This window comes from Camelus bactrianus, chromosome 5, assembly GCF_048773025.1.
Source record: "Camelus bactrianus isolate YW-2024 breed Bactrian camel chromosome 5, ASM4877302v1, whole genome shotgun sequence".
Taxonomy (NCBI): Eukaryota; Metazoa; Chordata; class Mammalia; order Artiodactyla; family Camelidae; genus Camelus; species Camelus bactrianus.
In genome coordinates, this window is record NC_133543.1 from 88528225 (window position 1) to 88649487 (window position 121263).

Sequence of the window (121263 nt, forward strand, 5' to 3'; positions counted from 1 at the left end):
ATTGCCCCTGACAGCAGAAAGAGCAGGACCAGCAGAAGCATAGTCTCTGCCTCAGGACCACCTTCCAAATCTCTCTCTGTACAGCTGAGGCACCAGTGGAGCCTAAGTCCAGCCTGGAACTCTAGCTTCAAGAGAGTCTGGGGATTGTAGTTTTTAGCTTTCCAGCCTCTTCAGTGCAGGAAGCCAACTATAAGGGAAGTGCGTTGACATGCAGATCCATGTACCACCACATAGGCCTGAAAAGTTGACAGATCCCAGCCTTAGGGAGGCCCAGCCCCAGTGGTAAATTTCTGCTGAGTCTTGGAAAACCAAAGTAGAATTTCTTTTGTCTGTGGGGATTTGAATTTGAGCCTATTAAAAAAATCCTGTTGTTGCAACAATTAAAATCCTTCAGTGGCCCCCCTCAGCCCTGAGGCAAGGTCCAAAGTCCTTACTGTGGCTTAGAGTTGTGTTCTGGCACCCTGCCCCCCTCAACCCCCCACCCAGTCCACCCTTTCCACAGCTGAGCCTGAATTCCTTGTATTTCCCTGAGCACATTATGCTCTTTCCAGCCTCAATACTTTGTACTCAGTGTCCTCTATCCTTGGAACACCTTCTTCACCAACTGGTGTGTCATCTCAGACAGCTTGCTCTTCCTCAGGACTCAGCTCAAATGTCACTGCCTCTGCAAAGCCTTCCCTGACCTCTCTGGGCAAGCGTGAGGACTTGTTCTTGTGTTCTTCCCTGTCCACCCCCGACGGAACCAACACTCAGCGTATTCTCCTTGGAGGCCCCACTGTCTCCCCAACCAGCTGGGAACCCCACGGAGGACACAGTCTCTGTGTCTAACTCTGTGTCTGGTACTGAGGAGGCAATTAAGAGATGTTTGTTGAATGAGAAGAGATTGGAATAGGAAAGGGAAGGGAAGGAGAGGGGAGGATACAGAGCTTTCTCTGTTGAGAAGCGAAACCTGGAGAGGATTGGGTAGGATTCCTAATTATAAGGCCATGGCTGTCAAACGCACCTGTGCAGGGGTTCACCTGTAAGAGATCTTTACAAATGCAGAGAGTGGGAGCTGTGCTTGGAGGGTACCAGGATCTCTGTCACAAAGTCAACCAGAGCAGACTTCTGCCTTTCCCAGTGTGCTGCTCCTTCAGACACCAAGGGTCAGCTGCCCAAGCCACGTGAACCCCTCAGTGCTGGCACTTGGGTGCAGGGGAAGTCTGTGTGATGAGGCTGGGGATTGGGGCTTGATCGCACCTTTCCAAGGTCAGCATTCATGGTCTGCAGCACAGTTAATGAATTTATAGGTTAATCTCAGATTAAACTCTGAAGATCTTGTATACCCATAAGATAGAACACTATTCAGTCATAAAAAAGGAATAAAGTACTGATCCATGCTACATCATGGACAAACCTTGAAAACATTATGCTAATGAAGGAAACCAGACACAAAAGGCCGTATCTTATATGATTCCATTTATGTGAAATGTCCAGAATAGGCAAATCCATAGAGACAGAAGGTAGATTTAGTGGTTGCCAGGAGAATGGAGAGTGACTGTTAATGGATATGGATTTTCTTTGGGGTGATGAGTATGTTCTGGAATTGGATCGTGCTGATGGCTGCACAACTTTGTGAATGTACTAAACACTAATGAATTGTACACACTGAAAGAGTAAATTTAATGATATGTTAGTTATATCTCAATTAAAACAAATCTATGAAGATCAGTTTGGTAAGATTGTTGTAGAAATAGCTGCCAATGGAAGCCATACCTCCAGAGGCACCACAGGAAATTGTGAAGCAGCAATGCCCTGCTGGGCGTCTTTCTGGCCTAAAATCCAGTCTCTAATCAGAAATCAGAAATGCAGAACCGAAACAAGAGCTCAGAGGATTGGTGAAGTAATGATGTCCTTGTGAGGATTAACCAAAGAGCAGGCTATATCCCCTTACATTGTAATGAGGTGCAGGCTCAGCCTCAGAGGCTCCTCCCCTAGAAATGTTTGCCATCGGTGACAAGTGACAAATTATGTTCTGAAAGATATTAAGAGCCCAAGGGCTATTGACGCAACTATGAAACCTTGCCCAGAGTTTGCTACTGGAAAGCCTACAGCACAGCTCTGGGAAGAGAAGACTCCTACTCGGAACAGAGGAAAACAAAATACAGCATGGTCAGAGAGGTCTTCTATTTATACCTGAGGTTCTTTAAAAAATTTTTTAAAGATCTTTATTGAAATATAATATACTTACAGAAAAATGAATATACCATAAGTGTACACGAAGTTCTTTTGCTAATCTTGGGAGTTGAAAATGGCCTCTGTCAGTTTATATGCCGTCACGTCTCCTGGACACAACTTACTGAATGTAACTGGAAAAAAATGTCTTTCTTTGCAGTGAGTCATTCAAAAACATATAATAGTCATAGGATATAATGTCGTGAATCAATTATACTTCAAGTTTTAAAAAGCCAAGGTGTAGAAAACACGCACACACGAATAGCTGTCGGGTGGGTGTGATGTAATAGTGTGGGCTCTTTCTCTTGCAGCTTTCTCTCTGGATGGTGGAAGTATCAGCCCAGTTTTGAGGGCTGGCACAAAGCCCATCAGTGGCCAGTGATGGGGCACACTTCCAGGGCCTAGGGTCGCAGGGACTCTGGGCTGCTCCTATAAGTCACAGTGCAGAGATGTCACAGTGAGGCTCCCTGATAACCCAGCCTGACCTGACTCCAGTAGGAAAGAACAATAGGATTTAGGGTAATAGCAGAAGAGTAGACATTAATTCAGCACAGCAGATACACCTTTGACTAAAAAGAATGTACACATCTTGTTACTTCTATTCCAGCTAATTTGAATTTGTCAGCCAAATTAGGGTCCATATTTTTTGGGTGAGACTTTGAAAAAACAGCATATCTTTTAAACAACCATGCAGCACTGAAGAAGAAAAATAGAGTACGCAATGTTTTCTGGCTGTCTGCATGCTCCATTCTATAGAAGTTTTAGCCTGAATAGACTCTGGCTTGGTAATGTTAGTTTGTTTTCAGGTCATTATTCACAATTCCAGTTTTAATATGCATGTCAAATAAAACCTGGACAATTGTCTTCATGCAATGGACATACATGACATTGTACTGAATTCTGCACTTAAGGATGTTTGGAAGAAGAGAAGTGAGAATACCAACAAATCGTGTATCTGTAATGTGCCGTTACTCTTAGCCAGTGCTTCTTGTAGCTCTTAGTCATAATAAATAATAGACCCAATAAGTGACAAATGATTTTACTAATCACAAGAACGAGGCATTCTTATTTCTCAGCACACTGCCATGCTCGTCACGTGTTATTAATCATGTCTCTAGTTTCTATAGAAAATAAATACAGTTGCCCAGGCCCCACCCCCAAGTCCGAAAACTAGTATCTTTGGGAATGGGGCCCTGGAATTACGCATTTTGTAACGCTTCCCAGGTGATCCTGTTGGATACCCAGGGTTGAGAACTGCTGAGGGCACGGGGAGAGGAGAGACAGATGGAGCTAATGAGGTTGTGGGAGTCTAGCCTGGAGACCACAGAACCTCTGAGGGGCCTCAGAGGCCTGGGGAGGAGTTGGAGGCATGACGCCTGGAGAACTTGGTCAGCCCAGGCTCACACGCACGAGCAGAGGGGACAGCGGGGCGGTTTCACACTTTGATTCTGAGCTCGGGTGAGAGTAGTCGCAGTTCCCACCCAGCAGCTCTTCACTTCTCTTCCAGCAGCCAGGATGCTGGAGGGCTGAGCTGTGGTCAGAGCAGGGGGCTAAGGCCTCGGGGTGGTGGGTCCCTCACAGAAGGGCCTGAGGGGGACAACTGCTGGGTCCTCAGCATGATGGGTTACCCTCAGGAGAGTGAAGACCTGTCTGCTTCCAAGGGGAGAAAGAGTTGGAGAAAGAGTGCTTTCCTCAGGCTGCCCTTCCCAGCCAGAGCCTGTGCTGTGACCACTGAAGTTCTGTTCATACAGAGCCACCTGGGGCACCACTTGAAAAGACTGACCCTGCTACACTTTGTTTGAGCCCATGGTGACAGCCAGTCGTAGGCTCCCTAAGGACACTGTCACTTGAGACAGGCCCTGAGGGCACCCCATCCCACCCTCCCACTTGAACCCAAATCCCAGACCTTCCCAGATTGGGCCAGAGCAGAACCAGCCCTGACAAACTGGTTATGGCAAAACCGTAAACAGAAGCTGAGTGTCTATGAGAAAAATACACTGACTGCCTGACACATCAAACACAGGTGTCCCCACTCTGTTGCTCTGTGAGGTAAATGGGGTAGGATCGTATTTTAGAAATATTAACCTACCCTCTCCCCGCAGTGTCCACCATTACTCCTCCAGAGGCAGTGGGGGGTGGGCAGGGACAGACAGAGCAGAAGCCCAGTCTTGGCTTGGGAATTTCAAAAACCCAACTCACAGGGTAGGTGGCAGGAACTCAAGACACATACAGTGGGTTTGGAAGAATATATGATGAGTTAAGAAAAAGGCCCACTCTTTCCCTACCGCATAGAGATTCCACAGGCTGGTGGGTGTTGGGGAAGCAAAGAGACTATAGATATTTTGGGGAATCCTGACAAGGGAGCTGTGTCTGAAGGGAGGGGAAAGTATGATAAATACCCTAAAAAGGTTTGGAGAAGATAAGGGTGGAAGAGCCCTGAGTCCCATATTTCCTGGGTAGAGGCTGAGAAAACAGCAAAACACAGAGTAGAACAGACTGTCCATCTCAGCAGATGGACTTAGGATAGCCCCGCAGAGCTTCCTGAAGCCCAGAGGGGTGCAGGACCAGAAGCTAAAATGTCCTTATGCCTGGGAAGCAGGCGGGCCCAAAGAGGCTCATAAGGAGTGAGGGAGCACCCAGCAGGGGCCATGCCCACCAGTGACCAACCAAGTGACAACCACATGGGAATGGGGATGTTTTAGCAGGTGCTAGCATGGATGGAGGACGATGGCTGAGGAACAAAGTCATGCAATGGACTTAAAATCTCCCCCAGCACCGCACTTAACCCCAAGAAAAGGTGGGAAGGGAAGCCTAAATTGACGGAGATCAATTTCTACCAAATGGTAAGACGGAGTTCATAAAAAAAATTACATTCAGTGTGAGAAAAATTGTTATGTTTCTTGCAGATTAGAGTTTATGGACTGAGTTGTACCTGGTATGTAACTAATATTTTCTTTATAGTTTTGTTATAAATAAAAGATGAAAAAAATTTTGGTGGAATAACACTCCACACAAAGAAGAAACATCACTTGCAGCGTTTGTCAATGACAGATTTTCCTTCAGGTCTTTGGATTCAGAGAACACAGGGATCTTGCCACAAGTTCAGATCAAATGATCATAGCATATTCTGAGTGAAACTTATATAAAACCTAAGTTCATGGATTGTTCTTTTTCTTTTTGTTTTCTCGATTGTTCACCCTCAGTGATCCAAATACAGGACTGAGAATAGTGCTCGCTGATAAGAGCTAAGGTTGAGAGTGGAGGGCGGGGGTCCCACTCCAACAGGCAGCTCTCCAAAACTGCTGCTCCATGGGGACCCCCAGGCAGCCCTGAAATGCAGTGCTGGGAGAGCAGGAGGGCAGTGGCAAAGTAGTGAAGAACCACAAGGGCAGGTTTCATGCGGGAAGCACAACTGAGACTCCCAGGAGCTGGGGCCACAAGTGTCAGGTGGTCCAGGAGCCGAAGAATCCAGAGCCCCTGCCTGAACCCATGGGCTGAGGGGTCCCCACCCACAGGGGCCAGGTCGGGGGAGAATGGTGAGGGTGGACACGGAGTTGTCAGCCCTGGGGTAATCCTAGTGCCTCTGGTTCAGAGATCTCCAGGCTTGACTCAGCTGTTCTCTTTCATTGCATCATCCCACAGTGTATCAGGCATTCCTGAGGGCTTCTGGGAGCACACGCAGGGCAAGGGCAATCGGGGAGGGCTGGAGAAGCCTGTGAGGGAAAGAGAAAGGAAGACAGTGACTAAACGGGGAGGGGAGGTTGCCTTTCCAATAGGGGAACCTAAATGTTGCCAGCCACTGCTAAGCAGGTGGAATCTGCGCCCCCCACCCTCTGCAGACCCCTAGCCGACATGCTACCAGAAAAGAGTCTGAGATCATGTCAACTTGGCTGAGATGAGTGCTTAGATAGAAACTCCCTCTTTTCAACCTTAGTTCTTACCAAGTGTGGAAATTCCATTCAACCACGGTTTATTAACTTGTTCCCTTCCAGTGGAATTCCAAGCAGGCAGGAATTGAATTGTGAGAGGACAGATCAATCTCCTGGGAGCCCCTGAAGTCACATCACTGCCCTTGATTTCACGCCAGCCCCTGTCCACCCTCAGCTGAGAATAGGATAAGAGTGGTTGGCCCCACAGTGAGTCCTGACATTTGTAATTTTCATGAGGCTGATCAGCTCTGAGTGGGGCCACTCCCATCCTCAGTGTCCCCAAGTCTGAGATCTGGGCACCTGGAGAGACTGAGGGGCTGATGCTGAGGCCCATGGCCCAGGGCAGAGCCTACCTGGACAAGAGCCGAACCAGCAAATGGGGGTTGGGGAGGTGAAGGCTGAGTCCCCCAGCTCCCTTCACTGGCTTCCAGGTGTGGAAAGGGGCCTGAGAGTGAGGACTCCGATGGTCTCAGGCCCCAAGGGCATCGATGCCAGCAGGGCTGAGCACCAGAGCCTGAAGGATGTCGGAGAGGGACACCACGCCCAGGAGGTGCTGGGTCTCATCCACCAGCACCAGCCGGTGCACCTGCGGATCCACAGGGGCTCAGTGAGGGGGCAGTGCCATGTGGCTATGGCAGCCACCAAGGTTGACACCAAGAGTCAGGGGCAACAATTTGACATAACTCTGGGAGCAAGAGAGTGTCTCCTATTAACCAGTTAGGGGTTGCTCTGACTACCCTGGGGTGGTCAGCTGGCTATGGTCCCTAGCCCAAGGGCCCCACTGAGAGGCCAATCATGGGCCAGTGAGGAACCAAGACCTTGGCCATGAAATGGGAAGACAGGGTAGGTGCCTGATGGACAGGGCTAGCTGGAGCTGCTCATGAGAAGGACTGGGCCCTAAGGGTTGGGAGCACATATGATGGGGCAGGCATGAAGGGGGTACCTGCTCCCGGGCAATCCGGTCGATGACTTCCCCCAAGCTCTCGTGGGGCTGGCAGGAAATGACTCCCTCCAGACACAGTGTCCTCTGCCTCAGTGCTTCACCCACACTCATGTCCAGGTGGTTGTATGTTTGTTGGGCTGCCAGGTGCTGAGCAGGGAGAGAACGGCTCTTAATCAGCCCTCGGCCAGGCTCCAGCCCCACAGATATCTCCCTTTATACACTGGTAAAGGGCTCCCTCCCGGTCCACAGATATTACTCGCCCCCGCATCGATCCTCACACTACAGCTTCCCTGTGGCAGCCCCAGCTCCCCTCTGTTCCCCACAGACACTTACAATCACATCAAAGCGGGAGTAGAGGCCCACGACCTGTCCTGTGGGGGTCGGGGTGCGGGGAGAAAGGTGAGAGGAAAAACAGGGGAGAGGTCCAGGTCAGAACTAGGATGCTGTGCAAGGGCCTGGGGCAGGCTTTTGGGATGAACTCCTCAACATCCTCCCCTCCCCCTGGGGCTACTGGCTATATAATGAGGCATCAGGCTGCCACCAACTGAACTCACAGATCAAACAGCATCACAGAGAGAAACACCTGACATCACGCCTCCTGAGAGGATGAGATGTGAGTCCATGGTGTCACCTCTGAAATATTCTAGCCTCAAATGTATAGCTTGACTCTGATCGAAACTTTAGATCTAATTTCTGGTTTACAGGAAACACAGGAATAGAGGAACAATGTTCGCTTTCTGGCCACCTCCAGAAAGCAAACAGACAAACCTCTCACAACGGGACATTCTACAGGACAACTGACCCAGGCTTCTCATCATCACCGTCGTGAAAATCAAGTGAGGAGGGGACTATCCTAGGCTGAAAGAGGCTTAAGGGACAAGGAAGCAAATGCAAAGCATGGACCTTAATTAGATGCTGGTTTGAACAAATCAACTGTAAAGAATGATACTAGTAGGGAAAATGGGGAAATGAGAATTAGGACTGAATATTAGATTACATTAATACATGATTTGTAATTTTGTTAGGTGATGTAGGAAATGTACTTAATATTAAGAGATGCAGATGCAATATTAAGGGGTAAAATGACATGATTCTGTAATATAATGCATTTTAAATTCAGCCAAAAAGAAAAGAAAAAAAAGAACCAGTTATGGCAATATGTTAACAGTAGTTATTCAGGTGCATATGTGGGGTTCATTATACAGCTTTTTCTACTATTTTTGTAAAACGCTTCTTGATCTCCAGCTTCATTACAGCGATTTTAACTTTGAAACAGTTTACAGCCGTGGTTTCTTTAACCCTTTTTCAGAGCAAGAACTTGAGGTCTGGTTCAGAAAGTCTAAGTAACTGGTCCAAGCCTCAAAGGAGACAGAGACTTCTAGCCCTGACTCCACCCTGGGCCCTGAGCTGATGTCACATAGACCCCTCCTCCCCACAGTCCCAACCCAGCCAAAGCCCCCATCCTGGGCGTAGGTACCAGTTTCATTGACCACAGGCAGTGCAGACACGCGCCGGTCCACAAAGATGTCCAGTGCATTCAGGATGGGCGCTGTTTCTAGAACCACGGCCAAGTCTCGGAATGTGCCGATGCCCAGATCTTGGATGGTGCGGGAGAGGAAGGAGGGCCGGGGCAGCAGGGTGCCCTGGTTGGGTTGGGGACAGGTAGGGATCAGGGTGAAGTAGCCCCCAGATGGATCCCAAGTGCTCCCTCCCCAATCCCTAGGGCTGAAGACTTTTCAGCCCTTCAGGTCGACTCCTGAGGCTGCGCCCAGGCTCACAAAGATGTGCAGGAACTTGAGCAGCCGCTTGTGTGTGAGGATGTGGAGCACAGCGCCTGAGACTGGGTCCAGGACGGGAAGGCGGTGGATCCGGTTCTTGATAAGGGTGTAGACAGCATCGAATAGGCTGCGGAAGTGAGAGAAGTGAGCCTAGGGCAGCCTGGGGAGAGATGCCCTTCATCCCAGCCCCCTGGAAAGGAGGACAGGGTGCCAAGCCTGCCTTATCTGCAGTCCACTGAGGATGAGCCCATGAGTTCAGAACTGAGATGCTGGGGAAGGGGTCTGTGCAGAGCAAGGAGGCTCAGGTGGATGACTGGGGACGCTTACCTGTCATTGGGAGAGATGGAGACTAGAGGCTTGAAGCAGCCTTGAAGGTAGATCTCTGTAGGAAAAGCCAGAGTCAGGGCAAAGGAGCTGGCCACCCTGCCTTGCCCAGCAGCCGCCAGACTATCTCCCTTCCCTCTGGCCCACTGGGCTCCCTGTCACCCTTCCCCTGCTCCCTCCAGGAAATTCCCAATGCCCTTTCTCTGCCTGAGGTCCTTGGCCCCACCCTCACCCACACACCCTCAGCCCCTTTGCAGGTCCCCTCACCCACTCACCTCTCCAGGTCTCAATCTTATGTTGTTCAATCTCATAGATCTGGACCTAGGGACATCAACAGAGCTCCCAAAGTCAGACATGGGCCCCCTGTCCTTCCTCCACCCCAGCCCAGATGGGTGTTCCCAGGACTCCCAGCCCACTCCTCACCAAGGGGGACCTGTAATAGCGGTGCAGCACCAAGATGAAGTCTGTGATGGTCAGCATCCCTGCAGGGTTGAGAGGAGGATGGACAGGGGCTCAGTCTGGGCATTGTGGCAGGAGGCAGGTTGAGGGGTCAGGCCCCCTCCCCCACCCTGCCAGTGTCCTTGGATTGAGGAAACAGTGGGGTTGCAGACAGCAGAGAGTAGGGCAGCTCCTCCCATGCTGAGAAATGGGGTTTACACTTTTATGCTTCTCCTGTAAACTCTCTCCTTCCCACCCACCCCTTTTTCATTCTCTGAATTCCTTTCTCTTCCTGTCCTCTTTTCCTACTCAGCACCTCTGACATGGGACCATAGGGTAGTACAGCTGGAGGGGTCTGCTGGTCACAACTATTCTACAGCGGGGGTCTACCAGTTGCCTACCGCAAGACTATGTTCCCTCAGTGCCAGGCCCCCTGCTCTGCTCAAGCCTGTGATATGTCAGAGATCAGCCCCCAAACCACCCCACAAGGTTCCCCCTTTCCCTTCCCCATCAGCTCTACCTCCCCAGTCCATCCTCACCCACAAAGCTCTGCTTCTTGCTGTCCCACAGAGGTGCCGCCCGGACGCCATTGGCCACCAGGGCAAAGAAGGCCTTCTTGATCTGAGTGCCGGGAAGAACAGTTGAGGTTTAGTCACTCTCTGCCCTTCAAAGATCCCCTGTCCCAATCAGGGTCCTTCCTGGGACCTTCTCCTGGGCCACCCTCTACATGAGCCTGCCCTGCCTTTCTCATGTCATGCAACACTGACGTGATCCTTGTCAGCACATTTGCTGCAGAGATAAGGCTGCTGGTGGCCAGAGGTGACCCTTCACCAGGAACAGCAGGGTGTGGGAAGCTAACTCAGTGTTTCCACTCCAAAGTCATAAATGTATAGGTACACACAGTGTACTCTTTGCTAATCTAAGTACTAGAGGTATAATTATTTACATAATATTTACAAAATGTTTTTCTCCAAACAAATTTTACATTGACTCATTTTGGCCTCATCCTAAATAATACTATCTATACATGCTGGTTGTATTTTTCTAATCCATATCAAAATAAATACAGAGCTACTAAATTCAGCATATTTGTTCATATGCAGCTAGAATCAAATAATGTCCTGTGGACCGTACTGTATACCACACTTCTACTGTATGCTATACCCTGCTCTCCTACACACCATGAGAAGAATGGAGCCAGGCATTTCGTAGCTTGGCCTGATGGAAGAGTGGGGACCAGAGCTCATTCTTCTTTTCTCTTACCAAGAGTTCCCTGCTTTTTGTCCTAAGCTCCCTTGCAATGTCTTCCATATAATTTGGGGTTTGCAAAGTGTTCTCATTTATCCTGGCTTGTCCCAGGAGTCCTCTGAAACTTGTAGGCTAAAGCAGGTACTCCTATCCCCATCTTAGAGATGAGAGAGGTAAAAAGACCAACCCAAGATCCTACAAAGTTGCCAAGCTGGGATGACAATTAGTGGGTGTGCACTGAGAGTAGAAGCCCTCCTCGCCCTGCCCCAAGTCTCCATGGTGCTAAGAAGGAGTTCCGGAAGGGGCTTGTAGGGGAGCATGGCTGGCAGGGGGTCCTGGGTGGGGGGGGGGTGAGGATGGAGGTGGGGCAGAGCTGTGGCCTCACCTCCAGCATGGTGTCGAAGATGACCAGCTTGGAGCTGGTTGCCATGGCATCGTAGCAGGTGTGCTCCTGCATGAAGTGCATGTAGACCTGGGCCCCTGGCTTCCGCAGCTCATCGTCCCAACCCAGCCTGGGTAACAGCAACTGCGGGGACGGGCATGGGGCCGGCCTCTCTTCCACCACGCCAAGCTCATCCCCCCAGGATGCTGTGGCTGAGAACTCTATGCCCAGATCCAGATCATCTGTGCTGGAGCCGGAGCCTGAGGCTGCACAGTCAAGGGGGAGGTTGTCCTGCTTTGTAGAGGGGCTGTCCACCCCGGCAAAAGGAGCAGCTTGGGCCAAGGGTGTGGCCTTGGGGAATGTGGCCTCCAGCCCAGTGGACTCAGCAGCTGGCCTGGACTGGGGACCTGTTCGGAGGAGAGGACAGTAACTCCATCTTCCAAAGCACTTTCTCATCTGCTGTCCTCACAGGAGCCTTGGGAAGCCCAGATGCTCTGGCCTCCATTTTGCAGGTGAGAGAGCTGAGTCTCAGTCACACGAGACAGTGGCTCTCTCCTGAGCTGGCCACGCTGGGCCCCTGGATCAGCAATGCGGTTGTCCTCTCCCAAGTGGGGAAACTGAGGCCACATGATGTTACGTGTCTGTGTTATGGAGGGATCCAAGGCAGAGTCCAGCCCCAAGCTCGGGGACTTCCCACTGCCCCCAGTCCCATCTCCCCAGAACTGGCCTTGGCCTCACCTTCCCCTGGGCCTTGTGGCTCCCCTTCCTCTGCATCCTCCTGCTTTGTCCATCTCAAAACCTTGGTCCCCTGTTTCCCATGACTTCTTTCTGAGCTGGTGGTCATGGCAGGTGACGGCCATGAAGAGCTGTCTCCTTGCTCTAGGAAGCTCATCTCTGGAAGGGGGAATGGGGCCTGTTTGGTTAATAGGGAGTAACACAATGAAATCAATTAAAATGTTATTAACAATGATATTTAATATTTGCAAGCTTCCAAAGGGCTTTTCCTCCAACTTGTTTCTCACTCAAACCTCATAGCAATCTTAGAAGGGAAGAATTATTAGCATCCCTATTTTACTAAAAGGGACCTGAGATCAGAGAGGTTATGCAATTTGCCACAAATCACACAGCTAGTAAATGATAAAGTAAGGAGGGTCCAAATCTTCAGACTCTAGGTCCCCCTTTTCTTCTTCTGAAAGAGGAGGAGGGGGGTGAGGGAAAATGAGGAAAAAGAAACAAAGAGGAACAGGAAAAGGAATGGAAGTCAAAAGCTGGGCTAGTGGAATGGAGGAGATTGGGGGCCTAGAGGCATGAGAGAAGATGAAGCTGGAGAAGAAGCTGGGTCCATGAGGAGGAGTAGCCCCACCTACCTTGATGCTCAGGTCCCTCAAGGCTGCTCCAGGAAGGGGTCTGTGTGGAGACGAATGACTGAAGGGGTGGGGAAAATGCCCTATGTTCCCAGCCACAGAGAGCTCCCCTTCCCACCACACGAGCATGCACACACACACAAACACACATAAACACCCATGACCTATACAAACACTTATGTGCATTCAGAAAGCCACCCATTCAATTATGCCAAGCCACACACAGAACCACATATACTCACACAAAGAACATACACATGCAGACACTGCATGCTCATACACACAGAGTAAATCCTGGCCAAACACACACACAGGCACGCACACGCGCGCACATCCCCGCGGCGGTGTGCTCCCGGCCCTCTGGCCTCAGCTACTCCAGCTCCCGGCCCCCAGGAACCCCTGTACCCTGCGCAGTGCGTGCTCCAGCTCGGCGGGCTCCATGAGCAAGTGCGCAACACTGTTATCTGGGCAGCACTATTCTGGGCCTGGCCCCTGGCACCCTGCCCTCCCGGATCGGGTTCTCTCTGATTGGGTGTCAGGCAACGGGGAGGAAGGAGTCCACCCACTCAGCCGCTCCAGCCCTGCAGCCTGGGAGCTGGGTGGGGTGCAGAGGGGCGTACCTGGAATTTTGATGTCCGATCCTGGGCTGCCTCCCGGGTCTCCAAGGAGAGAAGGACCCTGCTATGGGGGAGGTGGCTTGGAGCATTTCAGGGGCACTGGGGGTGGGAGGAGGCAGGATCTCAGAGTCCTGGGTTCCCACCCTGAGGGCCTCCCTCATCTTTGTCAGGTGCCAAAGGAGGGGAAGTGGAGGCAGGTTGAGCTTAACTTTTCTTCTGGTACAAACTTCGGTTATGGTGAATGAGGAAGGGCAAGTTGCAGCCAGCTGGGAGGCTGGGGATAAGGGGTTTGTGGGTGGTCCTGGGAGAGTGGCCAGTGTGTTTCCAGATGTCACATTTGAGTCCCAGGAGGCTGTCCCTGTCTCTGGTGGAGTAGTTGGAGTGGAATGGTTAGGGCAGGTAGGGAGTTGTGAAAGTCACCTTGAAGCTGTGTGGTGGGCTTGAAGGCTCAGGGCCTGCACTTGTCTGCAGTGTGAGAGACACCTGCTTCTACCTGCGGAGGTAGATCCAGGTGTGCAGGAGCCTGACTTTCTTCATCCCTCTGTGTGTGCTGTTCCTGCATCTCCTGCTTGCCTGCAGGATCCCAGGCAGCTCCGGTGGCTGCCCATCCCCTTCCTTGGCATTCCTGGGGCCTGAGTCAGTGTCCAAATTGGGAATGCTGACCCAGCTGCTCCAGCTCCCCTCTCTCTGCCCCTCCCTTCCTCTCCTCCTTCCAGCCTCTTCCATCCCTGCCTTGCCATGCAGTGAATAAACACTCAGTAATGGATTAGTGGATTTCTTGCTGAATTTACTGAACACATTTCCCATCATCCCTCAAAGCCCTTTCACTGCCTCTGGGGAACAGAACAAGGGAGGGGCTCACCTTCACATGTGTCTTGGATAGTCCTGGGGGCGAGTGCAGCTCTCCTCCCACAGGATCCCTGTGGCCTGTCTCGTCTCAGATGACAGAATGTTAAAGGCACAGCTAATGGGGAAAAGATCACTTGGACCATCCCTGGAGATATGTGGTGCCTCGGATCTGAAAAAATCCCACCTTCTTACACTCTGGGCCACCTGCACAGCCAAGCCAGAGACAGAACAAGCTCAGCTCACACCACTGCTATCTCCTGCAGTACCCCAGGCAGTTCCCCCTACAGCACCAGTAGCAGGAGCTCCTCTTTAAGAAAGTCTTCTCTGATGACATTACCCTCACTGCACTGATTTGCCCATTCCGTGTGCAAATCTCAGTGTATGCTGGGCTGGCACTCATATAACTATACATGTGACTAACTTTTATCTCTAGGCAAACAGTGGGCACCTTGAGGACCAAAATATGTGGGCTGGATGTGATGGAAAACCTGTTTGGGGGTCAGATGGACCATATTAAAATTCATTCTCAGCCATTTGACCTTGGAAAGCGTTGCTTGTTTTTTTCTGAGCCTGTTTCCACGAATGTAAAGTGAGGATAAAAACATTCTGTGGTTGAGACTGCCAGTTGCCATGCAATATCTATTTCTCTCTTCTTCCTGTAGTAACAGAAACACTTGCATTTCAACTGGAATGCCTGCCTACAATAAAGACCTAAATTCTCAACCGTTGCAGCTAAATATGGCCTAGTGATTAAATTTGGACAATTCGATGTGAGTGGTTGTGATGTGAGCAACCTCCAGGTCAGGCCTTAAAAAAAAGAGGCATTAGTTTCCCTCTTCTTTTTCCCCTTCTTTTTTATTGACGTATTTTCAGTTTACAATATTGTGTTAGTTTCTGGTGTACAGCATAGTGATTCAGTTATACATATAAATATTTCTTTTCATATTCTTTTCATAATAGGTTATTACAAGACACTGAATATAGTTCTCTGTGATATACAGTAGAACCTTGTTCTTTCTCTCTTTTCCTCTTCTGATGGCTGGAATGCTAATGTGATGGCAGGAGCTAGAGCAGCTATCTTGTAGCAAAGGTGGAAGATGCTTGTTAGAGGTTTCAGAGGCATCCTGCCAGGTTTAGATTGTCTGTAGACTATTATATGAGAGAAACAAACTTCCTTGTGTAAGTCATTTTTAAACTGAATCTTTGTTATAGCAACCAACCATGTATCCTAACTGAGGCAAAATTTGGTATCTGGAAGTGGCACTGCTTTAAAAGCCTAAAACAAACTGCATTGGTTTAGAGACTGGACTGCAGGTAGCAAAGAAAACAATTGTATGCCGGCAAGCTGGTGACCATTGTTATGTTACAGTAAAACATATGGCATATCTGTCATCCATGATGCCTTGAAACATAATCATATACGAAAAGAGCCTGTAACTCACAGAAACTGCTATGGATTGGCTGCTGCTTTCTGCTACTGTCAAATTCCTACAAGAGAAATGCCCTCAGGCTGCAAGTTGTTAAGAGGTATCTTGAACGAGGCAGCCTTAGCAAGGGCTTTACCTGTGGTCCTCAAGCACATCCAGTTCTGTACATAGTGGAAGCTGCCCCAGTGAGCAGAATAGGGAAGTTCTCTTCACCACCACGTGCATTTTTTCAGATGGCCTCAAGGAAGCCACCAGCAGTTTGAGAGAGAATGGGAATAACACCAAATCCAGAGTATATAAGCATAAAAATTATGAGAACAATGGCTGTGGTTATACAAATATGAAACCAGCCAGAAGCCTTGGACGATTTTGAGGGTGTTATATTAGCAAAGAAACTATAAACCCAGTCAGAAAAGACTGGTTTGACACCCCTCCTCCGTTGTTTCCAGCTTCTCAAATCTGCACCAGCAGGAAGAGAGCTGTGAAAGCTGTAAAGTCGGCAAGGACAGATGGGCTGTCCAAGGCAGCCACAGAGGATGTCAGGTAAGAAATAACTTCCCAGGAGGCAATGCCAGCAGCCACATAGGAGAGTGGAAGGGCTCCATCTCAGAGAGCAGAACCAGGCAGCCAGATAAGCTGCCTGAGAAATTACCCCACTGCAGGGAAGTGGCACTGTAATTCCTGCCCAGCTGGATTTAGTAACTGGCTAAAGATCAAGTGACTGCCAGGTATTTGTTATTCTTTTCTGTTCTGAAGCTTATCCTGTTCCTCCTCCACTGTTATTAATGGGGTGATAAATGTGTACTTTGTGAGGGGTAGCCAGGCGGTGGGTCTGGCAGGGCAATATCTATTCTCCCCTTCTTCCTCTACTAGTAAGTCTCAATTTTAACGAAGTACAAGATTTTAGTTCCCAGCTTCCTTTCAGATAGTGTGGTTATATGACTAAGCTTGGCCAATGGGATCTGAGCAGTAATGTTACATGCAACTTTTAAGGGTGCCCTTGGAAGGAAGGGGCAGATTTTCCTCCTCTTGACTGGAGTTACAATACAGTGGTAGGAGCTAGATCAGCCATTTGAACCCAACAGTGGAAGATGCAAGTAGAAAACAATAGAATCTCCTCCACTCTTTATCTTATAAAGAGAAATAAACTTCTGTCTTGTTTAAGCCACTGAAGCAGCCAAGAGTCTCTCTAACTAATGCATTTATATTACAGGATCGTGGTAGGGTTAGAAATTGCAAGTGCATATAATGATGCTTACATTTATGCAGTGCTGAATATCTACCAGACACTGCAGAACACGTTGTGTGCAGTATCCCATGTAATCCCTCACAAACCTGTACGGTAAATACTTTTATTATCATAATTCTACAGGTCAGTAAATCAAGGCCCAAAGAGATTAAGTAACTTGATCAAAATCTCAAAGCTAGCAAGATGGAGCCCAGGGTCAAACCTAGTGTTTCTAGACTCTAGTACCACACTCTCAGCCATTAAGCTTAATGTAAATGAAGCTCAGGCCTGGCATGTAATATATGCTCAGTAAGTGGTTACTATAATTATTACCTTGCCACCTGCTTCCAGTCCCCTTAAACCCTCCAACTACAAGGTTCTGAAAGCAGGCAGGCTGGGGGTGGGGTGGGGTGGGGGACTCTGACTCTCCAGTAGTCATCCGTGGTGGCATCGAAGTTGGAATGGAGGAGGGCTCAGCTGAGGCAGACACCAGCATTGCTTGACACTAAAATCAGAGTGATTTTCCAGTTGTAAAAAAAGGAGCTCCTACACCTGCTCTTGCGGCCAGTCCAGCCCTACCCATCCTCTTCAGCAGGGCGAATCACCAGAGGATACTGGCTTTGGTTGGGAAATAAATACTCTTTGGGTGTCAGAGTTTAGTCTCTGGTCATGGTATCATATTTCTTGAAACCTTGCTTCTTGGCTTGCTCTCAAAACTGGGTGTAATAAGGACACTGCCCCCTGAGTCTATGGTGAATCTGGCTGCCGTCTCTGGATAGGGGATTTGTCTAGGACATGGAGTTGGGATCCTGTCTGGGTGTTATTTATATTTCAGGGTGAGTAAAGCAGCTTGAGAAGGCCAACAGAGTAGCCTAGATGCAACCATTACTGATAAATCACAAACAGGGTCCCCTGTGCCAAAGTGGTTGGGAGGCTGTGAGAGCAGCCTTCATGCCAGTGGCCCAGACACTCCCACTCCAGTCCTGTCTGTGTGGCTGAAACCGAGCAGCATCTGTGCCAACAATCCAAGGGCTCGGACAAAACCAGCACCTTGCTACTGCAATTTAGTCTGCCCCACAGGCCCCATCACTGAGCCTTTTTCTGTCAGCTGTTGGAGATTGAAGTGCACAGATGGTGCTCTTGTCTACACATGATCCATTTTATCCCTCTCTTGGTAAACCGCCAAGTTTTCCTTCAGGGAACCACAAATTCTCCAAATTCAGAGAACATGGTTTTCAGAAGGACTTAACCATGGTTCCAGGGAGTATAACTCTGATTCAGACTTAGCCAATCTGGTCACAGTGAAGAGGGGCATTGACTGAATTAATCCAACAGGGTGAATCCTGGAACTTTTGCTATAACTAATGGAAACTCTTTCCCACTGGATTTGGAGCTATGAGAATGTAAGTATGGAGATTCTGCTATCATGCAAAGTGGAGCTGCCTGAGAACAAAGACAAAACAAAGGGCAAAAGAACCATGATAGGATGAGAAAGACCAGGTATTCCAGACATTCACTGAGCTCCTTGATCAAACTGTACCTGAAAACCCACCACTGGGTTTTTTTTCAATTACATTAACCAATAGAATCTTTTTTTGTTTAGTGCAGTTTGAATTGAGGCTTCTGTCACCTGTAGCTGAAAGAGCTCCGATACCAGAGTTAACAAAGAAACAAGGCCTAGACATTTGCAAAAGTTTCTGGGCATGATGTTCAGTCACCAAACCTTCCCAAGGAAAAGTGCACATTTGAAAAAGCAATTAGAGTAAATCAACAGGGTGTCAAGGAGGGTAAAAATGTACTTGGATAAACTACAGTGAAAGAAGAATTGGAATGGGAAAAGGTTAATGAAGGAAAACTTCCTAAAGAAGTTGAGTTTGGATATAGAAATAATAATCATGACACAGTAACTATTTACTGAACTCCAGCAAGGTAATGGGTACCGGGCTAAGCAGTCTACCTATGTGGTGGCATAATACTTTGAACATTGTAACCAAACTGAGGGGTACTTCTTTCTACCCTATAGTCCTTTTCTCACTCAAGCTTACAGTTTCTTGCCTCAAGGAAGAAATGATACAGTGCAAAGAAGAGCATCTTCTGGCTTTTGGGTTTCAAAAGTCAGGTCTTCTGGAAGGAAGGGGAATACTGTAATAGGGAAGAACAAATCTGACTCCATTTTAGATGTTTCTTTTACTTTAACCTGTGTATTCTATTGCTTTTGCTACAAGTTAACCACCAAAGGGATGTTGCCTATACGCTTAAATTATACAAAATGGCCCATCTCTGGGAACCCTGCCTCCCGGGAAGTGAGCGTTCAGCTAAAATACCTTTTATTAAGCTCACAGGAAACATCCTGACTAGGCCCACCTGGAATGACTGCAGGAAGGAAGAAATTAACATATCCCCTCCAGAGGCTGACCAAAACCAGGTTTGACTTTACTTCCTCCCCTTTTAGTACAAAAGAAGCCTGAATTCTAAGTCAGGCAACATGGTTCTTTCAGATACTAGTCTACCATCTTCTCAGTCTGCTGGCTTTATGAATAAAGTCACCATTCCTTGCCCCAACAACTCATCTCTTGATTTATTGGCCTGTCGTGTGGTGAGCAGTACAAGCTTGGACTCGGCTTAAAAATTGGGGATCTTTGGCAGGCTAGGCTATTCAGAAAACATATTCCACTAAAAATGATTTTAAATGGTGGATAAGACATAAAAAGCATCTTCTTAAAAGCACTAAAAGATAAGATAGTAAAGACTAGGCCCAACTGAAAGGAAAATGGGCACACAGCGAGGCTAGGGAGAAAAGAAGCAACTTTGCTCTAAGGCATCTACCAATTCTAGCAAGAGCCATTTGGGGTTTTGGAGGCCAAGGACCCATGTAAGTTGGGAGTATGATAGGAGATCCCATCTCTAAAAAGCTCAGAATGAGTATAATTCTGAAGCAAACTAGCTGTTACCTAAATTTAACAGTCAAGGTTTTCCTCATCTGAGTGATTCAGAGAGAACCAAAGTTCTAACTTGATTTAAGTGTAAGGTCAGTAATGACCCCAGGACTGGGCAGAAACAAACACAAGTGTTATCTGGAGACAGTTACCTCTTCCAAAGCCACAAATTATTCCACAACAACCAGCACATAGTTGAAAATACTCAGGTACACAGGGAAGCTAGGAATCATGAGAAAGAGCCATCAGAAAATACAGGTAGCAGGAAAAAAACCGTTAAGAACTTCAGAAACTGGAATTATCAGATACTTTATTTATAACAAATGCTTCTTACATGTAATACAATAGGAGACAAGTTTGAAAAGCATGGAGCAAATGGGAAATTATAAAAAAGAGCGTAACAGTTTTTTTTTTTTCAAAGCAAATAGAACTTCTAAAAAATGAATGAAAAATACAGAAGTGAAAGCAAAAACTTAATAAATGAATTGAAAGGAGATTAAAGACAGCTGAAGAGAAAATAGAATGTTAGGTTAGAGGAAGTTATCCAGAGTATAATATAGAATACAAAAATAAAAATATCTTCAGAAATACATATGAAGAAATAAGAAATATACAGGCTAAGCAGAAAAATCTAAAATATATTTAAAGAGAGTCTCAGGAGAATAGAGAGATAGTAGGGTAGAAGTCATTTGATGAGATTAGTTGATATTTTCAGGAACTGATAAACGTAAGAATCCCCAGATTCTAAAAGCCTACGAATCCCCAGGAGGATAAATGAAAGAAACCCACACACGGAAACATCATAGTGAAAACTACAGAGAATCAAGGCAAAGAGAAAACAATTGGAAAGTAACTGGGGAAAAATCACTTTCAAAGAAATGACAGTCTGATAGCTGACTTCTCAATAGAAAATGAAAACCCAGAAATTAGTGCAGGATCTTCAGTGTGCTGAAAGAAAGTTAATTTAACTTATAATTTTATACAAAGATAAAATTTACAAGGAAGATAAAAAAATGTATTTTATGGCAAACAAAAACAGAGTTTACCTCAGTGAAGGAAATTTCTAAAAAATATGCTTCAGAAAGAAAAAAAGTGGTCTTACATGTCAGATCTGAGAACCAACACGGTATAAACAGCAGGGAAAGTGGTAAAAATGTAGACAAATCCAAATGAATCATAACTGCAAAAAACTAAGAATTATGTCCTGTGAGGTTAGAATTGAAATACTGCCAACCATAAAATACAAATCAGGGGTGGTGAAAACAGAGTATTTAAAGTATTTGAAAATCCTTGTGTTATCTGGGAAGAGGAAAAAGTTTTGATTACCTTTAGATTTTGATATATTAATCATGCATGCTGTAATGTCTAGAAAAAGCCCTAAAGAATAAAAAACAGAGTTAGTAAATAAAAGAAGGAAGAAATTAAAGAACAAGAAACAAAACTGGTGGGACAAGTAGAAAGCACAGAAGATTTCAGAGAATAAAGATGAATTAGAATGATACTTCTTTAGCCCCAAGAGGAGATAAAGATCTCTTGGTCTGGTAGGAAGAGAAGAGTTAACATATGTGGGTCCCTGAGGAAGGAGAGCCACCTGTTCCCCGCCCTCCCCACCACTGTCTGGTTTGTGGGATCTAAAAGCAGAGGTAGTCTGTGCCTCACTTCCTGGATAAAATCCAAAGTAGAAAGTGTTACATGGTATATGTGGGGAGATAGGCCGTTAGATTGCTTTACAGGTTTCCCCAAACCCAGCATGGTAAGGGAGCAGCATTCCTTGGATCCCTTGGATGCTTTGGATCCTAGCATCCAAGAGCAATGCGGGAGATCAAGTCTTTGCAGGTCACATGACATTTCCCTCGACATAGCATAGTACCTAGGCAGTAAGAATGTTTATTGTGTGCCCAATAGTGGGACAGAAGTGGTGAGAGAGAGAGAGGATGAGAATGAGGAACAGCACAACAGCTACCTGTATGGCACATCAACTATGGACCAGATGGTTTGATGGATGCCTCAAGTGGATGCCAGGGTGGACAGAGGATGACTGAGAGCCAAATACCTACTCTTACACCCAAACTCCGCCTCAAATAAATTCTCAGGAACTTAGACACAACCTCAGAGGAGTTGAGGAGACCCTGAATTAATTGAGATTAAATTTCTCAGAGGGCAGGCTGCATCAGTAAATATCAGGCAGAAGTAATATAAAACTCAGTCCAAATTGGCTTTAACAAGATAGAGATGTATCGGTTCGCTTAACAGAGCGTCCAGGGGCAGGCTGGGCTTCCAGTTACTTTGATCCAGTGGCTCTGATATATTCTCCCTTGATTGTCTTAGCTTTGCTTTCCGCTGGTGCCAGCTTCAAGTACTGAGGTAGCAGCAGCAGTTCTGGGCTCCTTTTTGATGCCCGAAAACATCCAGAAGAAAAGAGACCAACTTTTCTTGTACTTTCTTTTAAGAGAAGGAAACACCTTCCAAAAGCCCTGGGCAAACTTCTCTTTGTATCTCATTAGCCCAAACTGAGCCACATGCTCATTCCAGAACCAATCCCCATCACTGGGAGGACACATTTGACTTATCGGGGCTCATCCTTGACTGGGGTTAATCCTCCCATAGACATGGCTGCTACAAAGTAAGAAGAAATAGAATGAATATTTCAGAATAAGCGCAACCACAGTCCTCCCATTTAGTCGCCCAATATTCACACACACTCTCTGTGCTATGTTATACACAACTTCAGAAGTGCCCACCCTAATGAAATGCACTCACAGCCTTCTAAAAAAAGGACCACCCAAACTTCATCCCATTATGTATCCAGGTACAAACCCAGCATCTCTAGGGGATGTGCAAGCCTGTCCAGCAAGTCAGTTATGTGCACCTGGATTAAAAAAAAATGGATGGGAGAATGAGGTGTCTTGTGAGTTTGGAAAACTCTGAGCCTCGGTGTCCTCAGGAATTAAATGAGAATAAAAATGTCTGCTGTACAGGCTGTGATACTGATTTAAAATAAACTAAATAATGACAAAAACAAACCAATATGAGCTGTGTGTATTCACATCTCACTGCTGATCGTAATAAATATACTGCATTTGTAGCTGATACGCCAAAATCCTGGAGCTCAAAGTGATACCCTTTGACTAACAAGAGACCTATTATTTTCCCCTGGGATTGACAACTCTCATCCCCCACAACCCCAGCCCGTGCTGCCTCTGCCAGTAACTCCTTCTCGGAGTTTGAGTCAACTGTTCCAACACACAGTCAGCTCTATCTTGCTGGCTGCAGTCCCACTGTCCTGGTGCTCTCTGCACTTACCACCTTCTCCATTGGCTGAGGCCCCTCCATGGCCCACACGGCCTGTGCCATTTCCTTACTCCTCTGCCCACAGAACTCTGTGGCTTGTGTCTCTCTCTTTGGCCAACAAAAACTTTCCATCTACTTTAGGTTAGCTATTTCAACTTCTGTACCCTAGAGATACCCTTCACTCCTTTGAATCACACCTCCTCCATCCCAGAGTCTCAGGGTGTGGAGTGGGGACTGGATCATGGTCAAGTTCAACTTCACTTCCCACCTGGATTCGCAGCATCCTCCAGCATTCCAGCCCTGCTGCCCAGTAGCACCTCCTCTACCAGATTTCTTTGACACCCAGTATCTTTGTCGCAGGAACCCATTAGCTCATTCGCTCTCCCCTCACCCCGCTTCTCAGTCTATCTTCTTCAGGAAATCCCAGTTCACTGGCTGCATATGTTTAAATGCCAATAACAGGCCAAATTCACATTCTCTCCTGTAGAGTCCCTGGGTAGCATACAAACTCGAGTAGACATCTGTCCTAAGCAGTCCTAGTTTACCTAGCAGCACAGAGAACCCTGGGGAAGAGTCTGGGCCTCAGCAGAGCTTCTGCTCTGCCCAGCCAAGAGGCAGTGCCACACTGCCTGCGCAATTTTCAGCAAATCACTTACTTTCTCTAAGCCTTGATTTCTACATCCCTAAAATGGCTAAAGCAGTGCTGAGAGCAAAATTTATAGCACTAAATATTTACATTAGAAAAGGGGAGAAGGGGAAAGATGGGAAAGGTTCGTTTTTAGTGATACAGAAAGATAGGACACATTGTTAAATGGAAAAAAAAGATGCAGAGTGGTGTACATAGTATGCTACCTTTTGTATGAGAAAAGGGAACTAGAAAACACATTTTTATTGCTTAATTCTGCACAAAGAAACTCTGGCAGGATACAGTAAAAGTGGGATTTGACGGAAGATAGTCTGGGGAACAGCGAGGTAAGAAAGTGGGGTAGATGGGAACAAGGTGGGAGTAAGATTTCCATGTATATTTTATTGCATTGCTCTGATTATTTTGAACCTTGTAATATGTTACCCATTCAAAAGAACAAATCATTTTTGTCTTAAAAAATGTAAAGCATAAAGATCAAAACAAACAAAATAGTCTATAATCTCCCCACCAGATAATCCCTGTTGACATTAAAAAAAATAATAATACATGTACAATTCCAAAGCAGTATACGCAGGTATAAAATTGAAAAGTAAATCCCCCTTTCGTATTGCCCCAAAGGTAGTGCCTGTTAACAGTTTCTTGTATTTCCTTCCAGAAATTTACCAATTTATAGGATTTATCTTGGTGTACTGTTTTTGTTTTCTTCATGAATAGTATCTTGACCCTGTCAGTATATTTAGAGACCTTATATTTTATGATAGTATTTTCTATAAGATATGTTATTATTTTCCCATTGATATTTAGGTTGTTGCTAGCTTTTTTTTTAAACCATTACCAGTAGTGTGCTAATAAGCTGTTTTATTGAAACATCTTAAATTTTAATTTAAAAATTTTGAACTTAGATGAGGTAAAAATGATGCATATGAGTCTTCTGTAGAACATAAGTTTCCCATGATGCTACATTTGTTTTCCTCAGGAATTTTAAGATATTTTTGTAAGGGGGTGCGGGGGAGGGGGGAGAGAGAGAGAGCAGTTTTTAACACCCACCCAGTGATGGAGGCTCCCAAGAAAAAGCAGTGCTGGAATGGAATGTTACTTTCGAATACCAACCAGTGCCCTGCCCAGAGCCAGTCTGGGACACCTCTCGCCCTGTCCCCACACAGAGCTCTTTTTCCCGAGCAGCGCAGCCCCTCCAGTCAGTCCCTTGGGTACCCCATCTCGGTTGGAAGCTGTCACTATTCCTGTCCGACTGTGGCTCTCTCCGCCCTCTACTGGATGGTCCTAAGGGTGCCTCGAATCTGCTCCTTAGGGTCTGGCGCCCTCTGCTGGCGTTGAGGACTCACCACACTCGTTAAAGGACAGCCGGACCTACACTGAATTTACCGCTCATTCATTCCCATTCCCAAAGTCATATGGGGAAACTGATGCAGCAAGTGGGGCGATGACTTGCTCAAGAACAGAAAGCTCCTCGGAACCAGAACTTCGGCCTTCTGACTCTTCACCATCGTTGGAAAGAATGAAGAAGACAGGAGATTCAGACAGGACTCCCAGGCTCGGGGAATCGGCCTTCCCACATAATCCCAGGAGCTCGCCAGAACTCAACATTAGGCAGGGGACCTCTGGACTGGAAGGAGCTGATATGCAGCTGGACTTGCCCGCTGCTGTGCTCTGGGGCTGTGGCCCTACTGCCCTCCTTGGGTTGCCCCTATTTCTCCCATCAGAGCGCGGATTGGTTTAATAGTGCCCTAGGCATAGGCTGTGTTTCCCTAAACACCACCATTTGCAGCCTCCTTCATGGATTTTGCCATATCCATGTGCCACCTAGACTATAATTTGCTTAATATTTTTCTTTAAATTGTCTCAATTTAAACTTAAAGTTCTAAGGAAATGCATCACCTTCCCCTGGGTGATGACCTGTAGATGCATCTGACTCCCTAAGAATATATCTTTGAGTCCAGTGCAAGAAGACTTGGTCCTAACTGAATTCGTCACTTAAAAAACCACCATTACTAGGGAATGAGAACCTGGTATCTTTCACGTACTGACCTTGGTCTGTGTATTCACTATGTTAGTCAATCCCCATTACAGCTCTATGGGGGTTGGTATTATCTATAATGGGAAATCAAGGCACAGACAGGCTAGTTACTTGCCCAAGATCCCACACGTGGCAAATGATTGAGCTGAATTTGGTCACACCCTACTTCCAAAGCCAACTGGTATGAACTTGCTTGTCTTTTGAAATTAAAGTAAAATGAAGCAGAGCTATAGTTAGGAGATAATGCCAGGGCAGCATCTGTGCTATAGAGGGTCTCACTGTGCAGGGGGAAGGTAGACAGCGGACATATGAACACAGTGTGGTAGGCCATATGTGATAGAGGCATGGACAAGTGGCAACATCCTGCCATGTAAGAATAAAGGACAATCAGAGAAGATGTGGGCCGTAAGTCCCCAGGGGTGGTGGCAGAGGGGAGGAGATGGAGGGGGTAAGAGAGGCATTCTGGGCCCTGCTTTTCTGATGCCATAGGGAACGTCACTGACCTTGTGGCCTCTTCTGATCACTTACAGGCCATCCGGTAACATTTTCTCCGTGAGACCCATTCTTGATGGGGTAGCTCTGCTTGGGGCTTTCTCCTGGGGTAGTGCTGGTCACTATTGGATAGGAGGGTGGGGGTAAGGGTGCAGGCAGAAGCACAAGTTGGACTCATAGATCTACAGCTCAATGACTATGACCTTGGCCTCAGTTTCCTGATCTGCCAAATGTCCCGTGGTAAACATGGAGATGAGATGAACCAAGTTTCCTTTTCATGGGAGGACTTGCTGCGTATCTATGGGGAGTGAGGTCAGCAGTCTCTAGCTGTCTGCTCCTTGAAGGGCAGCTGCAGAGAACCAGTTCTTCCCTTCTTGGGGCTGCCTGCATGTCTGGTGGCTGAGTAAAGTAGGCTCTAAAGGCCTGATCACTTTAATCCAGTGAAGGACGCTGTGGTGGGCAAGACTCTGTCTAGGGCTTAAGGCTCCTGAGTCAAAAGAGGCTTTGTCGAACCTGCATCAGCTCCATTCCTGCCCCTGCCCAATGCTGTTTCCATCCCCTCTCTTTCACAGGTGCTGATTCCAAATAAACCTCTTGCACCCCAAACTCCATCTCACTCCGAACTCCATCTGCTTCTGGAGAACCCAATCTCTAATGTATCCATTTTACACACCCAGGACAAAGAAGGCAGGCTGCCAATTCTGATGAAAGCAGGTTGAATATGAATCCAAATGGGAGTATTGTCCAGCTCATCCCGACCTACCTTCTGGCCAGTCCTAGATTCATTTTTGGGGGAAGCACTGAAGTCAGAAGGAAAGTCAGGCAGTGGGGTTCGGTGACAGCCTCACTTCATGATCTGGCCCTCATAGAACCAGGGAAAATCACTTAAAGACATAGGGCTGAGGGGCAATTGAGGGAGGCTTCTTGAGAGAAGAATGTTGTTGAGGAAGATGGCGGATATTTCAGGCTCTGCCTCATTTTATTTAGTGACCCAAAGACACTTATTGAGCACATATTATGTGTGAGACCTTGTGCTAGGAGGCAAAAAGTTTTGGGGAAAAGCCTCAGGGGATGTCTCTGACCCTGGCTTTCCCCAAGAGCGATTCCTCAGCCCCCAGCCCCATCAGATTTTGACATTTTCCTTATCAGTTTTCTCTTTATTTGATTTCTTCTCACTGAATAGCTGAAGCTTCTATAATAAAAGACAAGTTTCAGCCAAAGGGTAAATAAACAAAAAACTAAAATGCTTTTTAACCACTGTATAACATCAACTACTCATATGGTTTTAAAATCCTCTTCTGATCCTTGTTGCTGCACCCATTGTTTCTAATTCATAGTATTTGTTATGAAAATATCATTTTTGATGTTTTTTTTTGTCACTTGGTATTATTTTTTAGAGATAGTTCCTTGTTTCAATAAAATGAATGTATTTGTTATTTTATTGTCTGGTCAGATCATACTTGGTTTAACTATACCTTATTGCTAGCTAAGTATTGCATAAGCGTCTTCGCTAATATAGAAGAATGTGTTTATAATTACATTTGAATACACAAAGTAAGTTCTTTTTTCCTCTTCAGTAACTTGCACTGGATATCATCCCAGGGGTAAAATCATGCAAAGTTTTGTCAGTATGCCCTCCAGAAAGCGTGGTCAAATGTTTAGCGCCACCAGCAATGCGCAAGGGTTTCTCTACACTTCTGCCAGTTTTGAGTTTTATACTTTTCTAAAATTTTGTTGTTAATTTAACAGCTTGGTGTTCTTCCTGGTTCTAATTTTTAATTTGTGGTTCTCTGTTATGGAGGCCTTTCAAATAATTTCTCTTAAGGAGCAGTGTCTTATCTTTCCAGGAGATGGCGATGTGACTCTGTGCTTAGGTTCCCTGAGAAGGATGGTGCTGTTAGTGGTGGGCTGCGTGTACGCACCAGGAGGGGCGTGTTAAGAAATCCCTTGATCTCCCCTGGAGCCCCAGTTTCCCACCTGAGTTCAGAAGACCTGGTTTTGCTGAGGAGGTGACACCCTACCTGCTAAGTCTTCCTTGCTCTGGCCCGCAGCGCATCTATCACCCTCTTGAAGTTCAACAGAACCTAAGTTTATGAAGTGTCCACTGCAGGCCAAACATAGATCACACCCTCCAAAAACTCATAAGCAAGTGAAGCAAAGACATAAAGAAAAAAAAATCAACTCTAAATGCTGTGCTTCCCATAAAAAGGCTCAAAGTACTCTGAGCTATTGGGAATTGGAGAGCTTGTCTCCAACTACAGGCATGTGGGGTCCTGGAGGAAGTTGGGGCTGAGCTGGGCCAGCTGAAGAGGGAGGCAGGTGAGCAGAGTGTGGAGGGGAGGGAATGGGGGACAGGTTGGGGGCCTGATGGAGAGCCACTGAGAGCCTGGGGCTCTGGTACAGACCACCTAGATGAGGCTGGGAAGGCCCACAAAGAGCCAAACTGTGTCAGGGCCTGAGTGCCATGCCAAGAACCATGGACTTGGTTTCATAAGAAGTGTGCTGATGAAAGTGTCACAGCAATCAGATGGCGGGGTTGTCCTTGCTGTTTGGCAAAGTAGCCTGAGGTTCAACTGATTTGGCGTGTGTTCTGTGGATACATCCTCCTCCCCACCTGACTGGCTCTCAAGTGGTTGATGCGGTAGCCCACTGCCCTCTTCTGGACGTGTTCTCTTTCCTTGGCTTCTGTGAAACCACAACGCTCTTTTCCCTCTCCTGCCTCTGTGGCCCCTTCTCAGTCTCCTTTGCAACCTCTTCCCCTTCATCCAGCCATGAAACATCTTCATCGAGTCTGCTCTCACCATGCACTCTCCCCTGGGCAATCTTGGCCTGTTATTGGCTTAATTACACCCTACACCAGGGTGACTCAGCCCTGTCTCCCCTCTGAGCTCCAGACCCATATATCCAACTGCCTCCTCAACAGCTCCTTATGACTGTTTCAGAAGCATCTTTAATTCAAGTCCCAAACTCCCCCACCCAACCTCGCCTAACGCTGGTCTTTTTCCGGCGTTCCTTAGCTGAGTGGACACACCATCATTCACCCTGTTGGGTCACTTAAAAATCTCAGAGTCACCCTTGCCACCTCCCTCTTTCTTGCCCTGTTTCCAGCCTCTCCCTGAGCCCACTTGACCCTAATTCCTCCACAGCAATCAGCATTGTCTTCCTCTTTCCTCGCCTCTGCCATCCATGCAGATGGAAACTCCAATGGCTTTTCACCTGGGTCACTGCGGAGGCTCCTAACCGATCTTCCTACTTCCACTCTGGCTCCTCCCCAAACCACTCTTCACACTGTGGCCAGAGCCACCTTTTCGCAATGTACAACTGACCGTGTCACTCTAGTGTCCCAGAAATCTCTGCAATGGCTTCCCAATGCCTTAAAAAAAACTTTTTATTAAGGTAAATACAGAAAAGAGCATGGAACAAATGTACAATTGAACACTCTTGAAACCAACTGCCATGAGAGGAGGCAGAACCTTGTCAGCCATCCCACTCCTTGTGCCGCTTACAATAGAACTACCTCCTTCCCCCACCCTCCTAGCAACTACGAACTGACTGTTATGGTAGCATCCACTGATGTTTCTCTGTCATCCAAGCATGCATTCCTAAACATTTTGCCTGTTTTGTTTTTTGTTTACATGTCTATTAGTTTTCTTTTAATCTAGAAGTTCCTCTCTTTTTTCTTCCTTCTTGCAGTATATTTGTCTATATTTATAGAATTCGCATTGATTTTAAAATAAGAAAAAACTTCCCTCCCATGCCCTTAAGGCTTTACTTGGTCTGATCCCTGCCCCTCCCCCTCAGTCCCTCCAGCCTCATCTCCCACCAGGCTGCCTTCCACTCTCTCGTCAACCCCAAGCTAACCTTGATTGGGTGGCTCCTCTACCCACCATCCCTGTGACTTTTCCACATCCTTGCAGGGTTTTTACAAGGCTGTTCCCACTGCTACAAATGTTATTCACTCTCTTTTGTCTCCCGGTTAATACCAACTTATTTTTGTATCTCACTTGGAGCATTGTCTCCTCAGAGGTGCCCTCTCCACCTTCCCTGTCTTGGTCAATCCTCCTACCAGAGCCTCTTACAGGGCCCTCCATTCTCTTCTGAAGCACAGGTCAAGGCTGTGATTTTCCATTTGTTTGTGAGATGATGTGATTAATGACCATCAGCTCTATGAGTGTGAGGGTGATGTTTGCTGTAGCTCACCATTGTCCCTTCACTATCTAGTTGGGTGCCTGGCATATAGTATGTGTTTGATTAAAAGTTTACTGACTGCTGTCCAGGGAGAGAGAGCCAGCAGACACCAACACAATTAGGAGAAAGTCTGGGTCTGGAGACATGGATTGAGGAGGGTGGATTCCCTGAGAGGTAAGGGCTGAAGCAGTGGGGAATAGGTGGTGTCACCTGGAGAAGGACGGAGCACTGAGAAGAGGATGGGGCCATGCCAGGGTTCTTCTGCCCACCCCACACTCTCTAATGCAGGAGCCAGGCTGGATGGGGATGGCTAGAGAGGCTCCTGGGTCCAACCACTCCCATTAGGGGCCACTGGGGCTGAGCTAAGTGGAAACACATGTTCCTGGCTTCGCCCCAGCCCTGTCCTAGTGGGCGAGCAGCAGCGTCTCCTGCTCATCCTTGCTTCCCTCTTCCCCTCTGTCTCCAGCTCCTTTAGGGTTCTTTCTCCCTTTGACTGATGGGGTGATGGAAAGGCTGGGGGCATAGATAGGGCTGAGAGATGTGGAAGATGTGAGGCAGGTGGGCTCTGTAGGGAACCAGAGCCTGGGGTTGGGGGTTCCTTTGGATAAAGTCCCAGAGGGAGTCTCAGGGAAAACTTGACCTGCAAGGCAGGGAAAGACTGTCTAAAGCTAGGAGTCAGAGTTCCTGCCCTGGGCTGGAAAGGCACACTCTTATGAATTCACGTGGGCTGGGAAATGCTGGAGTATAGCGATCCAGGATTCAGAAGGGAGAGGAAAGTGATTTTCTCTTTTTTCTATCTTTTTCCTTTCCTCCATCTCTCTAGAGGGCTGGCCTTTCCTCTCTCTGTTCTCCTGGGGCCCAGAGACCCAAGGCCCTTAGGAATTCTCAACTCCAGTCACCACCCTAAAGGAATGAGAATGAGGTCCCATTGCTGGGGAAGGAGAGAGGGAGGGAGGGAGAACGGTGGGGAGGAAGAGAGAGAGGGAGGTGACTGGGAGGGGAAGGGTCACAGGCCCAAATTCCTGGGCTCCTGCAGCTTCAGTCATTCTGAGAAACAAAGAAAGAGAGAAAGTGATTTAGAGACACACACAAATAGAGACCGAATTATGGAGATGGGAGAAACTGGAAAAGACACACAGAAATACAGTGTGAGAGAGACAGACAGAGGGCTCTGCTTTCCCCTGCAGCGATTCTGATGTTATCTGTCTACAGCTGCCTCTCTCCCCCTCCACAGTCCCCACCTCTGCCCCTCCTTCCTCTCCAACCCCGCAGCCAGACACCCCTGTCTCTCCTTCCCCATCTCTCTTTTGCACCACGACCTAGACTTAAGGCAGAGAGATGGGGGAAGAGGTGGAGGGGGCTTAGGGGACAGAGAGAGAGGGATTGGGGTGGCACCACTCTGTTCATTCTGGGCTGCTATGTTCCCCTTCCCATCTCTTGTGAATGCTCCTCTGTATGAATGCCAGTGCAGAGGTGGTATATGTGTGTGTGTGTGTGTGTGTGTGTGTGTGTGTGTGTGTGTTTGTATGCATGCATGTGATCTCCAGGGAAGCAGACATGTGTCTCAGCCTGAGCCAGCCCATCTATGTGTCCATTCATACCTATGGGTGAAAGTTACCAAGCATTGTTTAGGAGAGGCGAGGAGTCCTGTGGTTCCTATGGGGTTATCTGGAAGCCTGTGTCCAGCTGTGGGTGTGTGTGGGTGTGCATGTGTGTGCATGCACCTTGATCTGTCTTTGTGTGCCCCTGTCTCCATCTCCTGGTTTCCCAGGCCTGCTGCATGGAGGATCTTCTAACATGACAGTGGTGGATGGAAGCCTCAGGAACACCTGAACTCATCTCTCTGAAAGTTTGAGGGCTTAAGGGCAGAAGTCATTGCTCTGGCTCCGCCCAGATGCCAGCCAACCTCTAGATGGGGGTGCAGAGAAGGCAAAAGGGATGAGGCCAGAAACAAGGTTGCCCTTGGAACAGAGGCCCTGGGAATTGGGGCTTCAGGAGACCTGCCCATCACAGACTGCAGCCCACCCTTCCCCTACCGCAGTGCTTCTGCAGGCACTACTGGGCCAGCTGATCATGGAATGGGACTCTGGGATGCACTGGGGTGGGGTGGGGGTGTTCAGAAAGAGGGCTTGGGGAGGCTAGGGATGGCCAAATATTCTGCAAGGTCTGGCCAGAGAGAGGACTGCAGAAGGGGTGGGGCGTTCTGTGTGTGTTTGTAGGAAAGGTGGGGGGTGGGGGCAGAAAGGCCGCCTGCGGGGGAGAAGGCTTCTTGGCAAACGCCCCAGTTTCCTGAGCTGATCCCTGCTCCCTGCCACTGCTCCCAATTCTGTTGTTTCAATAACATCATTTTTATCCACCCCACAGAGAGACCGAGTATTAGGAGGGGGAGGTGAGGAGCAGGGCTAGGGCATGAGGGGGTGGGAATGGAGAGAAGCTGGGGTCTGGAGGCAGCAGGGACTAGATTTGGGGCGCTCCCTCCTCAGGCAGAGGCAGGGCGGTCCCAGAGCCCTGGTCCCCTGATGACAAAGACAAATACATTAAAATTCTTGCCTCGGAGAAGAATGCAGGATAGGGAGAGCATTTCATAATCTGTAATAACAGTAGCAAGATGGGGGCTGGGGGGGGAGAGGATTTGGAACCCAGGCAGTGGTTCCCTGGGGGCTGGTCACTGGCCACCTGTAGCCTCCAGGGACCCCCCAGAGCCCTCCAGCAGCCTGTTCAGTGCACCATCTAGCCTAAGTGTGTGCCCAACCTGGGTATGTCTTTGAGTGTAGGATCTGGGGTTGGCATTGCCCTGCAGAAACAGTAACTGTATACAAAATTCATAGGTGCAGGGGCTGTGTGTGGCATCTGGATGCTGTTAAAGTCTCAAGTGGGAGGGGCAGCACTCCGGACATGCCCCCTGGCTATCTCCATCAGCCACTAGCCCCCTTCTTTAGAGTGCTCCAGCACCCTCACCAGAACTTTCTGTACCCAGTACAAGGGATTAGACTTAGACAACCTGGACACCAGGGCCTAGGGGTGAGGATCCCAGCAAACCCAGGGGCTTCCCTACGTGCCTAGGCCAAGGCTTCTCCATTTCTTTTCTCCTTTCTACTTACTCATCCTTCCTTTCCCAGATTGGCCTACTCCCCTGGGGTAGGCATCTAGGGTCTTTTACTGCATTCCCACTTATCTTGATCCACTTGTCCCCACTGTCTGGGGGACTCAGAATCTTGCCTTCTCTCTGCTCACCAGGGTGTTTCTCTCTCTTGGCAGTGGCCTCACTCCCCAAGTTCAGATCCCTCCCCAACTCCAGAAGAGCAGGAGCTTTCCTCTGAACGCCTGAAGTTTCTGCCACACGGACGTGAGATCCTCCATCTGTCCTCCCTATCCCAGAGCACCCTTACAGTTTGATGGCGGCTCTAGAGAGTGGTGGTAGGGAGACTGGCCCTTGTTGTGAAATGTCCTGCACCACCTGTCCCTCGACACCCCTGGGGCACGCGGGGGCGGAGGGAGGAGTAGGGACTACAGCTCTCTGCCAGCCCGCTTGGCGTGATGAATGGAGCTGTCCTTCCTCCCCACGGGCCTTTGATCTCCCTCCGTGGGGAGGGGGCCAAGGGCATCAAAGACATTTTTGTGGCATTAGAGAATCAGATAAACGCCATCTCACCTGCAGCTGGCCCTCCCACCTCTTCTGGCCCAGGCCAAGTTGGGGGAGCAATGTGAGACAGGGACCCACGGACCCACGAGTACCAGGTGCAGCGCATTCTGACCCCTCAAGCTCTTGGAAGTCTGCAACCTCCACTCTGCTCGCTAACACGTGCGAGTGCTTGATCGCAGATCATAAAGAGTTTCTTCTTGCTGTCTAATTTCCCCTCCGCACCCCCTCGCCCGAACGTGGGCTTGATGAGGCGAGGGCTGGGGAGCAGAGTGGAGGCCTAGCCCTTCCTCCTGTACTAAAGGAACGGTTGGGAGAGGGGCGTGCTGTGCGGAGGCCGGTCCCGTAAGAGGTGACTTCATAGTCTGTCGGGCCATCGAGTTCACATCCCTACCTGGAGCACCCAGCGTCCCAGGCCGACTTCCTCTCCTGGCCCCCGCTCCAGCATCTCCCTTCGCACCGCCCCCCAACCCAAACTCCCTCATTCCTGGGAAGTTTTCTCTCTTTACAGTCAACAAACCTGTCAGACGTCTCCCTTCCAGCCCGTCCCCCATTCCTCAGCTCCTCTTCCTTCCCCCGCTTACCCTTCTCCACCCTACTTCCCCGCCCCTCCTTGCCCCCGACTCCGGTGGCGGGGGGCTCCCAAGCCTCGAGAGGCTAGGTGAGGGGGCGAGGCAGGCGGGTCCCGCAGCCACGAGCGCGCTCGGGCCCCGCCCCGGGATCTCGCTCCCGCCCTCTACTGAGCTCCGCGCCCGCCGCCCCGGGGCGCACGGCTCCCTCCCGAGAGTCCCGCCGCCTGACTGTCGCAACTGCCACCCCCATGGCCCCCCTGCCCACCGCCCCCGCCCCGGCCCCGATCCCCTCCCACCCCCGCCCCCGGCTCTGATTTCTTCTCCCGAGCGAGCTCGGCAGGAGACACAGGCGCTGGCTGCCCCGTCCGCTCTCCGCCTCCACCGCGCCCTCCTCGCTCGGGATGGGCCCCCCCGCCGCCGCCGCCGCCGCTGCCGCCGCCGGAGTCCTGGCCTCCCGGCCGCCGCCGCCGTCGCCGCGTTCGTCCTGAGGCCCGGGTCCCCGCGCGCACCGGTTGACCCCGCAGTCTCGCCTCATGCCCGCATCGGCCCGCCCTAGAGCTGTCACGATGCTGCCGCCCGCGCCTTCCCGCTTGGGGCTGCTTCTGCTGCTTCTCCTGTGTCCGGCGCACGTCGGCGGACTGTGGTGGTGAGTGCTGCGTCTGGCTGTCTCAGAGCGTCTCCTGAAGCTCGAGGGTGGGAACCTCGGGACTGACTGCGGGGCTCGGAACCGCCCTCCGGCTGCCTCCGGAATCTACCTGCGCGCAGAGCCTAGCCCCCGGGCAGCTGAAGAGGTGAAGGGGAGGTGCGTGCCGCTGCTGCCGGCCTCCGCCAGGGGCACTGAACTGCCATTTGGACGTGCCTACTACTCCCCACCTCCCCGCGTATTCTATTGTATTCCTCCCGTGTCCCACCCCCTACCCCAGGTTATCGCTCAATCCAGGTCACCCAGGGATTGGCGAGAGGGTAGGAAAGCGCTATCGGGGAGACAGGCGGAAGATCTGTAGTCTGAGGTCCTTCGGAAACAATGTGTGAGGAGGGCTCTGGATTAGGGCGGGGGGGGGGGCTGGATTTGGGGAAAAGAGAGGAACTAGGTGGGAAACCACAGGCAGGAAGAGTCAAACAGCTGCCTGTTCCCTGCCTCATCTTTGCCCACAAACCCACCGGCTTCTTTGTGAGCTCCTTCAGGATGGAAGGTGGGGGCGGGAAGGGGAACATAAAGGGGAAACTGAGTCAGAACCTTGACTTTGTTTACTTTCTCCTCCACGAGCAGCGAGGAGGAAAGGCATGAAAAGGCCCAAGCGCCTGGCCCTCCCAGATGTGGGGGTCATGGATGAAAAATGTGCAGCTCGGGAGGTATTGGGAACCGTAGAGGGCCCTGGTGGAAGGGAGGGAGGCCTGGCGAGCCGAAGGATGGGAGCATCTTCCCAGACCTGGTCTCCCGATTTAGCCCTAGCTAGAGCAGACACCGGGGCAGCGAAGATTGAGGGAACTCTGAGTCTTTCGGAGTGGACAGAGGCTGGGAAGGTAGGTGCCGGGCCGCTACCGCTTAGAGATTCGGATCCCGTTAAACTTTTTTCCCTTCTCAGTCTCGAGAGCAGCAAAGACCCGTCCGGAATAGCTCAGTGTTTAGCGAGGAGGGACTTGGACAATATCGCTGGGCATCAGCCAATCCTAAGAAGGCAAGGTCTTGTCTATTTGCATACCGCCATATCATTGGCTGGATTCTCTACCCTCCTCTCCTCCTCCACCCCGGGATTTGGGAGAAGGGGTGGGGCAGGCAGATCCCTCTCTTTTCGGGGGATAGCTGGATGCCCACACAGGGAGCTGCTGGCCCCAATCCCTCCTGCATGATGCGAGAGAGACGTCCCTCAGAGTGTCAGTGAGGAGGTACATCGAGGACGGCCTAGGTCCGGGCTAGAGAACATGCATCTTTCCATCCTAACTTAACATTACGCAGTAGCAGCTTTGAAATAGACAGACCTGAGATCTAATCTGCCCATTTGTTAAACCTGTGACCTTGGGCAAGTCACTTCTCTCTGCTCCCCAATGTCTCAACTGCAAAATTGGGAAACAGTTCCCCTACATGGCAGGCTTACTAGGAGGATTAGGTGGGGTGACCTACAAGATAATCTGACATTGGGAGGTGCTCCTAAATATAAGTCCCCTCCTCCACACCCCAGGTTCTGGCCAGAGTCCCCATGGGTGAAAGGGGGGGTTAATTTAAATTTAAAATCTAGGATCCCCAGGAAAGTTTATAAAGGGATTTCTATCTCTTGTTCCCCATAAATTCATTCCCTAACTTTCCCCTTTCTCAAGATCTGGGGACAGGGGCTAGGTGTCTCCCTGATGTCGGTAGCTTTCCCTTTCCAACCTCCATTTGTCCCAATTTTCTCATCCTTCCAGTTAAAATACCACTTTCTCCTTGAAGCTGTCCCTCTGTCTTCCCTCCCTTGCCTTCTCTGTGCTCCCACTGCTCCCATGGCACCCTCTGTCTTTTATACATTTTACTGACAACCATCTCCTCTTGGGTCTCTTTTCCCTGCTCCTGGAAGGCCAAGCCTTAGTCTTTAGGGCCTTAGAGACTAAAAGTGCTGGGGACAGTTTTATGGAGTGTTGCTGAATTGGTTGATTCACCCTTCTGGGGTTTGTATCCATGTGGGGTGGGGGTGGGTCCTTTGTTTGGAACAGGCTGCTGAGTGGGAGCCATGTCAGAGGGAGGAGAGACCTGGTCCCTCCAAGACTGACCCTGAAGCTGGAAATCAGGGAGTGGGGGAGGAGGTGAGGAGGGCAGGTGTGGGAGAACACAGAGGCCTTCATGGCCACAGCTGCAGGGTGAGCCTGTGAAGAGTGAGGGGCTGATATGATAAGGTGTCCGATGACTGCCTCACTCAGATACTTCTGAGAGGCTCCTGTCACTCCTTGCTCCCACCTCTGAGGTGTCACCTTAAGTAAGAGCTTCTTTAGGCAAGGCGCTTGCAGGCTGTTCCCTGATGTCTAGGACTGGCTTGCTGGACCTCTTCTCCCTGCTTCTCAGAGAATGCTGGCCAGGCCAGAGCTCCAGCGATGTACAGAAAAGCAGCTGGACCCACAGCAGCCGGCTGCAGTCCATGCTGACATTATAGCAGCAGCCACGCTGGGAGCAGAAAGGACCCCAGGAACCCTGAGCGACTGGACTGTCCTGGTTAGGAAAGGAGGGGCCGGGAGGGGAGGGGAGGGGCCCAGGCCCTGGAAAAGGCTCAGGGACCTGGCTCCAGGTCCCTGGGAAGTTTCCCTTCCACCTTCCCCCCTCTCCCTTCTTCTCCGGTGCAATGCATGCTTTCTAAACTCTGCCTCTGGCCTCTGTCTGTCTCTCTTCCATCTGTAACCATATCTTTGTGAATCACAGAATCCCAGATTCCAGGACATTGGCCAGGCTCTCTTGAGGTCATCTTGTCCAGCTTACTGCCTCCAGGCCATTCAGCCCATGCTCTGGCCCTGACAGATCCTGTCCTGGTCACCAGCTCCCACTCCTTCCACCCTGCTCCCTTCATCCCTCCCATCCTCCCCCAGGAAGTTCTTCTCAACATCTGACCCATCTTTATTTACACCGTCAATCAGTGGACGTAGAAAATAGCTCTTTCTCACAGAACAGCAAAATCAATCTCCCTTCTTCCTTCCTCTTTCCTCTGTCTGTTTTATATTTTCTATGAAAGAAGCTAACCCCCTACTCCCATTGCCTGCTTGTTCCACTAGGAGAAGCACTGGTCAGTCTCCCTCCCTTCCCCCATCTCATCTTGCCTTTTGGACACCACCCCCCTTCCCTATGGAAACAGGAACCAGATGCCTAGGACAGACTCATCTCTGGCTCCACAGGGAGGTAGGGAAAGGACCCAGGCTTCTTCTTGACACCCAGGTTTTCCAACTGTGACCCCCACACCAGGATAGACCTGATCTCCCTTTCCCATCCTGTCTTTATCTGGGGCCCCCAATCCTTCATGGGCAGTCCTGTTTTTGGCCCCCAACAGGCTTAGGATGGGGTGGGGAAGGGGGTGGGGTGGCCATCCAGTCCCCCCTCCAGGCCTCCCGCCTTGGCAGCTTCCTCTGGAGGGAGACAATGGGGCTGTGAGCAGAAAAGGGCAGGGGCAAAAGGAGGCTGGCTCAATCCAGGCCAGAGCATGCCCTGAGCCCACCAGAGTCCTGGCACTGTGACATTTCCTGGGGGGTGCAAACCCCTCCTTCCCTGTTCTCATCGGAAGCTAGGAGTTGGTGGGGGGAGGTCAGTGGGAGGCTTGATCACCAGGGCCCAGCAAGGGGGATTCCAGAATGTGTACTTTGATGGAGAAATGCAGCTGTGGAGGGGATGAGGAGAGGGTGGGGTGGGCAGCCAGGCCACAGTCAGGCTGGCAGTAGGGCACCCAGCCAGACAGAGCAGAGGCCCTTGAACACAGAAGCCTGTCCCTAGGGACTGGGGAGAGTGCCCTCTAGCTTGGGCCCTCCTTCCTCCCAGAGACCGTGAGTGCTTCCCCCAGACTGCCTGAGGAAGAGCTCAGGGAGGGAAAGGTCACTGGGAGGGATCTTCACCCACTTTCCACCTGGCCTCTTTAGCTGGTTCCTCCAGCTCTGAGGCCTCCGTTTAATCCAGAAATTAGCTCTAGAAAGGACTTACAGATCATCTAGCAGAGTTCAGGGACAGGAGGTCACTTGCTCAAGGCCACCCAGAATGCAAGTAACTGAGGGTTGGGACAGGGAGTCCAGCTCCTGCTGAGTACCTTGTCCTTGTGTGCAGTGAGGGTGGGGGTCAGGAAAGGGGTACAGGGCCTTCCACAGGCCCCTTCTGCTCCCCATCACCTCCCTCAGATGGTGCTCCCAACCTGAGTACGGGACAGGACAGCGGAAGGCACATGACAGGTTCTCTGCAGGACATCCAGAGGGTGGTCACTGTGTCCATGCCTTTGCCTCCCACAACCCTGACCAATAGGAAGCCATCTTGTAGAGGAAATGTAGCCATCATTCAGGGAAGGGAAAGCCCCTACTTCTCCCAAGAGCAATGAGAAGGAGAGGAGAGTGAGGAGATGGGAAGGGCACCCAGGACCAGGCAGAGAGAACCAAATTGGGCCTAGGTAGCGGCAGGGGGGTGGGGGAGATGGGGGGCTGGGGAGTGGTGGAATGGAGTGGCTGGTGGGCGGTGGGGAGGTAGGGGTTAATGGAACTGGGGCATCACTGGCTTTGATGTGGTGGTTGGGGTGGGGGTAGGGACTGGGGGAGGGGGAGCAGTAATTACCGAGTTAGACAGAGCAGGACAGGACAGGCGGGCGGGCACAGGCCCGGGCCCAGCCGCCTCAGCAGCCAGCAGCCGTCAGGCAACATTTTTCTGCCCCTTCTCCACCACCCACCTCCCCCACCCCTGTGCAGCCCCCACCCACAGCCCCAGGGCTCAGAGCTCCCTCTGCTGGGTCTTGGGAGGTGGGGGTCAGACTAAGGAGTATGGAGAATGAGTGTGGGGAATCAGTAGGGGCTGGCTGTGAGACCGTTCAGAGGAGCAGATCAAAAGGGTCTGTGATCCTCTTGGCCTCAAAAATCCATCCAGGAGTGCTTGATAGGGAAAGGGAGGGGTCCTGGAGGTGCTCCTGGTCCCTGGACTGAGCGGACAGGGGAGAAGGAGACACTGGGATCCAGGTTAAGTAAGGGCAGAGTTGGAGGAAAGCATGTCCTCAGGAACCCACAAATGCTGCCTGTACTCCTGCTGATTGCCGAGCTCTGTGCAGGCCTGAGAGGTGATTAAGGGTGGGAATGGGAAGACACAAAACACCTGTGGAAGCCGACTCCCTGGACAGGTTCTTTCCATGTGTAACCTGGGAAGTACTATTATTTATTTCCATTTTACAGTTGGGGAGACTGAGGCTCAGAAGGTTACGTTTCATCATCCATTCAACAAATGCTAAGTGCCAACTTCAAAAGCTAGGGACTTGCTAACATCATAGAACAAGCAAATGGCAGTGCCCAGATGCGAACCCAAGTCCGATGGATCCTCAAAGCCCTGAGTGTGTTCTGCTAATCACATTATGCTTCTCCCTGAGATCTTTGTTGGACAGATAAGGCAAGAAAACATGATGAAATAATTATGCCACTGGCAGGATAAAAGTACCCCCCCAAATGAGTGACACCTGGAGTGACGCATGTGGGGGAGGTGAGTGAGGGCTGGGGCCCAGGGGAGGGTCCCAAGGGCAAGTGGGATCTGAATTGAGCTTGGGGAGGTGATGGGTAAGATTTTGATGACTAGCGGTGGGGATGGGGGTACCTCTGAATCCAGAAATTTAGTGGCATAATGAGGGATGGATGCAGAATTAGCCAACCCTGCTCAGAGTAAGGGCTGTGTGGAGGATGGTGTGTGAGGCCACCTGAGGTAACAGAAGACCTCAGGTGGTCATTTCCTCCAGGCCCTTTGGTTTTTTTAAATAGTCACCTAAATTTTTTGCAACAGAGATTCCTCCACTGAGTGGCCAGGGTCATTCAACTCCCTTCTCATCTTGCTTATCTGTATAATGGGGGCGAAGTAGGTGGAGTTGGACTAGATAATCTCTGGCATTCTGTTCAGCCCTCTGAATCCAGGGATGGAAAGTTTATTTAGGCCAGAAACCCAGGCCTCCAAGGTTTAGATCTATAGATGTTGCTAGCAGGAACTGGCTGGCCCCTGATGCAACCTCACTTGGCTATTTATTCTACCAACCAAAGTCCCTGGGAGAGAGATCTTGGCACAGGCCAGGCCAGCTAGAATGGCCAACCCTAGTCTTGTCCCTTCTTGTCTACACATTGATTTCTTTTAGGGCTAGCTTCACTTTTCCTATGTCCAGAGTGGCTATTTGATTAGGGTCTCAGATCCTACATATTATATAGTATATATTTCCTACCACCACTGGGCTCCAGTCCCCCAACCATGCAGATGCTCCCAAATGGGCACATCTTCTCTGGCTGATCTCAGATCGATGCTAACTCAGAGCCCCCAAAGCAGAGTTCATTCCCTAAGGAAGCAGAAGGGAAGGGAGGCGGGTAAAGGAAGAGGAAAGACAGGGGAAATATTTCTTGATGCAGTTAAAGATGGTGTGAAAATTAGAGGGGATATTTGAGCCTATCTTGCCAACTTCTCATCTTTGTGAAGCCCAGAGAGGGAACTGACTTACCTAGAGAGGCTCAGCTCATCCAGAGACCAGGGTACAAAAGTGAGGCCTGATGTTTTGCCCAATGCCCCCCCTGCCACTCCCCTTCTGGAGTCTCCTTTCCTATGACTTGAAGATGGGAGTGAGGACAGGAGGGCAGGGAGCAAGCTGGTCCCTTGGGATTCTAGCTGCTACTACTGCCCATCCCTCCTCCTGACCAGCTTGTAAACAAGTCTAGTTCCCAGGCAGCCAGCCAGCCTAGGAAGCCAGATCCGGACCAGAAACTGACTCTGGGGCAGCCCCTCAACCCTGTGAAGGGCCAGCCCCACCTCCTGGATGGCCCTGCCCATCATGCTCCTCCTGATTCCTCTTCCATCTCAAGCTCCTGGGAAAAAGACAAGGTCGAAAGGTTTTTGCCTTTCTCGCCTGGCCTGTGCAGGAGGAGGGAGAGGGGAGGGATGGGGCAGAGTAACCTTGGGAAGATAAGGTCAGTCAGCCTTGGGAAAGTAGGGAGTTAGCAGAGGGCAGGATTGGGGAGGGGAGAGTGAGGAACTTAGCAGCATGGGGATAGGCCGGGGAAGATGAGTTCGAAGGGCCCTAGACTCCCTGGTGGAGTCCTGGACATGTAGGTGGCAGAAGAGGAGCTAGTCAGCTGTGGGGAGGCCTACTTCCTTGCCTCTGAATCCAGCTGGGGAGAAAGAAAATGTTTCAGGAAGCTAATTAGGAGTCATGAAACCATATGTGGACAGGGGCCTGGCCTCAAGTGAGGACCTTCTCCTTAGATGGCTCATTCATTCATTCAAAAACATTTATTGAATGGTATTCATTGTAGTATTATAATAATCATCTATAGTAGGCAAATTTTCATAATAAAGATTGAGAGGAAATACAAACTAAGCAGCTAAATATCTGCCATGGGAGACAAAAGAAAATGACAGTCTTACACTCTCAAGGGGCTAGTCTTATCTACTGACTCCGTACAACCATACTGGAAGCTGCCCCCAACCCGTTTTGTAATGAAGTGGGATAAATGAATGGAAAGGGGATGGATAGATAGATAGGAACTGATCAACTTTTGAAAGTCACTGGGCCACTGGCAGCCAGCAGGGGTTGCCCTACCCTTGGCCCACTCCCCCTGCCCAATCTCTCACCTTTCTAGGGTTCGTAAAAGGTTGGGGCTGTACCTTACCAGGCTACAATTGGAACACAGTGATGAGCAGGTGCTAAGCACGGAGGACTCCTCCTCTATCTTCTACAAAGGAAAAGATTGCTCTTGTCGCCCACACCTCTGATGTACTCCAGGGTCTTTTGGGAGTTCTCTCCCCTCACCATTTCAGCTTTTTTGAAATTCTCACTCTTGCATGCATTTGCCTTCTCTCCCTGCCAATTTCATGTCAGCAATTACCAGCTTTTCTGAGTGGATTTTCTGAAGGTCTAGACTATATGTCTCTCCACTGAGGAGAGAACCCTTGTTCCTGGACTACTTGGCTAGGAATGTTGACAATGATGTAATAGGGTGGTGGTGGTGGTGTGTGTGTGTGTGTGTGTAGAACTTAAAGGACTCTCGCACACATCTCTTTGCAACCACATCTTCAAGCATCTCACTCCTCAGTGTTGAGAAGTTCTACCTTAAGACTGAAATTCCTCTTCCTGCTATTTAAGCCCATTACATCTCATTGTTGTGGGGCCAGAACATGTCTGGGCAGCCTGTACTTGTGGAGCTAATGGGGACAGTGGAGTGGACGCGCGCTCAAGCTAAGATGAAAAGTAGGCCAACTTGACCTTTGGCACCTATCTACCAACATTTTCCTCTACATTTTCTGTCTCCTGGTGCCACTTCTCTCCACCCAAAATCTTTTTCTGCCCTATGCTAAAGGGTTTTTGAGAGGTTTCAAATTACCCTTGGCCTCCAAGTGCTGTACCTACTCATTCCTATAAGACAGGGATCTCAGCTAAGCACTCAGATAAGAGCAATTAAAGTGGTTCCACCCAGGTGTGAATACCTAGCCAACTTAACCTTCACGGGTCTGGTACAACCATATGGCAGTTCTCTTCTCAGGTGGAAAGAAGGCTGGGAGTGGAGGGATTTCTGAAAGTGTGTGGAAATTTCCATGAGGTCTTTACCCACGCAGCCAAACAGCATCCCCTTCCCCAATCAGTTATGTTACCCCAGTGCCCAGGGCTTGGCTAGCTGCCATCCTGCTCTGGAAAGGTCACAGATCCTGGAGCCAGAGAAGGGTCAGTGTCACCTACTTTACAACAATGTTTCAGGGACTCAGCCCCCAGTTATTTCCTCCTGCTCTCCAGTTCAGAGAAACAGAGGATATCAAGGTGGGAGGGCCCACTTTAGAGATCAAAACCTAACCTTCCCATTTAACAGAAGGAGAAACTTGGGCTAGAGAGAAGGTATGACTTTCCTCAGAGGTTCCATTCCCTAGCCATTCTAACATCCTGTGGCCTTCTATATCCCTGGGATAGCCCCTACCTTTCTAGCATCAGGGCTGATCAGCTGACACATATGCAGTTTGTGGTCCACTGAGACCAGATCCTTCTCTGATATTACCTACTTTTCTTCTGTATCTCTTTATGATACACTTTCTTTTCTTTACAGCCTTCTTCATCTTCCTTCAGTTAATTCCCTCCTTGTCCCCCTTTTGGGCCAGGCCTGTTGAATTTTAATTTTGCTCTACCTGGTGCCAGATGCCTTCACCTTGAGTCAAAGTCCTGTAAAGATTTATTAATGAAGATGTGTACAGAATGATAATACTGAATCCCTGCTCTATGGCAATTTCAGTCTAGAATCTAGTTAAGAGACACGCACACAGAATGGTAAGAGGAGACAGGACAATCTCAATCTCAGTTAGTAGGTGCTGGTGGGGGAAGAGGCATGTCAGCTTTTTGCTGTGGGCTGGGCAGGGCTGGTCTCCCTCCACTTCACCCCAAGTACTTTGAATTACATTCCCGATCTGCTGTTCTTTGCTTCCCAGGGCAGTGGGCAGCCCCTTGGTCATGGACCCTACCAGCATCTGCAGGAAGGCACGGCGGCTGGCAGGGCGGCAGGCTGAGTTGTGCCAGGCAGAGCCGGAAGTGGTGGCCGAGCTAGCCCGGGGCGCCCGGCTAGGGGTTCGAGAATGCCAGTTCCAGTTCCGTTTCCGCCGATGGAACTGCTCCAGCCACAGCAAAGCCTTCGGGCGCATCCTGCAGCAGGGTCAGTGCGGGGAGGAAATCAGAAGGGGGCTGTTTTCTCCTCGCTGCGGGATCAGAGGAGAGACTAGGGGTTTGGGGAGGATGCCTGAGCCCCACTTCTCCCACGGGTCAAAGGGCACCCTGCTCTGATCCTGTCTTCCAGCCCCACGCCACACTGCCTCGCCCATTGCAGTCCCCCAGGACCCAGCTTTGGTCCTGCTGTCTGACTGCCCCTCCCCGCCCCCGCAGACATCCGGGAGACGGCCTTCGTGTTTGCTATAACGGCTGCAGGAGCCAGCCACGCGGTCACGCAGGCCTGTTCCATGGGCGAGCTGCTGCAGTGCGGCTGCCAGGCGCCCCGTGGCCGGGCCCCGCCCCGCCCCCCCGGCCTGCCAGGGACCCCTGGGCCTCCTGGTCCAGCGGGCTCCCCCGACGGCAGCGCCGCCTGGGAGTGGGGAGGCTGTGGCGACGACGTGGACTTCGGGGACGAGAAGTCAAGGCTCTTTATGGACGCGCAGCACAAGCGGGGTCGGGGAGACATCCGTGCCTTGGTGCAACTTCACAACAACGAGGCAGGCCGACTGGTGAGTCTGGGCAGGGATGTATAAGTGTGTGTGTGTGTGTGTGTGTGTGTGTGTGTGTGTATGTGTGTGTGTGTGTGTGTCTAAATGTGAGAGTGTGAGTGGGTTTGAAAAGGGTGTGGGGATGTGAGGGTGCAAGTGAGGGTTTGTATTGTGAGATAGTCACTGTGTGGCGGGGAGCTAGCATGGCTGTGAGGAGCCACTTGGGAAGGTTGGCTGGGAGTGTGAATGGGCATGTGGGAGGTGAGGTGGCCAGCCTAGGAGTCACCTGGGGGGTCTGGGAGAGCCTTGGGCTGATGGCCCAGGGGGCAGAGTAGAGAAGGGACACCCAAGGAGGAGGACTCAGGACTTTTAATGACCCCAGGTAGGGAGGACAGACCTCTGAGACAGGACAAATGGGGCAAATCTGGGGGTGGTAGAGAGCTGGCTGCTGGGGCAGGGGCAGAGGAGGAAGACAAAGGCGGGGAAGGAAAAAAAGATCGGGGTAAAGGTATTGGGTCTGGAGGTAGGGGAGCTGGGAAAAGCTAGGGAGGCCTGGAAACGGACTAGAACGGGCCCAAGGGGCAATGGGCTTGAAAAGGAGTGGACAAGGAATAGATTCTGATGGCCGAGGAAGTCAGGCAGAGGCCAGCACTGAATCTGCGCACTTGTCTACTGGCTGCCCAGCAACCCCACACCAGTCCTTGCTCAGAACCCTGGCAGCCTCTCCCTTCCCTCTATAATGAGGAGGGCTCCAGGAACTCCTGTTTAGGAACAAGAAACAGTCTGGATCAGATGTTTCCAGAAGTGGGTGGAGGGAAAGAGAAGGGGCCTGGGAGGGGGAGGGAGGCATACAAGTCTGTAGATCAGATTGGCCCCTGGACTCTGAGCTTCCAGAAACGATCTTCCTGGGGCATCTGACCCCATAAATCTCTAGTAGGGTTGTGAGTCTTAGACCCCAGCTCCAGAAACAAATAGGAAATAAAGGGCCGACTCCTGGGTTCCAGTTCTCAATAGTGCATTTCACAGTGGGCTCTCCTGCGCCCTATGCCTCAGTTCTACGGTGTGCTAGGGTCACCCTACACACATCCTATGTCCTCTAGTGTTGGGGCTTGAGGCACTGGGCAGGGGGGTAAGGGGAGCCCAGAGAGGAATGTCTGGACAGGCCCACATACCTGTCGGAGAGGACTGGGGAGGGGTGATGGAGACAGAGCCCAGGCAGCCTGCTCTGCCTGGGGCCCTGAGGATCAGGAATGAGGGGGCTGGCTTGGCAGGAGGAATAGGGTGCGACAGCTGCCACCTCCCTCCCCCTTCTGGGAAGAATCTCACCCCTGCTGTCCATTCTCCTTTCTCCTGGACTCCCTGGCTTTGGATCCTAGAATCTCTATGTGCTGCATAATGTCCCCTGCTCCCCACTTCTCCTACTCCCCCATCCTTATTATTCTTTCTCCTCTCTGGGCTGTCGGTTTCTTGATTTCTTCCTCCCGACCTTGCGCTCTGCTTTTTTTGTTTGTTTTTTGGTCTGCTCTTTTCTCTCTTCCATCCACCACCCTTCCCATCTTATTTTCTGTCGGTCGTCTGAGCTTGCCGTCCCGCCTCCCGGATCTGTCCCTATCCGGCCGCTCCTCTGCTCCCCCACAGGCGGTGCGGAGCCACACGCGGACCGAGTGCAAGTGCCACGGGCTGTCGGGCTCATGCGCGTTGCGCACCTGCTGGCAGAAGCTGCCCCCGTTCCGTGAGGTGGGCGCGCGGCTGCTCGAGCGCTTCCACGGAGCCTCTCGGGTCATGGGTACCAACGACGGCAAGGCTCTGCTGCCCGCCGTCCGCACGCTCAAACCGCCGGGTCGCGCTGACCTACTCTACGCCGCCGACTCGCCCGACTTCTGCGCCCCCAACAGGCGCACAGGTTCGCCCGGCACGCGCGGCCGCGCCTGCAACAGCAGCGCCCCGGACCTCAGCGGCTGCGACCTGCTCTGCTGCGGCCGCGGGCACCGCCAGGAGAGCGTGCAGCTCGAGGAGAACTGCCTGTGCCGCTTCCACTGGTGCTGCGTAGTGCAGTGCCACCGCTGCCGCGTGCGCAAGGAACTCAGCCTCTGCCTCTGACCCGCCGCACGGCTCCCCAAAACTGCGCTCAGAGCCTTCTTTCAGCACCTGCGGGACCTCTGGCCTCCAGCAGGGGGCGTCGCCTTGGCCCAGCTACCCCATGAGAAAGTCCATATCCCAGACCTCTGGAAACTGTGAGGCAGAGGGGTCTTGAGATATACGCCGGCTCACGAAGGTCCAGGGCACTGGAGGGGCCTCCCGAGAGGCGCTCTGGGGGGTTCTGGGGGAGACTATACAGACCTCTGTCCTCGGCCCCCTAGTGGAAACCAAAGAGCCAGTTTCTAGGCCTCTGGATGTGGGGCTCCTCAGAACTGCTGGCCATGGGGTGGGTGGGTGAATGTAGTATCAATAAAGATATTTAAACCAATAGAACTGGGCCCACAGTTTGGGAGGGGGCTGGCCTCCTGTAGGCTGCCATGGGGACAGGGTCTGGAAGGAGTGTGTAAAGGGAGATGGTTTTGATAGAACCAAGTTGGCATGCCTGGCCCGCATACCTTGTTGGGAGAGTCATCCTCCACTGCAGTATTTGGACTGTGGGAAAACGGGGGCTCTGAATCCCAGCCATTTGGCTGTATCCTCTCCTATTCTCTCTGGGGGAAGATGGCAGCCTGAGGCTCAGTTCTGGAGAACCCAGAACCCCAAGCCCTTTCTCTGTCTCTTGACCCTCACCATCAGCTTTCTGAGGGGTACCAGAGGGATCCTAGTTCTTCTCAGATTCAGGCCCTCGAAGTATACTAGAGTGAACAAGAATGCCAAGGGAGAGATTTGGTGCTTTTCACCACCGTTGCCAGGAGGGCCCAGTCTGGTAGGGGGGAAAATAGGGACTCAGGGTGAGGACCCCTGAGATGCTAGTTCTATCAGATTCAGGCACTCTAGGCTGGAAACTGGTGCTGCTGCTTAGAAGTTTACAATATAGACCATGTTAGCTTTGGTTTCTTTACCAAAGCAATGGAATATCATCCTGTTTTAGTTATCTATTGCTGCATAACAAACAAACCCAAAGTAATTACTGTCCATGATCCTTTAGGTCAGGAACTTGTCAGGACTCAGCTGGGTGGTTCTACCATAAAGACCAGAATCATCAGATGTGGTCATTCACTTGGCTGATTCTGCTGGTGGCTTGGCTGGGTTGGACAGTTCAAGAGGCTTCACCTGTATATATCTATTGCCCCAGAGCTTCTCCAGCATCCTCCATCTCTCCATGTGACTAGCATGGGCTTCCTTACCACGTGGTGGTCTCAGTGTAGTCAGACTTCTTACATAAGGCTGGTTTTCAAAACAGACTCTGCCAAACTTGAAGGCAGAAGCTGAAAGTCTCTTCTTAAGGCCCAGCCTCGGAAATTAGCCAGCATCACTGTCACTCCCTTTTGGTCAACACAAGTCACAGAACCAGCCAAAATTCAAGGGAAGGGGAAACAGACTTCACCTCTCAATGGGACAGTGGCAAAGAACTTACAGCTATCATAAATGTATCCCATATCCTCAAAGTACTGTGGGGAAGATTTTTTTGAGATATGCAAAGCACTTAGCACAGCATTGGACACAACAATTTATGTCAAATTTGTGTTTAATAAATGGCAGTTACTGTGAGAAAGGGAATAGAAAGCTGATGTTTTACAGGCATCAGGCAGGCCCTGACTGCAAATGAAGATACCCAACTCAAACTAGTGTAGGCCAAAGGGACTTAATTAATGGATCTTATACCTGGGAAGTCCAGGGGTAAGTCTGAATTCAGGCACAGCTGAATCCAGAGGCCCAAATGATTGATATTGATCTCTCTCTCCCTCTCTTTCTCCCCTCCCCCACATCTCCTTCTCTAAACTCCCTGCCCCCATGTCTATGTTTCTGCTTCTCTTGGTCTCTCTTTTCATACTGTCCTTATTCTTTCCTGCTGCAGAGAGACTTTCTCTATATGGCAACCCTATGCCTACATTCTTAGTTCTGGTGATCCAAAAATGAATGGCCTTCCCAGCAGAAGTCCTAATCCTAAGGAGGCTGGGATTGGGTCAGCTGGGGCTACTTGTCTATCCCCAAACCAATAACAGTGTCCAGGCAGATTTACCACCATGACTGGGATTGGCAGCCCCTCCAGGACTACAGGGAATGGGGGCACAGGGAGGAGAGCAGAGTTGTTCAAATGAAACAGAAGGGGAACTCATCCTGGATGTGACAGATTCTAACCATGGCTTCCATGCATCTGCCCTCCCCTGACAATGGCCCCACATCCACCTGTATGACGTAGCCTGCTTCTGCCCTCAAAGATCACATTGGGTCCCCGGACTGAAACCTGTATGAAGAGGAGGTATCAGGCTTCAGTGAGAAGGAAGGGGTCATTTTTCTTTCCCCTTCTTTCTTCCTTGTGGCTCCCTTAAGTCAATACCTGGGCTTCAGGGAAGTGTCATGGAGAATTTGGACGCAGAGTCTCTTGAACCAAGGCAGCCTGGATAGCTTACCAAGGGGGGAGAGTGGAACCAGCATTGTGGACCATATGTAGGAAAAATGAAGCATTGTAAGGATAGAGTTTTTATTCACAACTCTGCCTTCCCCAGGTCTTCCTAGCCCGGTACTTTTTAAAAAGTCTCCTGCACTTCTCTCAGAGGCCACGAGAGGGCACACAGAGCCCAGCTTCCCTATTAATAGAGCACATAGATAGGACCTGCAGGACATCTGGGGAACTCAGAAAGTTGTGGGCAGGACCAAAGGAAGCAAGGAGACCAACGGACAGCTTGGTCAAGCTGCTAGGGTTCCAGACTGTCTGAGACCTTTGGGCTGACCCAGATTTAGGGCTTGGATGCCTGCCTCTCAGTCTTTATTGGCAGGTTCAGGGAATGATGGCGGTGATATGGGGGGTGTGTTGATGCTGGGTCTATTCCTCCATAATGCTAGAGAGGGAAACTGAGGCAGGGGTAGAAAGTGACACCACCCCAAGCAGGTTAAGTAGCACGATACCATGAAAAAAGGTCTAGTTTGCTAGCTTGACCTTGGTCAATTCAGTTAACCTCTCTGAGCCTCAGTTTCCCCTTTATGAAATGAGGATGCCTGATAGCATGCTGTAAGAAGAGTGCTTGCCATTTTTAAACTGGCACTCGCGTGTTAGTGTCCATCTCCTGTGACCAAGTCCAGCAGGAGTCTGGGAACTGCCCTCTGTGAAGGATGAGAGTCATGGCCAGGGAGGAAACATATTGACCATTATCCTGGTCCTCTTCAAGCTCAAAGATGGCTCTGTGCCCTTGCACTGCTGCCTAGGAAGGGGGCTAGAAGCAGAGCTCAGAAGTGCCCCATCACCACTACCCCCGTTGCTCACCCAGCTACTCAGCCCCAGGCACAGCCTGAGCCATCAAGGTCCCCCACTGGCTGAGTGGTGGGGCACATGTGGAACTGGAGAGATGAGGGGAGAACACAGAGGCACTCCAGATGTGTGCGTGACCACATCAGGAACAGCCGGAACACAGGCAGATGGGTGGGAGGCTGGGAGGAAGGCCCAGGATCAGCCTGAGGCTAAGGGCTCAGGAAGCATTTCCCTTTCCCTTCAATGACCAAACATAGGAGTTTGGGAAACTGAAGCATCAGCTCTTTCCCCTTACCTTGCTGAGGGGCCGTGGTCTCTGAGGCCTGGACAATAGGACAAGGAGCTCTCTTATCAGTCTGGGGCTTCTTCCCTCTCTTCTTCATGAAGACAAGCTCCTCCGGTAGAACATCAGGACAGGACTGGGCTCAGCTGAGGCGATGAGTGTCCCACCTGTTCTCACCCTGGTGCCTCCCTAACCCTCCCTTCCCTGCAACCTCCTATGGAGGGATCTGCCACAGCTGGAACCATTCTCTGCTCTGCCTTTCATCCCTGGTGCTCCCCCACCCCCAGTGGCCCCTGTAATTGTGGTCTCAGGCAGCGACTGCGGGGGCTGGGGCTGGGCTGAGGGCCAGAGCCCAGGGCAGGGCCAGGGCGGGGCCTGGGGGCTGCTGATAGGGGCTTGCCCATGGCCTAGGTCCTATGGGGCTGGGCTTCATCTTCACACAAGCCAGGTCCATGTGCCCACATATGCCCTCACCTCCTTGTGCTGAGAAGAAGTACCCTGTTTAGGCACTCCTGGACCCTCGTGACATCAGGCCAGTACCATGCCTGAGTGCCAGTGAGGCTTCAGAATTATTTGCTTCCTGGAATTTTCAAAGAAAGGGTCTTCTCCCTTTCCCTTACACCTCTGTATTTCATGAACAGTGGAGGGTAGGGGAGCAAAGTCACCATCCCTCATCAGATAGAGGCCAAAGGGGAGAAAAAAAAAAAAAACAATAACAGACACTCAACCAGGTCAGTAGCATTTCCCAATTGTGGTCCTCAGGAAAATCAGTTGGAACATTGGTTAGAAATACAGACCTCTGGGCCTTGCCCCTGGAAAGGCTGATTCAGCTGCACAGGGCCCAGAATCAGCATTTCCCACAATGGCCTCCCCCAGGGGATACATATGATGCACCAAGTGTGGGAAATGCTAGTGTGAGCACTAGATAGGGAGTAAAGAGGTCTGCAACCTGGATTATGAACCCCTTTCCTTATCACAGGGGGCATATTCCTAATCCTTTCTGGGCCTTAGTTTCCCCAATGGCCAGTGGAAGCATGACTCCCAAGCCTGGCTTGTCCATGCTGATGCCCTCTCCTACACTGGGATCGTGCTCCTTCCTGTGTTGAGTCTGATCCTGCTCTGCCCCTCCCCATACCCTTTCCAAATTCTAATCCCAAACTATCCCTGTCTCTGCAGTGTGGTGGGGGAGAATGGGGAGGGCAGGGGGCGGTTAGGGTCAAACAAGGCTCTGGCTGACGCAGACTGCTTCCTGCCCCCGGCTGTTTTCCTGCTGTCCAGCCAGACTGCTCCCCCCACTGTCCCATCCCCACCCCCAGCAGCCTCAAGCCCTTAATTCCTGACAGCTGCGGTGGCTGCCGGCAGAGATGGGGGGAAGGAGGGGGGACCATGCCGTCAGCCTGCTGTTGCTCAGGCTGCCCCCACCACCTGACAGTCTGGGGACAGAGGATGCCCCACCCCTCTCCATCAATTCCCCAGGGATGGGCAATTCCAGGAATGGGCCCCTTTTGTCTCAGAGCCCAGAGGTTCTGGTAGTTTATCCTTAAGCCAGGAGGGGCTCTTTTCAGAGAGAGGGAGCAGGGAGGTTGGGAGGGAGATGTATGGGAGGCTTGTATCCATTTTACAGAGGAGGATGCCAAGGCCACAGTGAGAATAGGTTTCACTATCAGGGCCCAGGTTAGAACCAGAAACAGAAGTTGGAGCCTCTATCCCCAACTCTCTGGCTCCCAGGCCCTTACCTGGGTCCAGTACACTCATTCCATATTGAGGTGAGCCCAGTGTTCAGTTGGGGTGGGCCTGAGCCAGGAGGCTGGACTAGGGAGCTCTCAGACGATCAGATGCAGGTGGCAGGGCCAAGGTAAGACCTTGAGCATCTGCAGGCAGAGCCCAGGCAAGCAGTACTCAGTTCTGGGACTGTTCTTGGTTCCAGCTCTTCCACTAACTTGCTGTGTGACCTTGAGTAAGTCATAACCCTCTCTGAGCCTCAATATTTTCTTGTGAAATAAAAAGGGATGAAATAAGATGACCTCAAAGCACACTTTTAGGATTAAAATTCTCTCTAGTCCCTCCTCCTAGGATATGCCACCCCAGGGCACTCTACTACCAGACAAGCAATCACCAAAGTCCCAGTACTTTTACTTCATTGGCTCATTGACTAGATGAGGTGGGCCTCATTAACCTCATTTCACAGAGGCAGAGGGTGGCTCAGTGTCCAGGAGGCACCTGTTGAAGGTCACACAGCAAACAAGAGCAAGATCTAGAGGCTGCCAAACCCCTTTGCAGGACCCCACACCTGCCTCACAAGCCAAGCCTGGGAAGTCCCTCCTGAGGTTGGGGAGGAGATCAGAGGACCAGCCACTCCCCTCCAGCCCCTGCAGGTGTGTATACTGGTGGGGACGGTTCCCCAGCAGCTGCGGCTCAGACAGGCGCACACACTCCGCAGCAGCACACACCTTCGCGCACAAACCAGCGAGTCGGTTCGCTGGCACCGCCCTGTGCCCGATCCGATCGCACAGACCCCAACACCTCTCCTTTCCCCCGCCCTCCGCACAGCAGCTCCCACCCCAAGTCCTGAGCGGACGGAGTGGCCTCGGGACGAGTACACGCCTTTACCACCCCCCTGTGACGTCATGCGGGGTAGAGCCCTAAGACACTGTGGGGGGGGGGAGGGGAGGTGAGGAAAGGGGAGGCGGCGGAGCTCCCCGAGCCAGGACAGTCACTCACTCTCTGGGCGGTGGGGCCGAGCATAGACAGCGCCGCCCACCCCCCACATCCCCCGGCCCGCCTTGCAAGCCCTCCGAAGCTCAGGCTCACCGCTCTGCGCTGGGGGGTTCCCCGGCACCCCAGCCTCTCATCCCTAGCCCGCAGAACGTCCGGGCCCCCCTTACCCTCTAGAGGCACCGGGAGTTGTCGCAGGGGGGCCTCGGGAAATTCCCCGGACCCCTGTGCCAGGAGGTGCCCGGTGCGCCCGCCCGCCGCCCCCCCCCCCGAGGGCGGTGCCCGGGGGCGCTGCCCCATGGAGCGGGGAGGCGGGCGCCGTCTGCTCCCGGAGCCGTGACCCGAGTCGGAGCTGTGTGTCGCAGCTGCCCCGACCCCCCGCGGATCATGCGCCGTCGCCCCTGGCTCGCCGGTCCCACCGGGCTGTGAGCCCCCCACTCCTGGCCCATCACGGCCCGCGCGCGATGGGCAGCACCCACCCTTGCCCCTGGCTGCGGCTCCGACCTCGGCCCCAGCCGCGGCCCGCGCTCTGCGCGCTGCTCTTCTTCCTACTGCTGCTGGCTGCCGCTGTGCCCAGGTGAGCCCTCACCTTATGCCCCGCCTCCTGGAGAGCTGGGACCCCCAGCCACAGGGGCCTTTGGCGCTCCGGCTGGGACAGGGGACCCTAGAAGGAGGGAGGCACAGTGTTGCAGGGAAGTGCTGGTGACCAATCAAACAGTAATTTTATAGGACGGGGTTGAACTGGTGACAGAATAAGGGCAGTCCAGGAAGATAAGGCAGTGCTCAGGAGAGTGATGGCTACTAGAGCGGAGGTGTGTGTATTTGTAGGGGAGCAAGTACCAACTTGGAGTCCCTGCCACCCTGGGGGAATGCACCCCCAACCCAGGAGTAAGCTCAAACTGCCAGTGCTCCACCTTGGAGATCACCCCCAGGAAGAGGCAGGGGGTGGCGGCCAAAACTGGGTAGCCCAGGTGGGGTCAATGAAAGACTTGAAGCTAGAAGGGTGCTTTCTCAGTGTGTGTGTGTATTTGTGTGTATGTGTGTGTGTGATCGAATGAGTCCAGCAAGTTGTGTTGTAAACAGCAGTCTGCGTGCGCCCATGTGTGTGAATGTGAAGGCTCACGGATCAATGCATGTTAAGATAAACATGTGTGTGTACTTGTGAGTGTCTGTGTGTAACTATGTTTGATGAAGTGTGTATGTGTCTAAGTGTTCCTGGGTCTGTGTGTCCACTGCAATGTGTGCAGAAGTGTGTCTGCATGAATCTGACTGTCTGAAACATGCCGTTGGGAGTGGTCCCCTGGAGAATCCTGTGTATGAGAGCATCCACGCCTTGGGATGTACTTATGAAATACCATGTGTGCAGGCATACCGGACGTGTGTGTATTTGCGCGTGTTAATCTGTATGTGTGCAGCTGAGTGGGTTATGTTGAAGGGGATGATAATGAGATGGCCAAGGAAAGGAGAATGCTTTAGGGATCTACTGAGTGGCCCAAACTTCAAAAGCAGGGTTTGGAACAGAGGGACAGTAGCCTTTGGGACAGAGTGTGTATAGTTAGATGGGACCCTCCTAGACCCCCAAAACACTCACCCACCCCCACCCCACATGCCTGCAGGTCTGCATCCAACGATATTCTGGGCCTCCGCCTCCCCCAGGAGCCCGTGCTCAACGCCAACACGGTGTGCCTGACGTTGCCGGGACTGAGCAAGCGGCAGATGGAGGTGTGTGTGCGCCACCCTGATGTGGCTGCCTCGGCCATCCAGGGCATCCAGATTGCCATCCACGAGTGCCAGCACCAGTTCCGGGACCAACGCTGGAACTGCTCTAGTCTCGAGACCCGAAACAAGATCCCCTATGAAAGTCCCATCTTCAGCAGAGGTAGCTGCCCCTCACCCTTGCCCTTCTGCCCACCCTGTTCAGCACCTCCACTCTGGAACCTATCCACCAGCCATCCCCTAACCCACTCACTCAAGCTGGCAACCTCACCATGTGTCCATCCACCAGCCCTGCTGCTCTCCTGCCTCCTTCTGCTCATGTTCATTGGGGGGGAGGGTGGGGCAGACAAATGGAGCAGATGTGGCTCTAGGCTGGGCTGTGTGGGCTGAGGGTGGCAGGTTTCATGCCTGAGAATTGAGCTCCTGGGTTATCCTGTCCCATCAGTGACACTGCCCAGACGCAGGAAATATCTGTATCTGTCACCTGCCTCAATTTACCCTCTACCTAGTAAACAGCATTTAGGATGGAGGGAGCCTGTGATAAAGTACCCAGAATCAACATGAAGAGGGGTCAGGGACTTTTGCCAAATGGTGTGGGTGAGGGATGCCTAGGCAGGTAAAAATGTCTGTGCTTCCACCGAAGCTCTTCCCAGCGGAGTGCACCACCAGTCTCTGTGTCATCTTTGCCACCCCCGATAACCCTCTCTGAATCAGAGGCACTGGGTGTGTAGCAGGCCTGAGGGCCCTGCCAATCCTTCTTCCCCTCACAGCCCAGAGAAACTGCAGCCCACTATCTGTCCTCCTTCCCTGGACTTCTGGGTGACCCAGGGCCTACCCTGACAATCCCTAGAGTGACTCAGGCTGGAGATGGCAGGAGGTTTTGTTGCTAATTTCTGCTCGCACCCACCTCCTGCCCTGGTATCTTAGACCTTGTGTCAGGTCTTTTGGGAAGGATAGGGTTCCTGCCTTCTGAATGGGCCTAGCTAGGTATCTCTCTCCTCTCAGCAGTTCTGGTGGGACAGTGTGGGGACCTGGCTCCTTGGGACTTGTACAATTCTCAGTTGACAGTAGAGGGGGAGGGCCTCTACCCTGTGGCCTTGGGGCCCAGAGGCTTCTGGGAGAGTAAGACTCTAATGCACCCCAACTTCATAAAGAACTCAGAGTCGGGGGCCTTTCCCTTTTCACCAGAACCCCTTCTTGCATCCCTGGGGCCCCCAAGTCAGGGGCCACCCTAGCCTCCCCGAGCCCAGCCACCGGCCGCCCGCCCCGCCCCCGCGCGCTCTCCCTCCTCCCTCCCCCTCGCGCCCGGGGCGCTGTTTCTCCCCGGCCGAGCCCAGCCCGACGCGTGTGGCGGCATGCAGCCGCGAACTAATCCCCGCGGGCCGCGGCAGACGGCTCCAGGCCCCAGCCGCGCGCCTCTCAAAGAGGGTGCCCCCGACCCTGCCCCGTGCTCCCGCCCCTCCCGCCCCGCTGCACTCAAGCCCCTCCAGCCCGCTGCCCAAGGCGGTTGCCCGCGAACCCCGGCCGATCGGCCAGCCCAGCTCCGCGCCGGCGCCCCGCCCTGGCCGCCCCCGCCGCCAACGCACTCGTGGACGCGAAGTGACAGGCCCCTGCATCTCTCCTGCCCCTGCCGGGCCTGGCCGGCGCTCACTGCCGCCGCACGCCCGCTCCCACTCCGGGATTCTAGGTCACCCGCGCTCCCCGAAGCACAGTTCTCCCTGCAGCGATCCGGCCTCCGAGCTTGCTTCGGGTTCCGCTCACTGGGGGCTCTGGCAGGCGCTGAGGTTCTCACCCCTGCCGCTTCGAGTGAGGCGAGGCAAGCTCTTCATTCCTCTTTCCGGCCTCGGTGTCCTCTCTTCGCTTCTGGTCCTCCTCTCCCCTCTAGACTGAGAAACCCAGGAGTCCCGATTGCTTCCCGGGTGCGGCCTGTGCGGGTCGGTGGAGGACACGGGGGCTTTGGAACTTGGGGGCGAGTTTGGAGCCGCGGAACCCTGCGGGGTTGGCGCGGTGCCAGAGGCTCCTGGGTTCACCTGCAGTTTAATAAGCGGGAGGTGAGCTAGGGGGACTGGTGGGGGGAGAGGTGAGGTGTGGAGGGGGGAGACTTGCCGGGGCTAGCCGGGGCGGGGCGGCGCCCAGCGCGAGGAGGGGGGCGGGGCAGCGGCTCCTGAGCTCCCGCAGGGAGGCTGGGCTCCTTCCTTTGGCCTCGAACACCATCCTACCTCCGTGGCTACGGTTTCCTCCACCCCTCCCCCACTGTTACACCTCATTTCTACCTCTCCCTCCTCGGAGGGGACTCTGGGCTTCTGGGAAGAACTTGTCACTAACCCCCCCACCCCCGCAAAGGCCACCGTTGCCGTGCCTCCCTCACTCCACATCCAGGTTCACCCTCTGGCGGGGTCATTTCTTTGATCTATCTTGGCCCATCACCTCAAGGACTAGCTAAATTTGAATACCATGGGGCCGTCTTGGTGGTAACCAGCCCTTGGACTGGATTCTTCCCCTAGTCTCCCTTCTTTTCAAGCTATGGATTATCCATGATGGGGTCAGGTGACCTCAGTTTCCCTCAAGTGGAATATCAGGATGCTGACCCCTCTTCTGACCCAAGCTGCTAATGGGGTTCTCTTAAAGGTGCATTCTGCCATGTTTAAATTTCAGAGACTGCTGGGAGGAGGTGGTCCCTCAGGTCTTCCATACAAATGCTGTTACCTTCATCTAGTTGTCCCGACATGTCCCCTGAGATGGGTTGGGCTGAAGGGATGGAGTGCTAATGTAGGAGGGAGAGGAAAGGGTGCTTGGGCACCTGGAGTGGGTGCTCAGGAAGCAGGACATACAGTGAGGCTTTACCCAGCCAAGGAGAGGGATGAGAAGGTGCTGGAACCTGGGGGTTGGGGGACAGGCAGAAGGCCTCCAAGGGGCTAGAAAGAGTCCTTAAAAAGCTGTGAGAGGCCCCCAGTCCAGGCTGGCTGTTTTGTCCAGCCCAGGGACAGGTATGACCTAAGAGCCAAGGGCACTGGTGTCCCTGGCTTTCTGTTCTAAGGATCCAGATGGTTGGTGCCTGGGACGTTGGGGTGCTGGACAGAACATCAGCTCTTCATTGTGAAGAGTGAGAGGGGATGAGAAGCCAGGCAGAGGCTTGGTGGAGGGGAGTGAGTAGATCCTGGAGTGCTCATACAATTTAGGTACTGCCCTTCCTAAGGCCCAGATGCATTCAGATGATGGAAAGAGGGGGTGTGAGGCTCTGCAGTAAGTCAGGTTCCCAGCCCAGTGGAAGCCAGCAATTTGAGAGTCCAGCCTCTGTTGTCCAAGGCCATTCCCTTTTACATTCATCCTCAGAGAGTCTTGGTTTTATGCCTAGGCCTTGAGGCTTGGGGTACGTGGTGGCACTCAGATGGGGAGACAGAAGCACAGGCAATCATATCACAAGATCACTTAAGATCCTATTATTCTAATGGCACTCGAACATAGTAAGTACTTGTTGTGTGCCAAGAGCTGTTCTAAAGCACTTTATCTGTGCTTTAGGATCCTCAAACAATCCCCATGCAGTAGGGCCTATCATTTCATTTTACAAATGAAGGTAAGAGAGGTTGGGTAACTTGCCATTAGTCACACAGCTTATAAGTGAGCTATAGAACCAGAATTCAGATGCATGCCAGCTGTCTTTAAAGATTGCATTCAACCTCCTACCATACTGCCTCCCCAGCTATGAGGCCACCATGATTTCCTACCATGTGCCCAGAGGTGAGCTGGTGCAATGGAGTAGTCCAAGAAATGGAACTGACATGCACATATGCACACCTACACCCACACAACACACACACACACACCTACCCAAGTTTGTGCAAACATAGAGCTACATTCAGTGTCACCCCTAAGTGTTCCCACATGCACACAACCCTCTCTCTCTCAGCCCAGGCACATGAGCACGCACAGATTATTTGCATGGAGGGAATGGAGACCAGACCTCTCCCCTCTCGTCCCTCTTTGACTTGATTGGGCAGGGCACAAGCTTCTTTAACCCCTTCTGGTTCCCACTGGCTCCTGAATCCTCTCTCCTCCACATTTCCCTGCCCTCCAAACCTCCTCCCTCATCCCCTTCCTGGCCATTGGCTGCATCTTGTAGCAGCAGCTGACTCCACTTTAGATGCTGGCAGTCCCTGTCCCAGATCAAAGGAAGGGCGGCTAATTGTGAGTCTTAACGAGCCTCCCCCCCATGCTCCAGGCAGCCCAGCTGGCCATGGCCCCACCCTTCTCCCCCTCCAGCTGGCCAGATGGCACAGTGCCTGCGTCTGCCCTAGACAGTTGGGGCCAGGACCGAAACTGGGGCCCTGAATGGGAGCTGGGGGCAGACTCAATGGGCTGGACTTTTCTGAGGCCTCAGTGCTTGGAGCAGAGGGTGACCACACAAGCCCTGCCTGGTCATCCCTACACGTGGCTGTGACAGATACCAGAGGCCATGGGATGGTATCTTTAGCTGCCTGAGACAGGTAGCGGTGTTCTCTGTAGGCTGTGGGTTATGTTTCTCCAGTTTCCTCCAGGCCTGCCCTAGAATGTAACAGGCTGGTAGATAGCAGTTGGCCCAGCACATCTCCCTGCACCAGCATCTTGCTCTTTCCTGGTGCCACGTGTAGACAGGACTATAGGACCGGGAACTGGGCCACCTGGGGGCCTTACACAACAGCAGGTCTTCCCCAGAGCCAAATGTCCTTCAGCAGAAAGTTGCCCAGGCCTGGGAGCTGGGAGAGCTGGGGCTGGGTCTAGCTCCATAACCCCTGTGACATTGGGTATCTTCCTTTTGCACAGTGTGTGTGTATGTGTGTGTGTTGAGAGGGGCGCTTTCTGAGGCCTGGGCTGCCTCTGGAGGTGTGAATATGGCCATTTGTCCTAGGAGCAGGCTGATGATTCCCCCAGCAATAAGGTCTCAGTGTTTCACAGATAAAAGGCAAGGGATAAATACTGGGTATGTGCCTCAGCTTGAGTCTGCCTTCCTTTCCCTTGGGCCCCCCTCCCAGAGCAGTGTCCACTCTTCTGCAGCTCCCACCAATTCCCACCTCCCCCTTTGAAGGCTCCTGCCCAATCCCTGCCCCTCCCTGTCTGCTCACAGCTGAGCTGCTTAGGGAAAATATTCTCAGGTGTCATGAACTGGAATGAAAAGCTAGAAAGGGACAGTCTGTTTTATGGGCCTCTGGTGGCCCACATTCTAGAGTGGGCCATGAGCTGCTGGGCTCTGTGCCTGATCAGGGAAACAAGAACAAGGAGCAATGGCCTGAAATTGCAGCAGTAGCAGGTAAGCAGCAGGAAGAACTTCTCAATAACAGTGTTTATGTAGTACTTACTAAGAGTAAGGTATTATCATAGGCATTTAAAATTCATTAACTCATTTGATTCTTGGAACAGCAATGAGACAGATAATAATAACCCTGTTTTACAGATGAGAAAACTGAGGCACAGAGAGGTCAAGTCACTTGGCCAAGGTCACATAGCTATTAACAGCTAGTAAGTGGAAGAGCCAAGATTGAAATCTAGGCAATCTGGCTCCAGAGTTCATACTCTACTACCCATTTCATCTTTTTTGTTTGTTTTTGGTCTGGGGTTGTTTTTTTTTTTTTTTTTTTTTGGCGGGAGGTGGGGTGGGGGAGGTGCTGAGCAGAGAGAGGAGGACAGAGCCCTGTGATGCAGAGGGAGGGAGTGGGACTGGATTAGGGTCTCTGTCCAGTCTTCGTTGGCTCTCTGGGGTCTGTGAGGCTTCCAGGTCCTCCCAGTCTTTGATGCCATGGTAGAAGGACCCAGAGTTTTTCTTCAGAATCTCTGGCCTTTTCCAAGCCATCAGCCTCCAGCTAGGTTCTGGTCTTCTCCCACAGGTGTCTAGGGCACAAGTGAATTCTCCTCCTTGTGTGGGAGCTGTTATTACTCCTGGTTTCTCCCACTGCCCCCAACTCTCTCGGGTTCAGAGGCTGGTCAGAGACCAGAACCTGACCCTAGCTGGTCCTTTCTCAGATGTAGAATAAAGAAGAAGCAGTTTGTAGTTCTGGGAGCCAGCCCAAGGCTGTGAACACCAAGGAGGAAAGCAGTGTGGACAAGTCCTGGGCTCCTGAGAGTAGCTCATCAGGGAGTCTTTGTGCCCTTTGAGCATCTCAGGAAGGCATCTACCTTAGCGAACTTTCCTTCTCAGTGTTCAGCACCACTATATGCTTAACTCGGTGCAGGCAGTGGGCTCACCTCCAGCATCCCTCAAATAACCTCTTCAGCAGACCTAGACCGGCCACAGGCCAGGTGGCTGGGAGGGGCCTTTTCTGAGCAGACTTCCTGGGATGCCCTGTGGACAGGGAAATGGGAAATTCTCCTGGCTCCTATCTCTGTCTGTTGACTCTGGCCATCAGACAGTGTTCTGTGGTGGGCCTACGGGGTGGCAGCAGTAGGAAATCTTGGGGCCTGGAGATTAAGGGGGATACCGTCTCTTCTTGCCCTTCTGCCCACTAACATCTCCTGGGGCCCAGAATGCCATCATTGGTAACTTATTTTTTTAGGTTATAATTTGCCTTCTTTCTGCAGGCTCATTTAAAAATTGCAAATATCACATGCGAGGTAATAGAAAAAATATAATGTTTACTAGATATTTTCTGTCCAACAGGAGAGATGGAGACACAAATTCTGAACTTGCTAAGGGTGATGTTAATGAAACAGGGAAAGGAGTTGAAAAAGGAGGGCTGTGAGGGAGACCTCCCCCATCCCATGCTGTGTGCAGAACTTCGGGTGTGATTTCTGCCACATCCGAAGTTCTGAGTCTGTGCTCTTTACAGGACTTTCTCCCAGCTCTAGGCCTGTTTTCCCTCAGAATGGCTAGAAGGTTGGGCAGGGAGGGCAGAGGGCTGAGAGGTCGAGGCCCCTCAAAGGCTGTTTCCTGCATCTCTTCCGCAGGTTTCCGAGAGAGTGCCTTCGCCTACGCCATCTCCGCAGCGGGTGTGGTGCATGCGGTATCCAATGCCTGCGCCCTAGGCAAACTGAGGGCTTGCGGCTGCGACGCGTCCCGGCGCGGGGACGAGGAGGCCTTCCGTCGAAAGTTGCACCGCCTGCAGCTGGAGGCGCTGCAACGCGGAAAGGGCCTGAGCCACGGAGTTCCGGAGCACCCAGCCCTGCCCCCTGCCAGCCCGGGCCTGCAGGACTCCTGGGAGTGGGGAGGCTGCAGCCCCGACGTGGGTTTTGGAGAGCGCTTCTCTAAAGACTTTCTGGACTCCCGGGAGCCTCACAGAGACATCCATGCACGTATGAGGCTCCACAACAACCGAGTGGGGAGGCAGGTGAGACCCCCCAACCCCTTGGGCCAGCTCCAGATACCTCTGCCTAGGGCCTCTCCCCTCCCCTAGGCTTACATCTGCTCTGAGGACCACACCACTCCCCTAACTCAGCAATTTTCTCATTGCCCCTCCTAACTCAGTCATCAGAAATGCACTGGATACTTACTGTGTGCCAGGCACTGGACTAGACCTGGGGATATGGGAATGAAACAACCCCTGCCCTGGAATAGCTCCCCTTCTGCAGAACAGCCTGCTCCTCCCATTTCCTGCTGTGAGGGTGGGGTGAGCTCTGGGCTGTGGTCAGACCTCAGGGTCTAGGCCTTGCTCTGCCACTCTATGAAATGAGAAGTTTGAACTGCATCATTCATAATGCTTCCTGCCCCCAGCTTTAATATTCTCTGATTCTGTAATATCCTATGCAGTGACGCCATCCACACCCTGCTCCTCTCCCAGCCTTTCGGTGCACAATGAGGGATTCCTGCAAAGGGAGATGCCTAGGGGCCACTGTGGTACTGTGTTATGTTGTCTTCCTCCTTTATGCCTACCCTCGAATGTTCATACTACCTTAAAAGTCATTAATTAGAGAGAGAGAGAGAGAAAGGTAGGGAGGGAGACAGAAGAAGCTGGAGGAGGAGGAGAAGAGAAGGGAGGTAGGAAGGAAGGGAGAAGGAAAAAGAAAAGTAATAATAGCCTGCCTTTAATCTACTGAGTGCTTACTCTGTTAGGCATGTCTGGAGCACTTTACTACATATTAGCCTGTTTCATCCTTACACCTACCTGTGAGGGTTTTATTATTAGCCTCATATTCAGTTATGGAAAGCAAGGCACAGATAGAGTAAGAAGCTTGCCTAAGGTGAGACAACTAGTGAGAAAGTGGCAAGAGGCAGGGTTCATCCCCAGGCAGTTGAGCAATGAACTCATGCTCTTTTGTTCTACAGTGTCATCTACACTAAGATGCCTCCTTAGCCCCCATGGTAGTTCAGCACCCTCTTTTCCTGGCTATTTGGCCCCTGTCACTTCTCTTAGCCCTGCTGGGCCTGCTCAGGCCTTCCCTCACCCTGCCTGGCACTCTCCATCTCACTCCCCTTTCTCTTGGCCTCTCAGCCCAGGCCACTTTACCTTCTTTATCCACAAAGACTCTGAGCTGATTCAGGTCTTCCATCACGACTTAGAGGTGAGGTAAACTGAGGCATACCCACCCTCAGGTCATGTCCAGCTCCCACTCAACCCTTCCTTGTCCATTCAGCTCTTTTCCCAAGCTTCGATACTATCCCAGCCCATGCCAACAGTGCCTCCTCCTCCTCATTAAACTGGTTAATTAATGGCTGCTGCCTGTGGGAAGCAGATGTTCTGGAGCTATTGGCCAAGGGAAGTATCGGGCTGGTTCCCAGGTGGTGCTGACACTACAGAATGCACATACAAGCTACAGAGCCCTTTAAGACTTAGAGGAACAGGGTTCTTCTTATGGCCCTCCTGCCCAGGTTTGAGGGCCCCAGATCATTGCTTTGTGACTTTGGAGTGGAGAAGCGGGGAAGGAGGATATGACCAATTTCCTCTGGGGTCTCTGGTGAGGATAATGTGATGGAGCTCTTTGGGAGGAGACTCAGAAGAGTAGGCTGAGAGCTTGGCAGGCAGTGGGTAGGTTGTGTTCCTGTGACAAGCTCCCTTGGAGGCCTGGGAACCTCTCTCCACTTTCATTGCCCTGGGGGTCTGGCTCTCTGGGTTCCCTTTGGTTCTGTATTCAGGTAGCGCCTTTGGCCTCTGTTGGTACTCACTGTTTCCTAGGAGGAATGGTGGCATTCAGCTTTGGGCAGAATAAGCCCCCACCAGTTTCATGGGGTGGGGGATCGGAAGGGGAATCTCCCCAGCCCATGGGCCTCTCCTTAGGCTCCCTGCAAAGTGCTGCAGGGCCCAGAGGAGGAAAGGGGGCTTTCTCAGTCTCCCCACAGCCACCGCTCACAGCCTGGAGCAAGGCCAGAAGCTTTGGGGCTGGGATGTAGTGGGGCCAGCACACCACTGCTCTTAGTCCCCACATGAGGGTTGGAAGGAGAGGGAATTTCCCTGAGGATCTGGGATCCCCCCTCAGGAAGCAAAAGCCTCCAGCTCCAACCCCCCACCCCCACCCGCAGCTGCTGGGAAAGGCTTCAGGAGAGGAGAGGAGCAGGAATGAGGGAAATCCCCCAGGGTCTGGCCAGGTGGGAGGTGGATGGGAGAGCAGCAGAAGAGCAGGCAGAGCTCTTCTGACTGCCTGGCTCGGGTGCTGCGCCTCCACCTACCCACTTCGGGTCTCAGCTTTTGCCTCTGTTCAATGAAAGTTGGTTTCCAAAGCCTCTGAGATTCTTGCAGGCCAGTGTCTGCGTGGGGAGGAGGGCAGTGGGGCTGGCCGCGGGCGTCACCCCTCACTGTGCCTCCCTCTGCAGGCAGTGATGGAGAACATGCGGCGGAAGTGCAAGTGCCACGGGACGTCAGGCAGCTGCCAGCTCAAGACGTGCTGGCAGGTGACGCCGGAGTTCCGCGCGGTGGGGGCGCTGCTGCGCAGCCGCTTCCACCGCGCCACGCTCATCCGGCCGCACAACCGCAACGGCGGCCAGCTGGAGCCCGGCCCCGCGGGGGCACCTTCGCCAGCCCCGGGTGTCCCAGGGCCACGGCGCCGCGCCAGCCCCACCGACCTGGTCTACTTCGAGAAGTCGCCCGACTTCTGCGAGCGCGAGCCGCGCCTGGACTCGGCGGGCACCGTGGGCCGCCTGTGCAACAAGAGCAGCGCGGGTCCCGACGGCTGCGGCAGCATGTGCTGTGGCCGCGGCCACAACATCCTACGCCAGACGCGCAGCGAGCGCTGTCACTGCCGCTTCCACTGGTGCTGCTTCGTGGTCTGCGAGGAGTGCCGCATCACTGAGTGGGTCAGCGTCTGCAAGTGAGCTGACAGCTACCCTCCCTGAGCCTGGTCCTCTGCAGCTTGCGATCTTGGCTGGGCTGCGTCGTCTTGGCTCCTGGGAGTGGAGGTTGGACTACATGATCTTATAGGAACCTCCCAAGGTCGTCAAGACTGTAATCACAGGACAGTTTGGGCCTGCCTGGACACCATCCCCCCGTACCCCTCCCCCCTTCACTTCTGTGGGCTCCAGGACCGATTTGCCTCCTGCTCCCTGTCCAAAGTTCAGACAGCCCAGTTGGGCTGGAGGTTGCCCCACACTCTAGGGCAGTGTAAGCCAGACAGGGCCTGAGCCTGCTTCCTTTCATCCCTTCACTCCTTCCCCTGGAGTGGGAAGGAATGAATGGAAGCTGGTGGGTGGGGGAGGAGGATGAAAAAGAAGAAATGGACATAATTGAGCTGAAGTGATTCTATAGAGGACTCAGACTCCTTTCCCCACCAGACTCTGCCCCTCATCATTCATTTAACATATATTTATTTTGCACTCTTTGTGGCCTGGCACTCTGGGGGTTGGGTGGTGATGAGAAATGCTGGGGATACAGACGTGAATAGAGACACAGCACCTGCCCTCTTGGAGTTTACATTCTGCCTGAGGAAGATGGACAATAATCAAGTAAATACACAAACAAGGTCATTTCAGACAATGCTATGTGCTGTGAAGGAAATAAAGCAAGGTGCTGGATGTAGAGTGATTCTTCATGGGGAGTGGGGCCCCTTTAGGTAAAGCTACTGGTTGGGGAAGGCTTCTCGGAGTTGTGATATTCATGCTGAGACCTGCATGACGAGGAGGGCCATGCACAGACTGAGGGTTAGGGCTTTCCAGGCAGAGGCCATGTGAATACAAAAGTTCTGAGGTCAGAAAGATCTCCCCAGGAGGAACAGCAAAGAGGAGTGATTGGAGTGAAGAAATCAAGGGACAGATTAGCAAAGGAGCTGACTAGGGGGGATGAGGGCAAGTGTCACATGATATGTCCTTTCAGGCCAAGGTGAGAAGTTAAGATTTTATGTAAGAGGAATGGGAACCCTCAGAGGGTCTTAAGCAGGCAAGTAGCATGGTCTGATTCCCATGTGGATTGCCATCTGAGGAACTGAATGAAAGGGGACAAGGTGACAGCAGGGGGCCAGGGAGGAAACTACAGCCAACTTCCAAACCATAAATGAGGGGCCTGGCATAGATGGAGGCAGTGGGGATGTTGACAAGGGGCTAGATCAGGAATCCTGTATGCCAGAGCTCTAGCTGTCCACCTTATGCCTGAGCCTCTGCCACAAGCCAGGACCAGTGTCAGGCAGCAGCACCCGTCAGAGACAGGAGGCACTCTGAGAGGAGTAATCCTGGGCAAGACCCAGCTCAACCCAGCCAGCCCAGAGCCCCGGGGAGCAGGTGGGGCTAGGAGGTGCGGCTGGGAGGAGGGTGGCGGGGGAGAGTCAGGAGACTCACTGTCTGGATTCTGGTCTCTCTGAGTTCAGGCAGGGGAGGCCGAGTATGTAAGTAAGGTTGGGGGTGGGGGGACATCCTTCCTGGGCCTCTTGTGCCCCCAGGTTCTCAGCTCAGGGCTCCCCTTGACAGGTCAGCCAGCCTCCCCTTCATACCCCCATAAGAACACTGCTGAGCTGGCAGTTTGGGTCTGCTGGTGTACTCTCCTTGGCTCTCAGGTTTGATGTTTTTCTGGAACAGACCCTCAAGGAGGAGGGCAGCGGAGAGGGAGGTGGGGTCAGGATCTCAGGGAAAGAACATTTCACTGACTTCATCCAGGCCTCTTGCTGCTCACAGATGAGGATCCTGCTGCCTGCCTCAGTTTACCCCAGAATGGCACAACCTTCTCCATGAACTAGCCAAGGATGAAGTCTTGTTCCATCTCTCAGTTGCCAGCCTACACAAATCCCTACACATTCCTAGCCCTGACCCATGTCTCCCTACCCCTCGGTAGGGGTGAGAAGGAAAGGAGGCTCCCATGGTGATGCACCCCTGTAGGCCCACCACCGGGGAGATTTGCCCCCACTTGCTTGTCCTCAGCTCCCTCCCCTCCAGTTGTCTGCATCCCAGCAGCTCCCAGACATGCCTAAGGTAGCAAGGCCTTCCACATGCTCAGCTCTGCTGCCTCTGTGGAGGACGGGGTTTCTCTCCCCATCCCCCAAAAGACAGCCCCACAGGCAGGCGGGTGAGAGTCCCCCAGGAGGAGGGGTAGGCAGGAGCAGCCAGACACACCTGCCTCATTCCTTTCCTCTTGTTCACCCAGGAGAGAGCTGTGGGGGCTGGGTTCCCCGCCTCCTTCCTTGCTCCCATTCCAGGGAAGAGGAGGGAAAGGAGCAGCAATGAAGGCCTGGGGGGGGGGCACTCCCCGCCCCCAGCAGTGTCCACTACAGCTTTAGCAGTGGCTTCAGCCTCCTCTGCCTTCCAGGCTTTAGGAAGACAGAGCTGTAGGAGGAGAGACTGAATGAGGGTTAGGATAATGAGGTAGGAGCAGTAACACTACAGAGTGTGCAGCCTCTAGAGGGAGGGGTGGGCTGTGGGGTAGGGCAGGGGCTGGACACCAGGTTGTGGGGGCCATGTCCCAGTCAAGTCAAGTCATGCTGATCTGATATATGCTAGCTTTACCTGTAAAGGAAGAGAGGAAAAGTTGGGACAGGAACTCCCCATCCTCTCTCTGGGCCAGAAGCTGACTAGAGTCGGGACCAAAGCTGGACCCCACATTTGAAAAGGTGTGTGTGTGGGACTTGGTAAGAACCCTAAAGGGAGATGTGGAGGTGGTAAGGGGTGGGAAAATAGGACCCAAGAGGCACTGTGCTTATGCATACTGGCTGAAGAGTGAGGCAGAAATCAATGTGCTGATTGGAAATAGGGAAAATAAGCTCAAATAAAGTGGGACAGTGGAGGTAAATGAGAGAAAGACCTTGCCAACAGTTGGGAGAGGACTAAGGTTCAGATTTGGAAATGAGAACGGAAGGTGGACCAGAGATCATTCAGAGAGGGAAAAAGCTGTCCCTGCCCCCAATACCTTTCACCTTGATGGACACTGAATTTCCTCCTTGTAGGAGGGAAAAATATCATGGTCTAATGGAACCTGGATGGTCCCAAAGAGAAGGGAAGGAACTAACAGAGAATGAGGTGGTGAACAATCAGCAGGCTGTGGTGGGGTTAAGGGTCAGGGAGTGGCAGCCAGATTTGGGTGGGGATCCTGCTTTTCAGTCGTCCAAAGTCCCAGGGTCTGAAAAAAGAGGAGGGGAGACGCAAAGGTAGAGGTCTTGGCAGTTGTAGCAGGGCCCCAGGTGGATGAGAAGCAAGGTCCGGGCTTCTGGGCCCTCCCTCGCCTTCCTCTGAATTAATGCGCCCCCAGCTAGCCCCCGGCAGGGGGCCTTCCACGTTGGAGCTTGGCCAGGCCCTAGTCTCGGCCTCCCTCCTCCCCTTCCACCCCCCCTTCTCATGTGGTTGCCGGCAGCTGCCTGCGGTCGCCCCAACCCCTGCGCTCAAGGCACGGGGACTTTCCAACAGGGGAAAAAATGACTTAATGAGAGTGGGAGCCGGGGGCGGGAGGGACAGGTCCCTGTAATCACCGCTCCGCTGTGGGGCCTGCGCGCCTCCCGGCCCTTGCCTGGCTTCCTGCTGCCAGCGTCCCCATCGGGCTGTGCTGGGGGAGGGGGACGGGCTGGAGACAGGGGGATCCCTTTTCAAGTTCCAGGCTCCCTGCGGCGCTCCGGCTGCCTTTGCTCCCTAGGCTTGTCGTGCGTGGAAGCTGGGACGCCCCATGATCCTTCTCTGGACTTTGTCCTTGAAGTTGAGGGGTTGCAGTGTCTCCTAGGAGCCAGGGTCCTCTGCTGATGGATTAGAGGGGTGCGGGATCAGAGAGCCTTTTGCCACTCCGCGGCTGCGCGCTTCCAAACGCCCCCGGTTGCTGTGGCAACCAGGGCAGTCGAGGTGTGTCCGCGGGGCTGGGAGGCGCCCACCCGCACTTCTCTCGCCGCCCTCGGGGCCAGGCCGGGCCGCTGCGGTGCGCGGGGGTGGGGGTGTGCCGTTGCCATGGCAAGGGTGCGCTAGGAGGGCACATTCTTCCCCAGGGTGGGAGCGCCCTGGGGATACGAGAAGGGAGGTGACGGGGGCGGCAGAAAGGGAAAGGGGGAGGGTCAGAACAAGGGAGGAGTCTCGGACAAGACGAACCAGGGCTCCTGGGGTTGGGATGGGGAGTTTGGAATCTGCACCCCTCACCCCCAGGTCTCCAGAGACGTCATGCTCCTCCTTGCTCACACTCGCTGGGGTTCAAGCCCCTCAATTCAGTTTCCGGGAAAGGGATCTGGACTACTGACCCGAAGGTCTTTTGGCCGCTTCCGAGGCCGGGCTCGCATATCTAAGTGTTCATCCCCTTCCCCCTAAGCAGAGCTGCAGCCCAGACTGAGACCCGAAGCCCTGCAATTAAGCCCCTCGCCCGCCCCTGCGCAGCCCGCCAGTCCTCTGCCAGGCAGGGCCTGCACCGCCAATTACAGAAAGCGCGCAGCAGCTGATTACTCCAGAGTCCGGGAAGCAGCGTCGGGGGGGTGGGGGGTGGGTGGGGGGACGGACATCTGGCAGGTCAAGGGGGCGGGGTCCCTGGGGTTGTCCCAGGCCAGGGGTCCTTAATTGGAGCTTCAGGCTGCGGCCCTCTAGCCCAACTTCTCTGCTCCAGACAACATGGGGAGGAGGGTCTACTCGGTGCCCAGTCCTGCTGTGCCTCAGTTTCTTTCTCCTCGAATGCTCACTGCATCCAGGGCAAAAAGAGCGCTGGGAGGGTGTGTGTGTGTGCATGTCTGTGTGTCTGTGTGTCTGTGTGTGTGTTGGAGCGTCTGAGTACGCAAGAGCTCAAAGCCCTCGAGGCCAGCTCTCTTTCCCGCCGCAGACGGTCGCGTGGGTCTCTTCTGGCTCGATGCCCGTCCCGTAGACCCGGCTCTATCCTGCTGAGCCAGCCCCAGGGCAGCTGCCAGCCTGTACAGCACTTTTCTGAGAATGGCAAAACGGCGCCCCCTCTGGGAGGGAGGGTCCCTCGCTTTTACCCTACAATGCAAGGCAGTCCGGGAGCCTGCAGGGCAGAGACGTGGGATATTCTGCCACCACTTTTGCCCCCTGCTGTCCCTTCTTCCCTATCCTCCCGCCTGTGGGTCTGCAGGGGCTAGGGTAGAGCTCACGTCTCCCGTGGTCCAGCTTCCCACATCTGGTCCCCAGCTGGGACCCGCCCACTTCGAACTGCTGTGAATCCAGCGCCCTCTGTTGGTGCGGAGCGGCGGTGCACCAGCTTTCGCCCACTGCCGCCTCGGCCTGGGGTCCAGTTCCACGGGTTTCGGGTTCCACCCATTCGGCGCCCCTTGCCCTTGGATACAACCCACCCTCTGTCTCACGAACCTCCCTAATTCAACTCCTTAGGCCCTTTGCTCTCCGCTGGCCGCGGCCTCTCTCGCTGTCTTTCTTCGTCCCCTAGGTACTTAAAAGTTTGTTGGGCGACCTAGCTGTCCCCCAACCTCCTATCTTCGGAAGTTGTCCTGGCTTCGAGGGCAAGTGCTTCAGCGCGATCTCTCGGCGACCAACATTAAAGCCCTCAAATAGGAACATGATTACATAAATCGCTGCCCATCTGCTAAACAGAATTCCTCGCAGTGCCCTTAAAAATGAGGTGGTTTGAAGTATATTTAAGGACTGAGACTGAGTGCTTTATATCTAGGAGGGGAGTGTAAGATACAAAATAGCACAGGGAAGGATCCCTCCTTCATGGCAACAAAGAGTTAAAGATGTGATTTGCATTTTTAAAGTCTAAAACAGGCAGCAAAATGCTAACAGGAATTATTTTGGGATGATGGGATTAAAGGTGGCTTAAAATCTATCTCTACCTACATTTTTCATTTATCTATAATGAACATGTATTGCTTGGGCACAATAATAATTCCATATCCAGAATATTCCTGCCCAAAATGTGAGCATCAAATTATATCCTTAAAATACATTAAATTTAAGAAACACTTTAAAACTAGGAATTAGGGAGACCTGGCTTCCTGACAAGAGCTAATATGATTATGTCATTGGGATTTTCTTCTTAAAATCATTATGGTTTGTAGGGAAAGCAGGCTTTGAACTTCTGAATTTCAGGGCCCAGGGAACCTGAGAAGTTGTCAGAAGGCTCCTCAAATCCATATGTACATTCAGTACTGTTGTGAATGGAATAGCTGATTTATTTTCCATTGTACTGCATATATGTAAAGTTATGAGTAACAATATAGAAAATAATTTTACATTTAATATCTTTTTCTCAGTCGTGATCCTCTTCCATCTCTTTGCAACACTACACATCATTAACTGTCTTCTCCTTGGACATATTCAACCCTTTGTTCCACATGTTTGATGTTGCACTGCCTGGTCCTCCTCTCATTCTTCACTGCCTCAGGGATTCCATTCACTCTTTCCTTGTCTTTTTTCTTTTTATTTGATGTAACAGAAGAATTACAACAATAGTACAAAGACCTTTCCTCTTCCCTGAACCACTTGAGGATAAGTTGCCTACACAATGCCCCATCACTCTTAATACCAGTGTATGTACTAGTGTATATTCCCCTACATAAACTAATACAATGCTCACAATCAGAAAATTAACACTGATACAATAATACTACCTAACTCCCAGATCTTATTGAACTTTCATCTGAATCACTTTGCTGTACACCTGAAACTAACACAATATTGTAAGTTAACTATACTTCAATTTAAAAAATAAAGGGAAAAAGGGGGGAAAAACCGGAATTATTCACTGCATTTAGTTGTCATGTCTTCCCAGTCTCCTTCAGTCTGAGACAGTCCCTAAGCTTTCCTTTACTTTTGTAACCAGGATGATTTAGAAGACTACAGTCCTATTATATTGTAAAATGTCCCTCAATTTGGGTTTGTCTGTTGTTTCCTCATGGTTAGATTCAGGATATGCATCTTTGGCAGCAATATTACAGATGTGAATGTTTTACTCATTGCTTCATTATTTATTTTGATGCTTAGAATTCCCAGATTCGGCCAGTGGCCAAGCTGGCTTCTGTCATCACAATTCTTTGAGTACTTCCTTACTTTCTGGCACAACAAGATGTTCAAGGCTCATCTTGTACTTTCTCTGCTCAAGTCCTGTAATCAGTCATTTCTCCAAGGGACCTTTGTTTCTTTTAATGGAGAATGATATTTAGAAATCAAGATCTGGGTGCCAGGTGTGCTCATTGTTCTTGGGCTGTCACTGCTTTCAGTCCTCTTAGTGGACAGTGCTAGGAAATATATATATGATTAAACACACACAGAGCTATGTATCTATCATTTATCGATATCTCTATGTAGAAAACCATACACTCACAAGATACCTTCAATTCCCATCTAGCATCACAGGATTTATTCTATTTTTCTCCCTCTTTATTTATTTGTGTAACTTTCTTCTCTCTTCTTGTTGAGTCAGTCCCGAAGTAACCTATTCCCCACTGCTGCTACTGCCCCCTCTACTCCTCTTGTAGACATCATCTTGTGCCATCTTGGCCTTGATAACCTGTGCCAGTCCAATGTCCACTCTGCTTTCACATGGATGCTTTACTTTGCTTGGCCCCACATCATGGCTTTTCAGCCAAATTATTCAGAAAGGTGGGCAGGTAGGAAGGCTGAAAACAATTTTACTCTCTCTTGAAACTAGATATAATTCTCAATTCTTTCTCTTCAGTAAATGCCAATTGCTCTTCTTATTGAAAACTCTGGAGTCATTGGACTCCTTTATTTCTCTGATACCTCACATCCAATCCATCAGCAGATCTTGTTGGTTCTCCTTCAGTTTTTATCTAGCTTGATCACATGTCACCTCCTCCATCATTACTATCATGGTGCAAGACACCATGGTCTCTTGACTTGAATGATTGAAGTTGTCTCCTAGTTGTTCTCCCTGCTTCTGCCCTTACACACCCCGAGTCTATTCTATATATAGCAGCCAGAGTGATCCTTTTAAATTATTAATTATGCAGTGTGCCTCTTATGCTCAAAATTCTCCAAAGTTTTCCTATCTTACTCAGAACAAGAGACAAAATACTTATAATGACTTATGGGGCCCTACAAGATCTGGCTTCCTACCACCTACATCTCACCTCCTTCTACTCTCACTCATATCTATTTTTCCAAAGCCACACTGACTTCCTGGCAGTTCTATGAACAAAACAAATTGTGCAATCTGAGGACCGTTGCATTCATTATTCTCTCTGCCTGAAATAGATTTCCCCTAGACAACCACATGGATGTTGCCTCCCTTCATTCAGGATTTCACTCAAACATCTCCTTCCAAGAGGGTCCTTTACAGAGCAGCCTATCTAAAAGAGTAGAACTCCTCTTGCCTTAGCTTTATTTTTTTTCAGAGTGCACATCACACATTTTACATATTTGTGTATTTTTTAACTGTCTGCCTCTGCATTCTATAATGGAAACTCCATGAGAGCTGAGACTCTGTTTTTCTCTCTGTCTCTTTTTGCTGTATTTCCATGGCAAGAGTGGTATTGAGTACATAGTAGGTACTCAATAAATGTAAGTGAATGAATGAATGTCTTTGGAATGACTACCAATCCGTTTTTAGGCCCAGCCTTCCTTCCTAGGATCTTACTTGAAGTTCTGGCTGCCAGCTAGCCATACTTTCCTGTGTGTCTGTGGCACCATAAATTAAAGCTTTATTAATGCGGTTTCATTATCTCATGTCTTTTTTTGTTAATATAAGGACTGAGATTTTGTTTTGTCCACTGCTGGCTTCTCAATGCCTAGAACAGTGCCTGGCACGGAGCAGGCATTTGATTTGTTAAATGAGAAAATGAATGATTTCCTCCTCCAAACTAGTTCTGCTTGGCTTGCTTGTTTCTCTTTGTAACATCATTTTCCTAGTTACTATGGCTCAAAACTCCTGTCAATTTGGACTTTCCCTTCTCTTTTCTTTTCCATATTTCATCAGTGGCCAAAACTTGCCCATTCTCCCACTCCATCAGCACTGTCAATATCATAGTTCATCACAGGCCTCAAATGTCACAACAGCCTCCCAGCTGATCTCTCTCCGTCCTGTTTCTCCCTCTTCAATCCCTCTCTATCAGATTTTTCTATTTTTCTCTCCCATAAAGTGCTCTGATCATGTCATTTCCTTTGGCTGAAGCTTTCAGCGGGTCTTTGTACCAATTAGGATTCTTAATTGCAAACAGTAGAAATGGACTCTAATTCACTTAAGTAGAAGAGGAATTTACTGGCATGATATCGGGCAGTTCACAGAATCGTCAGGAAGCCTCAGGCACCAGACTCAGGAAATAGGCAGGAATCAAGAGAAGCTAGGCAGACAGAACCTCAGTCAGGTCTTGCCCAGGAGCAGCCTGATTAAGGGGCTGCTTCCCCTGGGCTCAGGGGCTGTCTCCCACATAGCCACCACCACCCTGGGAATGGGCTGGTGCTGCCCATAGGATGAATCATGAACAGTCGCCTGCTTCCTTGGGCCACTTGCCAAAGATTCATAGTCCTTAGTGGGATCATTGATTTGACATAATTTTGAGGTCATATTTATGTGACCAGCCTGCCAAGGGGCAAGGAAGCAAGTATGTGGCCTCTCACTAAGACATCTGCTAAGGAGGATACTCTGACACAGGAAACTGGCTCAGATGCTGGGCAGCCCAGTATCCCAATGTGTACCCTCATACAGGTTCCTGAGCATGTCACTGAAGCCCTCCACCATCTGCCACAAATCATCACCTCCAGCTTTTCTCCCTTGCCCACCATGTTCCACTGAAGCAGGACTATATGCAGTCCCCAAGCTGATCCTTTCTGCCTCAGCTCCTTGTAGCAGCTGATCTCCAAATATGGTCCCCACTGAACCACACTTCCTGATACTCACACCTATGTATTGTCTCCTCTCCTTGAATCTGGGCTGGCCCTGTGATTCATTTGCATGGATAGCATGCTGTGGAAGTGACACTACATGACTCCCAAGGCAGGTCATAAGAAGTCTTGCAGCTTCGCCTCAGCCTCTTGGAATGTTTAATCTGGGGGAAGCCAGCCACAATGTATGAGGTCCGTCTACTGTGAGACAACCATGTTATGAGGAAATCTAAGCAAGGCACATGGAAAGGCTGTGTGGTGAGAGAGAAATTCCTGGCTAGTCCTCATCTGTTCCAGCCCCTTTGTGATACATGTTTTGCTCTCTCTGGAATGTTCCCCTACTGTCCTATCCTACCCATGTACCCACTCACATCTGCACTTGTCAAAATCATTCTGCTTAGTGTGGCTCAGGGCAGAGGAAAGAACCAGGCTTTGAGGGTCAGTCTATGGGTGAAGAGGGGTTGAATCTCAGTTTAGTCTCACTATCCCTGTGACTTTGGGCAAAATTCTCTGGACCCAATTTCTGCATCTGCCATATGGAAATAAAAACACTTATCTCCTGGAGTTGCTCTGAGTACTAGATAGAAAATATGTAAAACATCTATGCATCTGGTCCATTTCAGTCTTATTGAATAGTGGCCTTCAGAGATACCCAGCTTTCTAGGCCTGCTTCAAAATGGCACTCCCAAAGTCTAATTCTCGTGACTTATGAACTTTTACGGTTTTGAACAAATCCTTTAAACTTCTTTGGGCCTTCCCCTCCTCACATGTAACATGGGTTTGATGATAATATCTGTGTAATGGGACTTCTTGACTGGGCTGTCTCATGGTGTTAGGCAACACTGCCCTCTTGAGACAGAGCATTCAGAACCCATAAGCCTTGTCACTTAACCTATATGACATCAGGAATCCTTTGGAAGAGAATGAAGCCATGCCCACAACTGGGGTTTGGGCATGAACAGACATGTCTAGTGGGCCAGGGACTGTGGTGGATGCCAGACCACATGGAAGAAGAGCAGAGGCCCTGAGAACTCATCACTCTGAGTGAGAAAGGGGTTTTGATGGGGAGGGAAGGGGTGCACTGAACAGAGCAGAAGGAAGAATGTTATCCGGAATGGTGTGAGGCTGGACGTGACCATCTTGTGGCTCAGCACATCCCCATCTCCAATCTTCCTGGTAGAGAAGGAAAGATCTGGGGTATAATGGCAAAGATCGGGGTTACCAGAGGCACACATATCTCTACCATGGGTACCCTTACAAAAGACCTGAGAAGAAGCAGCAGAAGATGCTTTTCTACTTCAGAGATGGAGAGGCATGGTAGGGAGCCATAGGTACAGGGGTCCAGGAGCCAGTGAGCAGGAGAGGCCAGCCCTGATGGTGCGATGTGTAGCATCAGGCAGTAGACCTGACCACGTGGAAGGCAATTCCAATGGGTTTCCTAGACTCCCACTGGAAAAGAGGAGACATGGAGATCTGAGAAGTTACAAAAGAGCACATACTATGTGATTCCCATTGCATCCTATGCAAAAATAGGAAAAACTAATTTATGCTGTTAGAAAGCAGAATAGTGGTTACCCCTGCAGGGGAAGAAGTGACTAGAAGGAAACACGAGAGCTAGTAATGTTTTGCTTCTTCATCAAGGGGCTAGTTACATTAGTTTGTTCATTTTATAAAAACTTGAGTGCACTTAAGATTTGTCCACTTTTCTGTATCTTACTTTAATAACAAGGTAAAACACACACACACACCTCTGTTGGCGAAATGGGAGATAAGCAGTCATTTCCACTTTAAGCCCTTTGAAGTGTAGCCACATCAGGTAAGCGGGTAAGAGACTCGTGTTGTGAACTGGAGGTAAAGACTGCCTAGTATCTGGCCAGACTTATTTCATTTCTCCTTCATTCACTTACGGTTTATTAAGTACCTCCTACACATTGAACACCATACAACATGTAAGGGGATAAAAAATTATTAATAGCAGTAGCTTCCATTTATCCATCGTTTATTTGGGAGTCAGCTCTGAACATCCAATAATCACATGAAGTATCATTATCCCCATCTATCAGTAAAGAGTCTCAGAAAGGTTAAGCAAGTTGCTCAAGGTCACCAGTAAGAAAGTGTCTGGATTTTTATATGAACCTGAGTCTGTGTAAATCCAAAGCTGGACACTTTTCACTGAGCTACGCTCTCGTCTAGTAATCTAGCGGGAAGAGGGATCTGTTCACAAATTGTTCTACCACGATAATGAGGCTTTAGACTTGGAGTCAGACTGTTCGGGTTTGAATCTTGATCGCATCCTTTTCTGTGACCCTCAGCAGGCTCCTTAACTTTTGAACCTCAGTTTCCCCATCTATACAGAGGATAAAACATCATGTTCTAGTGAGTGCCTGAAAGAGGTAGTCATTAATATTTTTGCGACACTCGACCAGGGCCACGGTGAGATATGGACACAGGGTTGAAGATGATTCCCTGTCGCTCGCCTACTGATATGAACCATTAGGGCCCGGTGGACTTAAGTGAGCCTTTATAGCCCCGTTCGTGCTACTAGAAAAGCGGCAAGACAAAGAGCCTGCAACCCAAACACCGCCCAGAAAGGCCAGCGCCTGCAGAGTCGCGAGCAGGGCTTTCCGAGTCGGCTCAGGCAGGTGAGAAGACGCGATATCGCGAGACCTGGCGGGACCAACGGCTTCCAGGCCGGAAGTGAGGTGGGGCGGGCCGAAGGGAGCGCGCTCCTTTTGAAATCCGAGACGGCGACCTGTGGAGGGGAATGGTGGGCTGGAGGTCGCTATCCTTTCTGGGAAACGGTCGAGGGCTGCTGGAAGGGGAAGTTAGGTCAGCAGAGATCTCGGCGTGGGGTTAGGCCAGGAGTGCCCACATCATTCACTAGGCAGCTACCGTCGGCCGGCCACGCGCGGGGAGCCACTATGAAGAAGCCCCTCCATCCCTCCCCGGAGCTCAGCCCGGCCAGCGGCATCTCCCTTAAACCTGAATAACATTCCCTCCCTTTGGCTCAGCCTTTTAAGGAGCGTGTGTGGCCGCAGAAGTGGTTTGCCTGGCCACTAAGGAAACTTCACCTTCCAGATCCCTGCTTGCCCAGGCCTCCTCCTTGGCCATGGAAGGCGTCTTAGCAACGTGTTCATATGATCATGTTTTTATAAAATTAGCAAAACTAAGATTTTTAAAACCATATCTGTCACGACAGGTGCTTCTTTCCACTGCGACTTTTCTGTCTGGGAGCACTGAAGTTGCTTGGGCATTTGGGGGCATTTTAAGCGAGCTCTTCCCATGAGTAAGTCTTGAGTGTATCTGCTTAGCCTGCCTTTGGGTTCTGGGTTGTACATAGTCCAGATGAGAGGCTCTCTAAGATAAAAGGGAAAAAGTTGTGTTTCTGAAGTGCCTCCAAATCTTGGATGATGGTGAGCTTGTCTGTGTCCTCCCATCCACCCCTCCCAACAATGAAAGAAGGCCAGCATCTGGTAGAAGAGAACCAGTGGAAGAACTGCAGCCATGTGTCCTCCCTCTGTGTCAGGGTAAGTGTGGAGTCCTTGAACAAAAACAATCAACTGGTGAACCGGCTGTGTGTGAATATGCATGCAAACATGTCTTTTGTTGTTTCTCAAGCCAAGTGTATTCTTAGTCTGTTTCCCTGGAGACTGGAATAGGGAGATGCTTTACCAAGTGTAATATAATTTTGCCATCTCCACTTTCTTTCCAATTTCCAAAATTAGTCACCCTGCCTCTTCACCGGGACTGGTTTTTGTCCAAGGTCACTAACAACTTCTTTGTTGCTAAATCTAACTTTTCAGTCCTAATCTTAATTGACTCTCCTTGGCTACCAATGGTCTTTTCAAATGTAGATCCTGTCCACCTCTGCTTAAAATCTTTCAGTGGCTCCCCTTTGCTTTTATGATTAAGACCCAAATCTCCTACCTGCATAGTCGGACCCAGTCCTCTCCAGTGTCATACCAGTCACACACACTGATCTTTTGTTTCTCCACTGGGCCATACTCTTCCTAATACAAAACTTTTGCACATGTTCCTTCACACATTTTATATACACACAAACACACACACACACACTATGATATGTGTGTACACACACATACACTATGATATGTGTGTACACACACATACACTCTTTTATTTATACCTACTATTTACCAAATATAGTTTTGGTGCTGGGATACAACAATCAAAGCAGGCAAAAATCGCTACCATTCTGGAACTCACCTTCTGGTGATTGCTTTTAGGTAGAATGTTCTCCCCCTTCCCTGCCCCCCCATCACCATGGTAAGTAGTTTATTTCTATTTACTTATTAACTAAAAAAAAAAAAACAGCTTATCAGGATATAATTTACATCCCATAAAATCAATCCATTTAAAGCCTATAGTTCAATTTAGTAGTCAGAGTTATGTAACCATCACCACATTCAATTTTAGAACGTCTTCATCACCCCAGAAAGAAACCTTATACCTATTAGTAGTCATTTCCCATCCTCCACCCTACATCCCAACCCCAGCAAATCTCCCCACTCCTAGGCAAGCCATCTACTTTCTGTCTCTATAAATTGCCAATTCTGTGCATTTCTTATAAGTGGAGTCATACATTATGTGGTCTTTTGTGACTGGCTTCTTTCACTTAGCATAACATTTTGAAGATTCATCCATGCTGCCATGCTGAGGCATGTATCAATATTTCATTTCTTTTTTTTTTTTTCTTTTTTTAAAGTTGAGATATATTGACATATAACATTGTATAAGTTTAAGTAATTCATTCATTTTTATTGCCAAATAATATTCCATGGTATGATATACCACATATTGTTGATCCATTCATCAATTGAAAGACATTTGGGTTGTTTCCATTTTTTGGCTATTATGAATAATGCTGCTATGAATATTTATGTATAATTTTTTGTATGAACATATGTTTTCATTTTCTTGGGTATATACCTAGGAGTGAAATTGCCAGCTGGATCATATGGTAACATTTTGAGAAACTGCCAGACTATTTTTCAAAGTGGCTGAGCCATTTTACATTCCCACCAGCTCTGTATGAAGGTTCCAGTTTCTCCACATCCTTGATGTTATGGGTTAAATTGTGTCCCTCCAAAATTCATATGTTGAAGTCCTAACTCCATGTACCTCATAATGTGAACTTATTTACAAATAGTATCATTGCAGATGTAATTACTTAGGATGACGCCATATTGGAGTAGGTTGGGCCTCTAATCCAATATAACTGATATCCTTTATAAAAAGGGGAAATCTGGACATAGAGACTCACACACAGGGAGAATGCCATGTGAAGACCAGAGTTATGCTACCACGAGCCAAAGAACTACCAGAATCTAGGAGAGAAGCTTGGAACAGATTCTTCCCTAGAGGGAACATGGCCCTGCTGACACCTTGATCTCAGACTTATAGCCTCTCTTAAAAATAAGACAACAGGCCCAAAATGGAGTCAGTTATGCTAAGCTCCACATCACCAAACTGAGACTTATCTTAATTGCAGTTTTGGCTCTCCTGAAAATGGAGTCTTAAACCAATCAGTCAGGACCTGATTAGCACTAGTTAGGTGATCTGCCTGATAGAGCCCTGTTATCCCCTAAAGGAAAGTAACCTTGCAATAACCAGTCCTCATTTTGTCTAGTATAACTTCCTTGTCCCTGCTCCCTTCTGCCTATAAAAGTGTTTCATTTTCCCTTGGAGCTGCTTTTTCCCTTTTTTTTCCTTTTGTTGAAGTCTAGTTGATTTACAGTGTTGTATTATTTTCAGGTATACAGCAAAGTGATTCAAATATGTAAATATAGATAGATACATAGATAGATATATTCTTTTTCAGATTCTTTTCCATTACAGGTTATTACAAAATACTGAATGTAGTTCCCTGTGCCATACAATAGGTCTTTGTTGTTTATCTATTTTATATATAGTATTGTGTATCTGTTAATCTCACACTCCTAATTTATCCCTCCCTCTCTTTTCCCCTTTGGTAACCATGAGTTTGTTTTCTGTCTGTGAGTCTGTTTCTGTTTCTTGTATAAATTAATTTGCATCATTTTTTTAGATTCCACATATAAGTGATATCATATGATATTTGTCTTTCTCTCTCTGACTTAGTTCACCTAATATGATAATCTCTAGGTCTATCCATTTTGCTGCAAATGGTGTTACTTCACTTTTTTTTATGGCTGAGTAACATTCCACTGTATGTATGTATATACACACACACACACTCACCACATCTTTATCCATTCATCTGTTGATAGACATTTAGGATACTTCCATGTCTTGACTATTGTAAACAGTGCTGCTATGAACACTGGGGTGCATGTATCTTTTCAAATTTGAGACAAATTTTTTGTCTTTTATGGATATATGCCCAGGATGAGGATTGCTGGATCACATGGTAACTCAATTTTTAGTTTTTAAAGGAATCTCCTTACTGTTCTCCATAGTGTCTGCACCAATCTACATTCCCATCAACAGTGTAGGAGGGTTCCCTTTTCTCCTTGGAGTTCCTTTTTATCTGCTAGATTGGATGCTTGCCTAGTCAAATCAATTTTTGCTCAAATACACTATTTTTTTTATATAGTGAAAACTTTATATTTAGAATTAGCCAGCTGGACTCAGTTTAGATGATCCCAATTTTGTTGGCAACACCCAAAGCACCACAGTCAGGAGCCAATCGAATATAGGCTTTCTTCTCTCCATCAGGCCTGATCGACGTGATGACCTTAGCGACCTCAATGTCATAGAGCCTTCACAGCCTGTTTGATCTGGTGCTTGTTCGCCTTGACATCCACAATGAACACAAGTGTGTTGTTGTCTTCTGTCTTCTTCATGGCTGACTTAGTGGTGAGGGGGAACTTGATGATGACATAGTGGTCAAGCTTGTCTTTCCTCAGGAAGTTCTTCCGAGGGTATCTGGGCTGCCTCCCGAGCTGCAGTGTTTTGGGCCATTGGAAGATGGGTGATGTTTGGATCTTCTGTTTTTGGCTGTGATGGCTTTCAACACTGCTTTCTTGGCCTTCAAACTCTTTGCTTTGGCTTCTGCTTTTGGAGGGGCAGGGGCTTCCTTCTTTGCTTTTGGCACCATCTTCGTGAAAAAGTTTCTAAACTCTTAAACATTTTAATATGCCTCTGTTTATCTGTTAACACCTCAAAAACTGTGGGACAATAAATTTCTGTTATTTAAGCCACTCAGTATATAGTACTTTTTTATGGCAGCTTTAGGAATCTAATACACTCACCAACATGTGTTGTTTTCCATTTGAAAAATTATTATAACCATCCTTTTGGGTGTGAAGTTGTATCTCATTATGGTTTTGATTTGCAATTCCTTAATGCAAATGATTTTGAACTTAATTTCAGATGCTGATAGCCATTTGTATATCTCTTTGAATAAGTGTCTATTAAAATCCTCTGCTAATTTTTAAATTGGATTATTTGTCTTTTTATTATTGAGTTTTAAGAGTTTTTACATATCTAGATAGAAGTCCTTTATCAGAAAAACATTTTACAAACATTTTCTCCTCTGCTCAGGCTGTCTTTTTCACTTTCTTGACAGTGTCCTTTGAAGCACAAATTTTTTAATTTTGATGAATCCGATTTATCTATTTTTTCTTTTGTTGCTTTTGGTCTTTTTTGTAGTGCCCTTTCATCTTGACCTAGCTCAAATGTATCTTCTTAAGAAGATAGAATTCCTTTGATATATGCTCTCAAAAACCATCCTTGTAATTAAAAATTTATTGGTGAGATTTCTTTGTCTTCCCCTCTAGACTGTAAACTCCAGGAGAGTAGGGTCTGAGTCTGCTTTCTTTCTTCCCATTGTGTCCCCAGCACAGTGCCTCCTATGTAGCAGGTGTTCAGAGATGTTGAATGAATAAATGCGGACTTGACTATGGATCATTCCCTGCTTGAAACACTCTCCATGTGGTCTTGATAACATCCACTCTCCTGCTTCTCTTACTTGGCTGCTTCTTGGGCTGTTCTGCTGATTCTTCTTCCTTTACCCATCCTGTGGTCATAGGCCCTCCTCTCTTCTCACTCTCCACACTCTCCTAAGACTTTAATTACCATTTTAAAGCTAATGATTCTCAAGTCTGTTTCCTTTTTAGATGGTTCTCCTCAGCTGCAGACCTGCATGTTCCACTGAAAATAATGTATAAGCTGCTTTTGTTGAGTAAGCATTCTATAGATGTTAATTAGGTCACGTTAGTTGATAGTGCTGCTCAGATCTTCTATATCCTTATGAAGTTTTGTTCTGTCAATTATTTGAAATCTGAATATAATTGTGGGTTACTCCTTGCAGTTTTGTCAGTTTTTACATTGTGAATCTTGGAGCTCTGTTTTTAGGTCCATGAACACTTAGGATTGTTATGTTCTTTTGATGAATTGACCCCTTTACCATTATAAATTACCTTCCTTATTCTTGGTTATATATATTTTTGAAATCTACTTTGACATTATTATCGCCACTCTGGCTTTATTTTAGTGCCAGCATAGTATCTTTTTCTATCCTTTTACTTTTACCCATTCACATCTTTATATTTAAAGTGTATTTATTTTAGGAGGTACATACGTGAGTCTTTTTCTTTTTTAATCCAAATTGACAACCATTTAATTCAATTGCATTTAATGTGATTTTTGACATGGTTAGATTGGTTGTCACCTTGCTTGCTGTTGTCTTCGATTTGTACTATTTGTTCTTTGTTCCCTTTTTCTCTTCTGCCATCTTTTGGATTGAGTACTTTTTTTGTTATTCAACTTTATTTGCTTCATTGACTTGTTAGCTATACTTCTTTGCTTGTTATTTTGTTTTTATTTCTTATTATTTATTTATTTTTTAGTGGAGGTACTGGGGATTGAACCCAGGTCCTTGTGCATGCAAAGCATGTGCTCTGCCACTGAGCTATACCCATGCCCCATGCTTGTTATTTTAGTGGCTGCTTAGTGTTTATAGTACACATCTTAAACTTATCACAGTCTATGTCTTCAGGGTCACTAATCTTTTCTTCTGCAGTGTCTAGTCTGTCATTAATCCCTTTCAGTGTATTATTCATGTCACATATTGTAGGTTCATCTCTAGATGATTGATTTAGTTATTTAAAAAACTATCTTCCATGTGAACATATGGAATACATATTTTTAATGTCTTTGTCTGCTAATCCTAACATCTGTGTCAGTTGTGGGTTGGTTCAATTGATTGACTTTTCTCCTCCTTACAGGTGTATTTTTCTGCTTCTTTGTAAGTCAGCTAATCTTTGATTGAGAGCCAAGCACTGAATTTTACTTTGTTGGGTCGGTCCTAAGTTATTTTCTATTCCTTTAATGTGTTTGAACTTTGTTCTGTGATACAGTTAAGTTACTTGGAAACAGTTTGATCCTTTTAAATCTTGTTTTAAGCTGAGCAATAAAGAAAATCTCAGCAAATTTTACAGGATTGAAAATTAATTAGGCTAGAAATCCAAAATAAAAAATAACGACTTCCTGTTTTGGGGCTTACAAGTCACCACTCTGTCCTAACAACGAATAAAAAGCTGGAAAAAAACTGCAAAATCAACAACTCTTCTTAGATCTGTAAGAGAAATGATGTCATAGGGCAAACCACTGCCCGTCAAATTGGAGGGACCAAGAGGTCAATGCAGAGAATCACAGCTTACTACAGCAGAAACCCATGAGCTGAAACCTCCTCAGGAACCAATCCTGGGGGAGGGAAAGCTGAATTGTAATTGATGAATTGCTGGAGGCTTCGTATGGACAATTCTGAGAGTTAAAAACTCTGAGGGGACCCAGTCATCAAGAAGCCTCCACACTTTTGTGAGGTTTACCTCCTGCAGTTCTACCAGTGAATCATGAGAAAAATCCATTTTGAAATAAACCAAAATGTTCTGTTCTTTTTAACAAGATCTGACCTCAGGAGAAACTATTTAACCAGAGCCTAACCTACTGGGTTTTTATTAGAGCCTAACTGACCTGAGGGAAGGGAAATATCCAAATCCAGCTGGCTTAGCCTTCCAACTGGGAGAAAGGAAATACTGAACTCTGGCCCCTCTAGCCATGCTGTCCCACCTAAGAGGGGTAAAGGGGAATAGAAGCATGTGTGAAGTTCACAGTCCAGAGGCACAGACTCACTAAAAGACTGAGACCTAATCACAGGGCTATAAAATGCTTCTCCTCCCCCTATACCTTAACACCATATTACTAAAGGCTATTTACAACAGTTTCTTTTACCTAGTACTTCATGCCTGACAATCAAGAAAAAAATCACTAGTCATATTAGAAGACAAAAAACATGGTTTTAAGGCACAGAGCAAGAATTAGAACTAGACTCAGATATGGCAGGAATATTGGAATGGTCAGACTAGGAATTAAAAACAACTATGATTAATATGCTAAGAGCTCTAATGGGTAAAATAGCATGAAAGAACAGATGGAAAGCAGTGATGGAAAATTTTTTGAAAAGAACCAGGAAGAAATGATAGAGATAAAAAACAGTGTAACAGAAATGATTAATGCTTTTGATAGGCTTATAAGTAGATTGGACATAGCTGACAAAAGAAACTCACACCTTGAGGATATCTCAATAGAATCCTCCAAAACTGAGAAGCAAAGACATAAAAGAGTGAAAAAAACCAGACTACTGAAGAACTGTAGGATAACTACAAAGGGTATAACATACATGTAATGGGAATTATAGAAGGAGAAGAGAAAGAGAAAATGAAACAGAAGAAATATTCAGAACAATAATGACTGAGAATTTCCCCCAAATTAATGTCAGACATCTAACCACAGATCCAGGAAGCTCAGAGAACACCAATTAGTATACATGCCAAAAAACAAAAACAAAAGCAAAAAACCCACTATACTACTATTACTTTAAAACTACAGAAATCAAATATAAAGAAAAAATTCTGAAAGAAACCAGAGGGAAAAAACCCTTACTTATAGAAGAGCAAAGATAAGAATTACATTTAACTTCTCCTCAGAAACCATGCAAGCAAGAGGAAACTGGACTGAAATATTAAAGTTTTAAGAGAAAAAACAACCAACCTAGAATTCTATGCCCTGCAAAATTATTCTTCAAAAGTGAAGGAGAAATAAAGACTCTCTCAGATAAACAAAAATTGAAGGAATTTGTTGCCAATAGATCTGCCTTGCTAGAAATGTTAAAAGAAATTCTTTAGAGAGAAGGAAAATAACATAGCAGAAACTTGGATCTACATAAAGAAAGGAAGAACACTGAAGAAGGAGTAAGTAAATGTAAAATAAAAACTTTTAATTGATCTAACATAATAATTTGTTCAAAATAATAATAGCAACAATGTATTTGAATATATGTATGTTTATGTATTTTCTTATTATGCTTATAAAAAGTGAAATGAATAACATCAGCAATGATAAAGGGATGGGAGGGAGGAGTTAGGATTTTTTTTTTGTTATATGGTATTCACACTACCTGTGAAGTGATACAGTGTTATTTGAAAATGTTCTTGGATTAGCTATAAATGCATATTACAAACTAGGGCAACCACTAAAAAAGGTAAAAAAGAAAAATAGTTTATGTACTAAGAAAGGAGAGAAAATGGAATCACAAAATTCTCAAAACCACAAAAGGCAGAAAAATAGTGGAAGACAAAAAATAGAGACAAAAAATAAGGGTAACAAATAGAAAACAGAAACATATATGATAGACTGAGCTGGTTTCATTCTTTGATCTCCTATTCTCCCTCGCTGGCAGTCAACCCTTTAAACCCCTCTCTGAATATCATTTGCTCATTCATTGATTTTGCTTCTGCTTCTTTGTGGCCTCAAAACCTCTGTAACCTGCCACCTCTTTTTGTGTTCACTCAGGTTCTCTACTTGTCACACACTTCCAACTTCTGTGTCTCAATTTCAACTCTACAAGAGAGTGAATCTGGTTGGTTTATTGAGGCATGGTCAATTTTCTTCTCAAAGCCCTTGTACCAGGTCACATCATGGTCATCCATTCATCCATTAATTTGCCTATTTAACAAATATGCACAGGCCATTGGCTTACTTCTAGATTGTCTATCATAAGGTTGGTGCCCAATCTTAGGCTAATAGCTGTGGTTGGGGTGGAGTGGAGGACAAGGTCATAAAGTGGTAACAGCATGGAGATGTACATTTAAGAAACTGTCTTAGGAAGGGGCCGTGGCCATACCATGCATTCTAAGACTCAGCTATTTCAGGAAATAAAAAATCTTTAGCTTCAGCAAGTCTTTTGGGAGAAATCATTGAAAATATTTTATTGAAGAATAGTCAATTTAGTATTAGTTTCTGGTGTACAATATAGTGATTTAATTATATGTATATATATTATATATATTCCTTTTCATATTCTTTTTCATTATAGGCTATTACAAGGTATTTAATATCGTTCCCTGTGCTATATAGTAGGACCTTGTTGTTTATCTATTTTATATGTAGTAGTTTGTATCTGCTGATCCCAAACTCCTAACTTATCCCTGTCCTCCTTCCCCTTTGGTAACCATAAGTTTGTTTGCTATGTCTAGGGGTCTGTTTTTTGTTTTGTATATATGGTCATTTGTACCTTTTTTTTAGATTCCACATATAAGTGATATATATGGTATTTTTCATTCTCTTTCTGGCTTACTTTACTTAGTATGACAATCTCTAGGTCTGCCCATGTTGCTGAAAATGGCATTGTTTCATTCTTTTTGTGGCTGAGTAACATTCCATTGTGTGTGTGTGTGTGTGTATATGTATATATATATACACATACCACATCTTCTTTATTCGTTCATCTGTCAATGGACATTTAAGTTGCTTCCATGTTGTGGTTATTATAAATAGCGCTGCTGTGAACACTGGGAGGCATGTATCTTTTTGAATTAGAGTTTCCTCCAGTTATATGTCCAGGATGGGGATTGCCGGATCATATGGCAGCTCTATTTTTAGTTTTTAAATGAATCTCCATACTGTTCCTCATAATGGCTGCACCAATTTACATTCCCACCAACAGTGTGGGAGGGTTCCCTTTTCTCCATACCTTCTCCAGCATTTATTGTTTGTGAATTTTTTAATGATGGTCATTCTGACCAGTGTGAGGTGATACCTCATTGTAGTTTTGATTTGCATTTCTCGATAATTATTGATGTTGAGCATCTTTTCTTGTGCCTATTGGCCATTTGTTTGTCCTCATTGGCAAAATGTTTATTGGGTCTTCAGCCGATTTTTTTATTGGGTTGTTTGGGGTTTTTGTTGTTGTTGTTATTGAGTTGTATGAGCTGAAAATAACTTTAAATTGAGAACTCTGGTGCTGAGAGTGTGATATTTTATATTACTAATGAGTAAAAGTGTCTTTTGTTTGAGATATGAGTATTGAAGATGACAGAGTTAATTTGGGGGATGGGAGGCAGAGTTCATTTTAAGATGAAAATTAAAGAGTTGATCTGTATTCTGGTCTGATGAATAGTTGTCCCACCTTTGCTACAGAGCACCTACAAGACTCCCTAAGAAATTCTGTCCCCTAAAACCATGAGATAGATATTGGTCTGGAAATATTCTGAGGAAAGAAGCATAGAATATTTGATTTTGAATGTGAATTAACTGCACAGTTCAAACATTAAAGAAAATGATCCACAGAGTAATTGTTGAGATTATCCTCCTGGATACTGAATAACGTCAGCCAAAAATGGGGATTTGACATTGACATGTTCTTTCCTATTAACAGATCCAATTTACTTCTTCCCACCTTTCCTCCCTTCATTCATTCCTTCCTTCCATCCTTTCTCTTTCACAATTTTTTTCAAAAAATTAAGAAATACATCACATGCACTTAAATGTATTACATAAATATGTACAGTTTAAAGATTAATCATCCAATGAACCTTAATGTACCCACTATTTGGGTTAAGAATATTACAATGGTCTCATATGCTCCCCATGGGCCCTCTACAATTACATCCCCCTTCTTCTCCACAGAGACAACCTCTGCCTACCTTCTATGTTAGTTATCTTCTAATATCTATAATTATCCTTCTAATTTCTAACACCTTGGTATTCTTCTATCATATATTGTTTTGCTTCATAAAACAGTAACATGCACACTACTGCATTAGTAAGGAGAGTGTATACTTGCTACTTTAGATAAAGGTCCCCAGGAGAAAGCAAAATGATGGGCTCTGGGTCAGAGAGGACCTCATGTTAACTGAAAGTTTACAGGGCAAAGTGACAAGTGAGTCTGTGGGAAATAAGACTCATCAGAATTGGCCTGCATTCACAGCAGAAGAAACCATAAACAAAACGAAAAGACAACCTACAGAATGGGAGAAAATATTTGCAAACGATGTGACCAATGAGGGCTTGATTTCCAAAATATACAAATAGCTCACACAGCTCAACATCAAAAAACAAACAACACAATAAAAAATGGGCAGAAGACCAAAATAGACATTTCTCCAAAGAAGACATACAGATGGTCAACAGGGACACGAAAAGATGCTCAGCATTGCTAATTATACAGAAATGCCAATTGAAACTACAATGAGGTATCACCTCACACCAGTCAGAATGGCCATCATATAAAAGTCTACAAATAATAAATGTTAGAGAGGGTATAGAGAAAAGGAAACTCTCCTACACTGTTGGTAGGAATGTAAATTGGTGCAGCCACTATGGAGAACATCCTTAAAAATCTGAAAATAGAGTTACCACGTGATCCAGCAATCCCGCTCCTGGGCATACATCTGAAAAACTGCAATTTGAAAAGATATGTGAACCCCAGTGTCCACAGCAGCACTGTTTACAATAGCCAAGTCATGGAAGCAACCTAAATATGAATTGACAGATGAACGGATAAAGAAGATGTGATATTTGTATACAATGGAATGTTACTTAGCATAAAAAAGAATGAAATTATGCCATTTGCAGCAACATGGGTGGACCTAGAAGTTATCATCCTAAGTGAAGTAAGTCAGAGAAAGACGAATATCATATGTTATCACTTATATGTGGAATCTAAAAAAATAATACAAATGAACTTATATACAAAACAGAAACAGACTCCTAGACATAGAAAACAAACTTATGGTTAGGTTACCAAAGGGAAAGGGGGAGATAGAGATAAGTTAGGAGTTTGGGGTTAGCAGATACAAACTACTATATATAAAATAGATAAACAACAAGGACCTATTCTATAGCACAGGGACCTGTATTCAATATCTTGTACTAACCTATAATGGAAAATAATCTGAAAAAAAATCTGAATTACTTTGTACCAGAAACTAACACAACATTATGAATCAACTATACTTCAATAAAAAATAAAAATAAAAAATAAAAGTTAAAAAAACTGGCCTATATGGCACAGTGAAGTGTCAGCCAAACACTGGGCATCAGGCAGTGATGTGATCAGGAAGAGGGGGCAGCTCTGTATTTGTGATTTGATGTCCCCACAACCTACTTCCAGCCCCCAGGAATGAGTCAGAGCAAAACATTTTTGAGGGAGTGAAATATATATCTTCAAATAATGCAGGTATGAGGGCATTGAGGGAAGAGCAGGAACTTCATCCACACATGATCAGGACAAGCCTCCTGGTGTTGCTTCAAACTCCAGAACCAGCTAAAGATTTACAGTCAACCAGAAGGGCTGTGGGAATGAGCCCCTCAAAAAGAAGAGATGAACGGTCTTTGACATCTCTGATGATGATCGTGATGGTGATAACTGAATGCTTACTCTGAGCCCTGCATCATATTAAGTGGTGTCCATGATTGTCTCATTTAATCTTCATAACAGTCCAGAGAGGTTGATAGATGTTAACATAATGCCTATTGTCCTAATAAAGAAACTGAGCCTCTGAGATTTTCTTAATCAAGAAACTGGCCCAGCATCACATGGCTCATAAATTGAAACCTGTGCCTCAGATGTTTTCCAGGGATCAAGGCCACACTATCTGCTGGGAGAGAGATGAAGAGACCAGCACAGGTGGTGAACTGATGGGAGCATGCTTGGGCCAGTGGGAATAATAATAAAAATAATAGTCAGCACTCACTGAATGTACACTAAGTACCTGACACGGTTCTAAGCACTTTTTAAAAAAATTTTTTATTGAAGATTTACAGTGTTGTGCTAAGCTCTGTTACATGCATTAATTTGAGGTGAAATAAAGCCCAAATACACAGAACTGGCATGTGAGGAACCAAGCTTGAGGCTTTAAGAAGACTTAGGAATACCCTCTGGCCACATCAAACAGGCAAAAAAGTCCCAGCTGCATTGTAGATGTTTCTTCTGATCAGAAATATCCACTTATTCAAAATTTATTTATGTAATGCCTCTTGTCTCCCAGGCACTGTTTTAGGCATTAAGGACATAGCAGAGAACAGAATAGGCTCAAGGAGAAGAGGAAAGGTCAGAAACATAAAAATAAAGAAATATTCCGAAGCATCTGTATTTTTGACCCTTGATCAACAATACCAGCAAAGGAAAAAGAGAAGTACTATCACATTTACCACCTGTCCTACAAAATGGTGCCCTTGTCTAATTTCATTTCAGCAGGCCTTTACTGGGAGCTATTAATGTGCCAGGCACCATGTGTGGAGGTGCTGGCCCAAAGATGAAGAAGATGAGTTTTCTCTCCTTGAGAAGCACAATGTGGGAGACAGACAGGTAAGCAGATAATTATATTACAGATGATTTGTACTGTGATTGAGGTGTGAACAAAATTCTGTAGGAGTAGAGAATAGAGACTAATTCTGCCTAGGAGTGGCAGATAATGTTTAATGGAGGAGATGACATCTCAGCTGGGTTTGAGGGAGGACTAGGAGACGGCCAGGTGGAGATGGAGAGAACAGACATCTAGGGAGGAGTCATTTGTACAAAGAATGATCAAGTTACAGTGCTAAGTTCTGAAATATAGACTGCACATGGACAGCCTGAACCCCTCAGACAATGGTGGGGTTGGGGAGTCCACAGGGTTAATGGTTTATTGAAAAGGAAGACAGGCTTGTGTTGCTACCGGTTTAAATGACTGAGTTGATAAGCAACCCACTAACAGTTTCTCTATGCGGAAACCATTCAGGCATCCACCATAGATTTTCCACTCTACATTCAATCCAAGGTATCAAAAAGACTTAAAGCACTGCTGTACGTATTTGGGGAGGGCGATATAAATTGGTACAGCCCACGTGGAAAGCAGATTGGCAACATATATAAAATTACAAATGCTGCATATATCTTATGACCAAGCAGTTTCACTTCTAGGAATTTATCTTCAGATGTGCTAACTCACATATGAAATAATTTATGCACAAGTATTTATCAATCATTGTTTGTAAGAGCAAAAGACTGGATACAAATTAAATGTTCATCTAGAGGTGATTGGTTAAATAAATTATGATAGCCCTTTAAGATGGGTTACTATTCAATTTTAAAAGAAAACAAAGAATGAAGTAGCTCTTTATGTCCTGTTTGGAATGATACATTGTCAAATGTTAAAAAGCAAGAGGCAGAACCATTTATATAAAATGGGTTGGAGAGAATTCAGGTCCTCCATGGAGTGTTCCAGTGGCTGAATTAAACATCTCTTGCCTGCCCTGCCTCAGGACTCCATGTGATATGCAACAAGAAAGTTCAACCGTATAACTGAATCACTATGCTGTATGTCAGAAATTAACACAACGTTGTAAACCGATTAAACTTCAAAAAAAGTTTAAAAAAAAAAGAAAAGTTCAACTGAGGAGTTTTCTGTGACTTGTAGCCAAGAGCATCCAGACACACAACTCTAAGGTCTGTGGAAGTCTTTGTGTTTGGACCAGGGATAATGCAGAAGAGGGAATAAAATCTCTGTCTTGCAGAAATTGTCCAGTTGACTCCATTTTAACTCTGGTGGGCACTTCCAAGTCTTCCTGCCTCTGGGAGGAAGCTCTGGATCTCACAGCAGCTAATCATTCACATGCTGCAGTTGTAGGGGTCCCTGTGCAGAGATGCAATCTGTCAGGGTTCAACCTGCCTAACTTCTTTTTAAATACAACCTCATCAAAGCAAAAACGCTAAAAGCCTTATAGACTCTATTTTGCAGTCAGGAGTAAGAAGGCAATGCACTGGATTCTAGAATCAAACCTTATAATGTGGAATTCACACAAGCCATTCTCTGCTTGCAGGAAGGCCCAGATAATCCTGACTTGCCATAGTCACTGCAGAGCTGAAAATTCTCTGGATCAAGCCATGTAGTCTAAGAACTTGTCTTCACAGCTGAAATTGTCCTGTCAGTATTATCTAGACAATTTTAAGGACTCACTGTGACTCATTTATCAATTCTTTCAAGAAAAACAATTATTTGTCCCCTGCACTCTGCTAGGTGCTTAGAGACACAACAGAGAGCCAAACTGGAAATGGCCTTGCCTTTTCTGACTTATAGTCTAGAGGAGGAGATGGCAATTAGTTGAATAATTATCAAATAGGTGTACAGTTACAACTGAGAGAAGTATTGTAGAGGAAGGGTTCATGGTGGATAAGCGTGGTTAAGAAAAATACTTCTATTAGAATGGGATCGGGGAAGGCCTACCTGAGGAAATGACACTTGAGCTGACATCTGAAGAATGAGTGAGAGTTAACTAGGTGATATGAGAGAAAAGCATTCCAGCAGGAGGAATAGTTCCTGCATAGGCCTTGGGGTTGCAGGTAGCAGAGAACACTCAAGGAATTGGAAGAAGGCCAGTGTGGTTAGAGGGCAGAGAGTGAGGGCGGTGTGCTGGGAGGTGAGGCTGAAGCCTTGCAAGGTAAAACCAAGAGACATATAAAGTATTTTTATAAGAGCAATGGAAAACCATTTGTGGTACAGAGTGTTAGTTGTCCCCTAATATCCATTTCCCCCTCTATTCCTTTAGAATTCAAACTCTGGAGTTTCGGCTCAGTACATGGCTACCCAATTAAAGACTATTTTCCAGACACTTTTCCATATAGACTTGTCCAAGTGACCAGGTTCTGACCAATGAGAGGGACAGGCTTTCATTTCCTCCAGTTTTCTTCTTACTGGCATGATGGTGGGAGCCGGAGGAATTGTCCTAGACCATGAGATGGAAGCCATATGCTAAAGATGGCAAAGCAACAATATAGAGGGAGACTGAGTCCCTATCGCTGTGGAGCAGCCGTAGCAGGCCCAGACTCTTAGACTATATGTGACAATTTGATAAATTTCCAACTTGTTTAAACTACCTTTTTTCAGTCTTTATCAAAGAAGTTACACCTATATTCATAGTGACTGTTACGGACTGAATGTTTGTGTCCTCTCAAAATTCATATGTTTTCATATATGATTGAAATCCTAACCCCTAATGGTATTAGGAGGTGATTAGGTCATGAGGGTGGAACCCTCACGAATTAGTGTCCTTATCAAAGAGACTCCAGAGAGCTCTCTTGCCCCTTCTACCATGTGAGGATACAGCGAGAAGACAGTCATCTATTAACTAGGAAGTGGGCTCTCACCAGACACCAAATCTGCCAGCATCTTGGTCTTGGTCTTGGACTTCTAACCCTCCAGAACCAGTCTATGGTATTTTTGTTATGGCAGCCTGAAAGGACTATGGCAGCCTGAAAGGACTAAGGCAGTGACACACTATTGAAGTGTTCTAGGTGACAGAATCAGATTTCCATCTTGAAATGATCACTTGCTGCTGTGTGGAAGGTAAAAGCAGTGAGAACAGTCAGAAGCCATTACAGCCCCCTATCAAGGAGGATGGTGTCTTGGACCGGACTCCCTTAGAACACCTTTTACCTGCTGTAGTGGGAAGAGCATGGACTCTGGCCTTAGGGAGAGCTAATTTCTACTTCTGGATCCACTGCTCTGTAGCTGTGACCTTGGGCAAGTTGCTTAGCATCTCTGAGTCTCATTTATAAATTCAAAGTAAGATTCTCTTAAGGGGCTGTATGATTAATTTTAAAATGGCCTTCAGACTTGAACTGCAATATCAGCTCTTCCCTGGGTCTCCAGCCTGCTGACCTACCCCGGAGACCTTGGACTTGCCAGCCCTTATAATCACTCTTTCCTTAAGATAAATAAGCCAGTTTCTTAAGGTAAATCCTCACTCCCAACTTTCTGTCTGTCTGTCTGCCTGTCTATCCATCCTATTAGTTTTGTTTCTCTGGAGGACCCTGACTAATACAGGGATAAACTTTCTATTGATTTATAATATACATATAGCAGAGTGCACAAATATGAAGGGCACAGCTAAATGAATTTATACAAAATGAACAGACTCAACTATCATCCACAAAAAGATATAATACATTGGAATTCTGTGAAAATAGCTGTGGCAGAGGCATAGTGTTTTCCTCCAAATCCCGACATAAAAATAGAACAATTAGATAGCAAAACTAAAAACCCATGGATAACATTTCTACCAAAATTAGGTGGGAAAGTATCCCCATGAAGCCCAAAATACAAGTGGGTGAAGACAAGGCAGGGAGATGGAATTGGCATCTGTGCATAAGAAAGCAGAGGGAAGCAGTGGGCTTCTGATGAAATTGAGAAAAGGAGGGATATGAAAATAACCAGTAGGTGTTCATGGGTCAATTTGAGAAAGCAGCAGAAATTGGAGGGGTTTTACCTAATTCAATAGTGGGTGAGTGCAAGCAATACACAGGAAGGTCTGAAATAAATGGAGCCGTTCACTCTAGCCCTTGTGAACTCTCCAGACCGCTGTCCTTCAGGGCTCTGCCATGACAGGATCCCACATTGAGAAGAAAGTGCTGGGAGAAGAATCAAATTTGGGCAAGATAGGTACAACAAAGATAAAGACAAGACAAGGCTCAGACAAGAATGGGGAGGGGAGCAGAGCCAGGAAATCTTAGCATGCTGCCACATTTTTATTACTACATGAAAATAGTAGAAAAGGGAACTTTGTGAAGTTAGAAGAGCTACTCTGACCCACACTCTCCTCTAAAAATTCAGGAAAATTAATTTGATGTAAAAATAAGCAACAAAAAAGCATTGAAGCCAAATCAATTACAAAGTTGTAGGAAAATAAGAAGCAGAACCACAATAATAAGCAGAACCTACAGGCAAAGAAAGTATGCCAGAAAGACATGCCCACAGAGCAGATAAAAACTGTGACCTTAACTATTTAGAAAGAAGATAAAAGATGTTTAAAATAATGCAAGACACAAAAGAACAACATAAATCAAAATTGGAGACACTCTGAAATGAGGTGACAGAACTCAGAAAAGAATTAGAAATGAACGAAAAAGTGATTTCAAAAGGAAAGGCTAAATTGTAAAAACACTTGAGTGAATTTAACACAGCAGATAATGCCTTAGAGGAATAGAAGTTGAAAAAGAAGAAAACGTTAGAAATTGACATGAAATTTTCAAAGAGATAAAAAGGATTCAAAGAAAAAGAAAATTATAAATATTGAAAATAAGCAAGTAAGACTTAACATAGTAAATGGAAATCTCTAAGGAAGAAAATCAAGGCAAGGTAACAGAATAAATACTATGGGGAGGCCAACCCTCCCCAAGGAACTGAGGCCTCCTGCCAACAGCCACATAAATGAATTTGGGTGTGAGTCTTCCAGCCTCAGTAAGTGATGGCAGTCCCCTCTTTGTAACCTTCTTTACAACCTAATGAGAAACCCTGAACCAGAACCATGCAGCTAAGCCACTCCCAAATTCCTGTTCTCAGAGGCTGTAAGATAATATTTATCATTTTGCCACTGAGTTTTAGGGTGATTTTTTTAATGTAGCAATGGATAACTAATAGAATGGGCATTAGGATAGTTTCCTGTATGGGGCTATTTCAATATTCTTGCTGAGCACACCCTAATATATGCCTTGTGATGAATATATATGCATTTCTGTAGGTATAAACCTAGAAGTGAAGATGCTGGGTCACAGGACACACATATGTTCAGCTTTAGTAGATACTGCAAAAGTGTTTTCCACCATGCTTGTATCAATTTACACTCTCACCAGCAGTGTATGATTCTCTGTTGCTCATATTCTTACCAGCACTTGATATCTTCTTTTTCATTTTAGCCATTTTAATGGGATGTAGTGCAATCTCACTGTGGTTTTAAATTACATTTTTCCTAGTATCTAATGAGGTTTAGCACCTTTTCGAAAGCTTCATGGCCATTTAGACTTTCCACTTATAAAACTCCTGTTCAAGTGTTTTATCCATTTAAAAAATTGAGTTGTCTATCTTTTATTTATTGATTTATTCTTTTTATAATTCTACTATACATTTTATATTCTGTAACCAGTCCTTTGGCAGATATGTAGTATTTCTTCTCTCACTCTCTGGGTTTCTCTTTCATTCTCTCAATAATGACTTTTGATAAACAAAAGTTCTTAATTTTAGTGTAGTCCAATTTATCAATTGTGTTTCATATGGTTAGTGATTTTATGTCCTATTTATGAAAACTTTGCCTACTGTAAAGTCATGAAAATATTTTCTTAAGTTATCATCAAGAAACTTTATTCAGTCTATGATACATGTAAAACTGATTTTTGTGTATGGTGTGGAGAAGAGATTAACATTTATAATTGCTGGAGGGAGGGTATAGCTCAGTGGTAGAGCACTGTGCTTAGCATCCACAAGGCCCTGGGTTCAATCCTCAGTACTCATTAAGAAATAAATAAATAAACTAATTACCTCCCCCAACCCCCATGCCCCCAAACAAGATTTATAGCACCATTTATTTTTTTAAAAAATCATCCTTTCCCCAGGGTATTAGAACAGGACCTTAATCATAAATCAAGTGACCATAAATTTGGGGATCTGTTCATGGAGTTCGCTCCATTTGTCTATTCTTATACCAAAACCATGTTGTTTTAGTTATTCTAAATTTTAATGAGTTTTGATATCTGATTATCTGGAAGATAAGCCTTCCAACTTCTTTTTCTTCAATATTGTCTTTGCTATTTTGGCTATTTGATTTCCATATAAATTTTAGAATCAGCCTGTCAATTTCCACTGAAACATCTACTGGAATTTTGACTGGGATTGCATTTAATCTATCCGTAAATTTGGAGGAAATTGAGTCTTACAGTCCATTCATGTTTTTTCCTCCATTTATTTAGGTTTTAATTTTTCTCAGTAATGTTTCCTAGTTTTGCAAGTAGAATCTTGAATATTTTTATTAGATTTATTCCTATATATTTGATGCTTTTTGATGCTATTATAAATGACATGATTTTAAATGTTTCAATTCTAATTATTATTGCTTATATATAGAAATACAATTAATTCTAAATATTGCCCCTTATGTCTTTGACCTTGATAAACTCTTTTGTTAGTTTTGTACATTGTTTTCTTACTTTCTTCATGTACAATCTTGTGCTTTCTCAATAATAAAGTTTTCTTTCCATCCTTATACCTTTTATTTCTTTTTAGCTCAGATCTCCAGTATAATGTTGAATAGAAGTAATAATAGTGACATTCTTGTCTTGGTCTTAATATCAGGAGGAAATATTACAATATTTCTCTAGTAATTATAATGCCTAATGTGGAGGTAGCCCTGCATAGGTGTCCAATCCTATAAGGAGGGCATCTGCATAGGACAGTGACCAGGCCTGGGGCATAGGAGCCTGAATGGGGTAAGAAGGGCATCCCAATGAAAGAGAAGGCTAATGAGGTCATCTTCATGTTAGGGAGCTTTGTGTGGTGCGTTGGTGCCCCAGCAGGGTGGGGAAAATGTCCATCCGTGGTAAGAGGTGTTAGACCCCAGGAGGGGTAAGAAGAACTTTCACGTAAGGGATGGCGTGGCACAGGATTTCAGAACCCAAGTGGAACTAGAAAGAGTGAAATCTTACCCAGAATGAGTGCTTTTGTTGTAACCTGTGTAGGTTCTAACCATGAATTCCTTGAGGGTAGGGCATATGTCTTATTTAAAGGGGCAAGGATAGATATTGTGGACCTGAAAGTTACATAACCTAAGAGCACTTCTTAAGTAAAAGATTACAAAATTATGAGTATAGCATTAGGCAGGAAACTAAATATTTATTTAGAATGAGAAAATAAATCATAACAAATTATAAATTCTAAATACGGACAAATACCATAAATATCACAAAATCCAGAAAAAAAATAGCATAATCTTTTTTTTTTATTAGTTAACTGCTTAACATATCCCTCTTTAATTCTTTTGTACCACATTTCTTGGCCACATACTCTGTGATCACATCTTTATATGACAATAGTTTTATAGTATCACTGTCTAAGAAAGAATGGAAAGATAATTTAGTCTCTCCTCTAGCATGGGTGATCAAATCATTTTAAAAATTATTCATAGCTTTAAAAAGTTTATTTGGGCTTCAAAACCCATTGGTAATGTCATGTCAATTTTTAAGATTGTTGTCTAATTTGGAAAAACCGCTACCAAGTTTCTTTCATATATGAGTTGTATGATTTCAGAACATAACCAAATATATTCCTGACAAGAGAGACTTCCATCTTGATGTTTGTGAGGGCTGAATTCTCCACGTACAGTTTTATACCACTGATGACTAGCAGAATCTTCCACAGACAAGCTTCTGGCTTCCCAAATTTCGGATCTTGTTTATCTTCCTTAGTCATTTACTTCTGGTGGTAGGTGCTATAGGACATGTCCATTCTGCAATGCAACCTCTGATTTGACATTGTATCATAATGCCAGGTCCATTGGCATGGTGAGTGGCACTAGTCATAGTTCTGGAAGACACTCTCGTATCATGATACAAGCTATAATAATAATTAGCTATACATAGAAGCGCCTGCAGATTACAGAACTACAGCCTACTATATGGGTTGAATGGCCTTCCCCACCACCACCACCAAAAAAAAAAAAAAAAAATGAAAGAAAGTAAGGTATGTCCATGTCCTAACCTGCAGAACCTGCAAATGTGTCTTATTTGGTAGAAGGGCCTTTATGAATATAATTAAGGATTTCAAGATGAGATCATCCTGGATTTTGAATGGGCCCTAAATCCAATGGCAGGTGTCCTCTTAAGAGAAAAGCAGAGAGACTCGAGAGACAGAGGGGAGAAAGTGGTATGAAGACAGAGGCAGAGACTGGAGTGATAAGTCTATAAGCCAAGAAACTCCAAGGATTGACACAGCCATCAGAAGCTAAGAGGGAGGCATGGAATTGATTCTCCCTCAGAGTCTTCAGAAGGAACCAACCTGCCAACACCTGGATTCAATGTAAAATACACACAAGCACACACACACCCCTTTTCCATGTGATGAAAATTTTATAGGACAAGGACTTTGTCTATTTTGTCACTGTTTAACATGTAATACCACTTGATAAATATTTATTTGTTGAATAAATAAAGTTTATATATTATTACAATGAGTTATTTTAGATGATCTGACAAGATCACAAGTTGGTGAGACTGTGGAAAAATAGACACTTGCATACATTGCTGGTGGTGAGGTATAAATTGGCACAACCCCTTAGGAGAACAACTTAGCAATATCTAGCAAAGTTGAAGACATGCATGCCCAATAATCCAGCAGTTCTACTACTGGGCATATTCCTAGAGAAAAGACTGCACACGTGCACCAGAGACATAAAATATAATATTTATAACAACATTGTTTTTAGTCATAAACAATTGAAAACTACCTAAATATCAGTCACCAGGAGAGCAAATAAAAAAAATTTACTACCCTTATGGAGTAAAATACAGTAACAGAAATCAACATCAACAAGGATAAATCTTACAAACTTAATGTAAAGCAAAAAAAAAAAAAGGCAGATTTCAGATTAATATAATGTGGCTTCACTTATATATAGAGTATTTCAACAGATAGATAGGAAAATAGATATAGTGACAGGATTCTGAGATGGCCTCCATGTTTCCCCTTCCCCATGTTACTCCCATGATTATGTTATGTGACATGATTATGATATATGACAAAGGGATGTTTGCAGACGGACTTGAAGTTACTAATCAGTTGACCTTAAAATAGAATATCTGGGTGAGCCTAATTAACCTAATCATATGACACATGTAAAAGCAAGAAGTTTTCTCCAGCTGGTCATAGAAATGGAAATAAGGGACTTTCCAAGCGTGAGAAGGATTCAGTGCACAGTTACTGACTTGTGGATGGTCTTTAGGAGCCAAGAGCAGGCTCCCGGTGACAACCCACTGGGAAACAAGGACCTCAATCCTACAACCAAGAGGAACTGCTGACAACCTAAATGAGCCTGGAAGCAGATTCTTCTCCAGAGCCTCCAGATAGGATCCCTGACTTTGATTTCAGCCTTATGAACTTCTAAGCAGAGAACCCAGCTAAGCCTTCCTGGACTTCTGACCTACAGAAGCGAGGTAATGAGTAGATGTTGTTTTAAGCCTCTAAACATGTAAGTTTGTGGTAATTGGTATGTGACGATAAAACACGCAGATGTATTTGCTTATTCAAGATCTACATAAAGAAATATATGGAAAGGATAAAAACCAAACTTGAAATATTGATTATTCTGTTGGGCAGTTGGTGATAGGGAAGAGGAGGCTATTGAGGAGAAGATAAGGGAATCAAACTGTTGGCAATATTTAATTATTTAAACTAGGTGGTGGAAATATTGTTTTACTTTTTTGTATTTTTCACATGTTGCATAAAAAATTTAAGATTCCTGACCCCCAGTCACAACCTAGAAACAGTAGAGATGCCAGGCTTTGAGGGGCTCTTTGGGCTTAGACAATGAATTCCCCCCAGAATTGATGCCAGAGACCTTCTTCTGTTTAACCTTTGGGAGGAGGATGGAGTCCCCATAACAACTGAGAATGAATTTCCCTCCATCCTAATAGGATCAGGCTAGAAGTCAGATTTGATTTAACCAAAAAGAAGAAAGAAAGAAAGAAAGGAGGGAGGGAAGGAAGGAGGGAAAGAAGGAAGGAAGGAAGGAAGGAGGGAAAGAAGGAAGGAAGGAAGGAAGGAAGAAAGAAAGAAAGAAAGAAAGAAAGGAAGTTAGAAAGAAGAAAGAAAGAAAGAAAAGAAAGAAAGAAAGAAAGAAAGAAAGAAAGAAAGAAAGAAAGAAAGAGAGAAAGAAAGGAAGGAAGAAAGAGAGAGAGAAAGAAAAAAAGGAAGAAAGAGAGAGAGAAAGAAAGAAAGGAAGAAAGAGAAGAAAAAGAAAGAAAAGGAAATTTCTTGCTCATTTAAATTTGTGTTGAGTGAACACATGAATGGAAAGGTGAAATATGAATGGATGGCCAAGTGCTCGTAGAATCACCATCAAAATTGTGTATTTGGACCTGGACCACAGAGTGGGTTAGGAAAATATTGTCCTATTGTAGAATAATCCATAAAACTACTTAAAAGTAAACAGCCTCAGAGTTAAAAAAAAAAAAAAAAGAAAAGAAAAAGAAAAGCAGATATGACCATATTGCGTCTGAAAATTTTGGTTTGATTGGAGCCCCAGCCACTCTCCTGAGATAACTCCCCAAAGGCAGTCCAGACAGGAGTCCTGGAAGAGAACCCTGGGGCAGCTTAAATCTCAGACTCACCCCCAGCGCTGCCACCCAGAGACATTGTGTTAATGACCCTGATGATAACAAATGGCTCTGTGTGGCCACAGCTGCCTCTTACACTGGTTGGGGGCAAACTTGATTCAGAAGCATGATGGCGGGTGAAGCATCAGATTTCTTATTTAGCAGGAAGCTGATACCCAAGGAATGCAACCTGGCAGCAACCCAGGAAGACTTGATAATTGTGCAGGCTGTAGGGAAATGGCTTTCTTGTCCCAAGGTTTTAATTTGAGAGTCACTTGGACCTGATGAACTCCAATCATCAGCTATGATTTAGACAGGGAGTTTTGAGGAATCCAGCAGGAAATAAGCCTTGGGGTCAGAACCCAGATTTTGGTCAACAGTGTCTCATCCAGATTCAGTCCTTCACTGACAACCAGATGTGAGAGACCACCTTTTTCAGTCATCAAGACTGAACATGTACTTCTCTGAAATTACCAACAAGTTTCTGGAAGAAAAATTTCCAGGCAAGAAGTTCTATTAGCTGGATTTTTTTCCCCTTGCTAATATTAGATTTGCTACTCAAATTATGTTAAGATTAGAAGAAAAAAAGTGGGAAGGAGGAGTGTTTGTTGGGTCATAGATCTGCATCAGGCCCAGCTGGGTCCAGGGGCTAAAATTACATCAGAAATCTGCCCATCTATCTATTGACTGTTTTCTTGTGTATTATTTCAGGTGACCTCTCTCCATGCAGGGGACAAGAGAGTCACTGGCATCTCAAGGCTTTCATCTCACCAGGCTAGCAACCTCAGAGGAAGGAAAACATCTCATTCTCAACAGTTATTGTAAAACTTCAAGAATTGAATCTCGTTGGACTGGCTTTGGTTACCCCATCCCTGATTCATTGTTACCAGCAAGGTAAATAAATGATCAGGTACATATCTATTAAAAAGGATGTTGGAAGTATTAGGTGAAATCATGTCTATGGATATGCTTTGTAAGCTGTAAAGCACAGCACACATATAAGGTGGTCCTGAGCCTGGCCCTTGGGTATAAGGAAACAGTATGCACATTGCCTCATGTAAACAACATGAATTGAGAGTGTGGGAGAAGTGGTTTCCCCAAAGCAAGTTAGGATATTCTTACTATAGACTGGATGTTCCTCTGGCAGCACAACAGTGGTGCTCAACAGAAGGAACAGATGGGACCCCAGCCATCTCCCCAAGTTTTCCTCTCCCTCTTAATATTTTCTTAAAGTGATGCCACCTTGAGCCCACCCAGAGAAATTATGATTCCATAGGTTTGAGGTACGGCCCAGAAATTGTTTTTACAAAGTTCTTTCAGGTGGTTCTGCCAGGCAGAGTAGTTTAGGAACTACCAATTAATCTAGCAGACAACCTTCTTACACTTCTCTGCTCTCTATTCAAAATCAAAAGCAAGTATATGTGGGGCTCTAGCTGATAAAATCAAGATTGCCTTTTTACTTAAAGGAGATAAAAATTAAGGATTGTCTTTATATTTTGCAGTCAGGGAAAATAAAGTATAAATTAATCTGTTACAAAGGCCACCCCCTACAACCCCCAGTCCTAGATAAACAGGAGGAAAACAGAAGTGACTTCTACCTGACAAGATATTGGGCCATAAGCAGGCCCACCAGGGCTCTTCCTACAAGCAGTTATTCATTCACCCTCATGCTCAGAGAGCAGAATTGGTCACTGTGAATAGGCAGTTGCTGAGGCCTGGCTCTGCCTTGGGAAAGGTGCTTGGGGTTGGACAGGAAAGGCCATGGAGTGGAGAGGACATGATACCAGTTGGAGGAACTGACCTCAGTTAAAAATTGATTTTAACCCCTTGCCAGTGGTTGCTTAGCTGTTGCTTGGTTGTGAGAATTGAGGACAAGCTGGAGACAGACTAGCTGCAAAGGTAGAAGGTGGGGGGGAATCAGTCAAGTTATCCAGTCCCATCCTCTGTAACTGATCCTAGGACACTGATCAACTTACAACTATTTATTATTATTTTTCATATTCTCATTTCTGTTCTATGCTCTTTGAAGACTGGTGACCCAACTCATGCTGTTTCCTGTTCCCAGCACCTAGCCCAGGACCTTATAGGCTACAATTTCTCAAATAATATTTGCTAATATGGATTTTATAATTTTGCAGAATATTTCCTCAAAGCTCTTGAAAAGCGGAACTGACCCTACATGGAGTCTCTGGAGCTTTGGAAAGACAGTGGGGTGTGGGATGAGTAGTTAGAGAATGCTCTCTGAGAAGCGCAGTCAGAATGAGAGGCCAGCATGGTGCCTGACACAGAGCAGGGACACAGAGGTTCACAAAATTAATGAGGTCTGCAGTGGACCAGAGCTTGATATGCTGTCAGGTCTTTGTGACCTCAGGAATCAAATCAAACAACCCCTCAGGAACAGTCTGAGTAGCAATAGCTGCCAGCACAATGGCCAAAAAGAAAGGACAGCTGTAAATTCAGGTCTCAAAAGCCAAACAAAAAGAAGTGATAGTATGACCCTGGCCCTTTAATGAAGAATGTTCTAATGAGGGGAAAAAAAAAAACATGCTAATGGTACAGGTCAAGCAAACTGTTTCTGCTCTGTAAAAATAATGATAACAATGTAATTTATAATAACTCACATTTTTTTGAACATCAAGCACTATGCACCAAGCACTGTGGAGCATTGTGAGATTAAACAAAATCTTACAACAACCCTTTGATAGTCCACCTTTTTAGATCTCAGAAGAATTAAGAAACTTGCCCAAAGTCCCCTAGCTCATAAGTGGGGAGCTAGATTTGAAATTAGACCTTCGTGATGCCAGAGCCTGCATAGGAACCCCCACACTGTCAATGTATTTTTAAGGTGACAAATGTTTTCAGTGCTATTTTCAAATAAGTCAGATCTCTTCCTGGCCCCTCCCTCTGCTAATGAAGGAATCTGGGCCAGTAAGCCCCTTGTTCAGTCCCAAAGGAGGACCATACCCCAGGTCTCAGCCTCTCTCAGGAGGCAGTTCCCAGAACTAAAGGGTCCCTGAGCATTCCTGTAAGTCAAGATAAGAAAGGCTTTCATGGTAATGGCTAGCGTCTAGGGACCAAGTACCATGGAGGGGTTTGTTGGGGCAGATGAAAGCTGGGCAGAAGGCAAAGGCTGTGTGCAGATCCAGGGAATATCTTAGCTAGAGTTCTTGAGGGCTCTTCTCTTTCCCCCAGAATCTCCAAGAGCAGGGTTTTCAGACCTCACTGAGGCCAGGCCAGAGCAGAGGGACCCCCCCGCCCCTGCCACTGCCATCCCAGGGCACAGGGGTCAGAAGGCAGGACTCAGCATGGAATTGAGGCAGAGGAGGACAGGGACAGGGAAAGAGATATACAACTAGATGAAGATCCAATCGCAGCAGCAGCTTTCCTGCAGCCACCTGCCTGGTTGAGATGGAAACGTTGATTCCAGCTCCAGCCCCCAGACAGGCTAAGAATATCCCAGAAAAGCAACAGCCACCACCCCCACCCTTCTTGATCTGCTCCTACATCTGGAGTTCTATGCTGGGCTCCAGCAGGGGCAGGGAAGAGACAGAGATGCTTGTGGCTTGGGGTTGGGGGCAAAAGGGAGGAGGTTTAAAAGGGGCTTGATGGAATCAGGAGATGATGAACTGAGAGATAAAGCTATTGGAAAGTACTAGAAGCATTGGGCAGAGAGAACTCTCAGGGGGCAACAAAGGGAGGTGAAGGCAGGAACCAGAGAGCTGGGGAGAGAAGATCCAGGGATGAGGATGAGGGAGGGCTGGCAATGGTAACCTAGAAGGGGGACCAAGTGTTCATTAAGGAAGCAAAGCTAAGGGCAAGGAAAAGGAGCCCTCAGCTCACCCTTGTCCTTCAGACCCATAATGCTGGGCCCTCCAGCATCTCGGCATTGGTCCCTTTTCTCCCTGTCCCAGGGCACCACTTCCCCAACTGTGCTTATCAACCCTATTCTCTGTTCTTAAAAAATCCTATATTTGGGCTCCTCAATTAAGTCCTTCTAGCAAAGGGATTGTTGGAAAGGGAAAGATGTGAGAACGTGGGGTCTTCCTCCTGGCAGCTAGCAGCACTTCCTTTATCAAGTTCTTCTCTTCTCTCTGCTCAGCCCCTTTCCTCACTCTCCACTGTTGCCTGGGGACGAGTTCTGCTCCCTCCACTGTCTTTCTGGGCCTTACTCCTCCCCACCCCAGCTCCCCTGAGGTAAGGTCCTCTGGAGAGGGAGAAAGGGATGGTACATATCCTTTCCTTTTGCACATCTCAGGAGCTGAGTCCCTGGAGTGGGAGTACTGGATTACTGAAGGAGTAGGGGGCCACAAGATCAAGGGATTCAGAAGCCCAGGCTGAGTCTCCATCCTAGCTGTTTGAAGAAACTGCATTGTCATCAGCCCCTTTATAGGGCCCCCTTGGAGATATGGGATACAATGACCTTGCGTTCTAGGACCTCTGCCCTTGATTTTTACCGGGGAGACCCTAGAACTCAGCCATCTTGGCACCCTGTCCTATGTCTCATCACCTTTCAGCTCCCCCTACCCCGCCCCACCCCGAGTTTGGAGGAATCTAGGGAGGTTTACGTTGCTGAGAGCCTGAGCACCCTCCTCTTTATCTCCTGGGATGAACTGCAGAAGGCAGGCCTCACACAGATGCTGTGCACATAAGACTGAGCCCGTCAAGCAGAAACAGATTAGAGAGAACCAGACAGGGCTGGAGCTAGAAAGTGAAACAGATTCACAGAACATATTTTATTTAGAATCAGAATCATAGAATGGAAGAGGCTTTAGGAATAATTTTTAAGTCCAATCCCCAAGATATTTTCTTATTCCTTTAATATTCATTTTTTGCCTTATAATAAAAATATACAGAATGCCTTCATTTTAGCATGAAGAAAGGGAGGCCCAGAAAGCTAGAAATGACTTCCCCAAGTGATACAGTTTATAAGATGTGGACAAGAACTCCTGCCTCCTGCCTCTGACACTATGGCCTCTCAAAAAAAGATAAAATCATCAGAAAAAGATAAAATCAGCCAAAGTGCTGAAAAGTCGGAGCATCATTGCCTGAGGGTGTTCCCCTGAAGATGGGGCTCATCTTCCCAGGAAGGGTCAGTGCAGGGCTCATCTCTAAGGTGAAATTGGTGATGATCCTCACCAACAAGGCCATGTTCTGGCACAGGCTAAACCCTGGTCTAATCCCTCCAGTTCTTGGTCTACACCTACAGCTCTTGACTTAAAGAGCCCTCAGAAATATCCACTTAACTGGACAGGGTGCTGTTCTAGGTAACCTACAGAGTGATGAGACAGACAAGGAGCCTGGCCTCAGGGGATTTCTCATCTAAGGGAGTCTAGTACATCCACACTGTCCCAGAGGAGCACGTATATCCATGGGAAATAGATGAGAACAACATAAAGAGATTAATGTAGATAAGTGAATCAATCACAGAACATAGACCCTATACATAATCCAACCAGAAAAGCACACTTGCAGATGTGGGTAGGAAGCCACTCTCCTTCCCTAAAGCCATCTTTTCATTAAGTCTTCCTGGTTTCATCATGTTTGTCCCCCTGTATCGACATAACCCGCATAACCCACCTCTCTCCTCCCTTAATGCTGCCAGCTTTTTAACAACAGAAATGCCTTTATTCTTTATGGATTCGTTTTTATTATTTTGCTTGTCCTTTAAATTCCATCCATATCCATCTTGCACATCTTGGACTGGGGACTCAGAGCCCAGCCCTTAACCAGGTTGTTATGTAGCAGCTGCTGGTGGTGGGGAGAGGTTAGAAAGATTGATGTCAGAGAGGGTACCAGGTCCCTCCCAATTAGCCCATAATAGTTTCTCGGAGGAGGTGGAATTTCAAGAGCTTTAAGTAGGCAGGGTGGTGGTCTGAGGAAGGGTCCTGTCACAGTAAGAGGAGCTCAGAGATTCAAGAGGGATAATAGGACCTAGGAGGGTGGTGAGTATGTAAGTGAGAGAGAGAGGCAGGGAAAGATGGAGAATGAGAAGTGGGAGTGAGATCTTCTAAGGCACCTGATTTGGGGACCTTGAAGCAGAGGAGGAAATTCTTGATTCTAAGAGGACTGCTGGGCCTGGAGTAGGGATACCATGGTGGTGACATCTGTGGGTGCTGCATAGAATCTTGTCCTAAATGATACCAACAATAGGCCTTACATCAATGAGGGACTCCTGGGAGCAGAGCTGGGAGGGCCCACGTGCCATTCAGATCCACGTGCCGGTGTTTCTGCCTGTGTACATCAGTCTCTGTGGGGCCTGTCCTTAACCACTGGTGAACCAGCTGTTCCTTGGGTGTCAGATAAAGGCTGACTCAGAAGGCCTTGTAGGAGGAAGTGGGACCAATTACAGATGCTGAAAAGAGGGAATATTTTTCTGCAACTATGGGGAGAATGAGAGGTTGGGCAGGTCAGCTTGGGCTGTGAGAGAATAAAGATCAGATCTAAGAGAGCAGGAGAATCCCTGCTGAGAAACCGCACATGGCGCTGAGTCAGGAAGGGGTACAAGTTGGCATGTGTACAGTGGAAAAAGATGGGGAATCAAGACAGCCAGACCACAGCCACCCTGGAGTGGGAGCTGGAGGGGGCTGTGAGACAGCTGAGAAAAGCTGATGCCTCAGATGGCAGCCCAAGGGGATTCTAAAATAGCCTGCCTGGAGTGAGCTAGGCACACACATGTGTACCTACCAATCTTGACAGCAGTGGATCCTTGGAGATGTGTTGGTGGTCCATGAGGATCATGGAGGTGATTCCAGGGCCAATTCTGAGGATTCTGCTGAATCCTTAAGTAAAGGCTTCACTACCAAGAAACCCATACTCACGTCTAAGGCCCACTTAAGAAGCCAGAAGACTCCTCTGATGGGAAGCCACAGAGAACAGGCCAGGAGAAGGGTGGATACAGTCCTACAAGGCAGATAACAAAGCCCCAGAACCAGCTGGGCTCAGGACGTTCTGCAGGCCTGGAGAGTACCAGATCCAGAACAAAGGCCTGTGGGTACTGAGGAGGGAACAGACAGACCCAGAAAGAAATGGGTAGGACCCAGACTAACAGCTTGCAGCTAGGAGTAGGGACAGCTAGGATCTGAATGGCAGGGAGCCTGTAACAATGAAACGCCTCAACCTGAATGCAGGGCTGGGCTGGAGGTGGAATCAACTATCCTGGGCCTCAGTAGAGAAGGCCCATCTACTGTTCCAGCCTGGCAGAACAACTTCCAGCTTTTCCCAAGGGACCAACCACCCATCACTCACCCAAGGGTAGAATGAGGGTGTGTTGCAGGGGTGGGGAGAAAGCACAAGAGGAGATGCCCAGGGACCAGAGCTCAGGGCTTCTCACCCCTCACTCAGCTGCAGAGAATCAGGTCGGCAAATGGTGGCCTCAGATACATATCTGAGGGTCTTGCCACCCCCAGAGTAAAGGCCTCCAAGAAGGCGCGTTGTAACCTTCAGGAATGCCAGAGCCCAATAGCACCCCATCACAGGCAGACCAAGAAAGCACTTGCTGCAGCCCTCCCTAGTGGCCTGGTAGGGGAAAGGGTTGGGAGGAGAGCTAAGAGAGTATCGACCGATTGCTAGATTGGAGGAGCTGGTGCAGTGCGACCCAGTTGGGGCCAGGGCTCCCTGATAAGGGCCCTCCTTGCCTACGCTAACCCCCAACACATTATGAAAAGGAGGGAGAAACTGTTCCCATGGCATCTCTGCTACCCCGATCCAATGCATCAAAACAAATTGAGTCAGGGGCCTAGGACCTGGAGGGGTAAGTGGGAGAAGCTCTCCAACCCCCACCCCCCCGATCCGCCAGCTCTGACCCTCAGGGGGCTCTCGAACTAGTCTTCTCCTCCTTTCCCCTTTCTAGAGAAGGGAAAGGACTAGAGACCGAGGTGGGGGAATGGGCGGGACTTGAGGTTGGCATGAGAGATACTATTGGTCAGTGGAGCTGCCAGTTAGGAGGGCAGTTGGGCCGAGGATTGGCTGCGTGAGGCGGGGCGCGGCGCGGTCAAAGACCGGCCCAAGGGGTGGAGCTGACGCTGCAGCTGGCGCAGCTCAGACTCTGAGCAGCCGCCGAGCAAGCCAGGCAGGCACCTTTCACTGCCCGTTCCCGCGCCCGGGCCGGGGCTGGGCCCCCACTGCCGGGTCCCCCGGGGCTGCAGCGGCGGCTGCGGCGGCGGCAGCAGCGCCGCCCGCGGTTCCTGCCGGGGCCCGGGCGCCGGCCCCGCTCTGCACAATGGGCACGGTGCTGTCTCTTTCCCCAGCCTCCTCGGCCAAAGGCCGGAGGCCCGGCTCGCTACCCGAGGAGAAGAAGAAGGCGCCGCCCGCGGGGGACGAGGTGCTGGGGGGCTACGGCGGGCCGCCAATAGTCAAGGGCGGCAAAGGCGAGAGCCGGCTCAAGCGGCCGTCCGTGCTCATCTCGGCGCTCACCTGGAAGCGCCTGGTGGCCGCGTCTGCCAAGAAGAAGAAAGGCAGCAAGAAGGTGACGCCCAAGCCGGCGTCCACTGGCCCCGACCCCCTGGTCCAGCAACGCAACCGCGAGAACCTCCTCCGCAAGGGCCGAGACCCCCCTGACGGCGGCGGCGCCGCCAAACCCCTGGCGGTGCCCGTGCCCACTGTGCCGGCGGCCGCTGTCACCTGCGAGCCGCCGTCGGGGGGCAGTGCCGCCGCCCCACCGCCAGGTTCCGGTGGGGGGAAGCCGCCACCGCTCCCCCAAGCCCCTCAGGCAGCGCCGCCAGTACCTGGCGGCTCTCCGCGGCGTGTCATCGTGCAGGCATCCACCGGCGAGCTGCTGCGCTGCCTGGGCGACTTCGTGTGCCGACGCTGCTACCGTCTCAAGGAGCTGAGCCCCGGCGAGCTGGTGGGCTGGTTCCGCGGAGTGGACCGCTCGCTGCTGCTGCAGGGCTGGCAAGACCAGGCCTTCATTACGCCCGCCAACCTGGTGTTCGTGTACCTGCTCTGTCGCGAGTCTCTGCGCGGGGATGAGCTGGCGTCCGCCGCCGAGCTGCAGGCCGCCTTCCTCACCTGCCTCTACCTCGCCTACTCCTACATGGGCAACGAGATCTCCTACCCGCTCAAGCCCTTCCTCGTGGAGCCCGACAAGGAGCGCTTCTGGCAGCGCTGCCTGCGCCTCATCCAACGGCTCAGCCCGCAGATGCTGCGACTCAACGCCGACCCCCACTTCTTCACGCAGGTCTTCCAAGACCTCAAGAACGAGGGCGAGGCCGCCGCCGGCGCCGGGGGTCCACCCAGCGGGAGTGCGCCCACGGCCCCCGCCTCATCCTCGGCCGCCAGGGACAGCTGCGCGACCGGAGCCAAGCACTGGACTATGAACCTGGACCGCTAGGGATACCTAAGGGCAGCTCCCGCCCCCTCCCCCCACCCCAGCCCCTGACACACACTCGGAGTCCCCGGGACCATCAAGCTGCCGCCGCTGTTACCGCCGCTCCGCGCCGCGGCCGGAGGAGGAGCCGCCCCTGCCCAGCACGGGAGGGTGGAGGCCAGGATGCCAGAGGCCGCGACGTCTGGATTTGCTGGGCGCAGGGTGGGGGTGGGGGATGAGCGCGGAAGGGGAACCTCAACCTCACCCTTTTTATCTCTCTGCGTCCCCATCTCCCCAATTCTGCCCGGGTCTCCTCCTCCTTCCCTTCTGTGTGTGTCTGGAAATCCGTCTCCCTCGGTTTTACCCATTTCTTCATCTCCTTCCTGTATCTTCACCTTCCCTCCTTCCTTCATCTTCTGACTTCCTATCTCCCTCCCTGCCTTTCCATTTTCCGTTCCTTGGGTGTGTATTTCCGTCTCCATCTTACCCCCTATCTGACTCTCTCTCACTGCCCCTTTCTCTTTCTGCACCTGTTTCCCCATCTCCCCTTCTCTTTTCCTGGCTCCTGGCATGTGTCACCATCTTCCCTCCTGTCTGCCTTCCCATTCCGCCTGTGTCAGCTTGCATTTATTCCCCCGACTGAGCCCCCGTACTTCCCTCCCCTGACCAAAGGGAACATTAGTTCTTAATTTGGATCGGCTGAGGTGCGGCGAGAAACTGCAGCCCCAGGAGCCGCGACAACCACCAGGATGGTCCTTCGCCCCACCCCCACTGCCTCTCCCTACCTTTTCCAACGTGTTGCATGCCGGGAGTTGGGGGGAGGGGGATGCCAGCTTCAGGAGGCTGAGGTTTGGGAGAAAATCAACCTAGGAGGTCACCCCCGGGGCGGCGGCGGTGCCTCAGCGGAAGGGTGGGTGGAGACAGAAAACTCTTCTTACTCTGAGGGAGGGGCACCCTTCTTTATCTTTAGGTATTTTTGTTTTCCCCCCTTTTGATTTATGTGGTTGTTTCCAGAGGGAGGGGGGAAGGGGGGTGGTTTGGGCCGGGAGCTGTCTGAGGTGCTGATCTGAGGCCAGACCGGAATTCTCCCGGGAGGGTACCAGGGACTGGGTTGGGCCTGGTGCCGTATCCAAGGTGCCAATGATGCGGGCCGACGGCGCGGGCCGCATTGTCTGTCTGTCCGTCTGTCCGGGAGAGAACTATAAAGCGCTGGAAGCGCCTGAGGATGTGTTTGCGCCGGCCTTTTTTTTGGGCCCCGGGAGGGAGGGAGCTGGAGTGGAACTGTCATAGGAAGGGCAGGAGGGCCCCCATGGGCCTAGTGGGGAAGTCGAGTCCCTAAGAACTGCTGCTCTTTTCGTCTCTTTTCCCCGCTCCTTGGCTTCCATTTTACAGAGAGTAAAGTGAGGGAGCCAAAGTTTGAGGTCTGGTGGCAAAGCTGATTTCCCGCCCCACCTTCCCTGCTTTCAAATTGTTTGACCTACCTACTCATTAATGTCCAGGCCATTTAGGGAATAAGTGATAAGGACAGCAGAAGTTCTTCCCCTTTTACAGAGTGGTTCATTGAAGCAGCACCAGCTAGTTATTATTTTGCTTTTCTCTTCCTCCTCCATCTCTCCTGCCATACATCCTGTCAACAGTCCAGTTAGACTTGACTAAGTCTGTCTTCACCACTCTTAGGCAGGTCCGGAATGCCACACTTAGCCCCATATGCTTCCCCCCAACCCACAGAGGTTCTTCAGCCACGTGCCCACTCAGGGAAGCCTTGAGAAGTCCATCCCAGCTTGAAATTCAGACCTGGCCCTTCTTCCCCAGAGAGGCTAGAGCACAGGCAGCCTGGGAGAGGGGCACCGTTCTTTGGGGTTGAAAGAAGAGAAGTAAGCTATTTAGCCTGAGATTCCTCTTTGGTCCCCATTGCCTTCTTTACCTCATTGCTACGCGCCCAGTTCACTATTTCATTGGTCCAAGGAGACCTCCAGTAGAGCACTGGCGTCTCTGACCCTAGTCACCACCGAGACCTCCAGGATTCAGAGAATCTGTGAGGACCACAAAGACAAGGCCCGGGGTCGCTGTCCGTGGTGCTGACGGGCGCGCACGGGCAGAGTGAGGACTTGCAGAGGCAGGAGGAATTGCAAGATTGGTCTCAGTTAGGTTTTCTGGATAATTTGGGAGTAGGGTGTGATCTAGTCTTGTGGCGAGTTACAGGAGTCTGGCTCAAGAACCCAGGAATACCGGCTTATACTTGCCTTCCTAGGAGGACAGACCTCGACTCTCCCCCTGCCTCAGCCCAGCGCCCTTTCACCCAGCCTGGAGCCGGAAATCCCCAATCCAGATTTGTGAATCGAGTTCCCGGGGGTGAGGTGGGGAGCGCTGGCGGAAGGGAAGGCGGGAGCAGCCGCCCATTGGCTGGAATTTGGCGCAGTCAGCGCGGTGCCGTCATCTCTCTAGGTTTGGGAGGAGGGAGGAGCACTTGGGTCACCCCGCGGCTGTCGCCATAGTAACCAGACTGAGCGGGCGGGGCCACCTCTCCACTCTCTTACCTCTGGCGGGGCTTTGGGGAGAACAATCCAGGTCTGTCTTATTTGAAACTAGTTAGTGAGACTACTTGATAGGGATTTCTGAGTTAGAAGAGCCTAAAGGGGATGGGAAAGAGACCTGAGAGCCTATAGAAACCCCCAAATATCCTGCCCTTTGGGGGGGGCTCAATATACTGCCCCTGAACGCATATACATAGTAACATCCGTTACTACACACACACACACACACACACACGCCTCCAAGAACCTGTGGTCTGGCACTTGGAGACCTAGAATGAGGAAAAAGTCTCAGTGCGTGGTGTCAAATTAAATCTCACTTTCCTTGCCATACCCCAAGGCGTGAGACTCTGCCATAATCCGATTAAGTGGTGAGGGACTGGAGGAGGATCAGCCTGAATACGTGGAAGAATTAGCCTCTGGGTCAAACTTGGTCAGATTCCTATTTTCTCAGGGAAGGGCAGTTGTAAGGAGAAGGACTCAGAACAGTCTTCTGAGAAGGCAAAGTGAGAAGGCAGTAAATGCAGAAACAGTGCCTTCTCTTTATTGCCCATAAGTGAACCTCAGGAAAGTGAGTCCAGGCTAGGAAGGGAGGTGGTAAAGAGGTCCCAGAGCTCTCTTAGACAAAGATCAGCAGGGGTGAGAGATGGACTGAGGAAAGAATGGAGATAGAGAATAGGAGACAGAAATCCAGCTGGAGCCATGACTCAGCACTTCCCCTCAGCAAAGGACCGAGGTGACTCCCAGCACAGGGGCAGCAGAGAGAGGAGGGGATCAGGAAAGTAAATGGGCAGGTAAACAGTGATCTGACATTTGCATGATAACATGTATTTATATACAACACATTTTAACACAGAAGTAGATACATAAGCATTTATATTGATAAAGTTTCTTTCAGTCATAACATATACACATCTCCACTCTCCTTCCCTGACCCTCTTCCTAGAGCAGAGGACATTCTGTCCTGAGAGCTCTGCTTGCCTGTCCCTGGAATACTTTGGCACTTAATGGGAAAGGAGAAATAGAAAAAATCACAGACATGGAGGGGGAGTGGTTGTCACGGTAACAGCTTTTCCTGCCAGGCAAGGTGCCCAGCAACCAAAGCATCTGGCAGTATCCAAGGGACATCCTATGGCCTCTACCCACTGAGACTCTGCCTCAGGTGCCCAGATGAACATCTCCAGATTTCTACAACAGAGGCCACCAAAGCAGCCCCTTTGACTATGTCACCATGACCAGGGACAGCTGGCAGCCAGGTTTGGGGGCCTGACCTTCATATGCCCCACCTTAAGTGCTACTCCTGACCCCTTTATACATCATAAACAACATTTGCCATGAGGGCCTCAAAACAGCAGGTTAACACTTTAAAGACCTTTATTAAAACCATTGTTTTCCCTCTCAACACCTTCCCTCACCAGACACCCAACAAGAAGGTCATCTGTACCCACACAGGTTAGGTGTATAAATGTGGGATAGAAAAAATAGAGAAAAAAAAAAGTTCAGTGTGATGAAAGACTGGGTATAAGATAGATAAACTCCAGGGCATAGTCTCAGGATTCAAGTTCCTTTGACCTTAGTTTAATACATCCAGGAGTTTTTTAGAAGCCCTCCCTCTGTTGCACTTGCAGCTTTTCACTCCAGCACCATCCCCACCCCCCACCCTCCACCTCCTACCTCTGTCTCTTCTTTTTTTTCTTCTTAGCATTCATGTTTAACCTCTCAGTTTCTTGTTTAAAATTCTTCCAATCTAGTTTGGGCTTTCAAGGTTTCCTCCTCTCCCTGGATTCTTCCTACTATTTCTTTAGCAATTAGCTGCTCCCAAGGTCTCTTTCTACTTAGTGATAATTGCCCATAGTAGTTACCTCCCTTATGAGATATTTTCCCCGTGATCACAATCTCCTGTGACTGATATTTAGCATCAAGCCCATAAAATTAGTCTCTCTGTGTGCTTTTTTATATATGACAACCTAAAAGGAAGGAGAGGTAGTGATAAACAATGTAAATAAGGGAAATAAGTAGTTCTTTATAACCTTTCTACTCCTGTTAAAAATAATTTACAAATCATTCCAGAAAAGCACAGAATATCAAGAAAAGCCTAAGAAAGAAGAGTAATGATGGAAGGGTTACCCTACCAGATATTAAAATTTATTATAGAGCCCAAGAAACTAAAACATAAGGCACTGATACAGGAATAGACATATCAATAGAACAGAATAGATAATTCAAAACTAAACTCCAGCATATGTGGGAATTTAACATATGATAAAGGCACCATTTCAAATCCATCGGGAAAAGATAGATTAGTCAGTAAATGGTTTTGGTACAACTGGGCAGTCATTTATATGAATAAAAAAGTTCAATCCTTCCTCATTCTTTACCCCCAAATAAGTTCCAAATTGATTTTTTAAAATTTAAAGAAAAAAAAGATAAACTATGAAAGCCTTAGAATAGGAGACAATTTGAAAGTATCTATTAGAAAGTTAAATACATATACTTTTCTACTCCAGAATTCTAATTTTTCACATTGACCCTAGAGAAATACTTAAATATGTGCACAAAGAAACATGACAAAGTTTTTTACATTGATTATTGTTTAGAGAGAGATAAACTGGAATCAACCTAAATATCCACCAGTAGGTTAGAGGTTAAATAAACTTTGATACGTTCAAATTACTGAATACTACAGTATTCAGTTTAAAAGAATGGATTGGACTGTATGTATTGACCTGAAAGATCTCCAAACATGTAGTATCATTAAAATTTGCATAACAATACACATAGTACAATATAATTTATGCAAAAGCAAAACAAATCACACTAAACTATAATTTTTCTGTGTGTGTGTGTGTGTATAATAGAACCTTAAGAAAGATACACATCACTCTTAATAAGTGACTTCTGAGAAGGAATTGTGGTATTATCTATAGGACTTTTATCTTATCTGTGGAGTTTAATTTTTTACAGTAAAAATGTATTAGTACATTATTTGCATAATTAGAAAATGGTAATTAATATATGACAGTCAAATATTAAATAAAAATACTTGAAGAAAATATGGGTTATTTATTATTATTATTATTATTATTATTATTATTATTATTACATCTTAGGTTGGGTGGAGAACATCTTTTTAGAGATAGAAAGATCTTAAAGAAAAAGATTCATCTGACTCCATTTAACCTTTCAAATGCTAAAGAAATAGAGAAAAAAAACCACAAACAAGATTGAAAAACAAGTGACAAGCTAAGAGAACATATTTGCAACACAATATATTTCCAATAGAAAAACAATTCAAACTGTGAAGTAATTCACACAAAAATGTAAGTAATCAATAAACACATAAAAAAATACTTGACTTCACTTTGACCAAAAAAATTCAAGTCAAAACACTAATGGGATATTTCATCTTTTATACTGACAAACATTATAAAAATGGAAAATCCCAACCATGAGTTTAAAAAATGGGGAAACGTGCACTTCCTCACACTGTTGTAAACATACATGTTATTTCAGTCTTTTTGGAGAACTACCTGACTATGGATCAAAATCTGAAAAGCAGTGTGCTCTTTGTCCCAACTACCACATTTCCAGAAATGTGCCCTAAGGAGATAAGTGGGAAAGGACCTGACACAAAGATGCTTATCATAACGTTATTTATAATAATAAAAAATTGGATACATCAGTAGGAGATTAAGTAAATTGTGATAGATCAATATTCATTGGGATATTATGGACCATTAAAGTGATGCAATAATCTATACTTATGGACATGAAAAATGACCATGACAAAGTGAAAATAGCAGGTTAAAAACAATATAATGTGGTCCCATTCATGTAAGAAGAGAGAGATCTTTAAATAGCTTTCCTCTTCCTGTCATTCAGATCTCAACAGCACCTCTTTGTGATGAATTCATCTCAGCCTGCCCCATAGTCACTCTTCACCACATACCCTTGATTTAGTTCTTTGTGACATTTGTCCCCACCTGATAATTTTTTGTTACTTATTTATTTTGTATCCTGTCAATAAAAGGTCTGTCTTCTTCACTGCTAGATTCCCTGCACCCAGCAGAGTGCTGGGCACACAGCAGGTAGTCAATAAATATATACTGATCAGTGTGTGTGTGTCTGTGTGTGTGTGTGTATGCAGCAACAGAAACTTTTAGGATGTTTACTAAAATGGTAATTATTGTTCTAAGTGGTGGGATTTTAAATTATTATTTTACTCTCTTAATACTTTTCTGAGTTTTCTAGTTGATTACAATGAATTATACTATTACTACTTTAAAAGGGAAGAAAAATCATAAAGAAGGAAAAATAGAGCGATAGAAAGAAGAGAAAAAAAAAGGGAAGGAGGAGGAAAAACATGAGGCTGGGCAGTGTCTGGAAAGGGAGAAACACACATCTACAGCCCTGCCCTCCTCCTCTTTCAAACATCTCCAAAGTCTCTCCACTCGCATCCCCCTTCTCAAGCTCTTTCCAAATCCTAGGGTTTAAGAATGTCCCTGGACAAGGGAAGTGAGACACCTCTCTAGCCCAGAAGGCATGTGTGTGTACATGCACAGCACATGTACAGTACATGCACGCACACAGAGTATGGACACACACATATACACACTTACCCATCCATCCAAGACCATTTAAAGAACACTTCTCTATCTTTTGCGTAAGTACCAAAGAAGACCCACTGTCCCTTATTCAAATAGAGGACAGGGTGGCTGAATGACCTCCAAGGACTCCTTTCTATCCCCTGACATTTAAAGACAGTGTGGTGTGATGTACAAAAGACTAGGAGTCAGAGGTTTGAGTCCCTACTCTACCATTTACTAGATGTTCATCTAAGGTAGTTATTCAACCTCTCTGAATTTCAGTTTTCTCATCTATCAGACAGAAATGAGACTTTTAGATTTGTAGTGTCTTATCAAATGACTGTGATAGGAATGAAAATGTTGTTGTTGTTGTTGGGGTAGCAACCATTGTTATGGTAATCAGCACTATTAATAAATATTGACAGAAAGATTAAGGGATCAAAACAGAGTCCAGAATGGAGTGCTGAGCTGCTCTGGCCAGCCTGGGCCTCCCATGAGAAATCTGTGACCTGGATGACATGTGTTTACTCTTTGATGCCAGGTCTCGACCCCAGTGGGACCCACGTGTCTCTCTCTGTAATGCCAGCCAGGGGACTTGCTTCAGCTGCTGGTATGTAGATACTTGTGCCAGCCTGGCCAAGCACAGCAGCATTCCTGAGTTTAGGCCTGTGGGCAAGGAAGCCAAGCTTCTCTTGGGACCCCCATCCCAGGGATCCCCCTGCCTCAGCAGAGAAGAACAACTGAACCCTGCATCCAAAATTCACCTGCATCTTGGGGTCATCTTAGGACACTAGACCCGAAGGATCTTCAAACTGTGAGGACATGGAATAGCAGGCACATATGTGTGTGCCAAAGCCTGTACTAACAGCTATGCTATTACGTGTAGTGGAAATATGCTAAGATTTGCAGTAAATCTGGGCCCTGCCATCTCCTCACTGTGGAAACTTCACTTTTTTTCCCCTCATCTGTTGTACAGGAATTAAAGAGGCTGTTGTAAGTATCTGGTGAAATCACATATTGATGTGCTTTGTAAGCTGTAAAGCACGGTACACATATAAGGTGGTCCTGAACCTGGCCCTTAGGTACATGGTTACTGATGTGGCCAGTGCACAGATGTGTGTACAGCATGGACCCTAGAACTTGTCTCTCTGCCTCTGTGTGTGAAAGGTAGAAAACCAAGAGGAAAGAGCTGGGGAACTGGGAAGGTGAATACAGGAAAGGAAAGTGAGAACCAGAGGTTACCATCAGAGCCTGGACCCTTCCTCACTTTTCCCATTCATCTCCCCATTTAGTGTCGCCCCAGATCTCTCTATGTTCCAGGATTTTTAAAAAAGGACAGCCTTGCCTGGAGCCTCCCTGACAACTTCCTGCTGGGTTGCTAAGCAACCTGGCCTCCTCTTTCAGAAAAAGGAACCCAGGGTCTGGCCTTCCAGCATCCTTCAGCTACTTCCTCCTCCCCCAACCTCACAGAAACTCAAGAAAGGATCTTCTCTGACTCATGGAAGGAGAATTGAGGTGCAGAGCTGGGGGAATTAAGTTGGGGGAGGTGGTTTGAGCTCCCAGGGCAGATCTGTGTTCTGGGCTGGTCAGTGCTGGAGGGATGACAGTTACGGAGCAGCCCTCCATGCTGGATCCTTTAGGCATATGCTCTGCCCCTGCAGCAAACCAACAAGGTAGGTGTAATCAGTGTCTCCATTTTATAGATGAGGCCACTCAGGCTCAGAGAGAAGTAACCTTCTCATTCCCACAGGGAGTAGGCAGAGATTGGGTTTGAAT

General features: G+C 48.1%; 4 protein-coding genes and 1 long non-coding RNA gene across 12 annotated transcripts; 4 read left to right on the forward strand and 1 right to left on the reverse strand.

Moving 5' to 3' along the window:
• Nucleotides 1-3237: 3237 nt before the first annotated feature.
• Nucleotides 3238-13121, reverse strand: PRKAG3 (protein kinase AMP-activated non-catalytic subunit gamma 3). 7 transcript variants are annotated; one of them, XM_074364308.1, is made up of 14 exons: nucleotides 13026-13121; nucleotides 12624-12663; nucleotides 11995-12150; nucleotides 11260-11663; nucleotides 10166-10247; nucleotides 9612-9670; nucleotides 9464-9509; nucleotides 9192-9246; nucleotides 8865-8991; nucleotides 8564-8729; nucleotides 7420-7457; nucleotides 7087-7233; nucleotides 6497-6729; nucleotides 3238-5927 (listed from the first exon to the last, which is right to left on the reverse strand). In XM_074364308.1, exons 1-13 carry the CDS (start codon nucleotides 13059-13061, stop codon nucleotides 6613-6615), a joined length of 1473 nt encoding a protein of 490 aa, XP_074220409.1. In that variant the 5' UTR covers nucleotides 13062-13121; the 3' UTR covers nucleotides 3238-5927; nucleotides 6497-6612. The 7 variants fall into 7 exon arrangements, with proteins under 7 accessions (XP_074220409.1, XP_074220408.1, XP_074220411.1 ...); XM_074364307.1 differs by having other exon boundaries at nucleotides 12624-12681; nucleotides 13026-13062; XM_074364310.1 differs by having other exon boundaries at nucleotides 12943-13054.
• Nucleotides 13122-34578: 21457 nt separating this feature from the next.
• On the forward strand, nucleotides 34579-47915 carry WNT6 (Wnt family member 6). Of its 2 annotated transcripts, XM_074364314.1 has the most exons (5): nucleotides 34579-35187; nucleotides 40407-40707; nucleotides 44662-44882; nucleotides 45110-45444; nucleotides 47062-47915. In XM_074364314.1, exons 2-5 carry the CDS (start codon nucleotides 40697-40699, stop codon nucleotides 47521-47523), a joined length of 1029 nt encoding a protein of 342 aa, XP_074220415.1. In that variant the 5' UTR covers nucleotides 34579-35187; nucleotides 40407-40696; the 3' UTR covers nucleotides 47524-47915. The 2 variants fall into 2 exon arrangements, with proteins under 2 accessions (XP_074220415.1, XP_074220414.1); XM_074364313.1 differs by lacking the exon at nucleotides 40407-40707 and having other exon boundaries at nucleotides 34580-35187.
• A 5849-nt stretch (nucleotides 47916-53764) lies between these two features.
• Nucleotides 53765-66432, forward strand: WNT10A (Wnt family member 10A). The gene is made up of 4 exons (XM_074364315.1): nucleotides 53765-54387; nucleotides 55427-55689; nucleotides 62442-62821; nucleotides 65239-66432. Exons 1-4 carry the CDS (start codon nucleotides 54275-54277, stop codon nucleotides 65734-65736), a joined length of 1254 nt encoding a protein of 417 aa, XP_074220416.1. The 5' UTR covers nucleotides 53765-54274; the 3' UTR covers nucleotides 65737-66432.
• An 11825-nt stretch (nucleotides 66433-78257) lies between these two features.
• On the forward strand, nucleotides 78258-103671 carry LOC123615036 (uncharacterized). The gene is made up of 3 exons (XR_006722570.2): nucleotides 78258-79133; nucleotides 92147-92260; nucleotides 101695-103671. It is a non-coding gene; the product is annotated as an uncharacterized LOC123615036 (long non-coding RNA).
• Nucleotides 103672-111135: 7464 nt separating this feature from the next.
• CDK5R2 (cyclin dependent kinase 5 regulatory subunit 2) lies at nucleotides 111136-113510 on the forward strand. The gene has a single exon (XM_074363233.1). It carries the CDS (start codon nucleotides 111285-111287, stop codon nucleotides 112392-112394), a length of 1110 nt encoding a protein of 369 aa, XP_074219334.1. The 5' UTR covers nucleotides 111136-111284; the 3' UTR covers nucleotides 112395-113510.
• Nucleotides 113511-121263: the final 7753 nt, after the last annotated feature.

Coding starts and splice junctions, on each gene's coding strand:
- PRKAG3 (XM_074364306.1), bottom strand. CDS start 12,806: ATGCACATAAGTGTTTGTATAGGTCATGGGTGTTTATGTGTGTTTGTG. Junction 11,664..11,994: donor GCCACAAGGCCCAGGGGAAG/GTGAGGCCAAGG, acceptor TCCTCCGAACAG/GTCCCCAGTCCAGGCCAGCT. Junction 7,234..7,419: donor ACTCCCGCTTTGATGTGATT/GTAAGTGTCTGT, acceptor CTCCCTGCTCAG/CACCTGGCAGCCCAACAAAC.
- WNT6 (XM_074364313.1), top strand. CDS start 35,075: ATGCCCGCATCGGCCCGCCCTAGAGCTGTCACGATGCTGCCGCCCGCG. Junction 35,188..44,661: donor CACGTCGGCGGACTGTGGTG/GTGAGTGCTGCG, acceptor TTTGCTTCCCAG/GGCAGTGGGCAGCCCCTTGG. Junction 44,883..45,109: donor CGGGCGCATCCTGCAGCAGG/GTCAGTGCGGGG, acceptor CCGCCCCCGCAG/ACATCCGGGAGACGGCCTTC.
- WNT10A (XM_074364315.1), top strand. CDS start 54,275: ATGGGCAGCACCCACCCTTGCCCCTGGCTGCGGCTCCGACCTCGGCCC. Junction 55,690..62,441: donor AAGTCCCATCTTCAGCAGAG/GTAGCTGCCCCT, acceptor TCTCTTCCGCAG/GTTTCCGAGAGAGTGCCTTC. Junction 62,822..65,238: donor ACAACCGAGTGGGGAGGCAG/GTGAGACCCCCC, acceptor CTCCCTCTGCAG/GCAGTGATGGAGAACATGCG.
- CDK5R2 (XM_074363233.1), top strand. CDS start 111,285: ATGGGCACGGTGCTGTCTCTTTCCCCAGCCTCCTCGGCCAAAGGCCGG.